This window comes from Hippoglossus stenolepis, chromosome 4 (assembly GCF_022539355.2).
Source record: "Hippoglossus stenolepis isolate QCI-W04-F060 chromosome 4, HSTE1.2, whole genome shotgun sequence".
NCBI lineage: Eukaryota > Metazoa > Chordata > Actinopteri > Pleuronectiformes > Pleuronectidae > Hippoglossus > Hippoglossus stenolepis.
Window position 1 is genome coordinate 7,811,679 of NC_061486.1, and position 143,275 is coordinate 7,954,953.

General features: G+C 42.2%; 7 protein-coding genes across 9 annotated transcripts; 5 read left to right on the plus strand and 2 right to left on the minus strand.

Annotated features, from left to right (window-relative positions):
• Positions 1-382: 382 nt before the first annotated feature.
• pitpnm3 (PITPNM family member 3) lies at positions 383-80,376 on the plus strand. 2 transcript variants are annotated; one of them, XM_035155510.2, is made up of 20 exons: positions 383-1,025; positions 16,924-17,019; positions 30,321-30,431; positions 41,842-41,909; positions 42,095-42,315; positions 52,844-53,033; positions 55,187-55,309; positions 55,938-56,125; positions 59,956-60,113; positions 61,020-61,190; positions 67,012-67,209; positions 67,679-67,827; positions 70,019-70,135; positions 73,141-73,257; positions 73,338-73,486; positions 73,708-73,857; positions 74,070-74,253; positions 74,466-74,594; positions 74,765-75,162; positions 76,799-80,376. In XM_035155510.2, exons 1-19 carry the CDS (start codon positions 1,001-1,003, stop codon positions 75,086-75,088), a joined length of 2,868 nt encoding a protein of 955 aa, XP_035011401.1. In that variant the 5' UTR covers positions 383-1,000; the 3' UTR covers positions 75,089-75,162; positions 76,799-80,376. The 2 variants fall into 2 exon arrangements, with proteins under 2 accessions (XP_035011401.1, XP_035011402.1); XM_035155511.2 differs by having other exon boundaries at positions 30,324-30,431.
• Positions 80,377-87,401: 7,025 nt separating this feature from the next.
• Positions 87,402-92,157, plus strand: LOC118106297 (multidrug and toxin extrusion protein 1). Its single transcript, XM_047339645.1, has 17 exons — positions 87,402-87,692; positions 88,040-88,141; positions 88,415-88,483; positions 88,604-88,752; positions 89,082-89,124; positions 89,234-89,278; positions 89,406-89,503; positions 89,589-89,686; positions 89,785-89,898; positions 90,023-90,090; positions 90,244-90,352; positions 90,462-90,537; positions 90,636-90,705; positions 90,808-90,940; positions 91,068-91,162; positions 91,253-91,360; positions 91,870-92,157. Exons 1-17 carry the CDS (start codon positions 87,585-87,587, stop codon positions 92,155-92,157), a joined length of 1,773 nt encoding a protein of 590 aa, XP_047195601.1. The 5' UTR covers positions 87,402-87,584.
• A 1,125-nt stretch (positions 92,158-93,282) lies between these two features.
• Positions 93,283-98,956, plus strand: LOC118106752 (multidrug and toxin extrusion protein 1). Its single transcript, XM_035155519.2, has 17 exons — positions 93,283-93,455; positions 93,604-93,705; positions 93,802-93,870; positions 93,978-94,126; positions 94,578-94,620; positions 94,718-94,762; positions 94,875-94,972; positions 95,073-95,170; positions 95,626-95,739; positions 95,829-95,896; positions 96,066-96,174; positions 96,456-96,531; positions 96,642-96,711; positions 96,834-96,966; positions 97,048-97,142; positions 97,268-97,363; positions 97,441-98,956. Exons 1-17 carry the CDS (start codon positions 93,324-93,326, stop codon positions 97,741-97,743), a joined length of 1,800 nt encoding a protein of 599 aa, XP_035011410.1. The 5' UTR covers positions 93,283-93,323; the 3' UTR covers positions 97,744-98,956.
• On the minus strand, positions 97,747-106,426 carry slc47a3 (solute carrier family 47 member 3). The gene is made up of 17 exons (XM_035155520.2): positions 106,222-106,426; positions 105,521-105,622; positions 104,740-104,808; positions 104,466-104,614; positions 104,343-104,385; positions 102,347-102,391; positions 101,691-101,788; positions 101,499-101,596; positions 100,589-100,702; positions 100,428-100,495; positions 100,231-100,339; positions 100,016-100,091; positions 99,592-99,661; positions 99,361-99,493; positions 99,109-99,203; positions 98,967-99,009; positions 97,747-98,187 (listed from the first exon to the last, which is right to left on the minus strand). Exons 1-17 carry the CDS (start codon positions 106,348-106,350, stop codon positions 98,003-98,005), a joined length of 1,626 nt encoding a protein of 541 aa, XP_035011411.1. The 5' UTR covers positions 106,351-106,426; the 3' UTR covers positions 97,747-98,002.
• A 6,293-nt stretch (positions 106,427-112,719) lies between these two features.
• On the minus strand, positions 112,720-120,646 carry slc13a5b (solute carrier family 13 member 5b). The gene is made up of 12 exons (XM_035154631.2): positions 120,494-120,646; positions 119,454-119,582; positions 119,220-119,356; positions 118,786-119,003; positions 118,474-118,654; positions 118,258-118,380; positions 117,918-118,130; positions 117,701-117,807; positions 117,467-117,588; positions 116,468-116,629; positions 114,944-115,081; positions 112,720-114,410 (listed from the first exon to the last, which is right to left on the minus strand). The coding sequence occupies exons 1-12, from the start codon at positions 120,590-120,592 to the stop codon at positions 114,285-114,287; spliced, it is 1,755 nt and encodes a 584-aa protein (XP_035010522.1). The 5' UTR covers positions 120,593-120,646; the 3' UTR covers positions 112,720-114,284.
• Positions 120,647-125,835: 5,189 nt separating this feature from the next.
• Positions 125,836-138,774, plus strand: wdr81 (WD repeat domain 81). Its single transcript, XM_035153876.2, has 12 exons — positions 125,836-126,132; positions 126,869-127,377; positions 128,095-131,621; positions 131,712-131,819; positions 131,965-132,164; positions 132,405-132,586; positions 132,858-133,023; positions 133,367-133,532; positions 133,666-134,499; positions 134,609-134,754; positions 134,921-135,103; positions 136,955-138,774. Exons 2-12 carry the CDS (start codon positions 127,016-127,018, stop codon positions 137,279-137,281), a joined length of 6,201 nt encoding a protein of 2,066 aa, XP_035009767.2. The 5' UTR covers positions 125,836-126,132; positions 126,869-127,015; the 3' UTR covers positions 137,282-138,774.
• Positions 138,775-139,143: 369 nt separating this feature from the next.
• On the plus strand, positions 139,144-142,992 carry serpinf2b (serpin peptidase inhibitor, clade F (alpha-2 antiplasmin, pigment epithelium derived factor), member 2b). Of its 2 annotated transcripts, XM_035153879.2 has the most exons (10): positions 139,144-139,465; positions 139,853-139,944; positions 140,148-140,218; positions 140,330-140,404; positions 140,528-140,807; positions 140,985-141,128; positions 141,264-141,452; positions 141,639-141,781; positions 141,886-142,090; positions 142,217-142,992. In XM_035153879.2, the coding sequence occupies exons 3-10, from the start codon at positions 140,165-140,167 to the stop codon at positions 142,567-142,569; spliced, it is 1,443 nt and encodes a 480-aa protein (XP_035009770.1). In that variant the 5' UTR covers positions 139,144-139,465; positions 139,853-139,944; positions 140,148-140,164; the 3' UTR covers positions 142,570-142,992. The 2 variants fall into 2 exon arrangements, with proteins under 2 accessions (XP_035009770.1, XP_035009769.1); XM_035153878.2 differs by lacking the exon at positions 139,853-139,944 and having other exon boundaries at positions 139,146-139,465.
• The last annotated feature ends 283 nt before the right edge of the window (positions 142,993-143,275 follow it).

Consider the following 143,275-nt stretch of genomic DNA (forward strand, 5'->3'; position numbering starts at 1 on the left):
TTTCTGCCAATTGATCCATTTCACCTAACTCTTACACACTGGACCTTTAAAGAGGAAAAACAAGACACTTCCAATAACCTTTAATTTTCGGTGCAATTCCTTCAAATTTTCTCGGATCCATGATTTGTTACTTAACGTCCTTCTGCTCCTCATATTCTCCACATCCTCTTTTAATGAATATGGAGCAAACTCACTCTGAATAAGGACAAATAAACAACATGTGTGACCCTCATGGTGAAGTTTATGTGCTTTAAATTGAATACAGACTATCCCTCTAATTCCTCTGTGAAGACCTGCGGGGATGAATCCAAGGGAATTGATTAAACTATTTAATTAACTGAGTCGTGCCAGTGATAAGAGCGCACATGCAGCGTTGAATGGTTTCCACGTTGCAGTTTCTCCTCAGTGTTTCTGATGCATGTGAACTCAACTCAGCAGCTGTGTCTTCTCATTCATCGTGACACTTATTCTTGAGTGTGTGTGTGTCGGTGTGTGTGTTTTTGTGCAAAGTCAGAGAACGGAGGCAGGAGAGAGGAAGGGACGCCCCGCACACACGCTGCAGCCGCGGACGTGCGCGCACCGCTGGAGGCAGTCGAGCTGCAGAGCCGGGACTGTTTGGAGGAACTCTGGAGAGGAGCGGAGCTGGGTGGGCATCGTCACACGTGAAGAGTCTGCACAGATACAACAAACACACAAAGTATGTCTGCGGCGGCTCGACGCGCACACGGACCCGACTCCGGTGAATGAGCGCGCAGCTGGAGACCTGTCCCTGCGTGTCCTTGTTGATCCGTCCACGGCGAGAGGAGACCGACGCGGCGGCCGCAGCTCCCCCGTGCCTGCTTCACCCTGCCTCGGTGTGGCAGGGCGTCAAGGTGCGGCAGCAGCAGCAGCAGCAGAGGGAGAGGAAAGGAGAGGGGGAAGAGCCGCCGCTGTTCCATCCACTGTGCACAGCGACGCGACGACTTCCAGCGAGAGGAGACGGAGACACAGAGAGGACACTATGTCAAAGGACACGAGAGGAAAAGGTAAGAGGACGCTTGGTGGTCTCGTGCTAACAGGTAGAAAACCCCGCGTGTCACACAAGCTGGATGTTGGCGCGCGTGGTGCATGGATGAATGGAGGCGATCTGTTGGAATGCGCCACGGCCGAAGACGGACGAAGTGTCCGGTCCGGTCCGGTTCCGGTGGACTCTGCAGCCTGGTGCTTCCTTTTTAAATCTGTCCGAGTCCGTCCCGGTGTTGCAGAGAAATGTGTGACCCCCGCCTCAGATTGTGTGTCTCTGCAGAGTCACACATGGAAGGAGAGGCTGACCAGGTGAGGTGTTGATGACCTGCAGGCACACCTGAGGGCGCACGGTCACCCACCGGACCTGTCGAACCATCACTGTGTGTGATCCTGTCTCATGAGCTGACACTGTGCTTTGTTCTGTGCAGAATATATAGACAGCGAACCAGTGCAACCAGTGCACCCTGCTCCACACACACCAGCAATAACAACCCAAAACAGTAACCTGAATGTTCAGTGGAGGTTATTTGTGATGGTTGCACGCAGCCTCTCGGCTCATTTGAGAGTCAAACTGGATCCGTGGTGTAGGTGTGCGTGAACAGGACAGCGCCAGTGCAGTCGTGACAGTTGTGGATCATTGATGCACAAGAGTCTGAAATGTGGCACCTGTTTGCATTGTGGTTTTGAATGAATTCGTCAGAAGAAGCAGCAGCAGCACCGGTGCTTCAGGTTATGTGGGGTTGCCTCTTTATATGCTGCAGCATCATTTTAAGGCAGTTTTCACACTTTCTCTCTCTGTTTGTGTCTTTTTTTTGGAATGACTTTGACTGATGGAGTTCACCCTCAGGGTCCAGTGTGGCACATTTTCAAATCGATGTAAACCCATGGTATCAGCAGCAGGGTGCTGGCGTTGCAAGACTTTCCTTCAGCTGCAGGTTCTGGGTGTACGTCCCTGTGTTGTCCCTGCAGCTCACCCAAAGAGCTGAATCTCGTCCAGCTTCCTGATCCGTATGTGGCCTCCGTACTCTGACCTTTTCCGTGCACGGGGTAAGAGAGCGGAGGGAGAATTCTCCTGCAGGGATCAATAAAGTATCAGATCTTTATTACGCTCAGTCGTGACAAAATGTGTCACAATACAGAGGGGATTTAACTCGGTGTGGTTTGGACTTTAAATAGCGCTGCCTTGGATTTGAAATAACATCCTCATGAGATATGAAACAAAGGTGACACGTCAAAATAATTTAAAAAAAAAGCCAGACTGAGTTCAGGAGCTGCGACAACCTCTTTAAATCTGGATTTCCACATGAAGTCTCTCCTTAAGTTGCCTATTTTTAGAAACAATGGGTTTTCTCTATTAGCCGCATCATCGCAGCTGTTGAATATGTATGATGCTGTTTTCAATGAGGGAATTATTATTGATTTATTTAACTCAAGTCATGTCACAGTGAGTCAGTGTCAATTTGAAAATGGAATAAAATGTCGGGGTGCAGCTTGAGGCAACATTAGCCACTGTACAACCACACCAAACTGTTGGCATTGTGGGTAATGTAGGCGCAAGGTTTTGACGAGTACGGTATCTATTGTTCTGCTCATAGACTGTTTTTAGAAATGGACGTAGACTCTGGAAGTGAAGCCAATGGTGTGTGAAACCTGCGTACTTTCAATTGACCAGCAGGGGGCGAACTCCACTGATCGAAAAAGTGTGAAATTGACCAGACGTCTCACATAAAGTTTATGATCTTAGAGTTTATGATCTCAATTGCTCTAAGTCTTCTTAAGTACAGCATGATGTTAATTTGGTAAATCATTTAGCGTCAAATAGATGATAAAGCGCTGTATGTATTGGGGCGTGGATATGATGTGATTGACAACTAGTACCGTCCAATGGGTGCAGGTCGCAGGTGGGCGTGCAGCGTCCTCGTGGTCTCAGACAGACGGGTTTCTATACCCGCTCCTCCAAACAGGGTTACTGGTTAAAAAGCCAAAGCAAAATGCCCAAACTCGATACTTCATAACGGCAGCTCTCAAACAAATGGGTCACTTGACTGTGGGCCACTAATGATTCCTACTGCATTGATTTTGATCTGCTTCAGCACAATGCTAAATCAGTGAAGTATTCATCTTTAAAAAAAAACGGCATTGTCACCACAATATGAATTTGAGTTCTTAGGTAGAAAGAAGAAAAATGGGCAGCGCATTCGATGCAGCATAAAACTTGTGCCAGTAAAAGGGTCAATAAAAGGCCGGGTCGTGACACAAATATGAAAAAGGCAGAACTTTCAGTCACTTTCAAAGAAGAGCCTTTTTATTCTCAAACAGAGACACAGATATCTGGGTCGCAGCTGGTAAAGGATTTGTTTTCATGCCTCTTTCTCTGGATGATGAAGACGGAAATGAATGCAACCTTGTGTGAATCGAACACGGAAAAGCCAGGTGCAGCCTCCAAGGTCATCAAGAGTTTGTTGTACTCCAGAAATCAAACGAGTTCTCCTATTTTTAGTCGACAATCTCACAATGCAAATTAGTTTCCCCTGAATGCGTGGAAAACCAATTCTTTAATCTCAGCAGCTGCGACTGGATTTCTTCAGTTATTCTCAATTATATTGCATTTAGCCGCACTATAAAATCCACTCGCTAATGGAAACTACACTGTAAGGCCTCCAATTATTTCAGCAGAGCAATATAAAATCACGTGAACCCTGCGATGCCCCAGCAGGCTGGTGGCAGATTGACGGCAGCGTGCAGTAGGTGTGAGGTTACCGCTAGCACAGTCATATCTCACACACGCTGTGTATCTGTTTTCATTAAATATCGCTTGACCTCAATTCACGCAATAACTCTGGAAGTGAAGCGGTTCTTCTGGAAACCATTCTTCCTCAAAGCGCCACCAAACATGGGCAAAGCAGACATTTTAATTTCATGACTTTCACTCATGTACGCAGATTTTAATCTTCGTCCTTTTCAATTATATGAGAGCTGCAGGGAATTCCACACTCCTTAATTCTAATTTAAACCTTCTTCCTTTACTCACTTGAGAGCAACATTTGCATTATTATCCTTAATGTGGACTGTGAACTAAAGGAGGAGGATGATATAAGCACCTTATTACTAAAGTATAAGCAACGGTGCTCATGGGCTATCCAAGCTTTAGAGTTTTTTTTAAGCTGCAGAAACACAAGACTGTGTAATCATTGAGATATTGAAAGATAATTTGACTGCAGTAATAAGGATTTAGGAATTATGAGAGCTCTGTCGACTAAAGCTTTGGTCCTCGCAACAAAGCAGGTGTGACTCAGACTTATTAATGGAATATTAATGGATCTCTTTTTTTTTTTGCCATTTTCTGGAGGATTTTAATGGATGCTGATGTCAGTCCGACCTTGAGTCCACTTTGATATATCTAAAGAACTATAAATAGATTGCTGTAAAGACATCCATGATGCCAAAGGATGAATCCTCATAACTGTGTTTATTCCTTGAACCGTCATCGGGTGCCATCATTAGGTCATTACTTTAATTTATCCATTGAAATTCCTCAATATTGTCACAATGGCTCATTCTTGGCTCCCTCCCTCCAGCATGTGGTTGACGGATTGCCATGAACTCTTTAAGATAGACACTTTATTGATCCCTCAACATTTCATCTAGCATCACTATCTTATTGTCAACATTTCAATTTCTTCAGTTTCCAGGTTGTGACCATATCCCTGCAAGAAAAATAATAGTCCCATCCTGATTAGCATGTTGACTTTGCCCTTGTCGGCATGTTAGCATGACAACATTAACATTTAGCAGAATCAGTTGTGTGGCTATTGACTCTTAAGGCTAATTTATTCTGCCTTTACATAAGATAAATAAGATAGAGATAAGATAAAAGATGATAGAGATATGTGCGATTCAGACAGTGTAACCATCACTGCCCACGCACTTTCATGTGTCCTTTACTTTGGTGTGATTGTTCAGCAATACATCCACTAGAGGGCAGAGTTTCTGACTACAAATAAATTTGGTCGATGGGAGAGGTTGTGATAGTAAGAAAGAGGCCAAAGCAGTTTGTCCCTGTGCTCAGGTGAAGAAACATCATATTGACGCCGGTAGTTTCTTACCAACTTGCTAAGTCTCCGCCATCGTTGACATTTCCTCCTCACATCCTATGACCTCGCTTGAACTGTTGGCTACACTGCCCCCCATGATTTAAGGAGGTACTGCACCATTTCTGTCTTGTTGAATGACCACTTAATGAGGCAATTGGTCTTTTCACATTGTTGTCGGCCATTATTTTGACTTTATTCTCATTTGCAGCTCTGCTCTGCTCTTCATTTAGTAGAACTCAGTCTTTTCATATGCGGCTGAGGCGCTGACTGTCTGACTATAGAGGGGTTCATCACTTTTTAACAGGACCCGCTGTTTAACCAGCTGGTACGAGAACTGAAACCATAACCCCTTCAGCTCCTCGCCTGTGTCTCGATCCTCGAGGGCACTCCCACCTCGCTGCACGAGCTGTGGCTCGGCGCGAGGTGAGGATTCTGCTGCCAAATCCCTTTAAGAACTTTTGCTTTTCTAATCACCCCCGGCCATCTTCATCACACCCCCCCTCCCACAGTCCGGGTTTGTCCTCCCCGAGACTTCACGGACCATTCCAGGCTCAGTGTGAAGTCTAGCACCTCGGAGCATTTAGTTCATTCCTCATATTTGATGAAATTGGATCAGTCTGAAGGTCTGTTTTTTTTTCATTTGCTGACCAAATAGAATAAATGGCCGGCCTACCTGCTGCTTTGCTGAGACTCGGCGTTAAGCTAAAAATAGAGCCGAGGGATGTTGATGAGCAGCCCTCCTCTTTCTCTCTGCTCCTCTCTCGCTCTGCCGAGGTGGATAAAGTGAAAACAAACCATTTCCCAGTATTTTAGTGTTAAATATAGTTTCCCTGTCACGTCTCTTTATGGAGAATTGACTGCTGGTTATATTCTGCGAAAAAGGATTAAGTGTGATGCTGTCAGTGATTTCCCCCAACCCAGTTGTTATCACTCATTTTAATACTTCATATCGGCTACGGTAACACATTGCAACAGCTTGCTGTGTGTAGCGTCACACAGACAAATGGTCCCTCGGACAGGCTGCTCGACTTCCTCAGAGACATGTGCTAATGCATTCAGCCTGTGACCTCTGTTATTTTAGTTGATCATACAAAACAGTGTTAATTTAAATCTAATAGCTGTTTGTCATGGGGAAGCACACGGCGCCTGCGTCTGGGAACAGCTACTCACAAAGGCTCACAGCACCCGGCCCGCTGCTATTTTAGGTCAGACAAAAGGCGGTGGCAAGGGACCGGCTCACCTGCAGCCCGTCACGATCTACTTCTCGTTTGTCGCAGCGAAAATTGTTGACGTCACACTGGTACAGGGTAGAGGGGAGAAAGCAGCCTTTTCTGTTTCCTCTTTGGCAAATCACTTCAGATTTCTCTCTGTGAAGAAGCTCTTAAACTCTTGAAAGAGACTTTTTGAAGGGGAAAATCACTCGGCTCTCGAATGTAGTTGAGTATTAACAAACACACTTAGTTTAGAATCTACTGCTTGGTTCAGTCTGTGAGGAGTAAATGCTGAAAAGAAGTTATTTTATTTTAGGTTGAGCTGAGTTGCTGAGTGATTGGAAAAACCAGGCTGTTGTTAGATTATCGATCACTTCGTTGAACTGTCCATTTGTTTGTTTGTTTATCAGCAAGATTACACAAAAACTACCAAACAGATTTCCATGAAACTTGGTGCAAGGAAGGGACATGGTCCGATAAAGAACCCATTACATTTTTGGGCAGATCCAGGATCTTTCCACTTCCCTGAACATTACAAGATCAAGCCGTATTAGAATTTTTCCCAGAGAATAATTCATGGATCTCGATGAAAAAAGAACAGGCGTGTTGAGGGGACTGATATCTTTCAGTGTGTGTAATTTGATGCAGCCTGATTGAATCTAAGGGGACTGTTAGGGCCTTGGTGTCGGTGTGCGCTCGACTTAGTGCCATTCATTCATTCTCATTAATGGAGACACAATGCTGTGAGCTGTCTGCTGCCGACTATTGTTGACAAAGGTTATAAAGGTATCTTTTGTTATTGTCATTGTCATCTTAGTTCATTTTACTGTTTTGGTTCCGTGTCAACACTCTCATTATATCACCGTTCATTACCTGCCCAGCAACAGAAACAGAGTTAGTTCCTATAGTGGAAAATATTAGAGCTGAAGAGATGGATTTCTCTCTCAGACGTTCGTAGAGACCAAACATTACATCAGCCTATTCCTGTAACGAGTCACAGACACTATATCAAACAGGTTCCCAATTAAATTTCTATAGGAGACCCATAGAAGGCTGAATGGAAATCAGTGGCGGCCTGGAGAAAGCACATTTCAGTCAGTTTGGATTATTTCTAAAACCTGCAATAACTTTTTAATAAGATTTTTTAGCCACTTGTTGTAAGAAGCAGTGAAGCGCACATTTAATTATTAACACATCCAGAAAACACAGAAAGATTGACATTGATGCGGAGCCATGTTCCTGTCCACCTGATGAATGTAAGTCTAATATTCACTCTCCTCTAGCTCAGTTTTTCATTATCGCAGCCTATTTATACCATGCCAGAAAAAGACAAACAGATCAGTATCTTGTAATAATGTGAAAAGGTTTAGTAGAATTCGAATTTTTCCAATATTATCACGGCACGCAGACCTATCGTGTCTCAACAAGAAACCCATTATAAGTTACACTGAACAGTGTGTGTTCCTGCAGCGGCTCAGGTATCTCAGCACCTCGTTCCTCCAAAGCCTTCGCTGCACAATCAAATTATTCAATCATCATGTCAGAAAATTCTGATTAACTTCAACCCTGTAGACAGTGAATACAGTTCTCCTCTGTTTCTCCTTCACCAGGTGACTGTGGTTAAGTTACTGTCTCCTGCCTCCTCACCCAGTGTGCATATTCCTCTGTGGATTTCGAGACAGCGCTACATTTAGCCTGCTGTGATTTCCATCTTTGCTGGAGCATGTTGCTTGTTGCAGTGAGGGACAGAGGCACTTCTCATTTCCTCCCCTTCCTCCATGCATAGAAGGAAAGAGACGTTATTGGATTTCCTCCTGACGTGGCCGATATCACGCTCTGATGTTCGGGCTTATCCAATATTCACTCGGAAATGGTTTGCATCATCAGAGGGCCTCTCCTGCCCTTATTCTCTGCATGACGGCAGCCGGTGCCACCACATGAGACCCGGTGCTTCTTTTGGGTGCTGTTCGTTGCTTAGATTTTCTTTGGATATTAAATACCGCTAATTACAAAATGAGGTAATTGCCACTCGTGTAGCTTACAGGCCATCTGGGCTGGAGAGGAGCGAGGGCAAAGCTCCTGCAAGAGGAAAATTCCTTCAGGATGAAACTGATCAAAAGCAGAGTAGGTCTCTGATGCAGAGGAGTTCGTCCTATGGGGTCGTTCTCAACGCTGAGGGCTCGCTCATTATTTTTAAAACTCAGAGTACTTCATGAGCACCTTCTTTACATGATGTTGAAGCAGCTTCACACTTGAGATTGCACTACTTTTATCCTGCATACATACATATCTCATGTCTAATGAGTGAACCTTATGGCAGGAGGTGGGTGTTTTCAAGAGATCAAGCTGATTTTCTGTGGCCGTTTAATGGATCTCTGGGTCGTAACACCAAACCTCTTGTTCTCAACTCAGGTGCTTTTGAGACTTAGTCCAGTTTGTTACCTTTGCCAAGCGGGTTTCATTGCTGTTTGACTGTCTGTTAGCAGGATCACTCAGAAACTACTGAGCCAGATTCCACTAAATTCTGCAAAGGGTTGGTGCGTGACCCAAGGAAGAACCCATACGATTTTAGAGCTCATCTGGATTAATGGGTCTTTTGAAAATTCCTTAAGATTCAGAAAATGCTGGAATATCTGATGGGAGACCGGATCTCAATACATTCAAAATGGCGTCAAAGTAGCCAATCAACTTTGTTTATTTAGTGTTTCCCCTTGGATTTTCTTTTAGCAGGCAGGCTGACACAATAGTGATTATTTTTATTATTTTGACCCTCTCCACATCAATGCACTAAGGCTTGTGTGGTGAAAAACTGTGATTATAGCCTCGACAGTATCCGGGTGGCCCCCCGCTGGTAGCTCCACTGCATCGGGGCGTATCACTCGGCGCGGGTCAGCAAGAAACTCTGTTCCTCTTCTCTCTTATAATCACTCACACACATAACTGATCTGATCTTAGGCAAAGAAAGAACGAATTTAAGTTTGGTGTGGATCCGCACAAAGTGGTGATTTTTCTTTATCACTTTCTTGACATTGCAGGATAGAGCGTCTTGATAGAGTAATTCACCGATTTTTATTAACATAGTCAGGGTTAGCAGCAGTAGTAATGGATTTAAATGGGGTTTCATTAGAGGACTTTCGAGCCTTGGTGGAGGCGTACTCTCTTATCGGGGCCATTCTGTTTGTCATTTGAATTTCACTTTACACATGATTTTACACAAGGATTATGTGATAATATAAAAGTTACCTAAGAAGTCTTTAAATGTCTTGTCAACTATTCCCTCCATTATTTGGAAAAATATGAGGCACCATTTCCTTCCTCTACTTCTCTCTGCATGTTGCTGTAGCGTCGATTAATGCAAGTTCAGTTAAGGGCAGTATGACTCCCTCTCAATCACTAGAATCAGAACTTGCAGGTTCCCATGTGAGTCTGCGCACTAACATGAAGGGGGACTTTAGTCCATGTGAGATTTCTCTATAACTCGACGAAGTCAGATTGAACCAAAAGGCAACAGTGGGCCACATACAGGTGTTAACACAACCCTAATATCCACAAAATTGACTGTATATGTGCCACTCTGAGATATTAGTATGATTTTTGAAGAAAAGACTTGACGTCCTCGTGTGAAAACCACCTGCCTGATGAATTGAACGGCAATTAAAGGCAGCTGCAGGGTCTACCCCTAGATGATTGGTGTAAATGAATCACAAGTTAATGAAATGCAGATTAAATGCTGTTAAACATTTGAACTGTGTGGTTATTAAATATGAGATAGACTGTGAGCTCACGCTGGCCTGAGGCGTAAAAGCTGGTGTCAAATAACAAACTGCAAAAATCAGTTTTTTCCCTGTTTTTTTTATTCCTTATTTTATCCTTTTTTTTACTTAGTAAAATACTTCAGTTTAGACAAGAGCGGTTGAGACACATTTACATCTCATTCTCTACAGTCAGAGGCACTTGTGCAGTCCAAGGTTAGATGATATCTCAGAGTAGTTGGGGCACATGTGTGGAAGATAGAAAGATGAATGATTTCAATTATGCATTTTTCAGGAGCTGCACTCGTGCTATTTCTTACTTCTTAACTCCCAGAGTTGCCACCCTGAATACATAATTTCAGCCTCTTCCACAGCTGCCGTCCTCTAGACTTACTTTATACCACTGTTTATCCAGTGTGCAAATTACACTGCGAATCAATGGAAAATACCATGTAGATTAATAAATGATGGGGTTTATTTCAGGAAAAGTGAGCCACTGACGGATGATTTCTCCCACTTTGAATATCATATAATATGAGTCATGCAGAATGAAAGATGTTCTGTGCTCACTTATCATGCAGTTAAAAAAAGACACACTTACCATTACTTTTTCATCTTGACGCATGAAACGGACGCACATCTGCAGCAAACACAGCTTGATATTGATCTGATTTGACCCACTTACATCCCGGTCATGTTCATTTGACCTATTATAAATTCTTGAAACTCCTTTTGCTTCGATCAACTTATTCAGCAATGGAAATAAAATATACAACAACATGGCCTCAATACATTTCTGTGTTTAGTTTCTTTACAGATTGCTTACAATTGTAACTTCCTGTTTTAATCTGCTGACAGGCTAAATACTAGACCACAGTGAATTTCCTTTAAATATTTAAGTTACATGTCTGTGGCTTTGTCTTCTTTAAATCTACCATTCAGTCGTGTTTATGAAACCCTGCACTTATCAAGCCAAATGTGCAGCTAATATTTCTCCATAATAACAACCAAATTACATGCACAGTTCTTTCTGTAGTTCTTTCTGAACATATTTCGGTAGTTGATATACAGATATAAAAACTTGCATCTACTGGACAGAAAATCCTTTCATAAAGTCGATATTGTAAAAATGTTACCAATTAGCAAATGACATTACAAATGTTCAGCAGAGACTGAGCAGCAATAGCATTCGTTGGGATTCATGTCTCTGGCCGTCTGATGAGCGTAAGTCCAACATTCACTCTTCTATTAGCTCCGTTTTGGCCTCCACCAACTCCTGAAGGGGAAATATCTGGCTCCTCAGTTGCTAAAAGCTCCATCGTGTTCACCAGTAAATCTCAAACTCTGTCTGTCTGCTGTTGAGATAAGTTGCGTAAAGTAAACTTAAAGGTGCCTTTGATGTGGGTGGAAATATTGAATAGAACAGCTTTGAAGTGATAAACTTGAAGTGATGAACTGCAGTATGTAGTAAAAACAATCCAGAAGACTGAGCCATCCATTCAACCCTACATTAAAGGTCAAACCTTGGTCAACATTGGAGCACTACCTCCCCACACGTGTATCACTGCAGCTGGAGAATCATACCTGTGTGTGTGTGTGTGTGTGTGTGTGTGTGTGCAGGTGAGCGAGCGGGTAAACCCTGTGATGGCAGTGGTGCTGCTGCAGTAATAGATGCTGTCAGCACACTGCTTTAAGCGGCTGCAGAACTCTGCGTGAACACTGGGGAAGCAGATGATGGGAAAGAAAGATGAAAGAAGGATGAGGTGAATCACAGGCATCCTTCTGTCTTTCTCTGAAGGGAAGCTCTTTAGATGACGAACAGATTTTCTTTGAACCGATCCCAGTGAAGTTCTGGGCCTCCCCCCGTCTCTCCCTCGCTGCTTTTTTAGTTTCCATAAGTTGCACATTCAATTTCAGAATAACCTGAATTTGATTTTGTGTGCTTTGATTATAATTATGAAAGCAAGTGCAATAGAGTAAGTGACCAATCACCAATTGCTATTTTTTGGTAGCTTTGAGAGGTGGATATATTTGAACACATTTAAACATCCTGACACCTAATTTATAAAATGCCGATTGTCCATTGACCATATTCGCTATTTTTCTTGTTAAACATGTATTAGTGTGTTAATTCATTGCAAAGCATTTCTGTGATTTATTACGTGACTAGAAACCGATTTTTTAAAATTAGAACGAAATTGGGACTGGAAAGGCTGACTTTACTGTGAAAGAGCCATTAAATCTGCTTTGGAGTGTAATTATACCAACTGTGTGAAAACTGAATCAATATGTTTACCCTGAGTGCAGCAAAGAAATTAATTAAAGTCAATTTGAGGGATATTGTATTTTTTTTTTTTACACCTGACTAGACACCCTCTTTTCAAACTCACCACTGAACCAGTGAATGAAACTAGAACAAAATGTCAAAATGTTTTAGTTGGATAAACATAAAAGATGAAATAAAAAAATAATTCTTATCTCTGCCATCCATCCCATGTATGAGAACATAACATAGGCTCTATAATATACCATTTATAATGTTTGGTCTTGGTTTGAAACACAGCTGCGAGCATGGATGTAAAGTCTTAGGGCATGATAGTAGATATCCTCCATCAAAGTTCCCCTGCAGACACATTTTTAAAGTAAAATACTTTTCTTTGATTTATATTTCTAAGAGGGTTCTTCCACATAAAAAGCAAATAAAAAGTCTGTATAGAAACTGGAAGCACAGCTATGTTTACTTCCTCAATGAAAGAATCCTGGCTGCATGAATATTCTAATGTGCAAATATGAAATACCTCGTGCCCTGGCTGCCACCCGGCTGCTTGAGCGGTTGGTTGAGCGTTGAAAGAAATTGTGCATCAAGATCACCGGCACCGGAGAGATGCTGAGACTGCAAAGTGGAAATACTCAGCCACCATGTTGACTGAATATCTTGTCCATGATGTTGTGTAAAAAAACAACAAACGTGCACGTTAACAAGGTTTAACCACACGTTTCACGAGAGGGGGTCTTTAACACGATTGACGTAATTGACATTAGTATTTTAAAACACATATTGACACAGCATACAAATTATGTACGCTTCACGTCCCTCGTTCGCTTTCATTTTGTAAGCGATGCGATTAATTATTTTTCACCATGTACATTGCTAAACCAATCACGCCTGATATACTTGAGACTGCAATCCAGTTACAGCCATATTGACTTCCATTATGCTGTTTAGTGAAATCGTGGGTGTACGTTCATAAGTCTTGTTCTCAAAAAGATCCCTGTGGTTCTCAGGGACCTGAATTAAATTGCCGGCTGAAAGAAACAACGTGAAGTCAGCACCATTTTCCAGGTATGAGCAGGATGAGCTGCTCAGATTTGCAGTCCTTCTGATTCTTTGATCATAATCTGTAGTCGTTTCAAGCATTCCCTCCGTATCTATATGGGGATATTGTGTAATGTAAATGCCCTTCAGGGAGCTGTAGCAATCTCTGTAATAGGTGCACTGGTATGAGGCTTCAGCCACATCAGCAGTTCCTTCCTTTCCTAAACCTTATAAGACATTCAAAGTGCATGTACAGCTCCAGGAGTAAATAGAATGCAGTGACATCCACAGAATGCATTGTGCATGGGTATCTGCCAGCATTGGATCAATCAAATGAAACCTGTACTTGAAGATCACTTGGAGGGCCACATGAGGAGAGTGTGACGGTGCATCGAGTGCACTCCAAAGAAAATCAAATCTCCCGATGGAGGGGGAGCTTTTTGAAAGTTGTTTCGGGGTGGCAGCTGGCTGGATCGAGAGTGTTTTTATTTTTCAAAGTAGTTCCTTTCCTCTGCTCGTGCTGTGCTGCCCATCAGCTCCTCCTCGCGCTCCTGGAGTGTGTGTGTGTGTGTGTTCTGTCTCGGCACTAGCTTGTAACACTGTGGCACGCAGGAACGCCTCCTCCCGTCCACATGCCTCCTCAGCACGGCTCTCCCAAATACTCAGACAGTCGCAGAGCAACCTACGAGGAAGGTGACAGGCCAGATATCAGTGGGCCAAAATTCGCAAGCACGCAGCCCTTCAGGCTTGTGTTGTCTGTTCCAGGCTGTTCCAGGCCTGACAGTTTGTGTTGGTTGAGAGCTTTAACATGTCGGCCTACCTTGCACACTATCAACCCAGTGTTCCCTCAGAGCCCATGTGGGGTTCCAGCATATCTTATGTTTCCTAAACACAATGAGAGCCTTTTGTAACAAAAATAGTGACACATAGTTCTTAGGTTAAAGGAGGTGGTGGAAGTGTTTTCTCAAAATTAGTAATCATCTTGATATTTTATGCAGTAATTGCTCATTTTCCTTTGAGCAAAGAATTGCTTAATTTAGCCAAATTATCTTGTATGTGTACGTTGAGCTCCTCTAGTTGCAGTTTAGTCGACACAAATTAGCACTTGATTATGGCATATGTGTGACTGCGTAAGGTGGAAGAAAAATGCTGCTCTGGCTGGCAGTGACTCGCAATAAACGCTCACACAAAGAACTGAGCTAATCCAGGCCTGAGCCTCCTCGCTCATCCTCCAGCACAGGCCGAGATGACGGGGGTTAAAGGTTCTGTCTCGAGGAGGGGCAGAGTTGCTCCTGAGTCAAAGGTTGAGGAGAGAGCTCCAGCTTATCCCTAATGTGGGAGGCATGTTTATTTATGTCCAGGGAGTCTTGATTCCCCTTGTCAGAAAGATGAGTCATTCATCCACATTGCGCATCTCTGCAGTATAGTTCATCTTTTGGCAGCCAGCTAGTTATGCAGTCTTGCAAACCAGCAAATGTGTTGACAAAAGTGTGACTTAAAGAAAACATTTTATACCCGTATTCAGGTTACTAATTTTGATTTGCGTTACTAGTTGAAAAGGTTTACTTTGCATTGCTGCAGCTCCTCATTTCAGCCTCTGTCTGAAACACTTGATTTTGGCTCCTGTCACTTTAAGGGCCCCCTATCCTTAAAGCCCACTCTGCTCTGATTGGCCAGCTGGCTCACTCTGTCGTGATTGGTCACCTGCTTCCAGCTTGTGTAGGAAAATGTCGGCCTCTGCTCTCGCTTCGTTAGGGGATGTTCCAGAATAGCTGGACTACCTGGAATACAGACAATCCTTATGTAGAGTAACATGAGCAGTTGTCACCCACAAGTCGGAAGAGTCTGTCTCACACGTCATCCCCAATATGTCTCCCTCGCTTTGCGTCACCCATTCCAACAGCACATCCACGAAAGGCTGTCACTCTCTATGTTACATGTAGATGTTTGCATCCTATTGGTCAGTTAAGCCTAAAGAATGAATACCCAAATCACATTGTGTCCTTACGTCTTGCCACTGGTGTCATACGCCTGGAGTTGGAGTTGTTGCCTCTCTGTCTGGCACGTCTGAATTAGATATGAAAGTCCATGAGCGTAGACACTACAATGTACTGCTAGTTGGCTCTTTATCTATAACCTGACCTTGGGTGTTGTTTGGAGAGAGAAGGGAGCATGAGTCGAACGAGACAGGCTCTATTCTCATGATGGTGTATGTGTGAGAATTCCAGAAGTGGAGAGGGAATGAGTAACTAGTTAAATAGCTGCCGTGCGGAGCATATAATACAAAGCACTTCCAGTGTCATTAGAGTACCGCCACACTGAAAATTGACATTTTCTGAAAGCGATTGCTGGTCGTAACATCGTTGGGTAGAGACGACGACGCACATATTTCATGCAAAGCCTCGAGGGACAAGTTTCTCAGCGAGAATGAGCCCGTTTTGAAATTCACGGGGGGGCGAGAGGAGCTCAGGAGCTGAGTCGGAGTTGAGTGGCGTAAAGTGATGGGTGGAAACTGCTCAAAATCCCAAGAGGGACACGTCTCCACCAGCCCCAGTTAATAATTACATGCATAGTATGTAAAAAGCAAACAGACTCCCTGCAGTATGAATTCAGATGTATGTTTCAGTATGCATACTATCACTTGCCAGCAGGAACATTTAGTGGAACTGAATCGTGCCATTTGGGACAGTTTATTAAATATGTCCTATTTCCCATGATTTCTATGAGAGAAGGTGAAATATAGCAATTTTCTACCATATGCCTGCCTCTCGCGTTTCGTTCATGTGATGAATTGTCATTGCTCATGGCCACGTTAGGTCTCGACTGTGTGAGAGAGAAGATGCAGTGGAGCCAGGCTGTGGGAAAATGAAGCTTGAAGATTTGACCCCGGGGCCAGCGGAGGAACATGAGGTTCATTACAGCTACACGACCAGAGGAAGCTTCTTGAAGTCACTGTTCCAACTCATGGAAACACACTGAATGATAATACATTTCAACCCTGACACAGCCCAGTGGACTTGCACTTGAAAAATGTGTTAAAATAAAAAAAATATAGTAGTATTAATATTTTGACTTTATTAATAACCTCCGCTGCAGGATCATCTTGTCGGTTTCACCCCGACTGTTACAGCTTCTGTCTTCCTCTGTGATTTTTAAGAAATCGTACTCGGTCTGTTATTTGCAGTGGATTCAGGCCCCGGTACTTAAAAGTGACTGTTGTCAACAAATGGAAAGTGCTCTCCATCCTTTTTCATCCCTCCTCCTGTATCAGAAGGTCACGAAGGCACCGACAGGCTTCCTCGCTGAGACACTTGTGTGCTGTGACACTGCTCAAAGGAAAGTCCATTTGGGTCTTTTCTCCCGCTGTGTCTCTCAAAAGGCCAACTACCCCCTGGGTCATTCACGCTTTGCTTTTTACTCAATGTTTAGAGCTGAGAAGGCAAAAAGAAAGCAACACAAATGTACAGTTTTTATATTTGATGTGTCCTCTTCTGTCCTGTCAGTAAAAAGCTGATTTTCTGTGTTTTTATTTTTCCGACTCGTAGGTTCATCTCGAAAGCACAGCGCCCCTCACTGGTGTCTGCAGAATATCGCACAAGAATCCGTCGACAGCTCTGATGAGGAATTCTTTGATGCCAGAGGTTAGTATCACATTTGATTTCCCTTTTTATCCTGTTTTCACCCTTTTCAAACTTATTTGCACACATTTCGCCAGATATTCTGCTTTTATTTCTAAGTTTCTTGGACTAAATATCAGCACAGCTCAGCAGATGTTTCCAAATACAAGTTTCAGGTAGTGCCAGGATTGTGCAGAGTGTAAGTGGTCCGGCTGACTTGAATAAACACAACAGCAACCTCTCACTGGGACTTCTATTGAATATCGACGAGAATAACCAATAGAGAAAAACATGGAGAACTCTTGATGGACAAACTTAGACGTCCATGTCCTTATTAGAGAGGAGGTGAGGGGGAGCTGGATTCAGGGGCTGTAAACAAAATTCTCAGCATTTGGCAGAAATTTGGATTCAACACACAACCAGGAATAATCAATTTAATTTGTTTTTGTTTTATTTGAATAAAAAGACAGTCACGATGTGCACTGTTTAGGCAAATACAAATATAAATAGGAGCTGACATTTTTATTTCAAGTAATTGCTTTTTTAACTTTAATTGACCATCAAAGTAATTAACATGTTATTGTCAAATGACTAAAAGATTCATCAGCTTGTTTCAGCTTTTATAAAGTGAGAACCTTGTGAGGTTCTTAACATTTAAGGTTGTGTTTGGTGTAAAAACAAATATCTCATATATATCAATAACAGTATTGTCTGCCCAGCAACTGCTTATGTATTCACTCATCCACCAAATACTACAACAATGATGGATTTTGTCCACTTTTATCTTTTTAGAGGTTTTTATCTGAGACATCCTTGTTTGTAAATGTACATTAGTGTTGAAAATGTTGAAATAAGCCTTTTACAGTGTCTTTAAATCTCTGCAAAACTCAAAGATGTGCATTCTACAAAGAAAAGCAGCAAAAGAAGCTTAAACTGAGGAATATTTTTGCATTTTTACTTTGAATAAATTTAGTGGCAGTTTATTTTTCTGACAAATTCAACTGGATGTTTTGCTCCAGTAAAAGTGGAAGAACCTTGTTCCAAAAAACTGTTTAAAGTTCAGGTCATGTGAAACCTAAGGTTACGAGTTGTTCACTTCCTGTGGTGAGAAGTGACTGTGCTACTGTAGAACCGTAGAACGACCAATGAACAAATCACAAGACCCAGAGGAATTCTCTTCCAATTACACTGACAACGTTACTGTGTATCCTGGTGCAGGGTCGGTGTTGTATGATGTGCACATGTGTCCATGACTAAACTGTGAATCCTGAGTTCAGAGTCTGACCGGGACACTAATGGATTATGAATTAACTTTCATCCCCATCAAGTGTTTTAAACTGATCTCAGTGCACCGCTGAAGATTCTTGCAAATTCATCCCAGATGTCCGACTGACCTGAAATACACACACTTGAGAACATATTCGACTGTGAGCCTGTAGGCGAAGAGGAGTAATACTTATTCCACCAATTATTCACTCCAAGTGCACATCCCCCTAGAGACTGACTAAAGAGATACTAATCAGTTAGTATTATCATAATGTGTTTTTACATAAAGTCAGCCAATAGCCAGGGGTGTGTTGTCAGTTTCTGGTGTCCAACTTTTCTTCACATAATCAGGATGTCTCCTGCCATTATAAAACTAAGTGCACAACACCTGAACCAAAGGAACAAATAAAACTGCCTCTCTAAAGAGAAAGGATCCCATATTGGCACAAATATTCTGTCAGTTGTCTTATATTTAAGGAATGGAAGATTCGTCCATTACATATGATATTTTTACCAGCTTTACTACAGACTTACCAGAATGAACAGTCTTTCAGGGTTAATCAGCCTTACAATGTCCAGTTCAACCTTCAGGACTTCTCTGAATGCTGCCGTCACGTGTTCTGCTGCCACACAGGGAAATACATTCATGACCGGCGAAGAGAGCTCTTAACATCTTTTACCGCGGAAATGAAGCGGAGAGAAAATCTGTCAAACAGCCGAGAATTATCTGCCTGTCGCAGATGATGAGCTCAGAGAGACTGAAGTGTGAAGAATGTCGGAGCAGTCGATTATCTGAGAGGGACGGGAGTGAAAGAGGAATCGACTCGCGACAGTAACTCAGTCAGCTGACCGGCGTGCGCAGGGAGAGTGACCTATCGACTGACGCCCAGACATAACAGACAAAATTGGTGAGCGGCCAAACGCTGTTGGATTTTTTAGATGATGATGGGAGGGCGAGAAAATGACTCTTCTAATCCATTCAGTGTTAGCTTTGTTTTAACAGTGTCATCTCTCTACGGGGCGCAGTGTGATCACTCACAAAGCGGACGTGGTTTTCACTTCATCACTTAGCACATTTATTTCTCTTGTCTTCTTGCTGCTGTCTGAGTGTGCTGTCAACTTCCTGCGTCGAGTTTTCTATAGATATAAGACTGACGTTACTCTGACATGATGAGAGAAAGCATATTTTCATTCTGCACAATGGTCTCCAGCCTCCACAGCACGTAACACCCCCAACACGGGGGAAACCCTGCCTGCAATACAAATAGATGGTGAAGATGAGGCTCAGTGTGGAACAGAGCAGACGTCTGGAGAACGCTCTGCTCCATTTCCACTTTTGTCCTTGGATTAAATTACAGTGGTACAAAGTCACACGTTTTGTTTTTTTGGAAGTTTTCATGGATTTTTCGGTCACTCTCACTTTTCCTCAACTAATTTCTCCTTCTCTCCTCTTGCGCCCGATCCGTCATTTGCTTCGCTCTCTTAATTTCCCTTCCATGGCATATTCGGTTCTTTTCTCGAGAAGTCACATTCGCTGCACACGGAGTCAAGCAAACCAAGAACTATCGATCCTTATCACAGGTGTCATGGAGAAGAGCTGTGCCTGGCTGGAAATGCATTTTTATGAGACCAGAGTCAAGGCGCCTATCTGCTTGGAGAAATCACTGAGGCACCAGATAACATGTACATGTGTTGCATGTGAAGCGACCTTGTGCAGTGAAATATCGTCCCTGTGTGTGAAGAGGAGAGACCGAGATGTCCCTTATCGCTTTTCAGTAAATAGCACATTTAAATAGCCTGTTTAAAGGAACGACACAGGGAGAGACTCCTCAGCCGTGCAGAAAGCAAAGAAATGATATTGATGTTTGTTGATGTTATTGTTCGACAGGCAAACACAAAGATCCCAAAACCACCGTGTCTGAAACTCACAAATGAACACATTGTGTATAATTGAATAGATTAATTTAATCATTAAAAACGACATAGTTGCATTGTGGCAGGCGATCAACGGAGACATCAGGATGTGCCCAGTCATGTAATAATAACTCCCTAAAACCACAAACACAACACTTTGTGTTTTACACTTTGGGTTTGGTGTGACATGTTAATTAGTGAGTGCTAAAGGTGCTGCGAGGTGTGTTTTTAACCTTTGTGCAGAGCCAAGCTGTCGCTGTCTGCTCCTGTTTCCGGTCTTTCCTCTAAACCAGGGGAACAGGCTGCTGGCTGTAGCTTCATGTTCATTCATATTCATATTCAGCTTACTCTCCATTTAAAGTGTTGATCGTGAAAATGTATCTTCTGCTGATGTGGCTGTACTTTTAGTTACCGGTTGTAACAGCAAATGTGGTTGAGTACAATGGGTCGCAGAATTCTGGATGAAGAAAAGCTTGGAAAGGATTATTTTCCCATTATTCTGTGATTCGATTTCATGCTGCATAAGGCATGAGTGTGCCAACAGCAGGGCACGGTGCAGAGATGGTTATACCTCACTGAGAATCTGGAGTTGCAGCCTGTCGCCTGCAGCTCCTCATCTGACTGAGGTGGGAAACCTCTGGCCTCCAGGCTGTTTACGGCTGGGGAGACAATTTGATCTGCACTGACAGACGATTCATAAATACCAAAAAGTTCTTCTTACAGCATTTGTTTCTGAGATACAATAAAATAGCGTAATATAGTAGATGTGTATGTATTTAACAGACAGATATGACAGTGGCATCAAGACTATTTGGCTTCATTTGCCATGTTGATATATCCAGTTCATGGTTTAAGAAGCTTCTTAAAATGAAGCGACAGTAAAATGTGAAATACAACAAAGCAAATATATTTATATACAAAAAAACATAAATCCCAAAACAGGCAGATATTTTCGAAGGTTGTCTTTTCCTTGAGGTTGGTGCGTGACTTTGTTGTCTGAGCTCAGGGGGGGAAGTGGAGACGTGTCCTGCAGAAACAGAGCAAGTTATTCCGAACATAAACACATGCTCAGTGTGAAGGAAGCCTCCCTTAAAAGGGAAAACAGAGCAAGGTCATAAAAGGTTGTTAAAATATACGGCCCGCAGTCGTCGCTCGCTAACTGCACGACTCTCAGTCTTAGATGCATATAAGCCGTGTGTTCGTTTTCATTTGCACCAGGCTCACCGTATATGTTTTTTTGTATTATATTATCTTTAGCTAAATGTAATTTCAGCCGTTTATAGAAAAGCGGAAGGGAAACGGGGAGTGAAGAGTGATTTACGGGGAGTTTGTCATTTTATAAGCCTACAAGTCAAACCATAACAATAAGCTTGGGGCGGTTTTATTTATGTGGTTATGATGAATGCCTTCATTCACTCTGTGTAGCCCAGTGGACCCAGAAACCCATGAAAATGCATGAAGACTGTCAGGAATGTGCTCAGTTTTCTGCTAAAAAGACGTGTGTGTGTGTGTGTGTGTGTGTGTGTGTGTGTGTGTGTGTGTGTGTGTGTGTGTGTGTGTGTGTGTGTGTGTGTGTGTGTGTGTGTGTGTGTGTGTGTGTGTGTGTGTGTGTGTGTGTGTGTGTGTGTGTGTGTGTGTGTGTGTGAGTGTGACCATTATTTAAAAATGTCTTGCTCATATACACAGTTTCTGTATAGATTATTTTCTAAGTATGATAAATGTAATATCTTGTCAGGAGCCTCTTAAAAACAAGATGATGCACCTCTAGGGGCTCCGGCTGCTCACAGTTAATTCAGCATTTTAATCTGAATGTTTAGAAATGTCTGAATTCAGATGCTTTTGACGTCATTTTGTACGACAGGTCAGTGCACGTGTTCAGTGGCGGCGTGCAGCGGCTGCGTGTTGGTCAAAGACGATGTTGTTTAAGAACAATGCACGTCCACAAGAAGTGTCCACACCTGCAGGTCGCTCATGTTTGACATCTCCTGCAGCCGATCAGATCTCAAGTTAAACAATTAAACAATTTTCGAATTAGTTTCACTTTGTATCACAGAGTTTTCACTTTTCACTTTAAAACCGAGATAACGGCTTTGTTTTTAAAAGCTTCTATGTCATGTGACCCACTGACTCCAAACAAATGCTAAAATGTATTATTGTCCAAGATAAACAGGACAGTTTTTCTTATACTTATACATTAGCTTCATTGTTATTTAACCACTGACTCCAAACCAAGTTGGACTTGGCATGAAACCTATTGAAAATGCAGTTTCATCCATAAAGATTAACCTATAGGAAGCACTAAAATCTACCAGACAGAGCTGTTTCTTATTTATGTTCACAATCACACTTGTTATGAACCCTTCAAACTTCTAATCTTAGCAGAAGGCAGCAGGACAGTGGTTCTAATCTAAAGCACCAAGAAGTTATTTCATGGCCCCAGAGGTGTTGTGTCCTGACTGTCCATGTCCGTTACCTGCCTGCTCATCTGTTTCCCTTCCTGGAGAAACCCGGAGCAGAAATGACAGACGGGAAATTGGGTTCAGCGCAGGTCTGACGGAGCCTCGTTAGGGAAAATGCCAAGAGTCCGTGGGACAGAGACTTCAGTTCAGATCTTTCTGATTTCAGGCATCGATTTTTCATGGTTTGCATCTAAATACCAAATCCCATGGCTGTATCTAAGAATATGCAAATTTACCGAACTACTTTCGTCTGCTCAATCATAGTCAGCTACAAAGTGAAATCATTTGACATTTTTCTAAACTAGAGCTGATAAAATAACTGAATGTAGGCAACTGACGGTTTCCTTAAATTAATGCAATTTGAACCAGTGATTTAAATAAGAAACAGACATAAACTGTATCTTTATTATAATTTCTTTATTTAATATTTATTCTGATTGTGAGTTTCATCCTGTCTGTTGTAAAGCTGTTTGTTACTTGTATTGAAAAGTGCTTTACAAAGAAAGATACTATAGTTGTAGCTATTATTATTATTATTATTATTATTATTATTGTTACGTTCATGAGTGTGACTCTGATTGTAAAACATGGAAAGCAGATGTGTGTTGGTTCATACGAGAGCTGGTTCGTTTTCTGTCAGTCCGTGTTGTTGTGTGTCAGAGAGAGTTTGTGTGACATGGTGCGGAGGCTGCACAGCTGTTGCATGCTGGATGGTTTGGTGCTGTCTTCTCTCAGCAGCAGCTCTCAGCTCGTCCGCACAGCTGCCCCTAGCTGAGCCTCATGCACACACACACACACACACACACACACACACACACACACACACACACACACACACACACACACACACACACACACACACACACACACACACACACACACACACACACACACACACACACACAGGTCATCACATCGTCACTGTCCCCTCGAGCTGTGACGACGAAATGAAGTGTTCCACAGACTGCTGTCAGAGCTGAGAGTCTCAGGCCAACATGCAGATACGCAGAAAGATGGAAGTGAGGACCCGATCACCTCCACTGTCAAGTTTAAAATGCTCCTTTCACCAGTGGCAGGTAAAGCTCCGGTTTATCTGGGACACAGATCCAGAAACTGAAGGAACGGGGATAAGATGATATTTGAAGCTCGAGTTAAAAAGCAAAATCCAAAGCTCTTGTCGAACGTAAAATTAAATTTTTCCGTGTTTCAGCTTTGTGCTCACTGAAGAAGCTGGATGGAGAGTCTTAAGCTTTACTTTGACAAAGTCAACAGGGGACGAGCCTTTACTCACTGTGAAGAGTTTCGTGCATTTATTTTCTTTGATATTTTTAAAGCACAAAATAACCTTTTATCAAATATTCTGGGCAAACTGGAATATGTATTTTTTTTTGTAAAGAAAAAATAGCTCGGAGGGATTGAAGATATGAGATATTTCTTTAACAAGATCAAACACTTTGCTCAGGTTCAGGATAACGATTTTTCTAATTTGTAAGATGTTAAGATAATATTTTGATGTCTTCAGCTTTGTGTGTTTATATGTGAAGAGAGAAATGTAATGCTAATAACAGAATAAACTCTTGTGTTCAATTGTTTCTCTGAGTCAGTCAGGCTCCCTGAGCAAAAATCTTCAATGATGCATGATCTCATAAACTTATATCCTTTATTTAATGGATTTCTCAGTGTGTTTCAGGGCTTCAGCTCTTTCAGCAGCAGCAGCAGGGGTTCACGCAGGGTTTCTTTCTCTTCCTCTTTTCACACCCTCTGCAGCATCAGATGAATTCCACTGGATCTCCACTTGCCTGTCGTAATATAAATGAAAAATGATCTCTCTCGACCTCATAGCATACGGCTGTATCTCACACCACACACACACACACACACACTTTTTGTTTACCTCATAATGCAATAAAGCTACTCAAGTTGATCACATCTGAACATGCCTTGCGGCTGCTCGAGCGAATGTCAACACGATTGTCACTTTGTGTGTTCATCCTGATGTGTTAGTTGATGACATGAGTTTTAAATAATTGGGTTGAATTGACAGATTGAGCCTGAAAGGAAGAATGAGGTGTTTTGCTGCTGCCACAGTTTTAATAAATTGCCAGTGGAGGTCAACTGAGTTTGTAAACAAGTAGGAAATCTAGTTATAATAGGGCTGCCAGGAGGTTATGTTTTCACGCCGGTGCGCTTGACTGTTTTTTTGACATTTTCACCAATTTCCTAGGGAATAATAAATGGACCTTGATATAAAAAAAATAAAATAAAAGGGTAAAATGAATGTGCTTTCATATGTGAGACTATTTCTTGGCTGAGTGCAGTGACCTGGAGCTGGTTGCATGGCGATCTCATGGTGTCACCTGGAACCAGATGAAACTTTTTCCTGTGTTGATGCAGAGATAACCTAAACCTTTCCTCTACACATTGTAGGAACAAATAATAATCTCCTACCTTTTGCCATAAAGGCAAATATGCATTTTGCCAAAACTGTCTGTTTCTGCTACTGAAGGTGGAAGGAGTTTGTGTTTCCTGTTGTAAATATTCAACAAGTTCTCTCAAAAAGTTGTGGATGAACTGTTGTGTAAAACTTGGACAGAAGAATAGTTGAAGTAATTATAGATCCAGATGTGATAGATCTTTAGACAGGTGTTGTTTTTTAACCTGTAAAAAATGAGCTGCTTTCACATCCTGGTGGTAAAGTCCGACGTTCAGATCTCCTGACGTGAAACAGGAACAGTTTTACAGTATGTTACATTTTATAGGGAAAGAAAATAAACTATTTGGAAAGTTTTACATTTTTGTGTTTGGAGACGGCAAAGAAAAACCTCTTGCTAACAGTGGATTTTAATATATGATTGAAAAACCCAGGTGTTCATGTCAAACTAGTCCCTGCAGCAGGTGATTTCACTGATTCACTTCTTTCTCTTTTGTTAGAGGTGTGTTAGTTGATCAGTGAAATCAGCTGCCACAGTCTTTGAAATGAATGAAACTCCGGCTGCTCAACACCTGCTTCGTGTAATCTGCTGCACATCGACACAAACAGACACAGAATACATGGGAAGTTCATTAGATGGAGCATAAAAGACAAAATGAAACTTTAATCATCCTCCTTTGGGGAGTAACAGGAAAATATAGATGGAAATTTAGGATAAGATGAAAGTCTTACAAGTATCAAAAGATGTATAAAAATAGAGATGCACATTAACATTTTATTAAATCAGTACAAAGTAAACAGAATTACCCAAAAAGCTGTGGTTTATAGAAGCAAACAATACAAAAAGAACCGAATACAAAGTGTTACAGAATAACATCAGGTTTTCCCATATGATCAAGCTCAAGGACACAAATACAGAATAAAGGAAATTACATGTTGATGTGAATCACGTGAGTACAAATACTATAGTTCATACTAAGCCAACATATAAGAAGGTGAACGAACAGGAAAAATAGACAGAACAATTTAAACAATACGACATGAAGGCAAAAAACATCATTTAATTATATGGTTGTCAGATTTACATTTATTCACAACATTATTTAACATTTAAAACATACAAACTCCTGGCAACATGTATTTTAGTGTTTATTCAGAGTAGAATATGGTAAAATTCAAGAGGAAATGTCAGGGGAAGTTATAAGGATTCATCATCAGGGGACCATGAATATCCGTACGGATTTTCATGGCAAGTTTAATTAAGTTTCCATTTTTTTCCATTACGTGTCTTTCTTATGTCTGCCAACATATGTCTGCATGTAAGATTCACTCATGCTGGTTCAATGCAGTCCTTTGTCAGCAGCCTGCTTTCCTGACAGAATCCTCCTATTCAAGCCATTTACAGGATGATCCTCTAACTGATCTAATTTCTCACAGTGCACCCACGTAGAAGTTGAATTGGCTTAAAATAAAGCTTGGAGTAGTGATCTTGGCAATTTCGGCGCAGCAACTAATGCATGATGATGAGATGGAGGAACTGAGGAGTGCAAAAACAAATTGGAGTGGTGGGGGTCATCCGAGGCCGTTCCCTCATCGTTTGACAATCACGGCGTCTATTCCCCTCTCTTCCTCTCTGACACTTATTCACTGTGAGCTGACAGGTTGAAGGATGTTTCTAAATCTGCTCGCTCTCCCTCTGGGCTGTCCGCTGCGGGCGAATCTCACACCTCAATTTCTCTCTTTTCCTGTTGTCCAAATCAGATTGAGCTCATACTGTATATTCCGAAAGCAGGAGTTAAATCAGTATCTATCTTGATTGTTTGTGCATTTTGTTTGTTTGCGCTGCACCTTTATTCCTTTGGATCTCTCTTTTAGCGAAGGTAGTTTTTTTTTCCAGCTCCACCACATTGTGTTTTTCAGAGGAGCTTGTGTTTTGGCTGCGAGCGTCTCTGCACCCTGCTTTTTCAGGGTTTGCTGTGACGCCTGCTTTGCATTCTCGTCCTGTCCAGCCACAGGCTTGCTTACATCCTGCCGCGCTTTGTTCACATCCACCGTGCACCTCTCTGCGTGTCTCTCTCTCGCTCCTTTCCATTTCCCCCTTGCGCTCATCTGTGTTTGTTTGAATCCGTGAGAGTGCGTATCATGTCCCTGCATCATTACAGTCAGATTAGTGCCGGGGGACTGCAGGGAAGATGGGGCACCGAGGGAGGGAGGATGGAAAGTCATAGCAGATCGTTAAAGACGGACTGTGTCCAGTAGAGAGGTCTGCTGTGTGATCCAAATGGACGGGGCCCAGCAGAGTCTCTCTGAGCTGCCAGGCAGGGACGTGTGAGACGCCTGTCAGTAGATGGGCTTCTTCCTGCGTGACTCATCCTGTCTCGGACTGTCTTGGCTGACGGGCAGTCTGTGACGGGCAGACGGCCGTGTTGGTCATGCTGAACCACACTGAGCTTGTCTCTTCACTGGACTCCAGGAAAAAGACAGAACTTGTCATTTACTCCGACAGTTATCTTTCTATGACCACACAGGTGTTTGCTTTTCTTTTCTTTTCTTTTTTTCTTGCTGTCTATGTCTCTGCTTAAGCTGCTTTTCTTAAATCCACAGTCACTTTCTATTATCCTTGACCATTCCCCAACCTTAACTGTGTGTTACCATGACAATGAAGTATACGCCAGCCACTGGTGCTCAGCGCTCGAATCTAATCTACTAGTAACCATGTCTATAAAGATGGAGGACATGACAGGTCCCTCAAAAGTGAAGCCAAAGTGCTATGATCGCCCCCTGTTGGCTGGCTGCAGTATAGGTCACGAAAATGAATAAATGAATAAATGAATATTTGTTTTCTTAAATATGGTCTCTGCCATTTTACGTAGCTCTAATTATGGCAAGGCGAGTTTATTCGTGTTGCACATTTTAACAAGGCAATTCAAAGTTCTTTACATGAAATATAAAAATTGTAAAAGCAACACAAGACAATACAAGAGTGAAATACAGAATAAAAGAAATAAAAGCGTTTATAAAATAGTAATTATTTGATTTGATAAAAGGCAACAGGAAAGTCTTCAGCATTGATTTAAAAGAACTCAGAGTTGCAGCAGACCTGCAGATCTCCCGGAGCTTGTTCCATATGTGGAGCATAGAAGCTGAACGCTGCTTCTCCATGTTTAGTTTTGACTCCGGGGACAGAAAGCAGACCTGTTCCAGACGACCTGCGGGGCCTGGGTGGTTCAGAACATAGCAGGAGATCAGAAATATGTTTTGGCCCTAAACCATTCTGTGCTTTATAACCCAACAGCAGGAGTTTGAAGTCAGTTCTTTGACAGACAGGGAGCCAGTGCATAGTTCTCACAAGAGGAGGGATGTGATCCACTTTCTTGGTGTTAGTGAGGACTTGAGAAGCAACATTTTAAGTGTGCTGCAGCTTTCTGATCGATTTTTTGGGAGAGACCTGCGAACACACCGTCACAATACACAAGACGGCTGAAGATCAATGCATGGACAAGGTTTTCTAAATCCTTCCGAGGCAAAAGTCCCTTAATCCTTAAGGTGGTAATGAGATGACTTTGTAATTGTGTGAATGTGGCTGTTAAAGTTAAGGTCTGAGTCTATGACGACACCAAGAGTTTTGGCTCGGTTTCATGGTTTTTAACTTCACAGATTCAAGCTGAGCCCTGACTTTTATGATTTTATTAACTATAGCAGAGATTAATATCGTAGTACCAAAAATAACCAACTCAACTATAAGACAGTTTGAGATCATGAGGAATAAGAGAGTTCATGTATCGTGGTTCTGCTCGTGGGAACTATGTTCTCCCTGAGCCTCCGAAGCAAACAGCAGGGACCTGAGGCTACAGGCGGGAACCTGTGTAAAGGCGATGAACAAATGTTAGAGAGGGATCGCAGGGGGGCCTCGTCATGCCTTCCACTTAGTGATGGGAGAGGAGAGGATGGGATGCAGATAATCCTGCAGCATCGTTTGTTTTCCCCTCACCAGCTCCTCAGAGAAGCCTTTTGCCCCCCCCCCCCAAACTGGGCTAACATACTCAAGAATAAGGCGAATGAAAGGCGGGTGGGTCAGGTCAGTATCGGCGGGAGCTGGCTACTGTGACTCCTTCCCTAATCGATGCTAAACGCACACTCATTGGCGCATGATGGCTGCGTTTGTATCTGTGTTATCTTGGCTTAATTTCTGTAAAGTGGGAGGATGAGGAGATGCATCGTCTACGGTTATTACTCAATGTGCCACCAGAAGACGGTGAAGACTGCCCACTGATCGGAACATTGACATAAATGCTGCAGGTTTCGTTAAATACAAAAATTCAAAATGATCCTTCGGGTCTGAAGGCTCCACACAGACTGGGTTTTTGCGTGAAACACAGAAGCTCATCATAACAGTGTTTGTTTACAAGAGAACTCCGGGGGGGTCTGTAAATGTAGTACATGATGCAGACACTGAATCTCTATCAGCCAATAATCAAACCGCCGCCAGTGTGGCTGCAGGTCTAATAAAGCTCCTCACAGACGATGGTAAACCTGTAAAACCAGATTCATGTCTGCAAAGCTCAATAAACATGTTACACCGCTGACTATAGGGCGTATATAATCTTTTTATTAATCGTTCAGGCTAAAATTCAGCTTTGTAAGTCTTGGCAAAGAGCAGTAGAGCGATAATTATTGTGTTTGAAAAGCCGCCTGAAACCACACATGTTTACCAGACTCGGCTGTTTGCAGTGTTGTCGGCTCTCCTGTGGCATTTTGTTGGGTTGTTTATTTGCCGCGCATCAGGAGGTCAACTCCGGCTGCAACAATCAGCATGTACTGTTTGGTCAGACAGATGTAAACAGAGCGGAGACCACGCCCAGCTGGCACAAACCAGAACTGTGTTAGTCGTGTGCACACTGCACCCGCTGCCTCAGGTGGGAGGTGTCCGCCCCAAACAGGAGCCACAGATCAAATAAAAGAACGAGGCAGATGTGAGTCAAGCACCTGAGGAAAAGTCAAATCTGGAAAAATCTGTCGAAACATCCGCAGCGTGGGCGAACGGGCGGTCGTTACGGTTATGAGCTCAAGCACCAAGCTACCACATTACTGACATGCAGAGAGGGAGACTAATGCACCATCTCACTCTTCTTTTGTGTGTGTGTGTGTGTGTGTGTGTGTGTGTGTGTGTGTGTGTGTGTGTGTGTGTGTGTGTGTGTGTGTGTGTGTGTGTGTGTGTGTGTGTGTGTGTGTGTGTGTGTGTGTGTGTGTGTCAGCAGATGTTCTGGAGGGGAAGAGCGCCATTCTGCTGGGTATGAGTCAGTGGAACTCGAATGACCTGGTGGAGCAGATCGAAACGATGGGACACATGGAGGACCAGTCACGTGGTACATCACACTCTCACACACACACGCACACATTTATAATGACACTCAGATGCAGACACTTAAGTGTGAACAACACTGTATTGTATTGTGTGTATTTTACCTTTTCACACATCCATAATGAAGGTTCAAATTGTCTGGAATGAGAGTGGGATTTATCCACTGAATGATGATAATGATGAGTCGGCTCTGAATGGACTGTAGCCTCCATTTAAAGCTGTATTAAGTCACAAGCAAATATGTGCTGACTCCATGCAGACCTGTGAGAACCCTCCAGACTGAAACTGCCAGATGCTGCAATGGTGTGTTTCCAGCCACTTGGTACTAATCATGGATTCTATACTAGTTTGAAGACCCGTGGAGCACAAAGACATTTCTTTGGCTGCACATTGACACAAACAGACACAGGACACATGGGAAGTTTATTTGTGGGAGCATAAAAGACAAAATGAAACTTTAATCATCCTCCTTTGGGGGGTAACGAGAAAGTGTAGATGGAAATTTAGGATAAGATGAAAGTGGTACGAGTATCAAAAGCAATATAAAAATAGACATGCACATTAACATTTTGTTAAATCAGTACAAAGTAAACAGAATTAACAAAAAAAATGTTTTTTCTTTTTTGAGGCACGATTTTTGCAAAAAGTTGATCACATTAGAAATGATTATTATGCGAAATTAACCCAATTTATTTATTCTACCCGTGCATTGCCAACATCTCTTTATTTTTATTCTCATTAAATTAATGCAAAGGCCACATTCTTATTGTCACTTTGAACACAGTCCATTTAAAGAACCATCTTTGTAGACCAGGTCTGATTTGAAGGGTGAACATTTTGTCACGGATGCTTTATATGAGCATGAATAAACACAAGGCTGCCTGAGATCTTGCAGATATCCAGCGTGTTTCGAACTCGCTGCTCCTTCTCCTTGCTCTGCGACGCCCGAGGATGAAGCACTGAGCTCGAAACACGTTCGCGTCTGTGTTCGTCCTCAGCTTTTTCTGCGCCTCTGTTTATTTATGCGCATGTAAATCATCGGTTTGAATAAAATTCACTCTTTGAAAGCAGAGAGGTTCCAATCTGTTTTTCACTTCCATTTAAGTCCACCATCAAATTTCAAACACAACCTGACAGGACTGCAAATGGATTGAGCTCAGATTCAGGTACAGGACAGAAATCCCTTCTTTTCTTTATATTTTTTGTTTGGCTTTTCGTCCTCACTTCCTCGTTGCTGTCATTTAAAGGGCTTGAAGATTTAATATGGCAACTGCTGTTTTTTATTATTTTTTTCTCAGCGCCAGATTGGATGACCTTTGAGTGATATTTTTATTTTTTATTTATTATAGGCTATAGACATTTACTCCTGACATCCTTGATAGAAGTTTTCTCTTCCATCAAACCCTCTGAAACTGTTCTATTAAAGTCACTGATGTGCAACAGTTAATTATGATCCCCGAAGACGCAAACTGAGCTTTTGTCATTGTGTCTGGAAAACACTTTGCTGTTGAATCTCTGGATGATATGTAATTCAGTTGCAGTGGCTGGATAATCACACCAGAGACTCTGATAAATGAATCGACTGAAAAAAACGTTCTCAGAGGGAAACATTTATTCGGAGAATCGCATCTTTGAGGTGAAGCTTTTTCTTATATCAAGATGAGATAAGAGAAGATAAGATAAACCTTTATTGGTCTCCCAATGGGGACATTTGCAATTATTACAGCAGCAAGAGTAAAAGCATGGCACATACGTCAATAAAACTCCATATATATAAAATGTTATTGTATGTTGTGAATATGAAGCTTTCTTTCTTAATCAGTTAAGGATAAAAACCTGCAAAGTGGACAAAAAAGCTGCTTTAAACTGGCGGCAATAAACAATTGGTGTCGATCACTGTGTGTAAATGTCATTACCGGCTGAACTTCACAGCTCCGACCGCCATGCGCTGATAGCACGGCGCCTCTTTTTGGTTTTTGTTTCCTGATAAATGGAGCGGCCCTTGTTGTGAAGGTCAGCTCTGAGGATTGACAAAGTGGAGTGGATGCTTTTAATCACGGCAGTTCAGTCGGAGCGTGGGCTGGTCCTGCAGAGATGAAAGAAGTCGCCCCTGCAGGGGAGCTGTACCAAGTCGTGTGCTGGTAACTGAAGAGGAGGGTGCACTGTGAATATCTTACACACACACACACACGTCCCCTCTGCTCCCCAGTATTATTCAGTCTTCTCAGTGCTACACAGTAATGTACTAGTGTAGTACTAGTTCCTGTCAAAATAAATGAAATACAACAAAATGTTGCGAACCTTTAATAGATTTGCTGCAGATTTTCTAGAGGGAACATAGTTAACCAGAGAATCCTGTAACTTGGTCCATTCAGAGCCTTGTATGTAAGGAGGAGAACCTTAAAGTCAATCCTGTGTGTAGTCCGTTCATCTTTTATTATGTATGAAAGCATGATGAGTATCTTCTTTATGAAATAGAGAGGGCAGCACAGATTAGATGCCCCCCCACCCCTGTAATGTAATCAATGTGTCTCGTACAGCAGGTGCTTTCCATTACAATCACACTACACAACAACATGAACCTATTATCAGACCCTTAATTCAACTTCATGAAGTCTTGTCCCATTCATGACCCTCTGAGATGAAAATAAAAGACATGTTTGGTGCTTCCGGTACATTTTCAACCTCAGAGGCAGCTGAGGAGAATTTTACTTAGACTCTGAAAGTATTGATAACAGCCTTCTCTCTCTCTCCCTCCCTCTCTCTCGCTCTGTCTCTCATGCTTGAGCAACTAACTCGAATGCACCCAAAATAGAAACTCCCCGACATAGACCTGCATACAAATGTGCAAACGCCCGCTGAGGTAGTGCTCTGTTTTTGTTTGTTTACATCCTACACTTGTGGGAGCACAGGAATATTAAAAGATATAAACTCAGCCTCATTAAACTGGGCAACACCAAAATAATGTCTATACACACGGGAATCTAGACACTGATTTGTGAAGGAAGAGCAAATATACAGATTAGAATAAGAATCACTGTGATGTTTCAAACCTACTGTTTTAAAAACAACGTGATTCTAGTTCATCGCTGATACAACACAGGCAGTGAATGTGTTTATTGAAGTACAGGAATACAGAAAACAAGGGAGAGAGAGGTCCAGTGAAGTATTAAATGAAAGTAATTTATGAAGTTACGCCATTATATAGTTTTTCCACAAATCTTTTGCACCAGCATTCATTGATTTATAGACCCCCAGGGGGCAGCGCAACGAACTCCGAACACACCACCAACTTATTATCACTTATAACTAACTTTTTTTTATCACAGAGTTCGCAATTCTAAAAACATGGTGCAACATTTCTGATCAATAAATGTCAAGTTTGCACATTTTAGCTCTGTTTTTGGTCACCACTAACTATTGAGAAAAGCAGAGCTGAGGTGCAGGACTTTTTCTGGATTTGTCGCGACGTGTGGCCACTAATATAAAAATACAGATTATTGCTGCTTTATAAATCCAGTTGCTTTCATGCATTAGCACAAACTGTGAAGTGACAAGCATCCGCGAATGAGCCCAAATTGTCTGCTTAGTTACTGCTGCAGTTACGCTGAAAGGATTACCTGTCTACGCTAAAAACATGAGTCACTAATAACCATGGCAGCTACCACTACCCGGTTGTATAATCGCCTCATTATAGTAAAAGGTGGGAGTTGGTGGAGCGTGGTGTTGTGTGTAGGTCCGAACAGCGGCTGGTTCACCCACATGCGAAAACTATATCTCCAATGTGAAAATGCGATCATTAGGAAAACGTTGGAGGTTGAGCTGGTCTCCTCTCAGTCCGTGTTGCGGCTGCCACCACCCTTTGATCTCCATCTATTTCTGGGTTCCTCAAATGCGTCTCCGGGTTTATATCCCCGCTCCCTCTGCTCTTATTCCCCCAATCCCTCTTCAGGTCTCCTCATCTTCTCCTCACCCCCCTGGCCTCTCTGCTGCTCCTTCACTTTCCTCCCATCACGTTATCCTATCACCCCTGGTCCATTTTCCCGCATGCATTGCTCCACTTGCCGCTGGTGACTGTAAACACTGTCTCATCCATTGCAGACAATTTACAGTGATGAAAACCTCAATGATGGAGAAGATTGCCTGCAGCACGACCGCCCCTTTATTTTCCACTGTACTCCTCTTCATCACTGCTCAGCGACGTTGTGTGATCTAACCACTTTCAGGCTCTCCATCTGCTCGCTATGCAAAAACTCTTATCGGTGAATTTATGCCGCGCTCTTTTCCTCCCCATCTTTTTTCCTCTCCATTCACTGACTGATGCTGCATAATGTAGTCGAACCTGAAAAAACTGTGTTACGTAACTGATCTTAAAAAAAAAAAAAAAACGACGGACTCCTTGAAAAAGAGAAACTCCAACTTGGCTGCTTCCTCGGCCTGTGCTGCCAAGCCGGGATAGCTTTGGCTAAAATGGCCATTTCAGTAGAGCGAGACAGTTGGGTGGAGATGACTAAGAGATAAACTCAGCCAAACAACTCAGCCAGGAAACATTTTTCATCCCGTCAACATAATGTGCGATGCGAGTATAATTCCACACAAAGTGACCTGGAGAGAGATGCAGTGAATGGGAGAATGATTTTCCATTTTCCGTGCAGCTCCACCGCTCCCTCCCCTGCACGCACCCTGTAGCTCTATTCAGAAACACCTGCAGAGATGGAGAGACGCTGAACAATGTACATTTCAGGTCATCTGCTTTCTGCTCACCACCTCCTCCTGGTCAAGTCATATTTTTAACACACGACGCCAGCGCAGGCATAATCTCCCTTTCTCTTTAATCCCCGTGTAATTATTGTTTTCGTCTTTCCCTTGACAACAAAACTGCCTTGAGAGCCGTATAAGCTGGAAAGACAAATATCTCTTCTGCCGAACGCTAATAAAAGAGTGCAAACGGCACAGAAAGGAGGGAGAGGTGAGGTAATTGTAACAAGTGGCTTTAAAGACTCGGCTCTCCATCGCTGGAGGATTACTCTGCCTCGTCTGTTTTTTACAGCCCTTTTTGGGGGTTGGTGGTGGTGGTGGTGGGGGGGGGGCAACACTGCAGTGCGTCACGCCTCTCAGCTCCACATAGATTTCTTCTGCTGATGTTTTAACACTTTCCTTGACCCTTTAGTAACGTTGATCGAGTGTTGTTGGGCGTGTTCATGTCCGGCGGAAGCGTCATGTGCAGCCACTGTGGTCACAAAAGGTAGAAATGGGTCCGAATCACCTAAAGCCTTCAATTTATAGCACTTAATGGCCACTTAAAATATATTATTTACTTAATTTCCACTATTAAATCAGTTTTTTCACATTACAATTATATTCCTGTTGTGTTTATATGTCACCTAGTGAATAACTGTTGCTCCAGGATGAAGGATAATGCCTGTTTCCCCTCCTGAGATTTGTCTCAGGCGCAGACTATCTTCCCAGATAATCCTGAAGTGTGAGGGGTTTACAAAATAATCTTATTGCTACAGATTAAGTCAGAGCCTCCTCGATCTCGAATAGTAAATATCAAACTTGTTTGATATTTTTTGATAATCGGCTCCGACAGAAACCTGCAAAAGCCAATGAGAGAAAACTGACGGGAAGCATCACTAACTGGATGTTGCGTACTTGTACAAACAACAATGAGGTTTACAAGATAAAAAATCGATTAAATCTGTCACTAGGTCCGTGTTCTCTCACATTTTTAAAATTGGTTAAGAGTTTAAAAATCCTCTAGTGTGCACCAGGCTTAAGGTTTTTCCTTTTTATTAAAAAGTGTAGTGCGTCACATGTTATTCAAACTGTAAACCCCTCTGTATGTTATGTAGAGATAAATGTGTGACCTTGATCATATAAGATTAACTTAACTCAAAATGTCCTGCTACAAAACCGATATCAAAACATTGAAAATTTGCTTAAACTGATACAATCAATCCAATTTTTATTCTTATAAAATCCCAACAGTAAATAATACGGTTCTCATCATGACTCAGTTTATAAACACAGCTGCTCCCTTCTGTTAGACTTGATAATGAGACAGTTTGGAGCTCATTATGGGATGTTAAACTCACTTCTGCAATGTTTTACAACTAAATTCATTAACTTCCTTGTACACATTTGCTTGGTCGTCTAAATTTCACAGTTTTCTCAGTTTCACTCTTGTGTGTCGTCTAAAAGAAATAATTGAAAATTACATTCCGTGCCGAGAATTAGACGAGAACATTGTTACCACTGTCAGTTAGCTTGTTAGCTTAGCACAAAGGCTGATTTACAGATAAACAAGTGAGATGTTGCAAGTTTATACTGAGATGTAGAATTACCTATAGACAGAGCCAGGCTTGTTATTCCCCAATTTCAAAGCTCACATCTCCTGTCTGTAGCCTCATATTTACAGACATTTTAATAAAAAAGCAAATAAGTTTATTTCCCAAAATGTCAAACTCTTCTTTAAAGTGAGTTTCCGATACCTGCACGCTTTTGTTTTTTGCACCCGTTACATTGATTTCTCTTCTCTAAACACTTATATTTGCTTCTTTGTTGTTCCATCTTTGCCTTTGAGCTTTAAATATCTATTGATATGGATATTGATTATATTTGTTATCTTTTCCACATGTTTGATGCATTGATTTGGCCAGATATAGATATTGAATATCAAATCAGCATGTCCCTAGTTACTCTGTACGTGTATATACTGTGTGTGTCTGTGTGTGTGTGTGTGTGTGTGTGTGTGTGTGTGTGTGTGTGCACTCCTGTGTACGTGCCCAGGAGTGTCTCTTCCACGGCAGCATGTTGACAGGGAGCAGCTGGGATTGTAAGAGACAGATTGTGTGTGCATGTGTCTGAATGTATGTGTCTGTGCGTCTGTTTTTCTGTGCTCCTTCACCTTATGTTGTGTACGTGTGTGTTTGTCATGCAATGGAGCTGGTGGCGTCTCCTGAGGTCTTTGTGCAGCAGGGCAACACGACAGACCCTGATCTCGGCAGCAGCGAACAGATGGCTGAGCTTGTTGGCATGCCTGTACTGTGCCAGGGGTCAGAGGGGGGTTGTTCACCCGGTCGGCAGATACAGCGTTCCTCCAAATGAGCACCCTAACCTGTTGCTGCACAACAGCAAACACTGTCGAGTCAAAGCGTAACATCTTACTTGCGACACAAAAGTTATTAATTCAATCCGTGTAACTGCAATGTTTTATTTGGACTGTGGAGCCTTGTCAAATAACGGCAAATATTCCACGTGACATCTCTCATGGAGATTGCTAATAAATACAGGCAGAGACCGAAACGTTGCCAGTGATCAAAAGCAAATGTAAACATCCGTTGCAGAAACCCGGGTCTCACTGTGCACCAGACCTCAGGGTGTGATTCGTCATGCATGAGAGAAGAGATTTGTTTTGCTGCGCAGTTTGCGTCCTGCTTCTCAATCATCAATGTTGTTGAGGGAACCTGAAGAAGTTCGGAGTGAAATACATTGTTAAAACCATTTTATGTGCAGTCACTAAAAATTCTACATCATCTACATTTGTCATCCACTCTTCCAGCACCCAATGGAGGGAATAATGGTGTAAACACGTTTGGCCATTCCAATAAACCCTGTATGGGTGAATGAAAACATGTAGGGCTGCACTAATGAATATTTTCCAAATGGATTGAGTCATGTGTTATATCACTTTTCTAGTCTTGATGACCAGTCAAAGCTCTTTACAGTACAGTTTTTCATTCACACACACATTCATACAGTGCATCTATAAGCAGCAATTTGTTATTCTATGTGGGGCAATTCAGGGTTCAGCATCTTGCCCAAGGACACTTCGGCATGCAGATGGGGAAGACTGGGGATCGAACTGCCGACCAGGTTGGAGGACGACCGCTCTACCCCTCAGCCACAGCCGCCCTCACTCGTTCCCTTTAGCTCTATGTAGCATTTTAGCCTCTTTCAGCTCACAGTTTAGTTTTTTATGATCAGCAACTATACTCACTAGACTCTTGTCTCCCAAACATTCCATTGGCTCCAGAGGCAATCGGCATCCACTCCCGGGTCAAATGACTAATCGTCTCTGACTCTGATTGGCAGCTTTCTAATCGGACACCCGGGTGAAAGCCCTAATTTTGACAGACAGAGAGCTGAGAGAGTGCCTCAGCTTTTAGTGTTAGATGTTTGTGACAGTAAACACGACCGGGAAGAAAAACAGAAAGGCAGACTCTCTTGCAAATGGGAAAGGAGTCAGTCACCTATTTTTTAAGGTTCACCCACATTTACAAAAATTGCGTACTCCTGCTCATTTTGGTGTAAAAAAAGCTCTTTAGCAGCTGAAGAACCAGAGACCAAAAACAAAGCTAAAAGAGACTGAATATTGAACTCATATTTAACGGATGGACAGATATACCCCACGGACAGAGCAGGTCATTGTAATAACCATATGTCACGCAGTAATCAATACTATAAGCCCGTTTATTATTATTACCACCACTGATTTCTTTATCTTCACATAGGGTTTCAGTATATTGATTGTTGTCACACGTCTGTGTACTGGAAAGCGTTCATAATCATTCCCCACCAGTGTAATCAGAGGCTTTGTTCTGCATCATAAACCTTTTCTTATGTTCCCTCAAACTGCAGCTTGTCTTCCAAAATTAAGCTAAAGGTTTAGAGGCAAAAACTAAATATCCCAAAAAGACGCCAACGCTGCTGTTTTCTGTGCACGTCTTCTCTGGAGCGCAGATAAATCACAGCGATACTGTAGCGCTCTAATGAGTTTATTCACACTCCAGCAGGCAGGAAACTTTGAGGGCATTTTGCCATTTCTATCCTCCCTGGGAAGAGCCCGGCAGCAGATCATGCTGATGATGAATGTGGGTGATAGAAGTGCCTGAGACCTGCGAGGAAGAAGAATCAGAGAGAGAGATAAACAGAATATGAAATGTCTGCATGCTGGACACAGAAAGAAGCAATGCTGAGTTTCGAGGAATAATGACATTTTCACTCTTAGTTACACTGACAGAACAGGACACAAGAGGGATCCAAACATGGATCAATAGATCAATATTTCAGCCCTTTCATTCAGCTCTCATAGACTTCCCTGAAGAGCCCTTTCATCTTCCCAGCTCTTTTTCTCTTCCTCTCTCTAGGGAGTAAGTAAAGAAACATCTCTGGGCTTCGAACCACTGCAAATGACACTGATGCTTCTGAACTGCTGTGAGGCTTTTTCCACTTTCCACAGGGTGCTTTCTAGCCTCGGCCATTTGTTTGGGAGCGAATGGGCGCAGGGAGAGAGTTGCTAAAGACCGCTGAGCTTCATAAAGCACATATCGACGTGCAGACTTCAGACCTGTGAGGGGAAACGCAAGTGATGAAAACAGAAAAGCAGATTGATAGTTGGACTCCCCCCTTGAACGACAAATACCTGCTGCAGGAGGGAAAAGAATTGACCCCAGGGAGCCGGTTTACCGAGCCGTGCAAACAGAAGGATGATTTTGTCAGTTTGCTCCAATATCAGACAAATATCTCTTTTGTCACTGAACTCGGGAGAATCCCAGCATATGTGCCCCTCTCACAAATCATTATGAGGGGGTTGAAGCTCTGTTATTTCCTCCAACCGTCTTTCCGACAATCTGCTGAACGCAGCTATTTGTTGCAGATTGACAGGACAATTTTCCAACATGATGCTACGTGTGAAATGCACGAGGGGCTTCTTATAATGTGAGTGTGTTGTAGAACACAGAAAACTGTGACACTTGTAATGAAAACAATTTCAGTTTTCTGGTTTGAGGCGCTGCTCTAACTTTTCTGGGTTTCAGATGAAAGTTTCAAGCAGCAATTTCTTAAAAACTGATCAAATTTCAAAGTATTTCCTGTACACATAAGATTATTTTGTTGGAACAGATGTTTTGTAGTAGTTTACGTGGCTTCAATATTACGATTATGACACTCTACTGTCGGAAACTCAAATAATTGTCAGTGATTTTATATATTTGATATAAAAATAATTATTTGGAAACATCCGACTTGGTTCGACAAAAATACAAACCTGAATTTATCTTAAAACCTGTGACCTCAGTCAGATTTGAAATGATGGTGTTCCCTCTGAAAAAGGATGAACAAGACTTCAGGTTCAGTGTGTAAGATTTAGGTGAAAGGGATCTATCGGCAGAAATTGAATATAAAATAATCCTAGTGATCCCAGTAATATCCAGATCATTTGATCTATACCACTTAATATTTTTAGAAAAGAATGTGCTGCAAACCAATGCCTCATATCCCTGATGTTCTTTAAATCCATCTGACGGCCAATCACAGCGGAAGGAGGTAGCACAGAGAAGCAGACAGACCAAAGATGAAACCCATAGGAATGAGGCTTTATTGTTTGAAAAGTCATTCATCACATATAACAAAATTCCAGTCAGTGGCATCCATTAATATGATGTATTCCAAAAACACACTAATGATCTGTACCACAAATAACTACAATCACGGTTTCATCAAACAAGGCAGATTTCTTTCTGCTCACATGTCTCCCCAGCTGTGTTTGCACAGTAAAATACATGACAAGGTGTTCGGAGGAACTTTTCTGCCTCTTTCAGAAAAAGAAAACCTCTCTCCATTGATTTCTTGTTACTCTGTGACCAAAATAGTGCAGCGCCCCGACTCCCCTGTGTGTGCTGAGCTGTTCTCGACAAGCCGGCAGTCGGAAGCAGGCTGTGGGCTGGGAGCGGGGAAGGGAGCTGACAGCGCGCAGAGTCTGTGCGGGCCTCTCATGACAGTCGCTCCCAGACGAGGAGGCCAAGTAAACAACGAGCGAGCGAGCGAGCAAAGCTTAGAGACCTGCCTTGAGCCAGGAGAGAGAAAATAGAAAGAGAGAGAGAGAGAGCTCGGGAATAGGATGGCACAGGGCTCAGAGGGTAATGAGTTTGGCCAGGTTCCCATGATGTGCTGCACGACACGGAGAGAGAGAAGGAGAGATGCTTCTAGTTGTTGCAGCTTGGATAAAAACGTCCCCGTCATCTAATCCTTTGTGTCTGGAAAAGAGGTCCATTGTTTTTCCTGCATCACAGAAACCAAAATCCAATTACATGTGGCGGCTTTCGATTCTGCAGCAGTGAAACAACCACGCGCCTGCTGTTTATTGTCAGTATTGAATTCTGAATCTCATGGTTATGCTGTTTAAGCCCGAGGGTACATGACCCATCACCCAATTTCCAGTAGGAATGAAGAAAGATGAAGAGGAATTAGTCATATTGACCATATTCACAAATCAATATCCATTTATATTTCTGGTGCATCTGGGGGAAGTGGCTCCAGCAGTGACCCTTTCTTTCCTCTTTTCTCTCCGTTTCTTTTTATTCTGCCCTCTTTCCTTCCTTCCTGCTTCTGCACTTTACTCTTCACATAAGGTCTCTACCAGCTGGGTGGTCCGCGCTGTCCCCCTCAGAGCAGCATTGAAGGACTGGAGGACACAGAGGTAGGATCATTATGAAGAACCACTCAGTGTTTTCACCAGTGGCCTAGAACGACTAGAAGTACCCGATTATTTGTCTCCTTATGCAGCCCCTCTCCTCCTTAAAATGTCCCTGCTCTCCCTTCCCTCCCTTGTAGTCTCTCCTTTTAACTGCTTCTTTTTCAACTCTAATTGAACCCTTTTTGCAGAGGAAATGTAAGACCCATGTGCTGCTGCTCGTGGTGCACGGGGGAAACATCTTGGACACGGCAGGCGGAGACCCCAGCTCGAAGGCCGGTGATGTGGCCACTTTGTCGTCAGTGCTGGAGAAGGTGGCGCGGGCGCATTTTCAGGCTGCTGCAGAACACGTGATGATCAAGCTGGTGCCATGTCCGGCCGTGTGCGCTGACGCCTTCTCCCTGGTATCCAAGTGAGTGCCTTTGCCAGAACCCGCATATAATCCTGATGTGGTTTATATCCTGTTTAAATAACTGGAGAAGGGCACAAGGTCTGAAAAGGAGGTGACGCATGTACACTAGATCTCAATCAGATTAAACAGCTGCAGGATATTTTTTATATGCATGTTTTGCAGCATCATCAAAACACCAAATACAATTTTAAAAGAATGATGTTCATCTCTCCAGTATGAACATCTGCATCAATGAATGATCTCTTCATCCCCGAGTCAGTTTTTATTGACCCAGACTGTTTTAGTGCATCCAGCAAAGCAGCATAATGGAATCTGTTTTACAAACTTCGTATAAAATACATATATTCACATTTATTATTAAACCGTGTCCTTAAAGAACAGCTGTTAATATGCTCCTTCTTGGTTTTTTTTGTGGGAGCATGAAACTGTCCAATATGTCTCTTTGCACATTTGATCATTTATTGCAAAAGTGTCCATTTAGTAAAGGTAGAAACTTTCAGAGTATTCAGACGATCCATACAGGTGTGAACACAATTTGAGGTCCAATCACTCCAGCATCATGTGATAGTTTCCTGGGACACATATAGCCTCGTCCTTTCTGCTGTGTGAACACGAATGCTTCCTATAGGCCACTAATCAATTGAAACTTTGACAACGGACCCACCTGTGATAGTCAGACCGAGCAGAGGCAGCTTGTTTGTTTGTCTTTGCAAACAACACGACGCATGTGTGATTTGAGAGAGGAAGTGAGATCCGATCACGAGTGGTGACTCGAGACGTACGTCAGTGCCAGGTCAGGACAGAACAGGGCCTGATACCTGGCGTGAACGATGGGAAACACTTTAGGTTGCTACCATCACTTCTCCTGAAAGTTAGTCCTCCCCTTTCTTAGGTTCTTGTAGCTGGTGTATGAAGGATGTGAGAACACATGTGAATATACCTCGACCTTCCTCCATCAAGAGAAGGGAGGATCAGATTGCAGTAATAAACTTAGTTAGCTCATCATTAGCTGAGATAATTGCAAGTTACAGAGGAGAGAAGGATGATTGGAAGAAGAGACGTGCGATAATATAGTTCAATTAAAAAAAAGCAAAAGTGATTTGTAACAATGTGCAACAATCTGGACAAACTTGATGAGGTTTTGACTGATAAACTCTTCATCAAAACGGATGTATTTTATATATGATCATTTGAGCTGAGCTGTTGTTGACGGCTGTTTCTTTAGAGAACAGCGATTGCAGCCGACGTTAACTAGGAGGCATTTCCAGATGTTTAATTGGTACCATGTGTTTTATTGTGTAAATAGACAATGTAAGTAGATGCTGCAATAACTGCTAACGTTTCTCAGTTCTCCACCAACAGAGCCTAACAAATTCCTAAAATTAGAACATTTTCCATTCCACTTGTATTCATTCCTCCAACCTCTTCTTCTTCCTTTCTGGCTTTAATTACATATTAGGTGCCATTTGCTGAATTTATCCACACGGAGACGTGCACGGCCTGCGAGCGAGACATTATGCTCACGGTGCTGCTTCTGTATGACAACACCCATTGAAATCACTGCCCTCTTCTTGATGCTTTAATGAAACAGTGAGAAAGATGGATGTCCCAAACCGTCTAAGTGCTTCTTTCAACATGCTGCTTGCCGATGAAGTAACTCCTGGGAAGAGTTGAGACATCGCGAGCGTCAGGAGATTGATGCATTTACACCTTTTAACATCTGCCGAGTTAAACCTGACATACGTCAAGTAAATTGTCCCTCTGTGATCTTTGAGGGAGTTCTCGAAGAATCGTGGATCGGAGACCAAATACCCCCCCTCTGATGCCAAAACAGACAAGTTAAATCCGCAATACTAAAGGCTCAGCACATGAAGGAGGAAGCTGCGGTGATGAAATAAACATATAAGCGGAGAAATAATGAGAGGAGTCGGGTTGTATTAGCTGCATGGATTTGAATTGTGAATTGTGAGTCGGCTGATGAATGATGGGGAGATTGTGAAGCTCGAAGTGTTTTAAGCGATCGGTTCCATTATTCAACTCAATCAACATCATCAGTATTTCTCTACATGACTAAGAGCAATGGACAGTCTGCGCTGCACTAATCTGTCAAAGGAGGCATTTCAACAATCTGCCCTGGATGAATGCACGTCTGCAGGAATTAGCATAGAGGCCTAAATGCCTGCTTGGCTGAGATGGTGAAGGTTAATTGACAAAATGTATTGACCACAGACCCCAAACCAGACTTGTCAATTAGTATGCAGATGGCATTTTCAGCCTCGTGGTCACGTGGTCTATTAAACTCCAAACATTTTAACTACCGTTGCATTTTATTGTGAAGCCTCCTCCTCTGAGGGCTGGAGGTGGCTCCTCTGCAAGGAGCGCGTGCGATGATCTGTTTGTCTAATTAGCCACAGTCACTGTGTGTTCAGGTTTCATTTGTGATATCAGTTTCAGAGGGAATGGAAGTTAATTGCTGATATGGTGGTGGTAGCTCAGTGATGATTAGCAGTCAGTCGACGAGTCTTCCCCTATGGAAGATTATCTGGTATTATCGGCATTAAAACTCCCAGGTCTCGCTCGCTGCAGGTGCAGTAATGGCGTCCTTGGCTGGAGGATGTTTTTCAGAAACATGCAGGAGGTAAATACATGTCTGTGTCCACGCATTTTTTCTCGTCTTGCCTGCTGTCTGCTCAGTGAGCTGCTCAAGCGAAACTAATGATTTCATTTCACATTTAATGTCACACGTCCCACTGGTCACCAGCTTTATCTCTGACAGTGTCACTTAGTTGTCGCCGCTCTCCAATTATATGCTGAGGATGTTTCTGTTTGAATTGTCACTAATCACCGGGGCTTGGAGGATGTGTTTGGCAGTCGCCAGGGCCTCTGTCCGCTCCCGTGATTGGCGTTTGCGGGAGCGAGACAGTGCCTGGAAGCGCGATGAGTGGAAAGAGATTTGAGTTGTGTCGCTGCTCGGCAGCTTGACGTCTGCTCGGCTTTCACCACATCAACAGATAAAATATTCAAAACAACAACTTCCTTTGGGAGCCTAGCAAAACTGAGTTAGTGCGACACGTCTTGATTCCCTGCTCTCAAATGCATGTGGACACACGCACATATGAATACACAATTTACATGAAGGCACCAGGCATGACGTTTTGCTTAAAATGTGACACGTTCATATTAAAATGTTGTGTCACAAAGAACCAAAGCTGTATCAGTAGAAAATAAAAACATTAATGAAATATTAAATATAACTACAAACTTAATGTAAAAAACTAAAAATTCAGAAACAGGCTGAAATATCTGCGTTACACAATTTTAATGTTTATATGAGATGTTCTAATTTCAAAATGTGTGCATTAGTTTTTCTCCTCAAATTATCGTTATTATTATTAATACATTTCTGTTATATCTGACTGATGCTGGGTTTTACGAGACAGATACTGATATTTGGAAGTTTTAGATAAAATGCTCAACACTTAACATAAACAACAATCATGATGCATATCCTTTTCTATTACCAGTTACCAAGATACCAAGCAGGACATATTCTTATTGAAAAATTAACTTGTCATTTCTTTTCTACAAACTATTCAAAGTTAGTTTTAAAATGTCTCTACTGTAGTTTCTCTCATTGATCAACTATATATATATATATATATATATATATATATATATATATATATATATATATATATATATATATATATATATATATATATCAATAATCGTGGTTATACTGGACTAGCCATTGGCTGCATGTCTCACATCCACTTTCAAAAATCCATTTTGTTCAGGGGAAGAACAACAACCTCCAAGCGTCACGATTTTACAAGGTTTTGACCAAATTGGATTGTGCAATCTTACAGTAGATGTATCCTTTATTGTTTTTTTGGGGGGGGGGAGTTTAATGACAGTGATCTTCTCCCCAAGTGAAAATGTTCCACCAAAACAAGTTTCCCCAACAACACTTTTCAAGGGCACTGACACTGCATCCTGAGTTTAGTGCCACCCAAGGCGACTGTGATCGATGAAAGCAACAGAAACGAGCCAGAGCAGTTTTTTCACTTATAGCGTAATTGTAAGGACAAAAAAAACCTCCTGAGAACAGAGGAGTAAAATACGTGTTTTAGCTCTCCAGTGAAATTAGACAAAGCGCAGATGGCTCCGGGTCCCTGACAATATGTCCCGTCAGTCGCGTTCACACTCACCCACACAGCAACAAACACAACACTTCTGTCAGTTTCCAGTGTTTGCTCTAAGGACGGTGTTAGACTCGTGGATGTGTGGAGCCTCATTCGTTCGTGTGCCAACTTAAACAGAGAAATCGACGGCCACGCTGGAAGGAATCGCTGCCGTACGGGTTATTTACTCCTTGTTCTGGGTAACGGCTTGGCTGAAAGTCGCACCACAGAGTGGAGGTGACGAAGCCTCTTCGCGCTTCAGAGACAAACTTTCACGTAAACAAACCACTTTGGACACAGATTGTGATGATTCCTCGTGTTGTGCGCGACACCCCCAGAGAGGATGAGCATGTTTTTCAGCTTGTGTTGACCTTGTTGACCCTTGTGTTCATGGCCTCTTGTGCAGTGAAGGGCTCTCAGGGCTCATTATTAGCTCTGCCTGCTAATGAACGTACCTGACGGCGTTGGCTCGGAGCGAGGCGTCAAGACAACACACACATACACACACAAACCATAGTCACACTCGCCCAAATGCATCCCACACAACACAAACACAGTTGGAAAGCATCACCGAATGTGTGTCATTGCACCATAACACGTTCAGTTAACAGCAACAGTGAAAAGCCTCTCAACCTGACTTCCGCTCACCGTCACCAGGAGACGAGAAAGAAACATTTCACCTCTTAAAAACTTAAAAAATATATAATTGATCGTATAGATTCGGTGAGTCATTATACAGGATCAGTTTTCCACCAGGGGAGGAGGAAGAGGAAGAGGAAGTCCCCCTGTCCGTGTGCACAGCGAGTGACCTCGGCTCACGGAGATGGTGACTCATTATTCTGGCCATCGGCGGCTGGGGACGTGCCGCTACTATTTCTGGGCGCTCTCCCTAATTAAAGAGACTGTGCGGAGGGCCATTGCTCTTCGTCTTAATTGTGCAGCGCTAAGCCAACCATTAGGGAAAGGGCGGAGCAATTAAGCAGGAATCTGACAGACATTAGAGTTTTCAGTTTGACATTGTATGGCCAGAGGCAGGGGGGAGGGTTGACAGGGGCGGGGGGGCATAATCGGCTCTATCTCAAGGTCACGCTGCATGTGATGAGGCTGATTCAAGGTTTTATCGACTCGCTCTTGTTCATGCTTCTCCTCATCATCACATTACCACAGGAGGACTCCTCTTCGTCTCTCAGTGTAGAACAGTGTTGTGCTTTGACAGTGCTAATAGAAAAATCCACATGGTAATCACAGGCGTCGAGATCAACTCAAAAGCCGCCTTTGATCAAAGATGAAGGATAACTTTAGTTCCAGGCAGTTTCAGGTCAACTGACGCTCATAACAGAGCAGCAAATTACACTTACTTAGCAGCACGACCTCAGCGCGTTCTCGGTTAACAACTCTTTTACTACTGAGAGTGGAGATGTGTAAACGAGGTAAATGCCGCCACTCGTGAGTGATGACTCACATCTTGAAATAACGAGGGCGACTCTGTGACGTGAAGCACGCTCCTGTACTGTCTCTCCCCCCCCCCTTCGTGGATGTGGCTCTTCTGAGGCCTTATTTGAATGATCAGTTGTGTCTGTGCTGGCTGATGAGTGTCAGGTTGGATGTCTTCACTGTGGCCTGGTAGACGACACTTTGGATTAACGTGCTCTTGATCATGAACCTGAATCTGCAGCCACACACTTTGAATGCCCTGCACCAATTGGCCCTAATCCTTAGATATGAAGGGCCCTTCGCTGGGAGTGTCCCCCTCCAAACGTTATTACAGCGACAAACGATATCAACTTACGTTATTATATTAACAACAATTATCAACCAGCATTAAAACAGTGGAACATCTGACAACTGCAGGGCAAACGGGACAGTTTGATCTATTGATCAATACACAGTCAGTCAGCGTGTTTATTTCAATGTAATGTTCGTTCTGTCCATAGAAACTTCTGCCCAGCACTGAAAACGTTATAACATGAGCAGGGAAGTTTTTTCCAAACTTCATGTACATTTGTATTTGCTACTGAAGTAAAATAAGATAAAGAATTTTCATGGTTATTTTGCAAGATTTCATACTACTCGGGAATTCTCATCTACCCTTTAGTTTTTCAGGGGGGTTCTGAATACTCTATGTTAAAGGCGTGTTTGAATGGCGAGATGGCCACTACCCCTCCATCACATAGAGAAATGGGACAACACTACCCCCTACATGGCCACGTGCAAAATGAAGCTAGATCCAAGGGGTAGGGGCTAAGGGGGGGAATTGGGACAGTGTCGACAACCAAGACGGCAGAACAACATCTCCGCCCCCCCACAGCAAATACGTTATAGCATACAACTGTTTGTCTGATGTCGCAGCCACTACTTCATTGATCACCTGCATTTTCATAGGAAATTATAATAATCAGATAATTAGGAGTAATCATAGCTATTAAGTGCAGATGGGATTTGGATGGTTCGGTGCTGCAGCTCTTCCAAAGCGCATGTTTGTGTAGACACAGGCGTTAATGATCCCCTCAGATGAATCAGGATCATTGATTCTGAAAATAGAATAACCTGCATCCCTCCAGCATGTTGTACCTTGAGTTTGGCTCATGCACACGCACACACACACACACACACACACACACACACACACACACACACACACACACACACACACACACACACATTTCTGTGCACTCTTCTGAATGTAAAACAGTGGCTGCTCTGTGATAATAATACTAACAAGTGCTTGCATAATCAAGCAATTATGCAATGCAAATAATGAGAGTCTCACCTGACATTTGCAGTGCAGCAAGTGTTGAACCTCTGCTGTGTGACTTGTGAATCCTGTTCAGCTGCGTTCTGAATATTAATTGTTGCTTTTTGTTTTTGTGGAGATTCTCTTTGAATAAGTTTGTGTTTTTGGGGGGGGAGGGTGTATGTACTTATTTTTTTAAAACAAGATTCTAATGAGGTCACGGCCAAACAAACACAAAGCTTGGCTCAAGCCCTCAGTGGTTCTTAATTGGTATATAGGGATTTCTCATTTTAGTCCCAATATTCATTACCAGGAACCTGACAAACAGATAAATGGGATGAGGTGATGGTATTTTGTTGCACAGCAATTCCTCCCGAGAGCAATGTGCCACCATCGCTGCTTAAATTGCCTGAGCTGAATATTTCTCACGGATTGAGAGCGATTGTTGTTATGCAAATAAGTTTTGCGCAGTACCGTTCGAGTTAAAAAGGTTTCCCTTTGTTCCTTGTATCCTTTCAAATCTGCATGGGAGCATCACGTAGAGAACAATCCGTCACAAAAAGCTGCCCCCAGGACCCGGAGTCACACACTGCATCTCAAGAGTCGCTAGGTGATGTCTACACACTGTTTCTACTGCCAGCGACACATCAGAGCCACATCCTGGGGTGTGTCGCCTCGCATCGCTGCATTTATAGCGACTAGTGCAGCGGGAGACTGCCAAGAGTGAAGCTGCAGGCGAAACTAACCCAACAGGGAATATGCTTTATAGAGATTATAGGACAGGTAAAACACGCTGCGACAACACAAATGAGTCTGAAAAGAGTCCACAGCTCGCAGCTCTGGGATCTCCGTGCATCTTTATGTGGCCGTTACAGGACCCGGAGCCCGTTTAAAGGTTAACCGACTATTTTGTGGAGGATATGTTTGCCTGCTTGACTTTCACCTATTTCTGTCAAGCAGAATAGGATGACTTTTCATTTTTCAAACATTTTCCAACCTCTTCACACCTCTTCTGGCTCATGTAAATAATTTCCCTCCGCCACAGAAGTGTCAGTTTTCTGTGATGAAGCAGTGAGGATTGTGAAGGTGGCTTCAGAGACTGGCTGCTGAACAGTGAGTCGCTGCGAGCACAACAATCACATCTTGTCTCTTTTCGTCCCGACGTGTTTCCTAAAGCACTGAAGCACAGTAAATTGGAACTGGTGCAGAAATTGGCCGTAGCTGCTTTAAATGGGAAATGTTCAAAAATTCAAAAACTTTGGGTCCAACGTTTGGGTGGGAAAGAAAATTAGCTTCAGCCCTGAAAATGGGATTTTAATGAGAAAAATCTGATTAGGCAATCAAGTAAATGTCTTAATCAGCCTTATATACATGGGATACTTCACAGAAAGTCAGAGGATTTGAACATTTTTGTTTCTTGCATCAATTGTACTTCAACTTCCATTTTCTCCTATCCAGGGATGGTGTAACCATGACAACACAATGTTTGGCTCCGGATAAACAAAGCTCACAAAGCCCCCCAGAGGCACAAAAGGGGCCCTCAGTGACTTACAAAATGAATCCTGGCAGCCCAATTAGAAGTAGAACAACAAGAACAACTCGCACCTTTTGGGAAATATTTGCTCCCTTAGATTAGAAAAACTAAGTAAGAGAGCATGAGAAAAGAATTAACCTCAATTAAAAGATAAAAACATACACGTTTGAACGATTACAGTTTTCTTTTCTATTTGCTGGCAGTGGAGGGGGTGCAGTGTGCGGAGCCAGCTACTCAGTGAGGAAGACAGGGCTCGCTGAGATGTTGGTCATTATCTAATTATCTCTGAATGCCCATTAAGGAACAGCTGTTATTATTATTTTTGCTTTTCACCAGGCTGCGGATGTTCTGTATTTTATCCCACGTCCACACTAATGCACATATTTAAAAAAACAAACCTTTTCCTCTGCGTTTGTGCCTCTCGACGTCACAGTTCACTTTGTGCATGCCCGCTGTTGCTTTGTGTAATGAGTAAGCACCAGGAACAACAACAACAACAACAACAACAATGGCAGCTATACACCAGTTTCTCGGAGCTTGGTTAGCACTCTCCCAGGTCACTGCACCACTTTACACCGCCATTCACCAACATCGCCCAACATTACTTGGATGGAGAGCCTATCGCCACCTTTTGGTCCCGGCATGCTTGTTTGAATCATTTTTGTGTTGAGTCCCAGTTTGAGTCTGGATTGGAGATATTTTATAAAAGTTATAAGTAAAAGAAAATATCCACAGTAGCTTGGACAAGGCATTAATGTCACAAAAACTTCTGATAAATTCCTCTGTGCCACAGAGCTGCGTTTCGCTCCATAATTTGGTAATAAAAAATACATCACAGAGCTGCACTGCTGCACTGGTTGACGTGTTTGTACTTTACAGCAAACGTGGGCACCACTGTTTATGATGACTCAGTCCCAAAAACACCAACGTCCTGCTGCCAGAAATACTAAATATCAGCCACAGTCCCTACCAGATTTAAAAGTCCAGTTTGTGTCTTTTGCTTGTTTGAATTTGAGGGTTTGTGGATGGAGGGTGTTGTGTGTTATTCAGCTTGTAAAACCCTCTGCTTCAAATCTGTGAGTTCAGGCTTTATCAATACAAACGGACTTTGCTTGACAGAGGGAGTGAAGGGGATCTGGGCTCAGTGAGTTCAAAACCTTCTGAGAGACAGATTTCAAACTGCTGGTTTTGGACCGTAGGGAAAAACGTACCGACCTAGACTACAGGAAGAAAATCTATTCCTGAATTGAATAGAGTTCATCTTATTGTCGATCTTTTATCCTGGGAGAACAAGTGCGTGCTTCCCAAAAATATTGTATCATATAAATTTTGTGTCAGTGCCATGTGAAAATGGTGAGTCCCTACACTCACACAGAGGTTGTGCCCCTGTGTGTATTGAGGTGTCCATTGTTGGTGACGTATCTCATATCTCAGCCTTGGTGTAGCGGCGCTGCTCCTTCCTGTAATCAGAGCATCTGATGGATGGTGACGGGGTCGACACTGCGGCTCAAGGAGAGAGAGCAAGGCAGCGTCATCTTTTAATGTTTTCCCCAAGCTGTCACATGAAGTGTCTCACTTGATCAACACACACACACACACACACACACACACACACACACACACACACACACACACACACACACACACACACACACACACACACACCACACACACACATCAATGTCCCTACAGCTGCACAGAGATGCAGGCTGTGCTCTCGTTGCTGCTACTTCTACAGGTTATATTCCATGAGATAACATCGTTCTTCTCGCTTATGTACACACACAAACACACCTACACACACACACACACACACACACACACCGTACCACTGTGGAAGGGCTCGGCTCACATCAGATAGCGATCCCGGTGAACAGATTGGATGAGACATTATTAGATGCAGGGGGAAGCGTATCACAAAAGGAGCTTGATGAACTTTTTGTAACCTTCATGTATTTTTTTTACTTTACTCTGCATTAGGAATTGATGACTGGGATTCTACTAACTTCTATGGAAACACCAAAGTGATGATGTGATCTGTCTTTTCACTTTCATCCATCTTCCCCCCCCCCCCAGTCTGAACCCATACAGCTACGATGAAAGCTGTGTGTCCAGCAGCGTGGACCACCTCCCCCTGGCTGCCCTCCCCCTCCTCGCCATCGTCTCACCGCGCTACCAGGATGCCGTAGCGACGGTCATCGCTCGAGCCAACCAGGTGTACCACAGCTTCCTGCAGTCGGAGGACGGCCAGGGATTCACGGGTCAGGTCTGTCACACCTCGGGGAAGAGGAGAACTCCTACACTCTCATTACTGAGTAATGGGCTGTACACACTATAATGGAAGTCGATAATTGTCAAAGGAGGTAGAGATTGCGTTTGAGTGGGCTGTGTAATCTGTGGAAACTGTGGGGGCTCAGGCCCAGAGGACCACATTTCACTCTCTTCCACAACTCGCCTCTTTGGTAACAAGCTGCTTTTTTCTAATGAGGTCATAATGTGGGAGAAGATAGTTTACAATTAAAGGGCCGTGAAACACAACATCCGTGCTCAGCCTCACACATACAACGTATTCCAAATGTGATTACAGGTCAAAAAGTGTCCAAACAATAATTGAAAAAATAATGTGCCTCTACAGTCAAAGAGGTTGTGTTTTGGTTTTCGCATTTGTTTGTTTGTTAGTTAGCAGGATTATGCAAAACCTACTCGAGGGGTTTGAAAGAACCCATTAAATTCTGGTGCAGATCAGAATCAGAGGGTGAATCCAGGAATTTATTTTCACTTTCTTTAACATTGAGAGATGTTTTTCAACATTTGCCTTGATTTCTTAGAGAATAATTTCTGGATCTTGATGAAAAACAAAATCAGCAATGTATAAAAATGCATATCTAGTGAATAAGGGATCTGTTACGAGGATTGTCCTCTACCGAGTGACATTTTAGTTTGAAATTAAACTCTTCAAAATGTCAGGCTTCGATTCTGAAAGCCACTGATCAATACAGTTGATTGGCCGATCAAGAAATTAGATACAGCCAAGTACACGTCCCACTGGTGATTACAATCCCAGCAATGTCCAGTTGATTGATAGTAGATCCTGTATAATGTGATTGGTTCCTTCAATTCTCACTGGATGATGGATGGATACTGTTAATATTTGACTTTATCTGCTACAATTGTATTTCATTCTCATCCTCTTTTCTCTCTCTCCATTATTTGTCCTATAGATTAGTCCACTTGTAATTATCTTTATTGTGATGAGCTGGAGCTTCATTTCCTTCCAGCACTATTTACTACCTGACGATAGTGGACACACGGATTGGCACTAGTCTAAAAAAACTGGATTTGTCTCCCAGTTTCTTAATGCAGATTCATTTTAAGCAGGTTGCACTGGGAGGATGTTTGGTGCAACCCAAAACAACGAAGTTTGAAAAACTCAAAAAAGTATTTGAACTTAAGATGTCATCATCTGGTAAAATAAGAACAATGAAACCAAACTTTAGAGCATTTACACACAAAAAAATCTTTTTTTGTGGGTTTTCTGCCGAGGACGTTATGGTCTTGTTTTGTCAGTTTGTTAGTTAGCAGGATTCTGCAAAAACGACCAGAATTACCACACAACCTGGTGGAAAGATGCAGTACGGGTCAGGAGAGAGCTCAATAACTTTTGGTGCAGATTCTTCTCACAGGAGTTTTTTCACTTTCTTTAACATTTTAAGGTTTTCAACATTTTCGTTGATTTCTCAGGGAATAATTAATGGATCTTGATGGGAAACTTCAAAATACGGATCTAGTGAATTTAAATGTGGGTTCACAAGGGGACTGTTTTGCCTTGGCAGAGGTATGATCTCTTCAGAGTGACATTCTAGTTTCCACCCATTTGCTTGTAATTGTAATTTAATTGACATAGTAAATACAGCATGAGCTGTTCTTGATTTATATAGTCCGTCAATGCAATGCACTGAAGGAAATGAAGACTCTGCCTCAAAACATTAAAATAAAATTGGAATGGTAATGAAACAGCCAGGAAGTGCTAACCAAGCTGCTCCTGTATATGAAAAAGAGTGTTACTCATTTCTGAAGCACATTTGGCTTCATCATTGTGAAAATTTCTGAGCAGTGATTGTAAATTTGAAATGCTGCAACATTACGTGATAGTTTAAATCAATTGATCTCTTACATACTAATTGTTAAAATCATATTCTATGACATTTGGTAGATCGTACATAGTGTTCCCTCTTTGTATATAGAGTGGGACGGGGCACACTGAGTCACACCATCCCATCTCTATGAAATATGTTGTTTTCTCTTTCTATATTTTTTTATTCCATTCATACACCTCTCCAATCTCCCCCCTGTCGAACATTTCACCGACTGAGAGCACCGTATGTGAAGGGGCGTCTAAATCATAAATTTGCCTCGCAGGTCTGCCTGATGGGCGACTGCGTGGGAGGTGTGCTTTGCTTCGACGCTTTGTGCTTCAGCAACCACCAGAGGCCTGGCAGCCCCGACGACAGCAGCAAGAACAACAGCACTGAGAGCCTGAAGGTATGAGCTCAGCGTTATGGTGATAACGGGATGGGGGATGCTGCAGGTCTGTGGGGTTACCGGAAACTATTAAGAAAAGGTGACTCTTGACATGTGATATGGGAAATGATCAAGATTACACTCCTGTGTCTCTGTACCTTGGCACAACTCCCCTGTTCTTTCTAGAAAAGTCAGTTTTACACCGTTAACTTTTAAGATTGGCTTTTAGTAATGTCACCGTGCACCAGGGACCATATCCTGAGCGTTATGTTTTTCTCAAGTCTCGTATAATAAAAGCTATGATTCCAAGTCACAATGAAGGTTAATTTGAGTGTTTGGACCATTTGTTTGCAGTGGTTGATTTGGGGGGAGGAGAACCTGTGTTACAGAACCATAGTTACATTTGTATTGTCCTAAAGCAGCTTGTCTTTTTCTGATCTTTTCCTCCTGCTGAGTGTCGCATGATTTCCCATTTTCTGCCCGTTACTCCCCCTCTCTTCTCCTCCCCTCTCCCATTCAAATCCACTCACATCTAATACTTTTCACCTGGGAAAACGCATCCACTCCCCTCCGATTATGTGTAATCTCCCGGTGCAGCGAGCGTATGAGGCTTCACAGTAACTTGAGCGCTCTCGTCCCTCCTCTGTAGGATAACTCGGGCCTGCTCGGCGAGTCCGGCCTGGGTCTGAGTTCTAGCAAGAGGCTGAGCAAGAGCAACATCGACATCTCGGCGCCCAACGAGGGCCACGGTCAGAGTGCGCCGCCGCTCAGCCGGAAGCAGAGCGACTCGTACGATGGAGACGCCACATCCACCAGCCAGCACAGCTTTTTTTCCAGGTGGAGCAGCACACATGAACAAACCTACACACACAGGGGATGTGGTGATGTGACGATAGAGCCAGACACTGTCCTATAACACATATATAACTAATAATATCTAAATTATTGAAAATCATACAATTTAGATGGTGCTTTTCTATTTTTAGAGTCGGAGAAATAAGTGAGTCAGAGAAATGTTATTGAAAGCAGCAGTATGAAGCTCCACCATGAGAGGAAGCGCAAATCTCAGTCAGTGACATAACCGCCATCCTCCGCAGAGCAGGGATGAAGGTTTCACGATTGACTGTTTGACGAAGACTCTCATCAGCTGTGAGAATCAGAAGAACAGAGATGAGATGAGTAGGTTCTGGAACTGGACGTTTTGTGGACCGATGAGATGAACCTGTGATGAAAACGTAGAGAAGGAGATGTGCTGCTCATGACCCAAATCAGCACAATCTCTTCTGTGAAGCACGGTGCCGGCTGCTGCTCCTGGAACAGACGTTGAGATGATTGCAGCAGAATAAATTCAGGCATCTACAGAAAACAAATTGCTGCCAATTTACAGACAGATGCATCCAAACCTATCGAGAGGAACTTCATCATGCAGCAAAACAATGACTCATAACACAACAAAAGACTTCATCAGGGGGGAAAGTGGAAGGTTTTAAACTGCGGCCAAGTCAATAACTGGACTTTAACCTAATAGAGCAGCGTTTCACCTCCTGAAGAGGAGACTGAAGAGAGAACCACCTGAAACAAACAAGAGGTGAAAGAGGCTGCGGCAAAATGAAGAATACAACAATTTGGTGATTTCAGGCTTGATGCATTTAATGCAAGTAAGGATTATGTAACCACATTTAAACATCATTTATGCCTGGTGCACACTAGAGGATTTTCAGCTCTTAATTGATTTTTAAAACGTGGCAGGCGACAGATATAGTGACAGATTTAACAGATTTGTTATGTTATAATCGTCAGAAAACACTTGCTCTGTTTATAGGAACCGATTTCACAGCGAACCCCTCCAGAGACTTAGGCTATTGCAGAAACTTGGAGGATCGATGTTGTCAGCTAGCTGTGCCTGCAGGTTTTCTGTTTTGCAGCAAAAAAACCCAAAAGATTTAAAAGAAAACAGCTGCAGCAAATTACAAACACTCATAGATATCAGGCCCCTTCATATACTGGAATTATTCCATTAACATCCACGAATTGTTCCCTGGGAAATTGCTGAACATGTAAAAACAAGCAAACAAACAACAATGTTAAAGACAGTGAGAGAAAAACCACCCTTCTACCAAGTGTCATTAAAATTGTTGTGATAGTTTTTGCGTAATGCTGATAACAGACAAACAGCAATGAAAACATAACCTCCTTGACAGAGGTAAAACATAATAATCACTCATTCTCACATATATCACAATATACTCCAGACAAACCCCTACAGCTTGGCAACAAAGCACATCAGACACCAGACGTGCGGAGCGGGATTAGAAAGTCCATCATCCCTCTCTGTCAAACAGCCTTTGTCGATCAGTGATGAGTGTGTTACAGCTTCGCATTAATGATCCAGATGTTGCACGCCGGCCCTCGTCCAGGTTTTCCTGGAATGTGTCACCCTGTCTCGCAACCTGCTCTTTATCAATATTTGCAGCTTGACTGCCCGGCCTCTGCTGATCTATAAATAGCCTGTTTGTGCCTGTGCCAGCCTGTTTGTGCGGGAGCCCGAGCGCTGCGGGAAAATTTAGCTGGGTCAGGGCGACTGGAGTGGGGGGGGGGTTAGCTGCCATGTTGACTCAATTCAAGTAAACCAGTGTTCCCATTCCACATCACATGCTCCACTAGGCTTACACCATCACAGCCTGACAGTCGCTGAAGACACGATCCCGTCAATTCACGGTTTATGCCACCCTGTGTTCAAGGCAGCGCACTTCTCGCCCTTCACTTCGTGTTAGACTCCTGATTAAGCCTGGTCGAGCGGAGAGCTACCTCTGCTCCTGGATTTGCTCTTTTCCCCTGCACATCCTGGTGGCTATTCCCAGTCATCAGGGGGTTTGTTAAAACTCCTTTTCCCTGACGTTATTCCTCCTGACTGGTTCGCTCCTTTTCAGATGATCTCACATGTCGCTTGCTGAGATCATGTGACCCAAGAGAGTAAACTCACTGCAGCACACAGTGTGGCTGATTTTTTTTATTTATTTTTTTATATTACCCTTTCTTTTCCTTTATCTAATTCTTCCCAAATCTGTCAGGAATGTTTATTTTGCCCTAATTTCACAGATGTTTAAACAAATGGCAATAAAGCTGACTTCTACAGTTGAGATAAAGAACCTGAAACACCTAAATGGACGTCATCTGTTCAATCTAAGGAGCAATGAAAAAAGAAGCCTCTGTCCATAACTAATGTCCATACGAAAATCTGTTAGACACGATTAACCTCTAATGTGGAGTCATCAGCATCATCTGTTTGCTGCGTCTATATTAAGAGTTTAGACTTTTACATCATTGCTCGTAAAGAAACAGTCCAATAAAGAACAATTGGCAAATGCTATGTTTGTCATGATTATTCAACATGGTTTTAACAGTTTGCAGTTAAACTTAATGTGGTGCAAAAAATTGTATTCAGCCCATCTAGGATGGAGAATCCCTGCGTCTGAGGAAAGGTGTAATTGGACACTTGACATCAGTCCACAGAAGTATAAACCCTGTCTTTTAACCACACTCATCCCTGTGGTGCATACAGTAGATCTACACAGATGCTGCTGCTGTCTTGGAGTTTTGGGAGTTGTGTGAATACTTATGCCACAGTTATAGGTCTTAGTAGTTAAACAGACACATCAACAGCAAGAAGAAGGGGAAGGACGGGACACATGAAAAGAGAGAAGACAGAAACTAAGATGGAAGCTAAGGACAATCAGAGCACTGCTGATCTGACTTTTAAAGATGGCTAGACTCCGTCGGCTAATCCCTGCTCCCGGTGCAGGACTTAATGGGGGAAGTCTTGGCTCACTGGAGAGCAGAGGCAGACAGACGAGGCTGAGCTCGGCTGTTCAAACAGCTGTAAGCATGATGCAGCCGGCGAATGCAGAATGAACAGCTCATAAAGGGCTGGTGCCGACAACGACCCGGAGAATTGAAGCACGCCAGCCGACAAGCGAAAGCAGCGCTGACTGTGTCAAGACCCAGATATTTGCCTTCTCAATTTCAGCCTGCACATTTTTGACTTTTAGGATTTTAGATTTAACCCGGCTCCTGTTCTGTCACACACTCAACCTCTTCTTTGATTATCTATTCTTATTTCAACAACTGAACAATGAGTAGGGTTGAAATGATTTGTTAAATCCCCAAATTATACATTTTGTATTACTTACCTGACGCCATATTAAAGGGCTGTTGCTTCACAGCTTTTAAAAGAATAAAAGATTGTTGCAGCATCTAGAATGTCGTATATAAAGACTTTAAAAAATCATGCCTGCTTCCTTCATATTACTGGCCAATTATAATTGTAATAATAATAATTAAGAGCTTTGATTTCAAGGTTCCTAAGTCACCTTCACAGAGTATGGGGATACAAATAATAAAATAAGAGTAAAATACAACATAAAAAGGACAGAAAATCATAATAGAAATATGAGCTGAGGATAAAAAAAAAAACACTTTTCGTCAAAAGCCTTTTTGACTTGGTGGTATTAAGATGTTTTTCAATGTGGATCTCTCAGGTCCTCCGAAGAGTGAAGGACAAACTGTTTTCAGCTGGTCGCCCACTGAGAGACAGTCAGCACTGAAAGAAAAATACGTGTTCTCTGGTTGAGAAAATACGATGTTTTGTGTCCATGTCTCCTCTTCAGTTTAATGAAAGAAGGCGTAGAGCTGCGTGGCAGCAGCAGCCCCAGTCTGGTGCTGAACCCGGGCCGGTTCGACTTCGAGGTGTCGGACTGCTTCCTGATGGGCTGTCCGCTGGGCCTCGTGCTGGCTATGAGACGCACCGTGCTACCTGCTGTCCAGGGTAAGAGTCAGACACATGCAAAGTACATATGAGAGTTCAATTCCTCACATAGACGCATATACAGAAAAAAATGTGTACATTAGACTCCACTTTATTTTCAGTTGTCCTATTATCTGTCAATCAACTGCAAAACACACTATTAATTGCACTAACTTTTGTGAAATGTGCTACAATAATTAAGTTTAATTGATTGTTTGTAAATGTAGTTCAATCTCACATAGTTGTCTCACCGTTTTCATCCTTTCACTGACTGTCTGCAAAAACACAATTTATATCAAATCATTTTAAACTCGTATCCACCTGATCTGACCTCCCGCGTATTGAAAGTTGTTGTGCTTCACGATCCAAGGTGAAATTACGAGTATTTTTTGCAGGCTCTACTCTTCAATGTAGTTCACCACAAGAAAGGTTTTTCAATGGTGCACACATCCATTCACAGAAACTGAGCCTGCAAATGCAAAAAAATCCCAGCAGATGTTTTCACCTGTATTTTCTTAACCCTCTAGGTTTGATTAAACTGTATTGTCATTGTGCAGAGTACAACACCAATAAAACTCAATTTGTATATAACATAAGGCGCATAGTTATTTACAGATAATTGCAGGAAAGTGAGAACTACAGTGATGCCATAACTAACAGTATTTACAGTGGTGGACACTGAAGAATTGCCATATACAGAATAGATATATACAGATAAATAGTTTAACCATGTAAAGATAAAAGTGGCTAGAGTTTGTGTAGTATATGAAAACACATACATACGGTTATATACCATAACGCAGTTGAACGGTACAGGACTTTCAGTCTGTGCAAAGGGAATAACTTTAATAACAAGCTTTAATATTGCTCTTCTCTGACACAGCTTCACCTCATATCTTGCCTGTCCATTTCTTCTCTGCCCCTCAGTGAGTCAGCTCCATCCGGCCTGCTCTCAGATCTTCAACCTCTTCTACCCCTCGGACCCGTCAGCCTCCAGACTGGAGCCGCTGCTGCAGCCTCTCTTCCACAAGTTGCCACCGTTTGCTGTGCCCCGCTACCAGCGCTACCCTCTGGGCGACGGCCGCTCCATGCTCATAGGTAAGATCGCCATTTGAAAGCTAGAAAATCAATTTACCGGTGTGGGGAGATGTGAGAGCAGCTCCTGCTGAATATTTCATCGGTTAATCTATTTTCTACTGTAATTGTAGTCCCATGTTAATAAGCTTCTGGATTTTGCATTTCAAAGCTGGAGTGAAACCTTTTAGGAATTCTGTCTGTGAGACTAGATTACAGTGGCGGGGAGCGATTCTATGACTTAGTAATGTGAATTTCCATGTGTGTACATGTGCACAGGCACGGATGCAGAACACATACAGAGCTGCAATCCCACCTCCTGCAGAGGCAGCGTTAAATCCTGCCCCCAAAGCCTGAGGTTGGAAGTAATTATACTTCATCTTCTTGTGGTGCAGTACCTTTAGCCTGCAAGAGCTCTCTGAGGATCAGGCACAGTATGTGAGATATTAGTGTTCCAGATATGGAAAAGTCCTGCTGTAATCCCTCTGGAGAGCCTGGTTGTAGAGACACAGTCCTTAATGAGCCACTGATTTATCTGAAGCATGTTTCAGCCCACTTTTGGGACATGGAGACTCGCTCTAAACAGCAGTTATGACGCATCGCCTGGTTCCTCCTGTCTCTCTATCCACCTACCTCACTCAAAGAAAGTAGGACAGGGGCTTATGGCTTGTGTTAACAGTCTGTGAGCACCAACCTAGATATGAAGATAAGACTTGAGGCTTTAAAAAAAAAACATGCAGACATTCCAAAATTTGTGCAGGAAAACTGAAAGTATATTTATTAAATGCGCCGTGTTCAGAATCAGCTTTATTTGCCATGTAGGAGGACACACACTAGGAATTAGACTCCATTGTAGTTGCGCTTAGTTTACTTACACAAATAGACATAAAATGAACAACACACCAGAATTCTTTCACCATTTACTTGGAGAAAAACTAGGAGATGATAATGATGAAGATTAATATCAAGATAAAATGTGGGTTCATAGCAGAAGTGGTTCCTTTATTGTTTTAGTTTTTTTCACAAAGCGAGATGAAATGAATGAGGTAATCCACCTTGTTAAAATCCCTGCTACAGTTATATCACCCACTGTAATGATCATCTCTTATGCACAGTTAAGAAAAAGTAAAAACAATTACCAAACATTGTGAAAGTTAAAGTTCATCTTTAAAAGACCCTGCCAGCAAATACAACAGTCTATGTCATTCTTGTGCTTGAGCTCTGTCGGATGGTATAAAATCAGTCGCATAATTCTCCATCTAACGATAAAGTCGACGAGAACATTAATCAGCGGTTTCACTGTGAAAGCCAATCCCTGTAAAAACATCCCTTGAGCTCATTACGGGCTTTGGGCTTTAAAAGAAAAAAAACGGTTGGACTTAAATCTTATGGCAGCCCGTGAGAGAAAAGGAAAAACTCTTCTTCCTTGATCACATTGTTTTCCATCTCACTGCTGATTCACCACTCGCTCTTTTGCGCTAGTTAAAAGTACTGTAAAAAAAACTATTATTGAAAGATGTTGCCAGCAATGTAACTTACTCCATCTTTGTGACTCTTTGTCCGAGATAGAAAGATGGACGACGTGTCTGTGCTTCCTCTCCCTATCCAGAAATGAAGCCAGAAAATATCCTCTATGCGAACGCTGCCATCTTGTGCCAATGACATAATTTAGAGCAAGTGTCTGTGCAGTAGCAATCGGGGGTGGAGCCAGGGTATCGAGGTCCACTTTTGACCAATCGCGAGTCAGTAAAAATTACAGAAACCATCTTTGCGAAACATTTGTCATGTACTTTGCCTTTTTATTATGGTCTATATCCCATCCACTAACATGGAGGAAACAGGGTTTATGACCTATGCAGCCAGGTGGCGATCAAGACACTTCCCGAGAGCTGTCATATCGTCCATCTTTACATACAGTCTGTGTCTGTGTTCTTTAAGTGTTCAATGAATCGTCTCAGTTTATGTGTTTGCTGTTTAAACAGGCAGCACACGTGTAAATCCTCCTGCTCGTATGTGACCTGTGTCGGAAAAAATATGTCTGACACACGATAGTAAATTCTGCAGTGTTTGTTTTTATCATACTCTGGATACCAGCGCTGTGATTTATTAATTTAATCATGTTCAGGCAGTCACAAAGCAGGCCGCTTGACGCCTCGTGGAGCCAGTGGTGCAGATAAAGGTGATGGACTGTAAAGGCAGACACACGGTGGCGACGGCGGCGGCGGCTTGCAGCTGTACTGGGTTTTAATTACAGGCCTGCGTCGCCGTTCCATTGATCGGACTTGGCTGCTGTCAAATTACGTTTTTTTTAATTAAAAACCATAGACAGGTGCTCTCAGGCAGAGGCGGACATACAAACACACACTCGCTCGCACGGGAGAGACAGTGGCACACATCGCCCATTTCCTGCTCAGTAATATAGTAATTAGTTGTTCTGAAGGCATGGAGAGCCGATCCAGGCAGACTCCTATGGGTACGGCTTTCACATTCACACCCATCAACCATGCGGCTTTTATTATGATGAATGCTGCTAATATGGAGAGAGTGAGCCCTCTTCCTATTGATTTGCTCCGGTGGGAAATATGATCCTCCAAGACGTCAAACTTACATGGAAGTGTAATATTTTTCATTAATATTGAACACGTAGCTGATGGTGAGGTAACGCTAAGACGGTGGTGTGATTATTTTAAAGTTACTTGCTAATAGGAAGTTGGTAAAGAGCGTGGCGAGGACAGGAAGGGGAGGTCGCGAGTTAAAAGTCTCTTTCTGTCTCGTTTTTTTGTTACAAAGACGTTTCAAGGCCAGAGTGCAATCATCCTCCATCGCGTTATGAATTATCTGCTTGTCCTTCCTTTTTACCACAGTCATCAGCTGTTTCGCTCTCCCCTGCCTCGTCATTACGTCGTAATCTCTCCGTGTCCACACTCGTCTTTTAATGGGACTGAGTTTTTATTTTAACCTCTTTTCTTCTCTCTCATTGTCAGACACACTTGTTGGCATCCACTCACTCTTTTACCATAACTGTATTCCATCTTTGTAGCTCCATCCTTAGTGCCAGGCTGTGCAGTTTTTTGATGCTCCTCTCTTTTTGATTCTTGCCGCGCCCCCCCTGCCACACATATTTAGAATTTGTATGCAAAATTCATCAGTCAGTGTTCTCTCTCTCTCTCACTCTCTCTCTCTCTCCCTCGCTCTTTCTTTCTGCTCGTTGGTTGTGCAGAAACAAAGAGAGACAGAGTCGTGCTTACGTTCCAGAGACTGAAAAAGAGAATAAATCTCCTCTCAGAGGTGTTGGGTTGGGCTCACTAATGAAAACAGATTGTCTGGTGTAGGTGGGTTTGTGTGTGTGTGTGTGTGTGTGTGTGTGTGTGTGTGTGTGTGTGTGTGTGTGTGTGTGTGTGTGTGTGTGTGTGTGTGTGTGTGTGTGTGTGTGTGTGTGCGCTCATACAAAAGAGCAAGTACGATTGCTGTAATCACTGCAGCATGTACAATGGCCCTGTTTTCTGTTGACGCACGTTTTGATTGGAGCGAATGTGCGGAGACTTGTGTCCCGCATTCCGTTGTCATGATAACGGTACAAATCTGTAATCTGTGCTCTGTTGTGGAAAACAATCTCTTACTCGCAAACCAGTCATTTCTGAAAAAAACCTGCCTGGTAAAGATCAGTCCTGATATTTCGCCGACACAAAACCCATCAAACATTTGACCACAGCAGCTCAGCGTAGAAGTCGCATTCTCATACTCTCATACATATTTTTAGCAAGTGATGAAACACAAAATCAAGGTCAGAGAAGCTGATTTCAAATAACAATTATTACTTTTAATGATTCGCAGCTGCAATTGCACAGAGATTAATCTGAAGTGCTTCACAGTGTCCCTGCACACACACACACTGATGACAGAGGGCTACTATGGAAGCTGACGGCCTGACGAGCAGGAGCAATTAAAATAAAAGAATTAATAATGTTGTGGTATAATATATTTTTGTAAATGTCAGAAAATAGTAAGGAGTTTATCCCAGATTATCACAGCCCAATGTGATGTCTTTACATTGTTTGTTTCAGTATAATACTAAATTAATCATAAGTAGCTTTCTGTATTATAAAATACTTAAATACTGGTTATATAATATAATCTACAGTGTGACAGATATTTTATAAACCTGATGTCGATCAAGTTAAATTAGCCAAATTATCCTTATTCTGTAATATTGTTTTTTTCTCATAAAACATATTCCCTGCCCGTTCTTATTAAAACACACGATCTGTCGGCACTACACAGCATATGTCACATTTCCTTATCCTCTTAATCCTGATAGTCTGACTGAGGATTGTTCTTCACCTTGACGGGGAGGATTTATTAACCACACCTGATTCTCCCTCACGCCTGAGAGAGCGGCCGTTAATCTGTATTCTGCACAGACGCCGATCCCTCACAGACAAAACGCGCACCATGTGGCTGCATCTGACGGTTTATTTATAACCATTCCCGCCGTCAACAGAGGGAGGGGTTAACCTGCCAATAACCGGCTGCTCCATGGGCTCGGCGGACTGTTCTGGGTGATAGATGTGATACATGCACCTAAACTGATCCCCCGGTTAAATACACTGAAGGCATGCGAGCGCACACACTGTCCACAAGAGGAGGTGATGTCTTCGATTGTAATGTTTGTGTTTAATGTGAGTGGAAGTCATGTAAACAGAGAAGTCTGTGCCGCACGATGCTGTTAGGAGGATCTGTTCTTTTCCAGACACGACGCTCCCACAAAGGAACAAACTAGGTACGATGTGTTCTGGTGAACATTTGCAGGCAAGCAGGGACACATGCTCTCATTTTTTATCTCCGCTCTCCTACGACATGCTGCTCCCTGCTCACCCTCCCAATTTATTCCCCTATGTCCACTCCATCACTTACGAGGACGTCCCAGTGGATTGATGTGTCTTACAATAAAACGGGGGCGAGTACGTGTGTGACATGATACATACATAAGTGGGGTCATCTGAGCTTTTGAGTCTCGGCTTGTTTGTGACATACATACAAATGAGTAGATCACATCCCATCTTCAGTGGTGTGGGAAAACAGTTGTTTGGTTTACGGGGTCATGGCTGAGGTTGCCACTTTACCCGTTGCCCACAGTGCAGTGCAGGGGTCCCGGATGAGTCAATGGGGAGTCAGGCCATTTGCAGTTTCATAGCAGATCCGCAGCTACATGCAAGGCCTAGCTAAGAGGATGATGAGGACTCTCTGGGTTATAATACAGGTAGAATAATAAGACGTGTGGGAATGTTGTCAAAGACTGAGCCTTTTAGCTGTGTCAGCCTCCTGTGCTCCTTTTGTCTCCAGTTTGTTGTCTCCTTTAACATAATGTGCTGTTGAACGGAGCGGGTAGACACTTGCCTCCCTGACAATTAAATTATTGATGAAATGTGTTTCTTCTCGGCTCGGGGAATAGCAAGTGGATCCACGATGACCGGTGCAGCCGGGCCTCCGGGGAAAACTCTCATTTTCTTGTTATACAGTATCATCACCGAACAAATCGGAGAGAGCCGCTTGGAGACGGCCTTCTCCGCTGGGAGGGAACAAAACCTGATAAATACTTGTGAGCAGGGCGCCAGAGCAAGTTGCTTTGCTAGACTCAAACTAAAAGGAGGCTCCGTCAGTGCTTGTGTTTGGTTTTCCTCAATAAAACACAGAGCTGGTCGATACACAGCAGGAGGCGATCCTATTAGGCAAAATAACAGCATTGATTTAAAAATTGAGGCCAGTCAGTTCTTGTGTGATCAAAGCGTTTCCCTCCCTTGTTTGTCCTTGTCTCTTCTCTCTCCCTCCAACCCCCCCTCCCCAGTGGAAAGCATCCAAGGCCACGCAAACATCTTTTTAGAAGGAGAACAGACCCAAGGAGGTCCGGCTTCACAGCAGCCCTCCGAGACGAGCACCGAGGGAGGAGGGAGAGAAGAGGGAGGTCGCAGAGGCAGCGCGACCAGTGTGGAAAGCGAAACGTCAATTTGCTCCATGGGCCAGCTGGGAAACACCATCGCCAACAGTGAGTGCGATGACAGGGTACAGTGGGAAGACGAGTTTGTCTCATTTAGTCAAGTACCTCCTGTAGATGAAGGTTTCAGCTCTTCAGTTGACTGTAAATGTCCTCATTCAGTGTTGGAAGGATCATTTACTGTAGTGGTTGCACCATTACCACTCGGTTAAGAATACTAAGTACCCAAAGTTAAAGTATTTATTGTGTATAATGAGTTAGGTTAAGTTAGAGTTCTGAGGCCCCAAGCTCCAGAAAGATATTTTTCTTTTAATCGTGTATCCTAAAGATAACCCACTGGGCTAATGACCACATGACGCACAGGCCCAACGCCAACCTAATAAGCAACATATCTTCAAGCAATATTCCTTCTTTTATGTATATGAATAAAACATAAGTACTTTAAAACTGTTTTACCCTTTAATAAATATACTTTTCCAACACTTTCATTATTTCTCTGAATGTGTAATGTGTGTTTTAGTTTCCAGTAGCTGGTGGGGCTCCAAAAGGCTGGACTTTGCTCTGTACTGCCCTGATGTGCTAACGGCCTTCCCAACTGTGGCTCTGCCGCATCTTTTCCACGCCTCCTACTGGGAGTCCACTGACGTAGCAGCTTTTGTTCTCCGGCAGGTAGGCAGACTTTATTTTTTTTCAGCCCACTGTTCACACAGGACTAATAGAAATTTGCAAATTCAAAGCTTTTTTTTGTTTCGCTAAAGGAATGTTTTAGTTCTTTTCTGTGAATGATTAGGATATTTTATTCCGAGCAAGCGAAGGCTGCTATAATCGTCTGAAGGTCATTTCAGGATGATGTCTCGCAATAAGACTGTAATAAGACAGGGGAAAATGTGGATTACACTTTCTGACACTTGCTGAGTCACATCTCAAAATACTGAACTTCTCAAACGAAAGGTGGAAAGGTTGTTTGTGCACTTTGCTCTGAAACAACAAAGGACAGTACTTCCCTAGTGTTCTGTACAGGCCAAAAGTTTACAAATGAATCCCAAACCCAGAACAAGTTAAGTTAACCATACAGAAAAGATTTCTACACCATTGTCTAACATTATTACTGCATGTAACGCTGTAAATGAATGTGGCATTCACACACTGCTACCTAGAGTCAACTTGACCCAGGAGTCACTAATGTTGAGTCTGACAAAAAGAACGACGACTCAATTTTCCCTTGACCTTTTATTTTCTGCAGCCGTGTGTTGGAGTGAGAAAAACAGTAAACAAGAGGGAAATACATCTGTGAAATATCAGTTGCAGGGAAGCTTTTGTTTTCACTTCGTCGCCTCGCAGCCAATCCATCTTTGAATAAAAATATCACCTAGTTTTTACCTTCAAATAGATGGAAAAACATAGAAATAACTAGCAAGTAAATCTGCAATGCTGCACAGAGCGAGGAAGCTGGCTGGGACCAAAAGGTGGTAGTTCTCAAACAGTAAATTAAGTGTTCTCAAACATTAACGAAGATATGTACATTACTGGATACATATAATTGGCCTAAAATATAGTATTGTGCATGTTTTAATGGGTTTATTCAAATTAACTCCAACAAATTTTAAATTTCACATTGAATGATGGAGATTTAAGTAATCCATTTATGTAATGTATTGATTTTAAGATTGTAACTGTTTCCTGATTATCACAGAGGCTGTAGACTCATTGTTTCCCACAATGCATCGTGACAAGAAGTTTATGACCGATGGTCACTATCCGAGCAATATGTACCATCATGCATTGCTCTCACGGCGGAGAAACGAGAGGAGGGAGACATTGAAATTTCATGTGGGATTTTCCACCATCCGACTTTGTTGTTGTAGAGTAATGTCCGAAAGTAATTTCTCACTATATACTTCTTTATATACAGGTCCATATATAGTGAAGTAGGGGTTCGTTAATGAGGACACAGCATTAGGCATTTAAATCGTAAATGTAGCAAAGTACAGTTAGCATGTTTTGTATTCTAATCCCTTAATCTGACCGTCTACCCACTGAGTTGCCTGTGAATTTGTCACATCTGTAACTGGGTTCATTGTGTGTCGTGCATTAGTACGTCCATAATAATGAAAAAGATGTAAAAACAACAACAAGCATTTTGTGTCATGTCCTATTAGAAGTAAATGGAAACACAAGCAGTGTTTGAACTCGATCATTAGAAAGCAAGCAGGGCTCCGAGAGAAGAAGAAAAAAAAAAAGAACAATCTCTTCACCCGCCACCGTCTGCAGCAGCAGGTCCTCGATGAGAGGAAAACGTGAGCGGAATGAGGAGAGCGTATAGTAAATAAGAAGTGGCATCAGGTACCACCAGGAAGCTAATAAACTTAGAAGATTAGTATTCTGGCTCAGTGGTTTTCAACTTGACTCTATATCTTAAATGGATGTCAAGGAATTTAAGAGCCACACAGAAATGTATTTGTTGAAATCTAGTTTTTATTTTAAGACCAAATTCAGTGTATCTAAGAAAATGTCTTCCGCTGTTGCTATGTATCAAGGTCCAGGCCATTGAGTCAGGAATGTGTCTGTGAACGGCTGCTTTCATGTCGGGAGCAGTAATTATCTTCTGAGTATCCCAACTCACCCCTTAGCACCTGAATCTGTGTCACTGTTGCTCATGTTACAAACATTTTCCATTAGATTAAAACCAACTGCAGGTGGGAAACCTATCAAATTATTATTATTATATCTGTGCTTCACCAGGAAAGGGTTCAGGAGAGTTATTACTAATAGACAAACCTGTCCCCTGATAGAAAGATGTGATTTCAAAGGCTTGCGTGTGCACATACCTGCTCTTATACATGTGTGTGTTTATCGACAGCTCATGCGATGTGACTGTGTGAAGAACCAGGAAACCGACAATTTGGACTCGGCTCCGTTCTCTCCCTCCAGTCCACGAGAAAAATGGCTCCGGAGGAGGACACACGTCAAACTAAGGGTAATAATTTGTCCAAGTTTGCTCGAGTGGCAAAACCACAAACAGAAATGTAGAAGCTCATATTTAACTCTATATGAACAAATGTATGAATATTTTAACAAAACTCAAGATATTACACAACCTGCAATGTGGTCAACACTAACACACCCACACAGCAGAAAAAAAATGAACCACATCTCTTAAGGTTGCAACGCTTTTATAATGTGGTCGTCATGAATGGTTTGTGGTATGAACTCCTTAAAATACTCCCACACTTTAACCTTGATGCACGGAAGCTCAGACACATACAATTACTTGATGCCTCTGAGCCGTGCAGAGTAGAACAGTCAAGGTCACTTTGCTATTCACCAGACGCTCCTTTTATCTGCCATGTTCCAAAGACGAGGATTTAGTGACTGCTTGCTTTTCATGAGGCTATAAATAGAACTGAATAACCAGAGTGTCATGGAAACATTTCAATATTTGAGTCCACAAAGGTTTTCTTTTTTTCCGCCGTCATCTTGTCCGGGCTCTCACCTCGGCCAAGGGACGTGAGTGCTTAAAGAAAAGCAAGCTTGACAAGTTGCCCCCACCCTGAAAGCAATTCATTGTGCGGAGATTGAGAGCTGCTCAGTGCTGATTCAATCTGGACACGGCCGGCTCATCTGCTGCAGAGTGATACTATTCCGAGAGGCTTGGCGTCTATTTCTGATCTTCCTCTGCCTGGCAAGAGGTCTCTGTCACAGCTGGAGAGGGCCTGTTGTTTTTTTGTACTTGCCGCTCTCTGGCAGGCAGGGGTCTGATTCTCCAAATCATCTCCACCACAGTTTTGTCTGCTGATACTGAGGCTTTCCTGTTGTCACAGAGGAACACGCAGAGCTCTCAGTGCACCGCGTCGGGGAACTGGAGTAGATAGGGAACAGTGACAGGCGTCCTCGTATCACATAGGGTTGTGAGGATTTATGCACATATTGTGACGTGCAGGTGAGACCTCAGGCCGGCAAACTATTAAATCTTGACAGAGCTAATGCAGGATACCAGCTGTTAGGTGTCACATTCTTTAAATCAGTTATCATCCCCACGGGTGGCGAAATATAAAAATACAACCAGGACGGGGCTAATTGAATTAGCAATATTTATTATGTGCAGATGTGCAGTAAACAGCAGAGCATTTTAAAGTTAACACCGAGGGTCAGTGGTCTCCTGATATTCAATCAAGTTGCACCAAATTACTCATAGATATCGGTCCAATGAACATCCCTGATTAAGATCCATGTATTATTACCTGGGAAATAAGTGAAAATTAAAAAAAATAACTGACGCAATGTTCATCCATAATGATATTTAATGTGTTCTCTCTCGGCCCGTCCTCCCACCAAGTTTTGTGGAAATACTGAGACAATTAAAAGCAGGAAAAGAAGGGAATTAAACTGAAGATGACAGGATGATGACATGTTTGCGTATCCAGTGAATCATCGTTTAACAGAACTGTAGAATGAGCTTGTAGTTGTGATGTTCCTTCGTTCTATGGGAACAGTGTTCCAGGCGTGCGCTGCTCGATAGGAAAAGGCTGATTGTAGAAAAGCCTTTAGAAAAACTACCTCTTCACAATCTCCTCTGGCTCTTGTTGATGTGTTTTCAAATTCTTGTAGCAGTTTCTGCGTAGTCTTGCTGAAAAACAATCAATCAAAACAAACATAACTTGCTTGGCAGATGTAATTAAAAAAATGTATATATTGGTGTTGCCTTTTTTTAGCTTATAAACTTTACTATACAGTATGTTTATGTAAGATGTGACTCCTGTACTTCATTTAAACAAATGAAGGTTTTATTCGTAAAAGCTGGAGAGGCTGTGGCTCATGGAGCAGATTGTCCTCTGATCAGAAGGTCAGTGGTTCGATCCCCAGGTGTGTGTGTGTGTGTGTGTGTGTGTGTGTGTGTGTGTGTGTGTGTGTGTGTGTGTGTGTGTGTGTGTGTGTGTGTGTGTGTGTGTGTGTGTGTGTGTGTGTGTGTGTGTGTGTGTGTGTGTGAGAGAATAGGTCAAATGTGACCAGTAGTGTAAATCTCTTTGAGTTGTCGTTAAGACCAGAAAAGTGCTATATAAAAGCAGAGGAGTTATAAGTTAAATTTCTGTCATGGTGGTCCAGTTGGAAAATGATGCATTAGGGTGCACTTAATATACTATTAAAACTCTACCATCTATGCAAGGAGAGATTTAGGGATTAGTGTTTCTCTGCCGGCTCACTTAGAGGTGCTCACTGAATGGTGAAATATGGAGAAAAGATCATGACAAGGAGGCTTAACACTCTTTTCTCTGAGGTCCCACAGTACATATACTTCAGAGGCTTTGACACATCTAAGCAGAGACAACTCCGGCTCTTTCCTCTCATGCTGTGTAGAGCTGTACGTCGCAAACACTCGTACAGACGTGGTCACCCAAGGGCAAACTCCAGAGGGGATTTTAGATGTGTTTATTTTAGAGCCTCTCGGTAGCTGAAGCGGACACCAAAGCCATTTCGTCCTCACGTCTGCAATCTGTGTGTGTCGTATTGAGTATAAAGATGGACAATGCATCTCCACTTCCTTATAATATCCAGAAATTAAGCTAAAATACCCCCGGCTACGGACGCTGCCATCTTGTGCAGATGACGTCATTTGGAGCCAGAGTCTGCGCAGTAGCCAATTGGGGGAGGGGAGCCTTGGTATCGAAGTCCCATCGATAGATGTGCTCGGCCAATCGGGAGTCAGTCTCAGTTGTCAATCAGGATGTTTCAGCCTGTTTTTAAAGCATCAAAAAACTAATTCAACCCAAACTTGTGAGAGACATGAAGACTTGAACATACATCAGTGTGATGAGAAATACCTAAAATGGCAGAAACCATATCTAAGAAACATTTATTTTGATGTTGACTTTTTCATTGGTTCACGTCCCTTCCATGGAGGAGGCAGGGTTAGTATATGGTTAAACCTGTGATGTGATTGTCCTGATTGAAGCGTTTAATGCTCCGTCTGGTTTTCTACCGTAGAACGTCACAGCCAACCACAGGGTGAACGACATCATCGCCACCGAGGACGGACATCAAACTCTGGTGGGGCGCTTCATGTACGGCCCCTTGGACATGGTCACTCTGACGGGGGAGAAGGTGACCTTGTGATTTTTTTTATTACCGCTGATTGTGCGTTGTCGTGTATGAAAGACTGACCATGTCCTCGCCCCTGCCAGGTGGACGTCCTGCTGATGACCCAACCTCAGTCTGGCCGCTGGGTGCACTTTGACACCGAGGTGGCCAATAGCAGCGGCAGAGTCACATACACCATACCCAAGAGCAAGAAGCTCGGCCTGGGAGTCTATCCCATTAAAATGGTGGTCAAGTAAGCATCCGTGTGGCATTTAGAGTGTGCTGCATGATCTAATCAGACGTGGCAAAACATCGAAAAGTGAGAGTGTTATTGAATCAGGGCCCATGTCTGTGCTCTGTGTCAGTGTGTGGAGTATAAAGGTCGATCGTGAAGGGAGTAACAGCCGTGTGTAGCAAATGCACTTTCACGTTTCATGGGCAATCTCGCTCTTTTTTTCCCCACCCTATCCTCAGGGGGGATCAAACGAGTGCAGAGGCCTACCTCACTGTGTTGCCACGGGGCATGGAGTGTGTGGTCTTCAGCATCGACGGCTCTTTCGCCGCCAGTGTGTCAATCATGGGCAGTGACCCCAAGGTCCGCCCCGGAGCTGTCGATGTTGTCAGGTAACCGGCAGCAACCTGTGAATGCGTGCGAGTGTGTGTTTGTGCGTGTATCCGAGTGTGGAAATCAAATCAAGAAAAAGGTTTAGAATATGGAAATTCAGAATGTGTGTGCTTGTGTGCAGACAAAGCCTTTTCAGCATGTCCATGTTAATACTGCTGATCAGAGTTAATACCCTCTGAAGGCTGTTTGATGTTGTGTATTTTGCATGCAGGCACTGGCAGGACCTGGGATATCTGATCATCTACATCACAGGCCGCCCTGATATGCAGAAGCAGCGCGTGGTATCGTGGCTCTCGCAGCATAATTTCCCCCACGGGATGATCTTCTTCTCCGAAGGCTTGGTTCACGATCCCCTGCGACAGAAGACCATCTTCCTCAGGAACCTCATACAGGAGGTGCACCTCGCAGACAAACCGACACGATGACATTACCTGTGCAGTTAATCTTTCTAATAAAGCATGTAATACATTTTGTTCTCTGCCCCGCAGCGAGCTCTCCATTTCCTTTACTCTCTGTCCCATTAACAAGCTCGTAGTGTTGTAGCCTTGGGTCGTGCTGCATTGAAATGCCACACACATCTCTGACTGATCATGTCCTCTCTCACCAGTGTCATATTAAGATCAACTCTGCTTATGGCTCCATGAAGGACATCTCCGTTTACAACATGCTCGGGCTAAGCCCCTCACAGATTTATATTGTTGGCAGACCTTCGAAGAAATACCAGAATCAATGCCAGGTAGCTCAATTCCCATGTGTTCATCTTATCCTTTTCTTAAGCAGCTTTTTATGGTGTCTCTAACTGCCTATTTAAGTTGAAAGCATTTGATTGCCTTCTTGATTTTTCTCTTTTACTTAATCTTTCTTATTCGGTCTTTCTGATTTTCTAACCCTTTTCTCTGTGTGTAGTTTTTGAGTGAGGGCTACGCAGCGCACCTCTCCACCCTTCAATTTGGACACAGAGCTCGACCCAAGAAATCCTCCTCGGTCCGCATGGTCCTGAGGAAAGGCTCGTTTGGTCTCCCGGCAAAGCCCGACTTCCTGTGTAAGCGCACCCACCTGCGCAGGACCATGTCGGTGCAACAGCCCGACCCGCCTTGCACGCCCAACCCCAAGCCCGAGCGAGCCCAGAGCCAGCCAGAATCTGATAAGGACCACGGGGTCGGAGGAGGTGGAGGAGGACAAGGTCCATGGGGACGCCCCTCCATGCATCGCGGAGACACGACTCCCTGAGGTGAAGAAAGAGATTGAGGGATTGCAGGAGGACAAAAGAGGAGAACAATGAGGTGTCAGTGTCCAGGGCCAAGGTGAGATATTATTGTTCAAGTTTGAATTTTAAGTACAATTCCAGGTTGGTATGACTACCTTCACACAGGGCAGGAAACATGAGCACATAAGAAATAAGCTTTAGAATTAAGGTGAACTGATAAAAAATCTACCTAAAATGTTTTTTCGAAACAACACTGTTTGCAGACGTAGTTCGAAATTGCTGTAGTTCTGTGCATATACAGTCTTCCTGTGCACTGACGGACTGTTACTGACTTTTCAGGTGCCCTCACATTCTCTCAGTAGATAATACGGCTGTGTTTGCTTTTTAAGAACCTGTCTGCTCACGATGGTCTGCAAGGTTTAAGCTGTTCCTGTAAGCAAATCAGTTTAGAGGCACTCTAATATTACACTCCCATCAAGACTGGGAACCCTTAAGAAACACATTAGTAGAAAAATGGTCAATTTTGAATGAAAAGAGGCTGAAATATTCTGGCTTTTAGTCCCTGGTAAGGTTTCAGCTCCGAAAACATCAGATTCTACATTTCAAATAATGCAGCTCTTTTTAAATTGCCCCATGGAGAGCAATGACGTGCGTCTTTCATACAAATGTTTTTAAAACCCAACAAATTGGTCTCCTGGTTTTGTAGCTGTATAATGTCGTTCAAGTCAAACAGCCCAGACTTTCTCATACAGCCTCTGATCAGCGTGGTGAAAACTGTCAGATTCTGTGTCTCTGGATCGTTGCCACACCTGAGACGTTGTGTTTTCTTGTTTCCCCACTTCAGAATAACAATCCCTGTCACATATACGGCAGCGAACATTAACACGACATTAGTAAATGAATAATACAACCTTTAACTTCACGGCATCGTCTATTAAGCCTTTTAAGAGCCCGAGGCCTCGGCAGAGCAGCGACACAAACACAGATTGATTTTGCTCGCTATTGTTAAGTTCCAGCAAAGTCAATAAACGTCCATCTTGATTAAATTCTGTTATTTTGTGCTCCTGATATATTAGTCTTTATGCTCTAAGTCACAGAAGCATGATTAGTGTTTATCGATAAACTTTAAGTCGAAGAGCACAAGCGAAAGAAGGAGAAAAGAACTGAAAGAGGGAAAGTAAACAATTAAAGATTTGTCTGGACGCAATATTCCTGCAGCAACCTGAGCAAGAGTGACAGGGCTGAACATCAATCTGCTGATGAGTGCTGCACCCGCACTGATGCTTTCCATCCATTCATTACGAGATGTCGAAATATATTGACTGTGCGACTATTGAACATTGATAGTTCACCAAAAAAATGAAAATTCACTCATTATCCACTCACCACTATGCCGATAGAGGGGTGGGTGAAGTGTTTGAGTCCACAAAACAAAATGTCCACGTAAATTACATGGATATTTACACCATGTTTTTAGCCTAAATATCCACTAGCGATGATAGCGGAAGTAGCGATGCTACCGCGTATCCTTGGGCGAGAGCTTGTGTGCGTGTCAGAGGATATCAGAGGACATTTAGGCTAAAAACATGGTGTAAATGAGCTGTTACTTCAATTGTTACTTCAATTTTCGGTGAACTATCTCTTTAACACATATGCTGATACACAGCAGACAAACACTGAATAATGTGTCAATGTGAGAGACCTCTCCCTAATCACGCTCTCTCATTAAACAGCGTCACCTCTACCTACTGTGCTTGTACACTGGATCCACTGCTGGTGTCCCTCCCAGCTCAGCTTTACCTCCTGCTTGGCCCTCTACACTTTCCCATCTGTTCGGCCTTTTTGTCCTGACCTGCTCGTGGATAATGTTGTTTAGTCGTCGTGCCTGAAATTTTTAAGAAGATGCCGGGGAAAGGGACGACTCTCGCGAATGTCTGTGTCTGAACTGTGAAATCAGAGGGATATATCCGAGATGCGAAGGATGAGACGTGTGGCACCTGAGGAGACTGTGAACGCTCCGAGACTTTGTCCCAGTTCAAGCAGCAGCTCACAAGGCGCTGCCCCTCGCTCCCAGTCAGACTGCTGGGCCGACAGGTGGTCACGTTGACTGACTCCTGCACTGATGTAAATACTCATCACACACCATCCCTCTGTGGGGCCTCTGGACACAGAGACACTGTGACACTGTTGAGGTTCAACTTGGACATGAACTCTGCGGTCTGGATCCACTGACCCCCCCCCTTCTGCCTCACCTCACTCCCACTATTAGATGTTTCCTTACACTCCGGCCCTCCCTCCTTCCGTCCTTCCTTCCTTCCTTCCTTCCTTCCCCTCAACCAGTCAGGCAGAACATGCCTCTCGACAGCCTCCTCAGACCGGGCCCACAGCCACTGAAGCGCCGTGGTGTGCTCCCCTCGGGCCCCTGAGGTCACATTTGCACTATCAAAGTACACCTCGGTTGAACTGTGGGCACTAGCTTCGGAAACAAAGAGTTGTATTTCTATTTTGTGGTTGTTGTTTTGGTTGTTTCCTGCCGATTGTGCGCTGTTGCTGTCCGTCGGTTACTGTGACTCCTGGAGGGATTAAACTGAAGTGAAAGTGTTGATTTGACCAAAAATGTTTACAGATGGATGGAGACAGCTGTAAAAAGTGATCTGTAGTGTATCTGCATCTAATTACAAAGACAGTGTAATTATCATTATTGTTAGTTTAGTTGCTCGGTAGCTGCGGTAGCTTGCAGGATATTGTAGAATAGACCCTACGCCAGTTGAAGCTGCATCTATTTATTACAGCCGCCCTGGAACTAATAGGTTTGTGATGAGATCTGATGCTGTGTTGTGCACTTCAGGTTGAACTGAATCTTAACGTGGCCGTGTTTAAAACTCTGTGCAAGTCAAACATATTTTTCTAGGAGGAAAATTTGTAAATAGGAATATTTTCAATGTGTGTTTTTGAATGTTTTAGTTGTTTGATTCGTTGAATTTCTTTGCCTTAAATTGTATTTGATGTTGTGTAGAGATGCAAAGTACCTGAATTTGTTTAACCAAAGTATTGAGTTTTACTGTTACATCATGACAAAGTGCATTTTATCCTGCTGATATTTTTGCTTTGACATAGATAGTGTTAATGTGTGTGCGCGCGAGTGTGTGTCGGTATTTGTTGTGGAGTTCTATAACTGTGAATATAGAGACAGTGATGATCAGTAAAGGCTTCTGCAGAAGGAATCTGTGGACACATCATGTTCTCACTCTGGCCTTTCAGAGCTGAAAGCGTATTTTTATAGGTTTGGATTGAAGCGCCGTGTCGGAGGATTACCTGGTGAAGGTTCTTTTTATACCTGCTCTGAAAGAAAAGGGCTTATCCGTTCTTAAGGGGTCTCGTTCTTACTGAGAACCTGCATTGCGGAGTGGAACGTGTGAGCCAGGGGGGAGCCGTCTTTGACTCGGTTTCCTTCACCTCCTGAACATAATCCAGTAGGTGGTCCAGTAATTAGCTGTTCAGGTATGTAAGACTCCCTGTGGTGCCGCCCCTGTTATTGTAGTGCACCAATTAGCATTACTTGGTAATTGTATGATATTGTTGAAACAATGACATACTTAACTCGACACTAAACTTGATTTTGTTTTTGCGTTCAAAACTGTAAATGCAGAAACTTTGCTATCCAAGCAACACAATGATCATTCCCATCAATATACACTCAGCAGTCAAAGTGACTGTCAGTCCGTATATAACACATAGTGATATTTCTCTGCCATGACGATACACTGGGGCAGTGAAATATTTAAACTGGGCAGCATTTCATTGCACTAATCTTAGTAAATGGCAAATAAGGATTTAATGGTTAAATGGTGATTGTTCTGTGCATGTTAATTATTTGATATTGTTAAGTAATCAGCCGTCATGTCTGTGGTGCTCTTAACTAAAATGAGTAGTTATCTGTAATTAGTGGTGAAAATGTACTCTTGGACATATGTGACCACAGTTCTTCAATTTATTATAAATAAGTGAATTTATAACTTTTATTTTCAACAGTAAAAAATACTGTAAACGTGTGTAAACGAGGCAAAGCACTGTTAACGATAATAATAATAATAAATACTACAGTACCTCTTATTTTTATCTCAGACCTTCAACTCATGAATTGATAGAAACTGATTTAAACAAATGAAAGAGAAAAGCTACATTAAGTGTCTATATTAGTCTCTGGAACAGCTTCAGTGCACCTTGGCATCGATTCTTTAACTCTCTGAAACTCTACTGGACAGTGAGAACACCGTTCTTCCAAAAGATATTCCCTCGTTTGGTATTTTGATTGTTGAGCACTGACAGATCATCAATATTGAAATGTTACACCACATTGTAAAGGTGAACACTTAGAACAACTTAATTCATTCACAGGGACTCTTTCCTCAGAGGGAAATAGTGGATCCGAACCATGCCAGCAAAACAATGAGTACATCATACGTGCACTCGCCCACTTGTCAAAGATACAGTGAAGGATGATTCATGGGATCATATCACTGTTCACTGTTCCTATTGAAACACAAGGCCAGTTGAGAAGCTTCTGCCGCCTGTGCACCAACAATGAACCCTCTGTCAAAGTCACTCGGAGCTTTTCTTTATGCCATCTTCACACAAAATCATAAAAAAATAGCATTTTTATACATGCGGCAGAGCCCGACTGGATATTATCTGCTGGATGGCAACATGCAGTGAATCTGTGTGGAAACATCTGATGTGTTTCTCCTCTTATTTATTCAGGTCTTTCCTTTAATTTGTCACCCGCCTGTCAACCTCTTTTTTCATTTTATTCTTAGACAATAAAGGCAAATAACGCTTAATAATAAAACAACAGGAGGATTTACTACATAATGTAAATTGATTGTATTCCTGAAAAAGTTCTTACACAATTATTGTCTTTAAATAGATACCGTATGATTAACCTCATCAAGTTCAAATGAATGTTGTCAAATGATTAGTATCCACCAAATCATGACTTAACTATTGGGTTTTGTCCGAATTTGCCATTTATTAACAACTCTTATGACATAAAAAGTAGCTTCTGTAAGTGACAGCTTCTTTGAAAATGGTCAAATTAATTTTCTTTTGTGGTCTTATTCCCTGATCTTCTGAGTACAGGTATACGACATTGGCCTTTCGACTAACTAGGAAAAACTGCTGGTTTCACTGCTGCGTAGTTTATTGTTTTTGCACATATCTCCTGTGATGATGACCATGTTATTGTGTTTGTTGCACTCGGTTCACCTTTCACTGTTGCATAAATAAAGATATTACAGCGTTGAATAATGTAGTTTGGTTCCAGGAGTGTTTTATTATTCCTTCCACATGCTCCTCGTGCTCCGGAGTTGGCGAACGGATCACCTGCGAGAGGCTTTTTGACTTCATCGGGAGTCGCGTTGTCAGCCGGCATCAGACATGACCTCAGAAATCCTCTTATTAGATATTGAAAGGCTGTAAAGTCAAACTCCCTTTTTTCCCTATTGACGTACAACTGTCTGACCTTTAAATCTGCAAGTTTGATTTAGCCCTGATAGACAGGGGGAGTCTGAGTGTTTAACAGTAACAGCTGTAGGTCTTATTATCGCTCACAGAGTCATCAAACAAACTTACTGAACCAGTAAATGAGGACAAGCCTCCACTGATGAATGGAAATCAAGCCAGTCATCCATTCACTGCTCAGTGCTACAGACTGCTTTGTTAATAGAAGCAGCCATTGATAACAGGTATGCGTTAATCTAACCGCTTCAACGTCGAGTTACTGACAGATCGTTCTTGACTTTGCTGAGATTATTTTCTTCGGACTGGCATGCGGACTAGGGACGACTGGGATTGAGCCGCCAACCTTCTGGTCAGAGGATGCCATCTCTGTTTATTGCGTTAACATTTAACAGTTTGTAAATGAATTGTTAGGTGTCATCAGTTATTGCATTTGATCCTAAACTAAAACTAGGACTCTCAGAACTTAAACTAAACAAATTTCAAATGTCAAAATTGATGAATTGTCTTCTCCACCGTGAAGGTGAAAAGGACAATGACCTCTGTTTTTGATCTTTATAAAATGTTTCATCCTTCACCCAGAGCAGAACTGTTTCTCTAAACCATCATTTGTAACATATAATCTGGGATGTTTTTACTATAGAGAGACTGCTGGTTTGTACATCAAGCTTCATGATTCATATGAATGATTAATCTAACACTGACAGATCTGCAATTAATGTGAAATTACTTTTCTCCCTGTTTTTAATGCTCTTTTGCGCATAAGAAATCTGTTTAAAATCCACTTTCTTTCTTTTCCCCTCGCGGTATTTGTTTTTCGGCTTTTCTAGACAACAGAAAAAAGCTTTAGATTGTGTAAATAACACACATTCTTAACCAAATCACATTTCTGAAAACAGAAAACAAACTGAATTCCTGTTCCGACCTGGGTTTAACATCAGTCTGCCTGTGATGGATGGGGATGGGCCTCTTGTCCATGTGTTGGGGCCACATGCCTCCAAGACCCCCTCTGAATGTGGGCTAAGTGATCAGATCTCAAATGGGTATAGTACCTGTACCTGTCCACCTGTGATTGGATATCAATACTGGGCCTGAAAAGGAGCAGGGATAAATATTTGTACTTCTGGTAAACCATGATGTACTGTAAAACACATCTGGTTTGATATATAAAAGATTTAAACTTGTCGTATTGTACATTGTGCATGTAGTAATTTTAATTATTTTTACATGTAAGTCTTAGGTTACTGCAGCTTTTCAATTTCCACGAGATTGTTTATAAGACCAAAACAATTACCAAAAGGATGCATTGCAGCAATACATAAAAATTGATTGCTAAATTATCCTGGAGGGTGCAGCATTCGGTAGAAGTTTCTTTACTTGGATGCACACTGTTGTATTAGCCTGCAACACAACCTGGAATTTGGAATTGGAAAGAATTTGAAAACCCACTTTACGATACTCTCAGGGGAAAAATACAATTTGCAGATTGGATTTGAGAAAGCAATTATTTAAAATGCCACTGGGAAGTGAGGGTCATACGCTGGAGCCACATATCACAGCTCACAGTGGAATCAGATGTGACAGCCTGCGTCCCTCCACTGCAGAGCTCAAATATTTCACTGTCATCATTAACCAGATACATCAATATCTAACTGAACTTAATAGTCAGACTGATCTGGGGAAATGGTTTGGAGCCTTTGAGCACTCTGCTCTTTCTGTTAAACCCTTGTGTAACTCCAAAGACACAAGCTAGATAGGTAGCATCCCTTGATTTGTTTCTGCTGGGTACCAACAAACAAGATGTCTCAATTGTAAATAAGGATTCTTCTGTTGGTTGAATGGTTTTATTCCATTTGTTTTTCCAGCCATCAGGATCATCGAGATGTCCTGCCCCCATCAACTTTTTCCAGCTTTTCTTGTGGACCCCAAAGTGTTCCTATAGACTATATGAGATATGTAGTCTCTCTATCATGTTCTGGCTCAACCCCAGGTCCTCCTGCCTGTTGGACCAATGAAAAGCATCTGGGAATAATCAGATGCCTGAACCACCTTAACTGACTCCTTTCTCAGCAGCTTCAGCTTTACCCCTAGCTCCATCCGAATGTCTGAGCTTTTCAACCTATCTGTGAGGATAAGTCCGGCCACCCTACAAAGGAAACTCATTTTGGCCGCTTGTAGTCGACATCTTATTCTGTCATTCAATGCCCAGAGGTCAAGACCATAGGAGGGGGTTCAAATGTAGATTGACAGGTGAATTAAAAGCCACTCCAAACGATCAGAGCTTTATCTTCATGAGTCATCTGATGCTTTGCCAGACCTTTCTCAATGCCAAACAAAAGTCCTTCTTAATAGCCTTCCTCCCCCACTCGTGTCCACAGGTCATGGACTCTGCCTGGTCTCCCAGCCCACCCTCACAACATGTAAGGCAGCTTCCTCAACCGTCTGATCTCAATAAGATGGCCCAAGCACCAAATAGTGTCATCATGTGACAGCTCTGCTCTCCTCTCATGTGTCCAAGACATACAGCCGCATATCTGACAATACGACCACAAATTTAAACATCCATCTTAGACCTTTGAAGTCCCCCAGGTAGTTCCCTTTCCAGGACCCCACCCAGAGACTATAGGAAGGCTGAATACTCTGATCTGGTGCTTGGTGTCTAAGCATAAACAATGGATGGAGCTTTCCTCCTAGAAACCTGCAGTCACATGCAAGTCTAAAACCAACATAGATCCCGCTCCACCAGAGAGATCTGGGACTATATACTACATCCTTAGGACTAGTCTACAATGCAGGGAGAGGTGGTACCACAGGGAAGCAGCCCTGTGTAGCCTCTGTGGGCTGTGCCTGACGCGGATCCATGGATGGTTAACACAGTCATCATTCATTTATGCCATCTAGCTCGAGTGGTGTCAACTCAGTAACTCATTAAAAGATCTGTTTTACCTTCAGCATTGTGAAACACACAATGGAAGTGAATAATTGTAGGAGAACTAAATGAATAAAGAGTATGCACAGTCTCCTTAGAGGTCTGCCTCATTTAAATATGCATCCTCGGTGGAATTACTTGTCAAAGAAGATACAGCTCTTTCATCCCCTCTCAAGATAGTGCAACTGTACAGTTTTTAAGAATGAAAGCCTTTTTTTTAATGAAGCAGGATTTAAATTAAATACTGTAACTCAAATAAAGCTCAGCCCGCATAAGAAAATAAACTTGCAAGTTCATTTCAATCAACATCTGCGTCTCATGGATATCTGACTTTTAATCATGACAGACATTGTTTTAAAATGTCCACAGTGAGGGGCTGGGATTTAATGATGCAGTTTGTAGAGTTCAGATTTGCCATATACAGCTCAGCAGGACTCACACTCTGCTCTTGCGCCGTAGTCCATTTGTTTCCTTCACACTTAAAATAAACCCAAATGTTCCAGAGAGAAGTACAAACCGCAGAATGAGGCAGAAACAGCGTGTTTGCTGCTCACACAAAGCAGCATCTGAACCTTGAGTTTCTTAAAGGTGCAGTGTGAACTTCTTTGTAACCAAACAGAACAAACGTGTCTGTGATAAGAGTTACTCATTGTCCTTTGGGTCAAGTGCATTGAGTCTTTGAACATTTAGAAACCAGCATTGTTTTGCATCCATGTCTAAGTGCTGGAAATTTCCTTCACTGCCTGCTTGTGCGTTACTGCCACATGCATATCAGAGAAATATCATGAAACTGCAAATGTATCCTATTTACATTAAGAACAATATTAGAAATACCATTTGTTTAAAGGTTTGCTGCAACATGATCAAACAAATGTCTAGTTGTCTTTATCCGACAAGTCTTTTTTGTTTTTGATTTTTGTTACTGACATTGTAACGCAGCTCTGCACTGAAAACTAAAACTGCCCCTATGATGCAACGTGTTTATATAACAATCTATCTTTCATTTTGTGCGGTGTTTGACTTTTAGTGGGTATTGCTGATTGTTACAGAGCAGGCTGATCTGACAGACTGTCAGACTGTCAGGGTAGAATATCATATCAAGCTAAAACAACAATGCCTTGGTCTCCATCGAGAGAAAGAAGTGTGGATGGGCAGGAACCACAGAAAGGAGGAAGAGAAGATACAGACAAGAGGCAGAAACAGAAAGGAAGAGATATGAGGTGTCATCCGAGGGACTCAAGCAAACACAAAGGCAAGAGCAGTGTTAGGGAAAATAACAAGTGACAGATACAAATCACTGGCGCTGCAGCACATAGTATTCGTGGCACTCATTCCAACAGGCTGATTGATTTAGCCAACATAGAGCCTAGAGGGCTTTGGGTTGTCACACTGAGGGAGGCTCATTGCCTCTCAAACTGAGACTGAAAGCCTCTAAGAGGACATGCAGAATGAAGAGAAATGCAATGTTTTGCTCATCCTCCCCCTGTAATCAGAAAACCCTATTTTATTCCAACAAGGTGTTACCACGTCGTTTCTCTTCTGCTTCCCCCCCGGTCGCTGTCTAGGAACAGATAATCTGGCTGGTTTACATAGTTTTAAATATAGAGTAGCACAGGGAGAAAAGTTCACGAGCTCCTCCTCAACCAATTTTGTGAGCATGTAATTACATTTTATTGCTGTTTTTCCCGCAGCCTCTTCTGCCCAACACACACATTTCAGAGCATGATATATTTTGCAAAGTCATGGTGTGTTTTTTCCTGGAAAGTGACAATACGGACATGCGAGGATACACTTATCTTTTTCATTCACACTATCTGCTATTCTCTCCAGGGTGTCGGGTTTAGATGAATCTATAGGTAGAAACTCTGCGGTTTCTTATTTTGCTAAAACTCATACATATGGATTATTCACAATGTCTATTTCATCTGATTTTCATGTCCTTGTACTGTTAACCAGAAAAAAACATGCAATATCTGAGAGAACTTGAAAATTGCATTAAATTCAAATACGAGTCCTTTCAGCTGAGAGATGTCTCTGCCAAACCATCACATTCAAAAAAAAAAATTCTAGGAAATCTATTACAAAAATCATTTGGCCAAAAATGCATGCTGGGTATTTCTTCAGTGGAAGGGTTCATCTTCTCGTCAATCAGAGACAAGCAATCGGGGTGACTGTGATTTATGGAAACACATTTATGTTAATCTCCTGCTCCCTCCAGTGGAAAACAGGGATGCTCCACACACACACACACATAATGCACCAAAGCAGAACAAAATTTCACAAGCACAGCATTTGATTGTATAATGCTGAAATCGTCAGTGAGGAGAACTTTTCAGGAAAGCCTCGACAAAATCTTCAAATGAACTCTGACCAAATATGTAATTATATGTCGACACACATGTATAGGCTTCTGCAGTATTTGGTGCATCTCACCTCAAAATGTGTTTACAGGCGTTGGTGGATGTTCTGCCTAAACAGCAGCAGAGGGCTGCATCTCAATTTGTTGGCAGAGAAGTGACTGGTTAACCTTTACAGCTCTTCAGTTTAACACTTTACCCGATAACATGTTAATGTTTAATATCCCCCAACACTTTGATGAGGATGTCTGTCCGCACTGATTCCCTCTCTCCAAACCTCTGCAGCCATTAAAATGCAATGGCTGTTCATGAATAATCATGAAGACTTCCCACCTTCTGTCTGATCACATATCGTATCAGAGAACACAGAGGTAGAGGAAGGGCAGGTCGTAGTTACTAAATATGCTAGCCATCCATCCATTCATCCATTATATATACCGCGTATCCCTTTAATGGTTGTGGGGAAGCCAATCCTAGCGAATGTTGGATTGGACAAGAGGCAGGATGCACCCTGAACACGTCAGGGTCAACACACGTTTTCACCCATACAGTCAATTAAGAGTCTCTAATTAACCTGAACCCCAATCTGCATGTCTGTGGACTGTGGGAGAAGCCGGGGTACCTGGAGTAAACCCACACAGACCCGGGGAGAACAGGCAAACTCCACACAGAAAGGCTCTGTGAATGCAATGAAATGTGACATCAATTTGACCTGTGATGGAAATGCTCACAAGATGAATGTACAATGTTATATAATGAACTTGTTTTATGCAATGATTTTTCTGTTTGTGCGCACGGTGTCAAACCATTACAGTACATTACATTCTATTTAGCTGACGCTTTTATCCAAAGCGACTTACAATAAGTGCATTCAACCATGAGGGTACAAACCCTGAACAACAAGAATCAAGAAAGTACAATTTCTTCAAAAAAGCAAACCTACAAAGTGCTATAAGTAAGTGCCATTTGAGTGCTACTAAATTGTTACTTTAAAATTTTATTCTAGGTATAGTCGGAAGAGGTGTGTTTTTAGTTTGCAGCGGAAGATGTGTAGACTTTCTGCTGTCCTGATGTCCATGGGGAGCTCATTCCACCATTTAGGAGCCAGGACAGCAAACAGTCGTAATTTTGATGAGTGTTTAGCTCGCAGTGAGGGAGCAACAAGCCGATTGGCAGAAGCAGAGCGGAGTGAACGGGCTGGGGTGTATCGTTACCAGTGAAGGGAGCGGAGGAGTGGAGTAGTGTGAGGGAATTTAGGTTAAAGACCAGCCGAGCTGCGGCATTCTGGATGAGCTGCAGAGGTCGGATGGCACTAGCAGGTAGACCTGCCAGGAGGGGGTTACAGTAGTCTAGGCGTGAGATGACCAGGGCCTGGACCAGAACCTGCACCGCCTTCTGAGTGAGAAGGGGGCGTATTCTCCTGATGTTGTACAGCATGAATCTACAGGAACGTGTTGTTACAGTAATGTTGGCAGTAAGAGAGAGTTGACTGTCGAGTGTCACACCCAGGTTCCTAGCAGTCTGGGTGGGGGTTAACGCGGCATAAACCAGAAATGCTTTATGTGAATCCAGCCTCAAGGGGAATTAATGAGTAACTTTTTCAGACGTTGAAATACTTCACCCCACAGTGGTGAATCCCTTGTCCCTGGAAAGCGTCATAGAGAAGTTCAGACAGGACACAGGCTAACCTGCATTATAGCGTCTGATTCTGCAGCCATGGGGGGGTCCAGCGACAAGCTTTTCTGCTGCAGGTGGATGCGCAACATGCTCCCTCTGGCCCACAGAGAAGAACTGTACCACATCCTGAGGATGACGGGGCCTCTGGTAAGAACCGGCACGACACAATGTTCTGACTGCACACGTGGTTGTGTGCTTCATGGGCGTCCTTCACACTAAGTTGATTTATTCACTGTAAGATAGATGAGAGTGTTTTTCTTTGAAATTCCTGGAAAAATAGACGTTGAGTGTGTGCTGTCAGTCAAACTAAAGCACTGCTTTGCTTTGGCTTCAAGCAGCGGCTACAACCTGCTAAAGTGACGACAATGTGGTGGCTCATTTGCAAAGAGAGCGATGCCAATTAACAGTAACTTGTGTTTACGATAATTGACAATGCATTACCTGTGAGCCGCTGCCTCCATCAACTGCACCTCTGTCGATGTTTGTCTCTGCAGCTGCTCTCTCGAATCCTCAATTACCTTCTTCCATTTGTGGTTACCATGTTCTGTGGGCGTCTGGGAAATGAAGTGATGGCTGGCTATGGATTAGCTTCTGCTGTAAGTGGTCATCTCCCACACTCCACATCTGTGTGGAGACCAACGTGGGGAAAATGACAGGTGGAGATGTAATTTACAGAGAGTTGTTGGAATAAAATGATGAAATATTACCACTATAAACGCACCTAACCCTGATAGCTTTTACAGCTCGCTCACAAACCTGATGATTTAATCAATATATAGCGCATTTACTCTCATGAGTCATAGAAAAATGAATAAGTCCTCAAGTGTACATCAAATTAATTTATGTATGTTTCACATGTTTCATTTCAGACTATTAACATTACCACTGCAGCAACAGGATGTGGTCTGGCACGAGCTTGTGATACTTTGGTGGCTCAGGTTTGGAGAAAAAAAACTTTGCCCTCTGAATTTCGGCCCTGACCCTCAATTTCACCAACTCCTAGTGTTCATTACTCTCTACCTTGAAATGATTAACATTGTCCATGTGCGGTTGTGCAGACATTTGGTGGCAAGAACCTGCTGCGGGTGGGGGTGATCCTTCAGCAGGGCATCATCATCCTGCTGTTGTTCTGTCTGCCCTGCTGGGGTCTGCTCATCAACGCCCAGCCCATCCTGTTATGTTTGGGCCAGCACCCTGAGGTGGCCAGGTATCGAGCAGCACCAAACATGCATGCAAAACTCTCCGGGCATTAGACAGACACAGAATCTGTATTCCATATACTGATCAGATGACCTTTACCAGTTGTGGGTAACGGCTGAAAGTAGTCTCGCACTTCTCCTGCATTATTTAATGTAGCTTCACGCCACATTTAGCACACTTCTCCAGGGATAAGTCCACATACACTAACTCAACATTTGTTGTCATTTATACATGTTTGAGTGGCAGTGGAAATAAATAAGATTGAAGAGTGTATATTATTTTTTAAAGACATTTTCTTACCTTTAACTGGAGCTGAATACATCCTCTTGATTTCAGAATAGCCCAGCTGTATATCACAGCCTTTCTTCCTGCGGTGCCAGTGAGTTTGGCTTCTCTTACACCTTTGTGTGAAAATTCAATAAATTCAAAATATTAATATTAATTAATTAATTAATATTATACATATTTGATCCATCTTTGTCTTGCAGGCGATGTTTCTCTATAAACTTCTGGTGTCTTATCTGCAGAACCAGGTGCATCACTTTCTCTGTTCTGTTATTGCACACCATCTAAATATGCCGTCTTAATTAATGCAATTACAAATCTGAGAGAAGAGGTGTAAGTGGCACTCATCGCATCATCTGCTGTTTGCGTACTCAGGGTATAATATTGCCACAAATGTACACTGCTGTTTTGGCAAACATAGCAAACTTGCTGACAAACTACGTCTTCCTCCACTGGCTGGATCTGGGAGTCAGGTGGGTGCATTTCACATGTTTCAATGCAATGTTTTAAATCTAAAGTGAGCCGTGACTCACTGATCTCACTGTGTTTGTGTTACAGTGGATCTGCTGCAGCCTACTCACTCTCTCAGATTTACATCTGTGTGTTTCTGTTTGCTTACGTTTGGTGGAAGAAGCTGCATGTGGACACATGGGGAGGTGAGGGATATGGTATTTGTGGCCCCTCTGTTGCTGTCACACAGTTCATCCTCCATCTTTTTTACACTGTACAAATGAGTTTCTCTCTCCCCCTGCAGGCTGGTCTGTGGAATCACTAGAGGAGTGGGGCTCGTTCATGAATCTGGCCATTCCCAGTACACTCATGACGTGTTTTGAGTGGTGGATTTATGAGTTTGGAGGATTCTTTGCAGGTGAACCATATATTTCACTGTTTTTATTTGGAGCTCACTCTTACAGACATTCATCTAGAATGAACTGAACCTGATTTTAACTTTGAGTCATGGCTGTGATATTCTCTCTGTCTCTGATGATCAGGAATGCTGGGTGAAGAAGAGCTGGCCGCTCAACATATTATGATAACGGTTGCATTCATAATCTACATGGTATTACTGCACAACAAAACATCACATTCTCACTTTAGAAGTCTTCCTACACACATTTTCATCATATGGTTTATAATTGTTGTCCTTTGACATTACAATGTCATTTTGTACGTGTGTTTTAATGTTATTTTCACCACAATCATGAATCCATAGTTCCCACTTGGTATTCATGCTGCATCATGTGCCCGTGTGGGTAACGCCCTCGGGGCAGGAGACACTGCTCGAGCAATCCTCACCACCAAGATGTCGTTGGCTCTTGGATGTCAGTTATGTACATGAATATTCTGTTGTTGTGTCTAATGTTAAGAAATCAGAATTTGTCTTCAATGTTTTTCTGCAGTTTGACAGATCTCACAGCTCCTCTCTTTCAGTCAGCTTCTCTGTGGTCGAGGGTCTGGTGCTTGGCTCCACGAAAACAGTGATTGGCTACATCTTCACCTCTGATGAGTTGAGTCTTCTCAGCTGCATACACACATCTTATCGAGTGAACGCTACAGTTCCTGCAACGGCCAAACTCAAATACATGCTTTTAATTATCATTCCAGGAAGATCATAAATCTGGTCTCCCACTTGATGAACGCATACTGTTTCCTTCAGATCTTTGATGGTCTTGTGGTGAGTCCACCAGCTTGTCTTGTGTGCAGAACAAAATATATTTGCAGTGTGATTCCAGGCAAACGTCATATCAAACATGAAATGTGTTTTTCCTTTCCTTAGTGTTTGAGCAGTGGCATCTTCTTGGGCACGGGGAGACAGAAGATACCAGCTGTGGCTAATTTCATTGGATACTACTGCATAGGACTTCCTCTTATTGTTACTCTAATGTTTGTTGCAAAGCTGAGAGTTTTGGGTAAATAAAGGGATGTTTCATTATATCCACACAGGTTCAAGACAAAGAAAGGACTGCAAAATAATATCAGTTTGATAAGAGAAGCCTGCTGCGCACTCAACAGACTACTCCGTATTTTTCCCTGCAGGGTTTTGGCTGGGCCTGCTCATTTGTGTCATTTTACAATCCACCTTCTACATCATTGTCATCTTCAAGCTGGACTGGAAGAAGATGACGGAGGAGGTATATGCAGGGACTCAGCTTTTTAACAGCTTTTTGTTACATGCGTGCAAAAGGAGAAATGGGCAAGTTTTTATATCTGCTTGTTTGCAGGCTGTGAAACGAGCTGAGAAGAAGGTGCACATGACGTTATTAAGTGCAGCCGCCCTGTCCGACCCACTGGGTAACAGCACTGCTGGCCAGACAGCGACTAATGGGAACGTAAGTGGCCTGTTGCTCTGAACACTAACGACCCAACACTCATTGTTATGAATTAACTGTTGTTTTGGTTTGTTATCTGTGTAATTTCTTACCTATACAACTTTAAATACCTTTAGGTGTATGACTTTTATTGCTTGACTATGTTTCGGTTGACCTCAGATTTCCCGACGGCCTCTGCACCAATGCTTGATAGATTGGGCATCCTGACATTTATAGTCAACTAGACTGTTACCTGTTAACTCCCATTTGGTATAATATTGAAATGCTTCAAGTATTTTGGGGGGTTTGACTGTCTGCACGTGTGTTGTTGTGTGTGACCGTTAATCTTCTCTGTTAATAAACAGACATGTTGTAATAAACTCATATAAATGAGTACAGCCAACCCAGGCTCATTGAGTTCTTTTATATTATTTTAATCCCAACTGTAAACGCTGGTGAGAAATTGTTCATTGTGCTTACTGTCCTCATGATTTAACAAAATAAAGTTTTATAAAGTTTTTCTTCTCCAGTCAGTGGATGGCTACATGTCTGTGAAATCTGAGGGCCATGACGGGAACACTGAGACACAAGGGGAACATGTGCAGCAGCAGAACAGAGGTCGTCTCTCCACCGCCCAGCTGGTGCTCAGACGAGGCCTCACTATGTTTGCGGTGGTTGGACTTCTGGTGGTGGGAGTGAGTGTGCACCTCCTTGTGCCCTTACCAGAGACTCTGCCTACTACCGCCAACGATACGATGGACTGGGTCAATACTACATATAGTCCTGATCAAACCTTCTCCACTGTGTTGTCCCAGTAGAAGAGACAGTATCACCTCGAGAGCCTTGATCATGAAATCATTGAATGTATCTTTGAGTAGCTCGGGGCTTAACTGTGGCTGTTTGACTGGAAAGTAAAACAAAGGAATAGTCCAGCTGTAATATTTTTTGCTTTAAGAGATTCATTCATTGTATGAATTATAATTTCCCCCTGCTTGGTTTTTCCATTTTTTTTCTCATTAAATTAATTTCACAATTACCTTCAATAAAGATACTGGTTCAACAGACTACTTTACAAACCATGTCTGGTCTTATGAGAACATACACTGATGGAAATGATTTGTATACACGTGAAAAGGCTTTCTAACTAATTGAATTGAGAAAGAAATTATGTTTTGTGTTTTGAATCATGAATCATCATGTGCTTTTATATTCAGTGGTGGTTTTACTGTGATTAAAATTAGACAAAGTGCAGCTTGTCATTAAATGGCATATGAACGTTAAAGGTTCAGTGTGTGGAATTTAATGACATCTAGTGGTGAAGATGCATATTGCAGCTGAATACCCCTCACCTCACCCTCCCCTTCCAAACATAAAAGAGAACCTGTGGTAACCTTCAGTTGTCATAAAAACTCAAAAGGTGTTTAGTTTGTCCACTTTGGGGTACTGTAAAAAACATGGCTGCCTCCATAGAGAGGACCCGCCCCTATGTAAATATAAAGTATTTCAATATAAAGGGGCAGTTTTAAGGTGAAGAAAACAACAATTTAGATGAAACACACTAGTGAAAACATCACAATTTCTGCCAATAGATCCCTTTCACCTAATTCTTACACACTGAACCTTTAATTATATAAATATTTATTTCTGGTTCCATTTCTAGCCCTAGATTTGAAAATGTTTTTTCTCTCTGTAGTGATGAAAAAATCTGATAATGGGACAATTAGAGGAACTAGAGGTTGAAAATAGTTTATTTTAGACTTTAAACAACCCAAATCAAAGCTTTCTTGCTCCCGAGTCCAACATCTTATCGTCTTTGTTTTGATTGCAGGCCTGTTTCTTGTCCCTCTCTCATGATCTCTGTTGTTTCAGCTGGCTTTGGCTCACTGCCAGGGAGGCTGTGGCCACCACATGATTTCTATCCTTTTCATCATCCCTGACAGCAGCTTAGACAAGTTCATCAGACAGATCACGGACAGACACTTTAATGGAAGGAGCTGCGTTGGCATCTCGTGTGGTAGATATGGGCGGGTTGAGTAAGAAGCTTTTCTGCTGCGGGTGGGTTCCCCAGGCCCACAGAGAGGAACTCTACCACGTTCTGAGGATGACGGGGCCTCTGGTAAGGACCGGCACAGTTTACTAACCCGTCTCTGTCTGTTAGCGACCGTGTGGGCTCGGGCTGCTCTTGCTGATTTGGACGACTGAAGATGGATGATAGAGCTGGTTTCATTAAAACACTTAACCCATGTCGTGGCTTGTCTCTCCAGCTTCTCTCTCGAATCCTCAATTACCTCCTTCCATTTGTGGTTACCATGTTCTGTGGGCGTCTGGGAAATGAGGTGATGGCTGGCTACGGGTTAGCCTCTGCTGTAAGTAAGCTGCAGTGCTGTGGTGTGGAGGCCAACACGAGAAACATGAAGAATTCTACATCAAACTAATTTAAGCATGTTTTATTTTCATTTCAGACTATTAATATCACCTCTTTAGCAACAGGGTATGGACTGGGCTTGACATGTGACACATTGGTCTCTCAGGTCTGGATATACATTTTGAGAATTCACTGTTTGTTTGTTTGTTTTGTTTTGTTTTTTTTCCACCGACCTCTGACTCCCCTCCTTGAAAGTGTAAATATCTTGTGCAGACATTTGGTGGAAAGAACCTGCTGCGGGTGGGGGTGATCCTTCAGCGGGGCATCATCATCCTGCTGTTGTTCTGTCTGCCCTGCTGGGGTCTGCTGCTCAACGCCCAGCCCATCCTGTTATGTGTGGGCCAGGACCCTGAGGTGGCCAGGTTAGAAATTGAGACATCATCCTCTGGACTTCACCAAACAGTATCTCTGTATTCAAATCACAGATTGACTGAATCTTTAAACACAATATAGTATAGTATAGTATTCCAAATATTGACCCATTGACCTCTGCTACATCAGTTGATATCTCAATTTAATAGCAGTTTGAATTCTGCTCATGTATTTTAATGATTTACAATATTTAAAGGGCCTTTTGCTCTTCTGTCTGTCCGGGGGAACCCGTGTCGAGGTTTTAAGGCCTATGAGGCAAACTTTGACTTATGAATATGGGCTATACAAATACAATTTGACTTGACATGTATTGTATATATAAACTATTTGCATTATTAGATTTTGATCAATAAGGAACAAAATTAGTTAATAAAAGCTGAAGCCTGCATGTTGTTTGTTTCTTGTCTTTAATTTGAACTGAATACAGCCTATTGATTTCAGAATAGCCCAGCTGTATATCACAGCCTTCCTCCCTGCTGTACCTGTGAGTCCCGACTCAACTCTCATCTTTATGCAACAATCCATCTAATTTTCAGTTTTAATTTTTTCTGCATGATAAATAAATCAATCTTTCTTTGCAGGCAATGTTTCTGCATCATCTTCAGGTTTCTTATCTCCAGAACCAGGTGCATTGATGTCCTAAACCAATTCTGTGCTCATTCTGTATCATCTTATGTCGGTATTGATGGGAAAGCTCTAAGTGGCAGTAATCACGTTGCCTGGTGTTTGTGTACTCAGGGTATAATATTGCCACAAATGTATGCTGCTGCTCTGGCAAACATAGCAAACGTGCTGACAAACTACATCTTTCTTCACTGGCTGGATCTGGAGGTAAGGTAGGTGTACTCACACATCAGTAAAAATGTTAAATCTCAATAAACATGATTACACACACTGACATCCCTGCATCTGTGTGTGTGTGTGTGTGTGTTACAGTGGATCTGCTGCAGCCAACACACTCTCTCAGATTTACATCTGTGTGTTTCTGTTTGCTTACATCCGGTGGAAGAAGATGCATGTGAACACATGGGGAGGTGAGTGACAGTCATATTCCAATCAATCAAATTTTATTTGTTTAGCCCATATTCACGAATCACAATTTGTCTCATAGGGCTTAAGAAGGTGCAGCATCCTCTGTTCTTAACCCTCAACAAGAATAAAATTATATCAGAATTTAAAAACCTCAGAGAGAGCCACATGTGAGGATCCCTCTCCCAGGACGGACAGAAGTGCAATAGATGCAACATGAAACTGAGAATATCAACAACATTTTTACAACATTGATAAGAAGAAACAGTTTGTAACATAAAGGAAAAATGTGTCAATGTTTAAAGTATTTATATATAAGAAAAATAATAGTAGAATATGTCATTAGGTGTTTTGTGTGTCAAGCAGTCTTGTTGTAATCATATCATCAATAGTCCACGATCAGCTACTGGACACTGGTTGTTTTCTCTGTGTATAAGTGAGTGTGTCTCTCCCCCTGCAGGCTGGTCTGTGGAATCGCTGCAGGAATGGGGCTCCTTTATGAAACTGGCCATTCCCAGTACACTGATGAAGTGCTTCGAGTGGTGGGTTTATGACCTGGGGGGATTCTTTGCAGGTAATCCATTTATTTTCATTTCTGTTTCATAGGAGCAGATTTAAACTTTGAGTCGTGGATGTGATTCCCTCCTTGTCTCTGATGATCAGGAATGCTGGGTGAAGATGAGCTGGCAGCACAACATGTTGTGATGATGGTTGCATTAATAACCTACATGGTAACTACTGCTACTTAAACCGATTCTGCAGTCAGAGTGCTACATTCTCAAATTTAAAAAACAGTTTTCATATGTGAACTTAAGTTTGTTTTTCAGATTCATTGAATTTATGAGCACTATCAGGAGAAAATGCTTTTTTCATACCTTAACTGAAATGCTGAATCCATAGTGCCCTCTGGGTATTCAAGCTGCAGCATGTGCCCGTGTGGGTAACGCTCTCGGTGCAGGAGACAGTGCCAGGGCAATTCTTACCAGCAAGGTTTCCCTCACTCTTGCAGGTCAGTTTTTTTTCTCACTGTTATTTCATTGTCCTCGAGATGATTATTCTTATATTATTATTGCACATTTATTTTTTAAATATACATTGTAATCTATTCTGTGTGTTCATCTTGTTATTAACATTGTTCTGTCCTTTAATACTACTCACAACTACTCACAAGAGTTTCCCTGCAATTTCTTTTCCCACACGATGACACTTAACATTAATAATAAACATCTTGAATCTATTTGTATTTTGTGTCTCTGCTGTTTGACGGATCTCACAGCTCCTCTCTTTCAGGCAGCATCGCAGTCGTTGAGGGTCTGGTGCTTTGCTCCACTAAATCCGTGATTGGCTTCGTCTTCACCTCTGATGAGTGAGTCTCCAAACTATCCCTCGCTCACTTTACTGTGACTGTTCAAGTGCTGGTGCTGCACATAAAGACTTAGCGGGATAAAAAGATGTTAATTATAAACCTGATTCCAGGAAGATCATAAATCTGGTCTCCCACTTGATGAACGCGTACTGTTTCCTTCAGTTCTTCGATGGTCTTGTGGTGAGAATTGTTTTTATCCTGCAGCACATACATTTGTATTACATGCTCATTTATCCAAACATATGGAGGCCAGTGGAGTGACAGCGCATCATAATCAGAGATATTTTCTGTTTGCATCCTAGTGTGTGTGCACCGGCATCTTCTTGGGCGCGGGCAAACAGAAGATACCAGCTGTGGCTAATCTCATTGGATACTACTGCATAGGCCTTTTACTTGGTGCTACTCTAATGTTCGTTGCAAAGCTGGGAGTTCTGGGTAATTGCATGAAACACAAAACTTTTTTTAATGAAGCCCGCTGTGTACATATAACTGACTAATCCATCTTTTTCTCTGCAGGGTTTTGGCTGGGGCTGCTGGTCTGTGTCATTTTACAATCCACCTTCTACATCATTGTCATCTTCAAGCTGAACTGGGAGAAGATTACCGAAGAGGTACTGAACGCAGGGACACTGAATTTGGTCTTGAAGTCGGTTACTGAGACACTGTGATTGCAGAGGCTTCTACATTTTTCACACGTGAGATCACGAGTACTTGAAAACTGGGTTTAATCTTTCAGACGGTGATTCGAGCTCAGAAAAACACTCACATCACATTGTTACGGGCAACTGCTGATGTAGACGCCGCGGGTGACAACACAGCAAGTAATGACAACGTAAGTAACTGAAAAGTGTTTGGTCTCTGTATGATCTCACATAATGAAGTCATGGAGAATATTATTTTTTCTCCCAGCCTGTGCATGGCTACACGTCTGTGAGACCCGGGGGCCATGACGGGAGCACTGAGACACAAGGGGGACCGCAGCAGAACAGAGGTGGTCTCTCCACCACCCAGCTGGTGCTCAGACGAGGCCTCACTATGCTGGCAGCAGTTGGGCTTCTGGCTGTGGGAGCGAGTGTGCACCTCCTTGTGCCCTTACCAGAGACACTGCCTACAATTGCCAACTATACTATGGACTTGGTCAATACTACGTACACTCCTGATCAAATCTTCTCCACCGCGTTGCTCCCAAATGAAGAGTCAGACAGACCTTGAGAGTTTAAATTCACCTCGATGTTTCTGTTTATTGCTAGAAACACACAGGTGCTCAAACCCTCTTTGGTTTGACTCATTGTCTTTTTCCGCTTGGAGAAGATTTCGCCTTCTTCGTTCTCTCCGCTCTGTGCTCATCTTCACATCTGCCTCTCTGCTGTCCTGCCCTGACATCCTGCGCTGCAAACATCTGCATCACGCTGAGCTGGTGGCTGACGAGTTTCTCCGAGCTGGTCAACTGCTCAACAGTCTTTTCTCGGGTTCATGTCAGCAGTTTGGTGATCAGTAGGTTCATAATGATCCCAGCAGCTAAGATGAAAAGCATGGCGGCCAGAACCAACCCCCTTCGCAGAACCGCAGCCCGGTGACTCAGCTTCATCTTCATGTCAACCAGCTCCACCATGTCTGTGTTGTCATGGTAGTAAGTTTGATCATCTGGCTGCTGACCTGCACACGCACACACACACACACAAACACACACACACACAACACACACACACACACACATAAACGTCACACTTTCATTTCAGCTTGGACTTTAAAATGATCAAACTCTATCTTAAACTTTTTTAAGAAAAAAAACTTGATATTTGCATGAAACTGTTCATTGACAATGTAAAATAAACAGTTTTAAATGATATATTTTTTAAATATTTACAGTAGACAGCTGTTTATAAATGATTAAGCCAGTTTACTTGCTAATGTCAAATACACAGCATATGCTCACACTTGTTAGCAATACTAAATGGTATATTATGACTATATTATATATATATTATATTTATTACAGCCATAATGGTGGTTATGGAGAATTTTAACTTGAGGGAATCTGTGATGAATCTATCAAGCTAGTTGCTGAACGTTTTACTTGTGTATTTATGACTCAAATGATTAAGCCAAGTCAATATTTGTTTCGTTGATCAACCATTTGAATAATTTATCAAGCACAAATTATTTGCAATTACCAATTCAAGGACATCGCCTGAAACTTTGCCTGAAGCATTTTTACTATTTTCAGCGAGCAAGACTGGGTTTGTGTCAATTTATCTTGTTATTTGTGTTCTTCAGCAGAGATACAATGATAATGACTATATAGTTCCAGCAGAATAGTAGTGACCAGTTTTTACAACGTGAATTTACATCTAAACAGACTTCTGATTGTTTCCAGTGCTGATATTTTTCAATAACAATATAAAATGGTGAAGTTGCTGCACTATCTCTCTCACTTGTTTCTGTGGAGCTCTCAATCACCCCCGCTCGGACTTGAGCCTGGAGGGAAAAACAAAAACAACACACATTTTATTCATAGAGAAGTTAGTTGCATTAGGGCCTTTTATAATTTATAAAGATTTACCTCTGCATACTAACCTCGACTGTCACTTTAGTCCAGTTCAATTTTATCAGGTAGAAAATGAGAAATATGGATTGCAGGGACACACATGTAAACAAGCCTGTCCACAGACCTATAAAAGAAATTAGCGGCTTGAAAAGAGTAGCAAACAAATGTTGATGCCACGGTGAGGTCATACTTAAAAGAAAAACAGAAACTGTAAGGAGCACCAGTCAACAATGTTTTACAAAGCAGCAGAAGGCTAAACAACATCTCTGCTGTAATCTTACCCTTGATTCCTAATTTGGCTGCAAACATCAGTGGCACGCCGATCGGGAAACCGATGCAATAAAACCCGATAAAGTTGCAAATAGCCCCAACTTTCTGTTTACCGGCTCCTCGTATAACGCCACCCGAGGCAGCCTAGTCACAAAAAACATAAAAACATACAAGCGGTTAGACTTGCCAAACACGCCTGTGTGTTTGGCAAGATCCTGACGTAATGGAAGATGGAAACTTACTGCAATTGCATCCAGGAGAACAAACGGAGCATAGAAGGATATGACATCAGCGACTCTTTCCCTGATTTGTCTGTTGGTAAAGAAGAAAACGTTGGAAATGTAGTGTCTGACTCTGTAGGAAAGGTTTGTGTGTATTATTTCTGAACATGGTGCAGTTCCGTCCTATCTTAATATTTACTTTCATTGCCATTATTCTCGAGTGATGCTGCCAAGCACGAGGCCACTTGTCAGAAACATTCACCTCAAGTAAATATCTAACAGAATATGGAGATAAGTTCACAGTTTTCTTTCCAGGCAATGACTCACAAAATGGTGAAAGGTCATTTAACACATGTTATCTCCCTCTGACTTCACACTGTATGTGTTTATGTGACACATTATATTTTACACGCAAGGAGAATTCTGGTGACAAAAACATACTCACTCATCAAATGTAAAAACATATGAGATATGATTCTTCAGACTCCCGATGAGAATCGCCAGACACACAGACACTGACGCTGTGGTGCAGAGTAACATTGTGATTTGTGATTCAAATTAGAATTGTATAACAAGAATTTAGGTGACATCTCATCTTTAAATACACATTTAACTGGATATAAGTAAATATGATTAGATTCTGTTAGAGTGTTAACTGACCTGCACAGATAACTGTCATCTTGGCAGACAGCTTGGCCTGCTCTGTTTGTCCGGCTCCCAAAGCATTTCCAACTCTTACACTGCCTGCCACACTAAAACCCGATGGGAACTCAAAACAAAACAAAATACAACATTAATATGAAGTTGCACTGCATGAATACACAAGAACAATTTGATGTATGTTCATTATTTATCACCATGTATGCAACATTTGCCAGCTCATACACGACCGATTGAGCGCCGAGTTCCACCTCACTGATCAGACCTGTCGATGACAAGCTGCTGTTAGATTTCAGACCCACTTCACCTCATTCACTTCAGGTGATTCGAAAATAACAATGTGATCCGTGATCAGTACCTGCCAGAAAACTTCCAATCTCATACGTCCACCACTCAACGCACAACATGATCATGCTGGGCACGGCCAAGTGGATGTACGAGCTCCAGTCCAGCAGGCACTGTTTGGACCAGCCTGTGTAGTCCAACAGTGAATCAATTAGAAACTCAAATTCATCAAACTGTCGGTCTGTCTGTATCTTTACAAGGTGAACTGTCTTTACTTCAAACAATGTTGTGGAATAACTGTCATGAAACACTGAGAATATGAAAAATATACCGTTAAATAAAGTCTTTGTGTCATTTCTGGGGACAACGACCATATTTTATATCACATTGTTCTTTCTATGTTCAGGCTCATGATTTAAAATATACTATAATACACCAGCATTTCAAATAAAAACTGGAAAATTAAGCAATGAAGAGCAAACAAAAAAAGAACTAATATAATTCTTCAGGTCATACGACGTAGTTTATGCCTACGGGGTGTTAAAAATGGAAAATCGCAATAACTTTTCTCCATTAACAGGTTCTCCATGTAAACATTTGAATTTGTTCAAGTCAACACGTTACAATTTTTTCCTCCAAGTTAAAGAACCACACTAAACTTTCACCATGTTGTGTTTTAGATATTTCTTATCAACATAGTATTTTTTTTACCTTGAACTGTCAAAGAAGCACTGAAAAGCTTTTTGTTTTCTGATATCCAATAACTACAGACTTGTAACTACAGCTCTAAATATTTTATTAAAACTCTCTTCCATTTCTTACTATAAAATTGTATTTTCTTTTGCCTCCTGAGCAGCAGCTTTATTCTGTTCCTCTGAGTTTTGGTCCTGGCTTTAATAAGTCATTATAACACATGCTGAGGGAAACCACTGGAGCCTCTTGTTTTATGCAGGATCACTTCCTGCCAATTTAAATGTACCTACCTGACCAGGTGGCCTTGTGAAGACCTTGCCACATGATGTAAGCAAAGAGAAGTCCAGCCATGAGGAACTGGGAGAGAGTGTTGGCCAAAGCAGAGCCGCTGTAAAAAGAGGATTTCATGGTGTGATCCTCGTCATGTGACGCTTCCAGTGCTGATGAGTGTGAATGAGTCATGTTCAAGGAATGCTACTCACGCTACTCCCATATTGAATACGTGGAGCACCATGTAGTTAATGAGAGCGTTGAAGAGATTGACCACAAATCCTGTGATGACCTGTGGCCATATGATGCCCTGAAGGAAAAATACAACACATTAGTCGCACAATGACAGAAAGTGAGAAACTACGATGACTGTCGGAGATCCTCAGTGGTTTTCTCCTACTGTGTCTTCCTCCCTTCTCCAGACAGAAGATGTATAATTTAACAAATCCTTGATACATCCTGATGCCTTTGGGGCTGAACCATTTTTTTAAACTATTAAATAGAACGCTGTTGTGAGATGTTAGAATCTACTGAACAACGGCTTCATTCACCGAATCAGAAAACACAAAACCAATCAAACACATGCTCCAAATGGAGGCTTGTGGTTTTCTACATATTTATTTTAAGGTCCTTGACATGGAAACGTTCCGGCAGCCTCAAGCTCATTACCATCTGAATTGAGAGAGTATTAATCTCTAATGTCACATCAGTATGCTGCCTGCGGAGCCACACTGAGGCCAAATGAATAGAGGGCTGACTAATAGAATTCTTCCTCTATATTTGATATCATAGACTCTGTGGCCTCCTTCATAGAGACTCAGAAAAGCTCATCAAGAAGTTATTTAATGTTGAATAATAACAGACTTACCTGGTTTTGTAGAAATTTGGTTTGTAATGAATACATAAATGTAGCCTGGAAATAGAAAACAATAAAGATATTCATAATTAATAAGAAATCAATAAAAAAAACACATTATAAAACTAACTCAGCAGAGCACATATCTCCGCCAAGGCCCAACCGTCCCCTTCAATTCAATGTTGGGCCATGGTTTTGTGTGAAACCACACTTCGGCCTACATGTGCCATCAAAGCCTGAAGCAGCATGTCCCTCCAGGACTCCGTCTCCCAGGGGCCATTAAAAACCAGAGCAAGGAACTCAATGTCCCAGAGGGCATCAACTTCACACAGAGGGGTGGAAACCCCCCCCAGGGACACAGGTTTCAACTCCCATTGGTCACTCTGGACCCCATGAGGTCACCGGGCCAATATAAGCTAGGTTCTCCAGCTTCTCGAGCTCTTTTTCTACACTCCCTCCAAGGAGAGAAGGCGGTCGAGCCTCTTCATCCTCTTCCTACGATCCTTCCACAGGAGGGAAGGCTGTCGAGCCTCTTCTCCAGCTCACATCTTCTCTTCCCATCCAACTCTTCGAGAGGAGCACAAAGGTGCAGCTTCCAGCTCATCTTACCAAGGAAACCTCTTCGCACTCCAAGCTCTGCCAACCCTTCAAGCAGCGACTCAATGTCCTGCTGTAAGAACTTCAAACAGCAACTGAACTCAACCGAAACCAGCAAGACGACACAAAACTGCGAACTGCACAGCAACTTCCGTTTTCCCCTTTCCACGGACTGGTAACACAACTGGGCTTAATAATTATACTAAGCTAAGCAAGACTGTTTATTCGATTCTGTGTGAGGTTTATAAGTTTGATTTGTGGTGTTGTGATATTTTGGGTACAAGTTATTGAGAAAGTAATGTTAGTCTGTTATGCTCTTCACAGTCTTTCGTTGCATCCAATCTAGTAACTTCCTCTAATTTGGCACACACACAGACACACGCATAACTCTTCACCTCATTATCTCTACAGGTCGTAAACATTCCAATAGGTGGGGGAAGGGTGTTATCTCTTTGGCCAGCCACCATCTTGAAAGCACGCTGACTCACACAGACACACGCACATACCTATCTTTGTTTAGCAATTAGACCGTTAGTAATTTGTGTTTTTATACTTTATTATATTCATAATAAATGTTTTTCTTTCACAAATGTTTTTTTATTAATGTTGCATAAGTGAATTTCGCCAACCTCTACACTGTCAAGAACCCCATATCTTTCAACTTAGCTAACTATCTATATGGTAATTTTGGTTATAGTTATTAATTTAATTGTTAATCAGAGTTCCAAAATTTGTAGTTAGAACCTTAATCTATGAGACTTAATCAATAAATTGGCTATCTTTTCCCTTCCTTTGAAGGGTGGTGCCCCGAGGTAACTTTAATCAATTAAAGTTATTATTTAATATTAATAATAAAATATTAATATCTAATATTTTATTTTGATAACCAAATTTATTGAATGCCGAAAGGCACACCATTTTATGGTATCACGTTTGATGCATTATGGCACAACATCAATCAGGCTGCACCAAATTGGACCATGAGTCATGTTCCACCCCTCCACACCGTCAGTGTTACCTGTATTCACCAAGGTAATGTAACTGAGTTCAAGTTCTCGTTAGTCGAGAGAGACCTGAGTAAAGAAGAAGAAATAGAACAAACAACTAACATCAAAAAAGATGACAGACAAGTCTAAATAGGTCAAACGTCCAATAATGATCATGTTGAGATAAAATGATCATGGCGCTAAGATCTGGAAGCAGTCTTCTCAAGTGCAATATAAACCCACAGGTATTTTACTAAGTTAATTTGTGGAGGTATGTTTGTCATTGGGAAACCGGTTAGTTCAGAGTTTGGAACGCATTTTTAATATTTAACATTAGTCGTCTGGTCACATTTACATGTATGTTAATCAATGTGCACTGATCTTTCTAAAATAAAAAGAGTATGAACATAATAAGACATACTTACAGGAAGTGCTGGCATGAAAATGTTGACGTACAGCTGAGCCAACCTAGAGAGACAGAGTATCCATCAAATTCAACTAGAAATAACGAGCAGTGGGGAGGGCAGTGTACTTTGAGACCATCTGACCTGGCCACCTCTGGTTTCTGTCTGACCGCCAGCAGAATGAGCTCCGTGTTGATGAGGATCGCCCAGCAGGGGAAACACGCCAGAATCAAAATGAGGATGGCCCGCTGCAGGATGACCCCGACTCTCAGGAGGTTATGACTCCCAAAGGTCTAAACCCAGAGAGGAGGAGGAGGATATTATTATCTTTTTTTATTATTATTTTAATCATTTTCTTAAATTAAAGACTAGTGACAATACTTAAGAATAAATATGTGTCAGGTTGTCAGAGTCATACCTGAGAAATCAGTGTATCACATGCCGATGCCATACCATATCCTATGGATATACCTGTCACATTGATAACCTGAAGAACACAAACAGTGGTTGGTTGTTTTCTGTTGCTCTGCAGGTTGAACTTTCACCGTGAGAACTGGGGCAGGGCGATGCGGCCAAAAATGTTATTGAGATAAAAATGTTCATAGCAGTCGATATCGATAATTATCAAAATGAATGTCACATAATTATTTCTGTGAAGTTAAAAGGTTCAGTGTGTAAGATTTAGGTGAAAGGGATCTATTGGCAGAAATTGAATATGAAATAATCCTAGTGATGTTTTCACGAGTGTGTTTCATCTAGTTTGTACAAATTGTTGTTTTCTTCACCCTAGAATGGGCCTTTATATTTAAATACTTTAATATTTACATCGTAGTGGGTCCTCTCTACGGAGGCAGACATGTTGTTTACAGTCCAAGCTTGACAAACTAAATATTTTGTAAAAGTTCAGCTGAAATATGAAACTTCACCACTAGATGTCACTACATTCTACACACTGAACCTTTAAAGACTGATTTGTGCTTGGTCAACAGCGAAACATTTTACAAACCTGGAGTAGAACGATTATCACTATATCTCCTGACAGGGCTTGGACAAATCATAACAGATATATCGATCTATATATATATATTGAACTATTGTTATATTGCTAGTGCAGAAAATTACAATACGATAATAAATGTTATAATTTGATCGCCCAGTCCAGGTGAGAACATTATTACACGTTATTGTATTGTACTTACTGCTATGGCCAAAGACACTCCTGCCAGCTCTGTCCTCCCCAGATGACCACAGAAGATGGTGCTGACCAAACTCACCATAAACACCATGAGCTGGGACAGAATCTGCACTCAACAAAAAAGATATGACTATGTGTTTCCATTACATATTAAATATACAAACATACATACTTTATCACACAATTTCAATGTGAAGGGTCACATATCATGTGAATACATCAAATAACTACAGAGGGATCTGATTCAATGTCTGTTTTTTGTATATATTTATGTATAAGTTTAACTTGAAGTCATTCACAAGTATATCTTACATTGTATTTTCTCTTATTTTAATTATTTTACCTCTATTTTATCTTTACTACTTGCACTATGATGTATTACATGTTACTGTCCTCTTGTTGTACCCTTACACTTGTGAAGCACTTTGGTCAACCAAGTAGTTTTAACTGTGCTATATAAATAAAATTAACATTGACATTGACAAGTTCTTTCATATAGAAAACACTTAAATTAAATGTGACCAGGTGATAAAGTTACATGGAAATAATTGAAATACATTAGTCAGGCGGTATGTGTGTGATGTGAATGAAGTCAAAATGAAAGGAAATTAGCTGGAATCATTCATTATTATTATTATTATTATTATTATTATTATTGATTCGATTCGATTCGACACTGACTGTAAATGACAGTAAAGGACTCACCACTGGTCCGGCCAGTTTACACAGCTCTGTTACTTCTGTCCTGACACCGACCGGGAACAAGGTGCGGATCCGCCTCACGACGCGCTGTGTCCCGTCGGAGAAACTCGAACTCAGGCGGCTGATCTCCATGATTCCGCGGCTACAAGTGGTTCAATGTCAGTGTTTCAGATCCCACACCTTCGGTTTGCTCAGGACCTGTGTGTATGAATCATGTTGTCACGTGCAATCAGCGGCAGTCACTTACTTCCTGTCATCCTGACTTTGATGTTATGTAACTCGATACATATTCTATTTAATTTTATTCTACCCTCATGGATAAAGTAAAAGTACATATCTTTACTTTCAGGAGTATTCATTTTGTTCATTGCTGTTTTCTTGACCCCCCACTAACATTCTTGTGAATTTTGCACAATAAAGTTTATTCAAAGGGAGAAAAAGTCAGAGAACCACAGTCAAAGGTCAAGTGTCAGGAAATAGGAACTAAAAACCTCAACTTCCCAAATCTCTTATTTCAATAAAAAAATGATATTAGAACTTAAAAAGTTCTAAAACTTTCCAATTACACAGCAATCTTATTCCTCTCATATACATAGGCTGCTATAGAGCAGATTTCGGGCAGATTTTTTTTCTTTTTTCGCAGAAGATACAAATCTTGTTATTCCTGCAGGAACAAGTTAATAACTGCAAGGTAACGGTATTATTGGCTAATGCTTTGATAACAACTCGGTTAAGTGGCTTTTGTAGCTTCTAAGAGCATTAAGCATTTCATTGTGACAGTCCAAGCTGAGGAACAACCTGATTTGCTAGTTCTCTCCATCACGATTGCCATGAGCGTCAGAAGTCTTTTGTGTGAACAAGTTGTTCTGTGCACACAAGATCTTAATTGTGTGTGAACAAGTTAAAATCCTGTGTGCACAAGTTATTAAGCTAAGTGCACAGGAAAAAAACACTTCAACTGTCCTGACCTGGGTGCTCCGTAACATACTTTATGAACAAATTATATCATTACTGATTCTGTGGATTTATTTATTTATGTAAACATGTTTTGTTATGTAATTTCTTATCTTAAAAAATTGCAATATAGGATTTTGTTGGTTTCACTAATTTCCAGTACCATAATTCATCGTACTTGACAAAAAAAGGGGGCGTATGTGTATGTGTGAGTGAAACTTGGTGCAGCTTGACTGAATTGTAAGGGGACTTTTTGGGCGTTGGCAGAGAAATGTGCTCTGTTTTGGTTAAATCAATAAAACAGTTCTCATTTTCATTGCAGATGCAAATTGCAAACATGTTGCCTTGTTTCAGGAATGTAAATTCTGACCGCGGCTTTTTTTCATATTGATTTCCATTAGATGATGACGACAGGCCGAAGCAGTTGTTAATGACCATGAGTTCTGTAAATGTCGTGGCTGAAATATAAAACCTGACATAACAACTTTTCAGTCACAAGTTATCTGAATGCATTGACAACAACATGTTTTACGAAATCGTCAGTTGTCTGTCGTCGTGATGCAACCATTTACCTTTTCGTCGACATCATCAGTTTTATTGCATCATCTCACCAGGTTTTTCTAAGTTTGTGAATCCAACAAGGACACTGACAAATCGTTTTTTCCCCTGTCATTAGGCACAAACTCTCATACACGCCTTTTAATTATGCATTGGCAATGCAACATGATTTTAAGTAATCAAATTTCCTTGGGAAATATTAAGAATGCATCGATAGATATGTGGATGAATGCTTAGGGGACACAAATGATTGTGTGCAGGAAAGACACAACTGGGATTTGAACCATAGGATCTCAGGAACCCTGGAAAATGAATGCTGCTGGCACTCATCCTACATTTATATTTCATTATTTATTATTGAAACACATTTAATGAGAGTGGAAGAGAGTCTTTCTTTCTTTCTTTCTTTACTTGTGTAGTAAACAAACTGGATAAAAGAGGAGTTTTCCTCCTTGTATTATTTCCAGGCCTTACAGGTTGTTGTTTGATGCTGCATTAAGCCAACAGATGGAGCCATTTCTCCATCAACTGACCGTCCTCAAAAGAATCGATACTTCACCACAACTGATCACGCATTACGGTCCACACCATCAAGTGTAGACCACGGGGTGAACATTTAATCTGAATCGAATTAAAATGGTCAAACGATTCTTACCTCCTTTTGGCAGTAGGTGGTGCTATCACTATCACTACACCACCTTTGATACACAACATGTGTCAAAAGTGACTTGGCTCAGTTTTTATTTTCTATTTCTTTGCTTTGAATGAATTTCATCATTCAGAATTTCAGGTATTCCCCAATTAACTTGTTTATGATCATCACAAATCCTTATTTAAATTTTTCCACTGTTACTTTTTGAATTTTTTTTCACTTTTGTATCACTACCCTTCTAATGGAGTTAAAAATTACCCATATTCATTTCCTATGTAATTTCATGCACGAGTGTTTCTCTGCTATATGTTTGAAATACATGTACTTTATCATTTAATATTATAAGTATTCTTGAAATATCTTCTCAAACATATCTCATTATTTTTCTACCTTTTTTTACTTTATAAATAAACATAAATTTTGTATTTCTACATCGCTTTTACACACATGGGTCAAAAATGACCCGTACAGTATGTATTCACTACCTAGCACCTACCATTCATTTCATACAGCTGCTTTTGCACATCTGATGAATGTAAGTCTTATTTTACAATCCATTACTGGTGAGAAAGACAAATATGTACAATACTAACTAGCTGTTAGCTAGCTAGCTTCTTTTCTGGCTAGCTAACAATATCAATAAAATAAAACTCGAAATATAACAGTATATACTTAATAGACTGATTGATATGCATTTCAAAATATGCTTTGTGTTAGTATTAATATAGCTGGTCGCAATCGTTTCAGACTTAAGGCTGCATGAAGAACAGGATGAGGAAAATGAGGAGCTAATTCTTGGTCTTGATTCCGAGTCTGAAATCTCTGATGCTGAGGACTTGGACTATGCAAAGAAACACCCAGCCATGCATGAAATAACACAGGAAATGAATACGGGTCATTTTTGAGAAGTGAGAAAAAGATGGCAGATGAAACTATAATTCTAGAGGCAAGTGAGCGGGAATCAGAACTCAGACAGGAGAAAGAGAATCTGCAAATCAAAACCTGGAGCTCTTTCAATTGCTGGTACAGTGACAGTCGATAATATTTTTTGTCCGGTCATGATACACCTGTTGAGCCATTTTGCCACAACCATTTCCAATTTCTCCAGAATACGTACATTTTTCACCAGGCCTGATGCGCCCGCGAAGTTTGGTGAGTTTTCGCGTATGTTCAAGCCGTCAAAAAAATGTGATAAATCTTCCTGAATAATCAAACGATAGGCATCAGGGCCTTGGCACTGTTGGTCAATGTGGTAACCCCTGACTACCTGATGTTGTCCTCAGTTTAACTAATAAAAGTATCGGATTACTTTGTGTGAAGTAAATTTATTTAATTAAAGTAGGTTTAAGGATTACTTTTTGGTGTAACTGTAAAGGCCAATGGATTGTTAATATAATGTATTTTATTTTGGCTACATTTTATTTGAATATGGCCAAAAAATAATCGAATGAATCTATTTTGCTGAGCTATCATTCATGTTCTTAACTCATTTCAGAAAGATGTGAGATCATAACAGGGATTGTAAAGTTTCTAATTTTAGTAAATTCAGGATTATTCAAAGTAATGTGAAGTGGTTTGTAGTGTTCTGTTAGAGGACATGCTCAACTCAGCAGTGTTTCCTAAAATGTACTGTGCTGTGTTGATAAATCCAAAAACAACGTGTGTTGAAGGTAAGCTCTTTCTCACAGGTTCAATCCCTGAGACTTAACTACCAGGTTGTGCGCTGGCGAGACATTCAAATATCTGACCACCAGGACATAAAAACAATCACAACAATCAACATCTCTTTTGCAAGAGGCTCAAAGAGGAGGACTGCTCATCTTGTTTGTTACAACCTCAGCATCAGGTGGTGCTGTCCTGTAGGTCTGAGAGAAAGACGTCACTAGTTTGGAAAAGGGGGTGCACCACAATGTCTGTGCTTTGTTTTAAGATGCAAGAGAAAAAACAGGCGGACAACTCTGTGAATGTCAATCTGGGGCGGAATTGACCCGGCAGAGAGAGGGACACAATAGTAGGGTTGCACTGCCTCAACCTCTTATTACACCTAAAAATGCCCTTTTTCAGAATGAAGCATAGACCACATGACCTGTGGTCATACAGCGTCCAATGAGTCATCCTTCACCCTGCTTTTGAGCATGCAACTGTGTGGCACATGCAAAAGAAGTGTCTGAGAGGGGAATTTTCCCTAAGGTGCAGGGTTCTGGGTGCATTTCCTGGCAAGAGGTAAACCTGTGGCATCTCTCAGAGAGCTCCAGTAAACATGAAGTAACTGTAAAGAGAGTATGATTCTGAAATGAAGCGTCTTTCTCGTGATAGAGGTGTGTAGTTCTTGTGGATCACAGTTTTCTCCAGGGTTTGGACTGAATGATCCAATAAGCATGGAAATAATTGGCATGTCTGGATCCACCAAAGGCCCCAGGTTAGAAATGAGCTGCTGGGATTACGGTCCAATTCCTTCTCCTATATCTGCAATGTGTGCAGTGTTTCGTTTATCCCGGAATATGACAAGGCTCCATGTTTGCTGTGCGGTCATATGACTTAAAAGCACAACTTAATTCAGGATGTGTTGACGCAGGTGATAAAACAGGACACACCTGAATGACCTCATGATGTCAGTAGCTTCTCTGCTTTGCTAAAACATATTGACTTCTTGGCCCTGAGACTCGCTTTGCCTATTGGCTATTGAGCCTTGTAAATACTTGCAGCCATATATGTGGTTACCTGGCTGGTTGACTGATGGACAAACAGAAAGCATAGATGGCTTAAAATCTGAATGATTCCCTGTGATAGTCCAATCGACACGGGCCACGGGAGGTGAGCTGTGCTGTCCTGAAAATCACACTGATGAAAACTCTATGGACATAAAGATTTTTTTTAGGTGAACTGAACCTTTTTCTGTGGCAGTGTCGTCACATCTTGTCAGGAATCCAGTCACAGCACTGTTAGAGTATTTGTTATAATTTTCAAATAATTGAAAACAGTGTTAATCAGCCACAGATTTTGTATTTATTCATCTTGATCAGGAGACTTTCAGGTAATAAGTGTAATGATATCCATATAATTCCTCCAAGGAAGTGATTGTAAGGCCACCAGTAGTTTAGCCTATAGTCTGTGTAGATGTCCTCTGGCTTGAGAATGCAAAGAAAGGCCCTCTGTCCTCTTCTGGACCGTAAAGCTTCTGACTTGACTTTTGTCCACAACTTAATTGGATGTTCGGACTGAAACTGAAACAAGTCAAGGATTGATTGTATCAGACAGGCTCCATATTGTGCTCATGTGAAACTGATACAGGAAAGGTGGAGGGCCATTGTGGCTTAAAAAAAAAACTTTCCATCCCCAAAATGCAACAGGTGGACAAGACCCAAAATGTTCTTTTTGACCTTTTGCTCCCTGGAAGATTCTCTCAAATCCTTTATGACTTTATTTGTCTGGAAGTAACTTATTAAGCAGGCTACGTGCTTGCTCTGCAACAACAGCACCTAGTTAATAACAAGTTAATAGAAATGTGTTTTGGGGGGTTTACCAGAGGTCTCGTGTGTGCAGTCAGTTACATCATGAACCTCCAGCACTGAGAACAATTCCTACTGAAGCATTACATGTATATATAGCCAATAATGGAGGCTATGATACTAGAGGATGTGTTTCAATTGGATAATGAGTGGGTGGCTGAGAGGCAGCAAAGGGAGAGAAAGACACTGTAATTACATACGTTTTTTGGTTATTTTTTTCATAGTAGGACACAAGATCATAGTGATCTGAAAGGCGCAATGCACCCAACTGCTTGTTAACCACTTTTAATTGTCCAAAAGAACTGAGGGTAGAACTCTGACATTTCTTTCTCCGTGCTGCAGTGTCACATGATGCCACCAACATGTTTTGGCACCATGTGTTGTTTATGTGGCTTATGATTCCCTGTGAAATACACTGCTCATGTGTATATGTAATATAGATCAATGAGTAAATTCTCTGGGGTCTTTAAACGGAGACATGTGAAATTGCCTCTTTGACCTCACAGCATTTGTGATGCACGGCAGCGGTTTATCTGCCTTGACCCTTGGCTCACGCAGCGTCTCGTCAAGAGGACAATGACACAGAGCTTTTGCCTACATGCATTAGGTGTGGCCTTTCAGTGCGGGATTACTGAGACTTGCCACACTGTGTTTATGGGATTATATCAGCTTTACACACGAGACGAGAGGTCATAAACAAGAGGCAGCGGAACACGTGTGTGCTTCAAAACACAGGGAACGGTCGTATTCACTTGAGATAACGTTGCCTGGGGATGAAAGTGGGATGTGTTATTGTTTTGGACGACAATGACACGGAGACAGTTAAGATTTTCTTTTAAAAACTTAACATTTTTATTATTTAATAATACTGCATGCACAACTCTGGCTATATCATACAAAATTGGTTATATTATATTAGCAAAGAGTTTGTCTGTGCTGTGTTCTTACAGTGTTATCAAATCTGTGTTTATAAAGAGAATATAACAAGAATGAAACATTAAAACTCATTATAACACATGTCTCTTATTCTTTATAGTTTGTCCCAAGCAGTTTATTATTTATTGATGTTTTCCACTGTTCATTTCAAGATGCTTCATTCATCATTCATGTGCAAAAGTTTTTTAATTTAAAAACTATGTACAGTGATTATTAAATACCACTTTATTGTAATTCAGACAGAATTCATTACTGCAGTGGGACATTTCACAGTGTCAGCACTTATTGACATATTGACTGACATATTGAAAATGTAGCTACAGTACAATGAGTCAGTGTGTTTGCACAAGGCAGATACAGAGTGATCACATCTGCAGCGATGATACGTTTCAAAGTTCAACTGATGCTGGAAGTGTCACATCCCCTCAGACAAACAGGTCAACACAGGGTGCATGTGTTTACTTGTTGTCAGGTCTTTGTTGTGATGAACACATCAGCCCATTCTCTATAAATACCAAGATGGCTAACAAATTCAAAATACAGTACAGAGAAGCGGTGGTGGTGGTGGAAGAAGCATTTAAGTAAAAGTAGTATCATTGCAAGTAAAAGTATTGCATTCAGTATTTTACTTAAGTTAAAATATTGCCACAAAAAAGTATCAAAGGTACAGCATACAGACCCTTATTACAGCATACAGACTACCCTGTTATTTTATTATTACTAATGTATTAACATGATCGCAGAATGTTACTTATTGTATGTGGTTGAGTTGCGGATAATTATACCAAGTTTAATCTATAACTAGTTACTATTTATTACAAAAACCTGATGTTTTCAGTTTAAAATCTTATAAAACAAAGCAACTTAGTAACTACAGCTGTCAGATAATAAATATGTGTAAATAACTGTAAGGTAGAATTAGAAGTGATATCAAATGTAAATCCTTAAGTAAAGTAAAACTGAACTTAAGTGCTGGACTTGGGTAAATGTGCTAAGTATCAGACAGAATGGCTTATTCCTACTAAGGTGTGACGACATGTGATTGTGCAAAACATCTTTCACCGCATGAGCTCCTTTAATTACCCTTGGTTTCAAAAACAGTCGGTTTGAATGGTGTCTTTAGAAAAAACTGCTGGATATAAATTCTGACAGTATATAAATTCTGTCAAACTTGTTTTACGAGCATTAAAGGGTCTTTCTTTAAAGACAATTTTTTTTTAAATTTAATTCTTCACCTACTCTTCTTCCATTCCCAGTCATATCCATCACCACTTTCTCTCTTCTCAAGCGTTACTCAGGTGTCAAATAAGACAAGCCATGTGGGGCTTGTGTCCTAACAGCACTCGGACGCACACTGTCCATATAGTCCTACGCTGCTGCTCTGACCAGAGTTTGTGGCACTTTGTGGACAGCGAGGGGAGGGTGTGCGTGGATCATCTCCTCTGGTGGAGCCAGGCTCACACCCCGGTGACGTTGGCCCAGGCGGGGAAGGTCTCCAGGTCAAACATGGCCTTGCCCCAGCTGTTGATGGCCAGTGTGATGCAGAGGATGCCAATGATGTTCATGACGATTCCTGTTCTGGCCTGTTAGAAAAAAAGGAGCATATACAAATAAACTTTATTGTTAGATGAGAAGACAGATACCTGTGACATCATTATCAATACCTGATGAGTATCTGTGGCCTGGTCAGAACAGCATGCAGATCTATTTTCAGACTTTTGCCTTTAGTTTGTTACCTGAACCAGTTCCTGTGAATGTTTTTGGATGTGTGCACCCAACGCTGTTTGTATAAAATCACTATACCCTCATATCTATCGGGTGAATATAAGGCAGCAGCCAGAAGCCTGGTTGCTTAGATTAGTTTAGGATAAAGCCTGGAAACATGGTGGAAACAGCTAACCTGGCTTTGTCACAGAAACTGCCTGTTTAACAATTTGTGCGACTTTTTGGCTTCAGATTAAACAAACTAAACATAATGAGGCTATGTGTGTTTATGCTCTGCTAAGATAACTCTGCCCTCAAAAATTCAGAAACAGCGTAACAGTGGACTCACAGCGACGGCATCCTCACCGTATAATTTAACAGAATAAACACAAGGCACCGCTGCATCACTCACCATGTCAGAAACCTTGAGGTATCCATAAGAGAAGACGATGGCGTTCGGAGGAGTGGCCACAGGCAGCATGAAGGCGAACGAGGCACTCAGAGTACACGGCACCATGACGTACAGTGGGTTGATTCCAATGGACTGAGACTGCAATAATCACACAGAGAGCTTCAACGGTCTGAGACAGGGATGAACACAGCTTTGATCACAAAATCCTCCTTTTCCTCCATCTGGCTGTTTTTTCTGCAACCGTAATCACTGACTCATGATTCCGTGGGAAATGTGTATAATTCTAGGCGGAGTGAAAACTCTCATTAGGTGAGTGTAATTAAGATGTAATTCCTACAAGCTTGGGGCTGAGTCATGATATCTAAAATAGAAGAGCGCGACAACTGTGGCGATAATGGCAGACTGCTGAGATGGAGAAAGCATAACTCTGTGGACTTTGCTTCCGAATTACATATCCCGTCGCGCGGCAGCTTTCACGTATACAATAATTTCTGCCTCTCAAAATAAACAATGGGTGAAAAGACTAAAACTTTATATTTAGTCTTCTTTAAACAGTAGGCTGTATACATCAGCTCACCGCGATGAGAGCGTTTTCTCATGTCAGAGGTTTAAATCAAATGGTAAAGATTCCCTTGACAGGATGACACAGAAAGTGACATGCCACAAACCGGGACGGCCGCAAATTGTCATCTCTCCACTTTCAGCTGTATGTAACTGATCCAATGCTCTTTTTCTTTGACTCTTTTCTCTCGATCTCTATTTTCACACAAGTGTCCTGTGCACCCACTTGGCGTCCCCCCTCTATAAATATCTATGTGAATACCCCTGCTTGGCACCGTCTTTTGCAAACCAGCTTTGGTGTTGTCTCGAGTGCTTGACTAGAAGGCACAGTGATGCCATTCTTCAGCCGCAGCGGGGTGGGCAGCACCACAATTCATTGAGCTGGATTGATGCGTTTGGCAGGTTATCAATGGGAGGAGGGGCCAGGGGAAAGGGACCAAAACACATTCAGCCTGAATGAGAAACTAAATGGGCGACCAAACAAGGGAAAATAGGCTGATTCTGACTGGAAGTGGTTTCAACGCTGGATTGCAATTGGGGAAATTGGTTCAAAAGAGGTTACATGGCAAGGCACATGTCGGTGAAGATTCACGATCATCCAGGTCAGGGTGTTTCTGAACGCTACACAAAGGCAACCGGAGTTTCTTGTGTTTCTTCAAGAACTTTCACCTCTATTTTCAAAAAGGGTTTGGGCCACAAGAGTTATAGTGGGAATGGGGGTTGGCTACATCCACAGCAGAATGTTTTAAATGCATAAGTTATGCTGTGATACGCAATTATTTTACGTTCGTGGGAAGATGAAATAATTCAGCTTTCAAAACTGTAATAACTTCCCACAAATGTAATGATGGCTTCTTTCAACCCTGCGTTCAAACCTCTCTCTCTCTCTCTCTCTCTCTCTCTCTCTCTCTCTCTCTCTCTCTCTCTCTCTCTCTCTCTCTCTCTCTCTCTCTGAAAACTTACCATTGAGGCTAAGACAGGTAGGAAGAGCGTCGCCGTCGCCACATTACTCGTGCACTCAGTGAAGGTAGCAATCAGTAGGCACAAAATGATAGCAATTGCCCAGGGAGGTATACTTTGCAGGGGAGTCATTTGATCGCCCATCCACTGTGAGAGTCCTGATACCTAAAGGGAAACACAAAACATTAGGGCTGAGCTCTTTTCTGGAAGTAGTCTTCATCTGTTTGGATCAGTTCAAACTTCTCATTTACTATGAGTGCACTCTAGTTCAGGTCTGTGTATAAGAATGTGTTCAGGCACCTCTATGGCACGAAAGGTGCAACATTAATAAAACAAATGATATTACACAGGTCTCAGCAATATGGCCAAAAATGTTATCAAGATGAAAATGTTTATATCAGTAGATATCGGTAATGAACACGATAGATGTCATATTATTATTTAGTTTAAGCTTAAAGACTGAGGAATGAAGGTTGTGGTTTTAAATTCTTCTTTTATGGGCAGAGAACGACCAACACTCGATGAACAGCACAACATTTGCTCGATCGATCATTTGTTGTACCTCCTCACTGTGTTTGCACAATGCATAACCATTATATCCAAGTATATTGGACTTTTGTTTTATTGATATTGATGAAAATTCAATTTCAATAACTATGGATATTGTTTTATGGCCCAACCCTGATATAACATTAAAAACTGAAGGTTCTTTATTGTTATTCTCTTGTGCAATGTGAACCCAATACAGGAACAATGGACTCTGCCACTAAAAATAAAAACAAGCTAGTATACAGAGCGTTAGTCATAAAAGGGTATTATGCTTTATAAATAAATAGACTGAATGACAATTGCTAAAAAACACATACAAAATCTCAAGGATTCTAACTTTAAACACACCAGATGATGAACCCATCAACACACTTCCCCATCTTGAGACGTTATAATTCTTCCCGTAATGTAGTTAAGCTCTTGGCCCATTTCACTATGATCATTGCCACTTACTTCACTGCCTTTGGCCAGAGCAAAGCCTCCTCCAAGAAGAAGCACGATGCCCCACGGTAACTTCTTCTGAGCGACTTTCCAGGTGAGCAGAGCTGGAGTTGGGCCAGGAGGTGGAGGAGGAACTACAGAGCCATTATAAGTGGGATCAATGTCAAATCATTGCACAGAACTCCCCCCCTCTCAAAACGTATATAATCAGAAATGATAGATATTCTGGCAGAATGACGGCTCAACCTGTGTCTAAGCTGTGATTTCTCCTTGAACAGAAACTTGGGGGTTTAGACGGCAGGACAAAGAGAAGGACGGCGATGAAGATGGCCACGGTGGCATCTGTCACATACCTGAGCGGTGGAGTGAGGAGAGGATTCACAAACACTGTTATATCAAAGTTTTAACAACAGTGTATGAGTGAAACGTTTGAATTACCCATCCAAAACTTCAGTATACACACTCTGCTTTGGAGTTGAAGAGTTCTGTCGCCCAGCCATTGACAAAGCCAGGATCCCTTGTGAACCACAAAACCACCAGCAGAGTGAAGAGCCCCAGGACACTGATCTCCCCGAAGGACATGGGCCCCAGCAGGCGGTGCTGCTCGCGGATCACATTATAGGCAGCGATATCCTTCTCTGTCTTCACAGATCCACAGCCCCACGTCTTCTTAAAGCTAGAGGAAACACGCGGAGGAAAGAAAAAAACTGTGTCACCTCTACACTCCTCATGCGGCTAAAGTCTCTTGACGTTGTTTCAAGTCTCTGTCACTATAATTAGGCTTTAACCATCAAAAAACTCACTTAAATCCCATGAAGACAAATTGCAGCCAAAGCCAGGCCAGCATGAGCATGAGGATCATGTTTGGGAAGGCAAAGCCAAACCAGGAGGCAAAGTTAATCACATCTCCATTTTGAGGAAACAGTCTAAGCAAAAAACGACAAGAGGAAATACAATATGTCAATTAACATGATAGTAAATACTGCAGTACTACTCCGACATGACGTGGAAACACTCACTGATTCATCTGGCCTTTGAGCACCAGATTGGGACCAGTTCCCGTCAGTGTGGCGGTGCCTCCGATGCTGGCAGCGTAGCAAACACAAAGGGTCATCCCTTTACACATTTTCCGCCTTTCTGCTGCCTCCTGATGCCTGGCAGCCTCCACTGTGGCATCTAAGAAAGTCACCACCACTGTGCCTTCAATTAAAAAGCAAGGAATAAAAGTGTTACTTGCAGCAATAAGTAGAGAAAGTCAATGATGCTGTGCAAGTTCTTAAAACTGTTTTCTTGGCCAAACAAGTTGGGACGTTTCTTGGCCCGTGGCCCACCTTGTCCGTCGCTCTGTTTCTCTGTCTGAGGCTGTTTGCTGTCACTCTCTGACGTCTGGTCCTGCTCCTCTGAGCTGAGGATCTGAGGTACTTCTGCCTCGCTGTTGTTGAGCTGACTCAACACTGCTTGGACGATCGGCACCATCATGGCCGTGGTGGCCGTGTTACTGATCCACATGGACAAGAAGGCTGTAACTCCCATGAATCCCAACATCAATCTGCAAAGATCAAAGATCAACATGTTGGACTTGGACTGACAGAGGGGACATCGGGTGTTTTATAACAACAAAGGAAGACATTGTCAGACATTTATGACGGCAATGAAAAGCTCAGGTGTGACGTGACTGATTAGATATGCTTTGTAAATGTAGGTCTAAAAAGGTGACAAGCCAAACAGACAAGGTGCTGTGGAGGTGTGGAACGGAGCCACTCACAGCGCCGGACGCACACCGACAAAGAGCAGCACCCTCAAGGCGATGCGCTTGTGTAGATTCCAGTGCTCCACGGCAACTGCAACCATCAGCCCCCCCACAAACAACAGGTTTGTGTCCTTCAGGTACTGCATGCAGACCTGAAACAGCAGGGCCGCACAGAGGAAGAGGGTGTGAGCCAAAATGCATCATCGCTGAACAATTCCTGCACACGTAACGTTTGCTAAGTTCACTTACGTCTTTGGATTGCATGATGCCAAAAAAGGGGAAAAGGAGGGTTGGGAGAAGAGCGGTTACAGCCAATGGTAGCACCTCTGTGCACCAGTACACCGCCATCAAGATGATCACATAGGCACATTCTGCCTCCTGTGGACAAACATGTAAACATTTATCAGCAAATACAAGCAAACAAACATTTTTAAGGTGATTTTAGGGTTAAGATCCTTTGTGAAAGGTGACAAAGTTTGTGTTACATAATTTTTTCAATGGGATGTTATGGTGGTTTAAAGGGTAAAGATAAGTAGACTTCTTTGATACCGGCTTGCACATTTAATGAGCTCAATAAACACCCCTTTATTTATTATTATCATTATTTTACGACATAATAAATTGACATGTTTTTAGATTGATTCTTTAAAAAATCCCTTGTAACAAAACCTTCTATCACCAGTGGCCAGTGAATGCTTATCTCTGCACACAGCACCTTTGTTCATGTTGGACTCAGGCATGCCTCCACTCTGTGTGTCCTTGTCTGTGCCCATCATAACAATCATAACATGCTTAGAGCCTGTGTGCAAAGTGGACGTGGATCCCTTTGACTGTGTGTTCCCACGCTGGACGTGACCCCTCGTGTTAACAACAAGGAGTTAAACTAACAGGGCTCCGGAGTGCAGCAGCCTCGGGCAACACCGGACAGTTCTCATGCACAGGCACTGCGCACTTGGCGCATCAACAGGTGCAGGAGGGAACCAGTGCAGACTCAGTGCATTTTATGGACAAAATAAAAACATCTATGTCGCAGTGAGTGTGAGGATAGATTTAGTTCCTTTTTTGTGTAAAAACTGCATAAATACGCAGTGACGTTTTTCTCTAATAAAACAGGTATTTAAACATTTTAATTAAAGAAATTCTCATGAGGTACGTGTTGGCAAATAATGACAGATCCAACGCTCTAATTGTTTTACGCACAGATTTCAAGCAGCACTTGTAAGAATGTGGCCAGGTTTCTTTTTCTACGTCAATGTGTGGTTTCAACCTCATTTAAAAAAACTACATACCGGCGTCCCGATCACCAGAGGCAGCGGGAGAAGGAGTAACGGAGCAGACAGGAGGATCAGCCCGTTCTTCGCGGAGCGCAGATGTCTGAGGAATGTCATCCTGCAGGAGCACGGAGAATAGGAGGCTCCTGCACCAAGGGTCCCGCTTTTAGAGGCGCCCAGGGGAGGAGAGGAGGAGAGGGGGAGGGGGAGTCCCGGGGAACATAAAGGAAGGAGGCGAATCACAATGAGGAGAGAGAGAGAGAGAGAGAGAGAGAGAGAGAGAGAGAGAGAGAGAGAGAGCGAGCGAGAGAGAGAGATCAAGCACACCCCCAAACACACACACACACCAAAACAAAAGAAGTAACAGACTAATTTATTCATCCAGACAATCAACAAAAAGTTTCCTGTCATTATTTAATTAACTTCCTACAGAGTTTACTCTATTATTATTATTATTATTGTTGTTGTTGTTGTTGTTGTTGTTGTTGTTGTTGTTGTTGTTGTTGGTATCCTCTGTTTATTGAACATAAAGTAAAGTTTCATCCTTACAGAAGAAGTCAGGAAAATGTCTGCCTTGTTTTGACACTCGGTGAAAACCTTCTCCCACACACATACTGAAGAGGTGCAGACGTTTGAATCATTACTTTAGAAAAACTGAGGTGATGAGTCCAATTTCCCACATTGTGACTCCACCCACCAAATGACCTTTTAAACAGCCATCAAAGAAAAAGAAAATAGTTTGAAAAAGGTGCTCTCATCTCTTTTAAATCATTTTATATAATTTTGCTATTTATTTTATATTTCATTCATTTATATATACTTTAAGTTTGACCTCCCTTGATAGTCGACATATGCTGTTAATGTGCTGCTACACATTCATATAATTGCACTGGTAAAAATTATAAAGTCTTTTTAAATCAGAATGTGTTTGAGTTTTTGTTTTTAAAGTCATTTTAAAGATACAAAAACAACCTCCTACGAGTCAATCAGTGACAAACATAGTTGTTTGGCCGACTGGATACCAACTCTCTATCATGTGATGTTGATGACATTAGAAAAGAGTTGGGTTTTGGAAGTTTATTGAAATGCAATGCATACAAGGAAATAATCCAACAATGTGTAAACACATGCAACAACTTTTTAAATGTGTTGCAACTCTGTCCACAGTCTTTTGCGTAACTTCTGCAGCAAACTGCTTGTATGTGCACTAATGTGGTAAATTGTATTTAAAGTGATTACAGTGAATATTGCCCCCTCTGCTGTATGTTTCTGTTGACATGAATACTTAAGTTTAAATACCCTTCACCACAACACACCTCTATAACTCACCCTTGTCAATCAACACGAGTTTGTCAGTTTCCATCAGAGAGAATTGATAAAGAACAGAACATTAAACAAAAGTAGTTTTCACAATTCACTTGTAATAGGTTCACATAAATAAATTGTATATTGGCAGAACTATTTCAGGCTTGTTGGCGAAATCCTCGGCACTTATTTAAAAAATGTGAGCATTTCAGCTAATTAGACTGACTTCATTTATATCAATCAATGAGTGTATTAATTTATTTGTGTGATTGTTAAAGGGTTCAATAAGAAACTGACAGACGACACAAATGCCCGGTTAAATAACATGAGCTGATAAGATAAGATTTGCAGCGTTTGAGGGAATCAATCAATGTATTTTCCACTCATGCCAGTGGAAAGAGTGGCCGACTAAATTCTACACTTCCTCCCTTCATTTTGGTCTTTTGTTCCATTTACTTTGTTCTGCAATCAGGTGGTGAGATGATTTTTTGTTAAGATCAGAAATAGTGTTCAGGTGGAAAATGAAACAAGAAATTGGAAAGTTCTTGTGATTGTTTTCTCTGCCTTAGTGAACTTGAAGTCTTACCGGTAGAAAAAATATCTTTCATCCCTCCATTTTAAAATATGAAGTTTTGTGGTTTGAGTTTGTATGTATCGAAAAAAAAGTGAATACCAGTTAACACAAGGAGAGGAGAAAAGGGTTGCTGTGCTTTATGATGGGTTCATGATGGTTCATTCCAAACCTATAACCTTTTGTATGAACAATATCTGTAGCTTTTGCTGGGACTCTGTGTGTTGTTTGTTTTTCTTTTAAAAGATGTCAAAGGTCAACTCTGAATATTTTCTCAGCCTAGTGAACCATTTAACTTTTGCCCTAGTGAATTCATGTGATGACACCCAGTGATGTGACACAATGTATAAACATCACTAAATGATATGAAATCTATCAGTACAAACAGACAAATTAGATTAATTGCAAGGCTTCTGTAGTGCATTGAAATGTAAGGCACGTTTTGTCCTGTTGCATGAACTGTACGTTCAGTATATTTTCAGCCACTATTTGGAAAACCAAAACCGACGCTGAGCTTCGGGACATGAAACACATTCTGCCACATTCTGACACGACTGGTATAAAACTACCGAGAGCAGAACTAACAGCAGAACATGATATGCTGAGCCAAGGAATGTCATGTTCTTTGGAAGCAGCTTTTCTGTAAAAGTGCTGACAGTAATTATGCTCCATTGGTGGTATGCTCAGATGAGAGGAGCTCACAATTTGTTTCCCTGTAATTCTGAGTTTATAACCCACTGTGGGCTTTCAACAATCAAACCAATAGACCACGCAATAGGCTAATTGTTTAAGACGTGCAAAAAACAGTGATTCGGTGAGTTTTGACAAGAGCAATATGTTCAAAGCACCCATATATACAAATTTACATATTTAAATACTATTTTAAAAAGTGTCCTTTGTTTTGTTTTTTTCCCATTCACTTACAACAGCATATTGGTGATCTTAAATAGTTCATATTCATTAAATCCCATCTGTATTAAGTTTACAAAATCAACTTGAAGCACGTCCTCAAAAGTCATACTCATTCGGGGCCATCTCAGAGAATACATCTAAAATATAAACATTAAATTAGATATTGTAACAACCTAACATATATTGTTTAAATATGAAATGAAGCATTTTGAATTCCCCTGTATGACAATGTACTCTACTTCTGTATTCAGTCTGTTTTCACATTTATGTTTAGTAAAGGGTTTAAATTCAAATCACAGCCAACAGACGGAATTAGCAGGAGTTCATGAGAAACAAATAAATAATGTAGTGTCAGGGAATCAAGCATGCACGTTAAATGTAATGTGACAGAAATCCAGATTCCAATCTGGCACCAGACAAACGTTTATCACAAATTTCTGACCAGTCATCATTTATTCACATGGCCGCACCACATTGAATAAAAATACAACCGTAGTAGACCAAGGTCCTGATACAGTTATCTCAAATAGACACTAGAATTCGCTCTCAGTTATCTTGTTCTTATAGTACAGATATAAAAGAAGAAATGAAGTAGTCTGATAATCTTATGGTTTATTTATTATGAAACATAGTTAAAGAAAGAGAAAAAAATCCGGGATCCGACCGTTAATTTAAGCCAAAATTGACTCTGTAGTTTCCATGCTTGGGCCCCGGCCCTCCAAGTTTGGTAGAAATCAGTTTTTGTACAATTCAGTTAAAAGATAAATCGACATCAGACACGGGTGAAAACATAACCTCCTTGAATTGTATATGTATGCACAATGCACAGTCTATGGTCTGCACAAAACTGCTCAAGGGTTTGTCTATGAAATTGCAGACATAACGCCACCTTGTGGAGATATTTCTGACTGCATCCCAGTTACGCACAAGACATTCATTTGTATTCATGTTGAAAGTAGCAGCCTGTGAATTGTTGCAAAGCTACAACTTCATGACGGATAAGTGAAATTGGTCTGTAAAGGATGCTTTCAAAAATAAGCCCACAAGTTAGCTTTATTTGGAAAGTAGTCATTTAAAGTGCAACAGAAATAAATTATTATTTGGTGTAACCCTGGAACTCGGAAGGAACAATAGACTCCAAATCTCCTGGGGAAGTTCTCCTGTGTCTCTTCATATAATTTCAAACTGACTCCATGCTGTTGAGATAAGGGCTCGGTGGCGACCACACCCTCTGTTGTTGTTGTTGAACTTCTTACTCTCATAGTCACTGAAGAGAATTCCTGTTTGGGCTCGTTGTCATGCTGATTTGGGACTGATCAGACCCCTCCCAGATAGTACTGCGTGATAGATAGGGATCCAAACATATAGAATGTATAGAAACATTTGCACAGTGCTGTAGTAGTTTGCTATAGTCACTTTAAATCAAGAAGTAACGCTTTTTTTTTGTCACCTGCAGGATTTAGAGTTTAAGTTGCACAGAAAACAGCAAAAGACAATAAAAACAGCATGTGTGATATGAAAAGAGAAGGTGTAAAGGTTCAGTGTGTAGAATTTAGGGACATCTAGTGGTAAGGTTGCGTGTTGCAGCTGAATACCCTTCACCCCACCCTCCCCTTCCAAACACAAATCAACATAAAATTGATTATTCTGCTCAGGTAACCAGGCACTAGCCTATCTTCTTTGATTATTTGTGAAGGACAGAATTGATTTGAATTTTCTTTAATTTGATTTGAAAGCACTGCATGGACCTTAATCAGGTTACATCTTTGACCTGCTCATTCCTTATTCCAGTCACCGCTCTCTATTTTAAATTTGCAGCCCTGGCCCCAGCTACAATCTGATTCGCCCCTGAAGTGCCCCTGTCCTACTAAATATTACAAACAATACTAGCAATAAATAGAAAATAATTTCTAAATATATTGAGTTAGGTGTGGCTTTGCTTAAAAATAGAAAACATTACATAAGGACTTAAATGTGCACCTTACTAAATTAGTAATTGTGCACATATGTTCTGTCGCCTTCCATTAATACTTGGAGCTCAGAACCCGGAAGTTGCAACTGGAACGCTCCCTGAAGTCGGAATTTCGTCCCGGAAGGCCGGAGGAACCCCACCCCCGCCGACTTCGAAATCCGAGATGGCCCCTTCGTATATCAACAGTAGTGAAAGCTGTAGTTTTTACGGTTTATTAGCACTGCTGTCATTCAATGGGTCGTACACGTAGTACTGTCCAATTACTGTCTGTGAATGATTCCCTACTGTGTTAGTATGTGTTAGTATGAACTGTTTTTGCTAACAGTGGCCAGCAACTCGGGTTATTCTGGTGCAAAGTCATTCCGAGGGCCGAGCTCTGAGGTGCAATGGAACCTGGCATTACTCATAAACCTGGCCCCTCTGTGTAAATTGTGGCCCCCTGTATGGCCCCTGATGCAGAACAATCCTAGATCCGGCCCTGTTTCCTCTGGCGCTTCCATGTTGTGGCGTCTGATTGTTGAACAAGTTGTGTGGTCCGGTGTTTGTCATGTGTTGCTGTTGCTGCAGAGGAAGCGTCGGTGTCCTGCAGCAGCATCACATGAGCCGCTGTGTTGTGTGTCACGTGAGGCGTCGCTTCAGCAACATGGCTCCAGCTCGCCCGCAGCTCCTCACCTCCGCCGTGCGTGTCCGCGCCGCGTCCGTCCGCTGACACACGCACCTGGAGACACCGGGGACCCGCGAGCGAGCTCACGCAGCTCTCCACCGCAGCATGTGGTCGTGTTGTGGCGTTCGTGCGGTACAAAGTCAGCGATGCGTGAGACCGGCGGTGCACCGTTAGCGCGACGCTAGCTAGGTAGCTGCACAGGCTCAGCTGTCATCCGCTACAAGTGGTGGGAGGTGAATATCAAACAATGCGCGCTGCCGTTGTGTAATTACGCTGCAGCCATGTTTAACTCGTATAACCACGGTGGTTTGATGCCTGTCATTAATGTTAAGTCACTAAATAACCGCTCTCTGCTTGTTTGAGTTAGCATTAGCATCTTCGGTAAGCTAACTTTAGCATCAAGTTACTTCCTTAATTGTCTGAGCTTCTTCTTAAAGCTTTTCCTGCTCCTTTTATGCAAAGTGTTGAAGAAGCCGCCATTAGCTATACCACATTAGCTTATTATATATACAGTCATATATGCAGTATCCACAGTTTATGTGCAAGTTAACCGTTGTTGTCTCTTGGTTGTTATCTCTGACAGCCAGCTAGCAACCCAGCTAACGCTTTACGAAATTCATTTCAAAACCTGTAGCCACTGTTACTGGATGAGTGCTGAACAAGACGTGAATAAAGTGAGCTCTACACTTGATGAGAATAGTTTGATTGTCCTGAAGTTTGTCAGGAAACTTGCCCCCATCCGGATGTAGATTGGTTTGTAGTGCAGAAGAAGTTCAGTCATGTGAGATGGGCTCAAACTTCAGGGTCTAGGACGAGAACAAAAACAAACACATTCATTCAAATCACATCAATCTTGCATTTCTCCTCTGTAGAAACTAATCTCATTTCCGTATGACGTGGTAGTATTACAGTTAAAGCATGTTGTTGTTAATCTAATTGCATAGTTATGTCTTGCATTTAAATCCTCAGAGGGTCAGACAGAAGAAGAGTTTATCTCGACCCTTGAGGACCTTGATTCCTTCCTTCATGGATGTCTGAGAATCCTCATCGGTGTGAGAGGGTGAGGACAACGCAGCTGATCAGTGTGTAACTCTGGACAAGCATTGGAGACTCACCATGGATTGGTTAATGCACATCGTTGAGAAAGACTTGGGGATTGACCGACGGCAGCAAGGCCCAGGCTCCCGTCCCCGAGAGCTCGTAGCCCTCGTTCCCACGCGCTGGCTGATGGGACTGAGGGAGAGGAGGCTCATGCGCTGTGCTCGCTTCGACAGCATCAATGAGGCTGAGATTTCCACATACCTTCAGTGTTCCCAGGCAAAGTTGCCCCCTGGCTGGACACGAGTGTGCATTCAGGGTCTGAGGAAAAGCAAGCTCAGCTACAGATTGTCGAGAGACCCATGCGATCGACAAACGGAATTCATGTCGCAGGATTCTTACGTCAAAACCATGCAGTGTGTGTCACAGCATAATGTCAGGTACGGTGTATGTTTTGATATTTTACTGTCTAAAGCTCAGACAAAGTTAAAATCTCCCCTTTTAAGATGATCTGTCACCTCAACGACAATTGACTATTAAGTTACACTTTGTGAACATGAATTGCTCTTTATTCAATGATCTTAAATAAAAAACTTAATTTTATTATTTCTGGTAGTGCATCAAAATAGTATTTGATTTGATTAAGTTAATACGTAGTTATATAATTGTAATAAATGTAGTTATTTACTCAGTAAAGTTACTTTTCTAACAAAAATGGCAAACATTCTCTGGTTCTTTCTACTGAAAAGTGAAGATTCTCTGCTTTTTTCATTTTATTATTGTTATTCTCTTGGGCTTTGTGAACATGCGTATTGTTTTCACTATTCAAAAAAAAGTGTTTGTCACTATTGTACACAACTATTTGAGAAAAAATGGTTCCATTGTTAACAGATGTTTTTGTTCCTGCTGTTATGTCATAGTACCTTGAGCATCACTGTTTTGTTTTTAATTAAGTTACATCTCCACCTTCAATGGTTTCAGGGTTTTTCATTCCCTTTGAAGTGAGGTTTGCTTTATCATGCCCTCATAATAACATTAGGTTCAATGAATTTAAAGTCTAATAGTGTGAGATTTATGTATAAGTTTAAAAGATATAAATGATGAATAATTAATGTTGATATTGTAATGTTTAAGCTCTCTCTTTTTTCTTTTTTCAGGAATCTATGGCGTGAATTTCATTCCAAACTCGTGCAGCCATATGTAGGAGCCAATGGACAAATGCACGTTGCAGCTGTGGATGCAGTACGTCATGCTCTACAGAAGCTCTTCAACTGCACCTTTATTTCATCTGAGAGAGGATCACCATCACTTTCTCCAGCCAGAGAGAAAGAAAGCTTCTTGCCATCCAGTTCATCTTGCTTTTCCAAGTCCCAGTCTGACCATCTGTGTCCAAATGTTCTGCCTGCTGAGTGTCTGCTGGAGACGCCGGAGATGTTGTATGTAATCCTACCATATACTCAGTATTCACTCCAAGATATTGTCTCCTTCAGCCCAGCCAAGCTCGCTAACAGCCATGCCAAAGTGTTGTTCATCCTCTACCAGCTAATAATAGCTCTGCAGGCATGTCATGCAGCAGGTCTGTCTTGTGGAGAGCTCTCTCTGCTGGACATAGCAGTAGATGAGCAGCTCTGCAGCCGCCTCAAGCTCAACCTCGCTCATTATGAGGAACTGGGGAGGGATGGGGATGCAAACAGTAATGCTTCTGGCAGACAAGTGCCAAAAAGTGTCCTTCCAAGGGACCGTGTATGTTTGAGCCGAGAGAACAAAAGACTTTGCAGAGACTGCTTTGATGAGCTCAAGACGTTGGTTCTGGACTGGGTTCACGGCAGAGTCAGTAACTTCCGCTACTTGATGGAACTGAACCGGTTGGCAGGACGGCGAGAAGGAGACCCTAACTATCACCCGGTGCTGCCATGGGTGGTGGATTTTACTGTGCCATTGGGAAAATTCCGGGACCTCAGGAGGTCAAAGTTCAGGCTCAATAAGGGGGATAAACAGCTGGACTTCACATATGAGATGACCAAAGAGGCTTTGGCAGCTGCAGCAGCTAGTGGGGTTGGTGTAGGCGGTGTTGGTGGGGACCTCAGTGGCTCAGTAGGTGCTGGTGGTGTTGGACAGTCTGACCACCTCCATGTACCTCATCACATATCTGATGTGCTCTCAGACATCACCTACTATGTCTACAAAGCCCGGCAGACACCCAAGTCAGTGTTATGCAGCCATGTTAGATCTCAGTGGGAGCCTAATGAATACCCAGCCAGTATGGAGCGCATGCAGAGCTGGACCCCTGATGAGTGCATTCCAGAGTTCTACACAGATCCCACCATTTTCCGCTCTATCCACCCTGACATGCCAGACCTGGATGTGCCTTCTTGGTGCAAGTCTTGTGAGGAGTTTGTCCAGGTCCACCGGCGCCTTCTGGAGAGCAGAGAGGTGTCCCAGCATTTGCATCACTGGATCGACCTCACATTTGGCTTTAAGCTGTCTGGTAAAGAAGCTGTAAAAGCCAAGAATGTGTGCCTGCACCTAGTGGACAACCACACCAATCTGACTACCTACGGAGTAGTTCAACTGTTTGACCAGCCCCACCCTCCCCGCTTATCTCCCTCACAATACGCCCCAGCAGAACCTCCTCTCCTTGGCCTTGCTGCTCTTAATGTGCCTTCTCTACACATCCCTCAATTCAACGCCATTGCTGACAGTGTGGATGGAATGGTGCCAGAGTCCACAGGGTGCGAGTCCAGTGGCTGGACCATGGTAGACAGAGATGATGAGCTTGAACAAGGTACAGAAGCTCTGGACTCATTAGCGTCCGCTGGCTTATCTGGTTCTGCATCCTGCTCTGTGCCAGTGCCAAGTGTCAGCACAGCGGGAGGTAAAATGGGAGGAGAGCACACAGCACTTATTGTATCTCAGTCCCCATGTTCATTCCCTGGTGATTTCCCTGCTTTACGCAGTGCCATGTTACAAAGAGGTGGGACAGTGAACAAGAAACATGGGGAGGGAAGTGTAACTGCCTCTGCAGAGGAAATCAAGATCACCCTCCCTGAAGGCTTCAACCCATTGCAGCCTTTGGAAGAGTTGGAGAAGTTGAACAATTTCCTGGTGAGGAGTCTCCACGCTGAAGTACAGCATCCTGCAAGATCGAGTGAGTGCACAAGAAACTGTGTGATAGTTGAATCTCTAACCTCCCTCACACAGCTCTACCAAAGAGACATGCAGGCCCTGGGTGTTCTCATCGCTGAGATATTCTTCTCCTTTAAACTGAGAGGACTGAAACCAGGCACCCCCCTCAGACGGCGTTTCCAAGCTGTTATGAAACTATGCTCGGCCAGCCTCCGGGATGTGCCACTGTCTTTGCACCAGGCTCTGGAGACACTGCTGCTAATAGAGAAGCACTCTGGAATAGCACATAGAGAAGTACCAGATTGTCCACATCCACTCCTCTTCAAATATGAACCCATCTGTGGTGGTCTCCCTCCTCCAAACCCCTGCCAGTTACTGAGCTCAGTCATCACCCCTTTTCCATTTCCCTCCTATTTTTCCGCACTTCATGATTTTATCTTTTCCTACCACACTAAGGTGGAGTTGACATGTAGCACTCAAGGAAGAGATGTTGTCTTTCACCTGTGGCAGCAGCTTGAGACTCTGTTACGTGGTAACATCACAGCTGAGGGTCTTGAGATTCTCTTGCCTTTCATTCTAGCCCTCATGCTTGAGGAGTCCACAGCTGTCTACGCCGCTTGGTACCTTTTTGAGCCCATCTCTAGAGTACTGGGTCCCAGAAACGCAAACAAGTATTTACTGAAGCCACTGATCAACGTATATGAAAACCCTCATTGCCTGCGAGGACGTTTCTATCTCTACACTGACTGTTTCATTCTGCAGCTGATTGTGAGGCTCGGCCTGCAGGCCTTTCTGTCCAGCCTCCTTCCCCATGTGTTGCAGGTCATGACTGGCTTTGAAAGCTGCGTCTCAGGCTCTGGTGGGGAAGCGTGTAAAGGCCTGAGGACTGGCACATGTAATCTAGGAGAGGAAGAGGAAGAAGACTTTCAGTGTGGTGAGGTGCGGTCATCGTCTGGATCTGTTAGCGGGAATATGGGGGGCAGCAGCGGACCCAGTGGAGTTGGGGGAGGGGGGGACACAGGGATGGTTGACTACTCCTCTGGCATCAGTCTCAATGACCAAGTGTTCCTCTCAGAGGCAGAGGACTTTCAGAATGGGTTCTATGTTAGCAGTGGAGCAGGAGTGGCTGCTGGGAAACAGCATAGTCAGAACTCTGCCAACAAGGATCAAGACCAGGAGTCTATAAGTGTGGGGAAACTAAGTGACAAAAGCAGCACAAGTGAACTTTCCCTGGGTGATGGAGACTCAATACGGGATCGAGCCAGTCTCAAATCAGCTGACAGCAGCCAGGACCTGAAACATGCGAGTGAGGGAGAAGAGGGAGGAGAGATGGAGGAAGAGGAGGTGACCGAGACTAATGAGTCTCGGTCACCCAACCCGGAGCACACTCACTCTGGTTGTACAGAAGCCTCGGGAGCCACAGTTGTTACTCTGGAGGGTGAGTTTGTTAATGGAATGGCACTGGAAGAGACAGAGAAAGGCATTGTGGGAGAGCAGGAGGAGGACGACCAAGATCCAGCCGAAGACTCTGAGGAGAAGGAGCAAAAGATTCTTCTAGGTGAGTTAATGATGGATGTTTATGTAAAAAATGTGTTAATCAACTGATGTACCAATAATTTTAACGTTTTAAACATGTTTCCACACACAGACACAATCTGCAAAACAGTTCGATGGCTCTCAGCGAAGCTCGGACCAACAGTGACGTCTCGATACGTAGCCAGAAATTTGCTGCGATTGCTCACCAGTTGTTACATCGGTACGTAAATTCACAACATAAAAGTCTCATCTCACCATTGGCACACTAACCCTCGCACTTAATCTGGAGTTTTGTAATGTCCAACCAATGTTAACTGACACTGCTTTCGATTTATTCTTTTTCTTCTCATGTTCTCTGCCTGTAGGGCCCGAGAACCACCAGTTTGTGGCCCCTGCATCCGAGGAGAGCGATCTGGACAGTGTAGGAATGGGCAGCGTGTATGAGAAGAAGCCTGTGGTCGGTGATCAGACAGCAGGACCTGTGTTAGACTGTCTTATCTACATAGCTCAACTCTATGGCGAGCCTCTACTGACCTATCAGTACCTGCCTTATATAGGATATCTGGTAAGAGGAGAAAGATCATACCTAAAAGATAATGTACACTTGCTTGTGTGTAACCACCCCCATTACACCTCCACCTGTCCCACCACTACCACCCTCTCCTATTTTTCCCCTAATAAGCTAGTTTGCTTCTTCATGGGGAAACAAATGTTTTTAACAATGTAAATTTATGAAGTAATTCTTCTTTCTGAAATATTACTCATTAAATGCTTTTTTAATCTTAACAATATGCTTGTTTTCCAGGTGTCTCCGCCGTCTTCGCAGCGTCTTAACACACGTAAGGAAGCAAGTCTGCTGGGAGCTGTTGCACTAACACAGAAGATCATTGTCTTTCTCTCTGATACCACTCTGATGGACATGCTTATGAAGATCAATCAGGATGTGCTTCTGCCACTGCTGGACCTGCTCACCACCCCCAGTATGGGGTAAATAGCAAAACATCTCTCTATACACATTCATACATGTATTATGTGGCAACACAAATGATGTGGATAATTCAAACATGACCTGTCAAATGTCAGCGCTATGTTAAAATGTTTTCTTTCATATTTGTCATACACTTTGAACTGTTCATAATTTTTGATGTGCTATATCTTTACATGTTTGTGTCAAAAACTAATCATAAAAGGAGCTTCAATAGGTCTGTTATTCATCCTGTGCTTGGTTGTATCCATTGTGCCATTGTGCTGTTCACAGGTTCCCCAGCGGGGTGCAGACACGCACTGCCGTCTGTCTCAAGACGCTCAGCCTCATGGCTCTTATCTGTCTGCGCATTGGGAGGGAAATGGTGCAACAGCACATGGCTGACACTCTGCGTCGCTTCTTCGCAGTTTTCTCTCTGCTGCGTTGTCTGCAGCCCCAGGTACACACACACACACACACACACACACACACACACACACACACACACACACACACACACACTGACACACAGGTACACCATTCATAGGAACTGACTGATGCTGTGACATGTTAAGTTTATTTCTAGAATACTTTCAACAAGCAGATCTATCACAGAGAGCTTTATGTAAAAAATTACACAAAGGTTGATTTAAATATGCATAAATATAAAAAGAGAAGACTGAGACAAAAGAGGATATGAACTGTCTGACAGACAAATAGAGAGAAAGTATGGCAGGATGGTTGTTGTTGCCTCAGATCATTTAGTTTTTAATAATTTTTTACTTACATCTCTTATGCTGTAGCTGGACAGCGCCCCTCGCAGGATTGTGGGAGAAGTCACGGTGGTGGATGTTTGTACCCCTGAAGGGTCAAACGTGACATATGAGTTGGGGGTCTTGGAAGAGCTGCAGACTGTATTTAATCCTGAGATGGCCCACGCCTCCTACATCCCCTTCTACTGTCTCATAGGTTGGAAATGCTTCATCTTTTGTCAGATACAAAATACCCCGTCCAGCAGGGAGACGGCAGTAAACTGTGATCAATTCAAATATACCTTTACACTTCAAAGTAATAACTCTGTGTTTTATTGTTATTTCTGTAGGTGACATGGCAATTCGTAAACTGGTTCCCAACCACGAGCTGGTCTGGCAGTTGGCTCAGTCTTACCATCAGAGTGTGAGCCAGGGGACTCCAGAGACGATCCCCACAGCAATGTCCAGGGCGGAGCTGCCTCCATCCTCCATGGGGCTTTCTTCCGGTTTCGGCAGGCGGGTCGGGTGCAGCCCCTTTCCTGCACCCTCAAGTAGCTCCACCCCGCTGGGAGACTCCATCCCTGAGTCAGGAACGTTTGGGAGCCACCTGGTCGGAAACCGCATCCAAGTGCCCCGAGACGCTGAGTATGGCGGTAGTCCCAACCTGGGCTTGGCCAACTCTTGGGGACGCACCAGCCATACCACTCCGATCGTCACCACTTCCTCCACTTTCACCACTCCATCTGTTGGGACATTAGCTCCCTTTTCCAATGTCTGGGCGACAGGCTCCAGCCTGGAGGAAAGTGCCCTGAAGCAAGAACTCCCTCGCAGTGGCCGCTCCCTGCAGGGCAACTGGCTGGCCTACTGGCAGTATGAGATCGGTCTCAACGTACAGGATCCACATTTCCACTTCCACCAGATCAGACTGCAGAGCTTCCTGGGTCACTCGGGCACCACAAAGTGTTTGGCACCGCTGGCAGGAGAGGATTACTTTCTTTCTGGTAGTAAAGACAAGACTGTAAAGCTTTGGCCTCTTTATAACCATGGTGATGGGACACAGGAAGTGGAGCCTCGGCTAACTTACAGCGACCATCGAAAGTCAGTCTTCTATGTTGGACAGCTCGAGGCTTCTCAGGAGGTAGTCAGCTGTGATGGCACCGTGCACCTGTGGGACCAGTTTACAGGTATGGAATATCAAGCACAGTGCATGACAGCTCACTAATAGAAATGTGCATCTGGAGCTTATAATTTGTTGAAGTACTTTTCTATGTAACTGCATTTTTTTGTCCTTAGGCAAGCAGATCCGCTCATATGAAGCCGTGGACGGAAAGAATCCCATTACAGCTGTCACTACGATGCCAGCTCCACACTGCAGTGTCGTGTTTGGGAGTGCGGATTCTGTTCTCCGCTTCATTGATCCACGCAAACCAGGATTGCAGGTAGCAATTTCCCTTAGCAAGCTCATTCTGTCGAGACCTGTGCTATTCAATATCTAGAAATTATGAGCTATTAGTGTTTACAAAAACAGTAGCACTTTCTTTTACTCTTCTCCACTAAAGACTTGTTTCAGTCTTGACAGTGACAAATCTTTCCCTGTTTCCCCAGCATGAATTCCGTCTGGCATACAGCAATTTGAGTGCTGGGCTCATCCGCTACCTGGCAGTGAGCCCTTCAGGGCGCACAGTGGCTGCAGGTTTCTCATCTGGCTTCATTGTTCTGCTAGACGCACGCACCGGGCTGATTCTGAAGGGCTGGCCAGCTCATGAGGGAGATATTCTCCAAATGAGGGTACGTTTGGAGTGTGTGTGCATTTTTGGGTGTCGTTTTGTTTTGTTACATCTCTATCACTGATTAGAGCTGAATCTGGAGCCGTTTTCAGACACGATCTCAGGAGGAACTCTGGAGAATTGAGTCCGGACTTTCTCCAGAGGTTGCCTTTTATCCATGAATGTGGAGCAGGAGACTCAGAGGTGTTCACAACAGCAACAAATCCTCCGGAGGATTCAGGCGAGGGGGGGTGCAGCAGTCAGAGGCAGGACGTAACTTATTCGTTCTGCTGCGGACATCACATGTTTTTGTTTACATTGACACCTGCTTCGGTTGTTATCCCCACAAAGTCTCTTGACCTCTTCAGCTGTGTCTTCTACGTGTATGGCTTCACTTTTTCAACCAACATACAGTATTTCTGATCTTTTTGATAGTTTTTTAGTTTTTGCGTCAGTCACATAAAAAAAAAGTCATTAAGACCCCCACTCGCTCGCGATGAATCCTATGGAGGATCTCCTGCTGTGTTCCCACATTTATACTTGGGGGCCAGATGGAGAAAGTCAGCAGAAACACAGGAGGGTCTCACTCTGACATTTGCGTTCATGCATACAGCCCATCCGGAGGATGTTCAATAAATAGAAATAGTTATTTTAAACCATATTTTACATTATGTAAATACTGTTTATGTTCTAAAACTGGGGAAGTTAACATTAGTTTCAGCACAATTCCTATATGTATAAATGAGGGATTTAAGAATAGTAAATAGTGTAAGAAATGCTCTTAGGCTTTTAATTTATTTAAAATGCAGTAAAAAACAGTCACAGGGGAAGGAAAGCAGGAAAGGAACTCGCAAAAACATGAATGACAACTTCTGACTAAGAAAACATAGTATAATTGTTTGTAAAGTTTTTCTTTTATTTGAACAAATAAACGCCACATCAAAGACTTCACTGACTAAGTTTTAGTTTGCTAAAATGGGGGTGTTTTCAAAACGAAAGCAAAGCACAATCAGACTTTCTGGTAAACAAACTGTGGAGATCACAGCCCACGCAGTGCACATTAGTCCGGTACTCTCTGTTGACTCTCTTTATCTGACTAACCGACAATATATGTGAATAACTAACTTTTGACTGCATAGATTATTGGATCATTTAATTCTAAAACCTGTTTTGAATGCACATTGAGAAAGTTTTCTCCAGCACTGACCAAAAAATGCAACACTTTCCTGGTCCACATCACATCGTCAAGCTCGAAGGTGTTTCAGTCGAGTTGCTTTTGACAGCCCCCAGAGGTAGTGATACAGAGATGGTGAAAGTTGTACCCAGCAAATCTGTTGTCAACAGAACGCAAGGATGAGCAAACTTTATTTAACCCCAATTTAGGTCAAGGATTGTATCTCTAGTTTTAAAGGCACAAGTTTAGGCAAACATGAAGTTACTCATTAGAAAGCTCATGGTGGTTCTCATTTGCACGTTCATATTACTCAGACTCTCCCTCACTTCTGACACATATCAACCAGTGGCTGTTGTCATATTAAGCTGGGAAATTAATTTGGACACACTGCTTGTCAGATGTTTTAATATTTTCATTAAATCTCAAGCTACGTTCAATAGAAGGTCAGTCAGTCAGTAACTGTAGACAAAACAAGTGAGGAATGAAAAGAAGCGACTAAAACTGTGTGCAGCTGCTAGTCTTTTAAACACTTTGTTTAGTTCAAGTTTTTCTTATATTCTGTAATTTCAGCATATTTTCGAGGAGATATTTTAGTTGCATTGCTTAGCAATTAGATATTATTCTTAAAATTTGGGAAAATAATTTTGCCATAACTGGATTCGTCAGTCGGTGACTTTGTTTCTTGTTTTTTCTTTTCAGGCTGCTGAGGGAAACTTGGTCATCACTTCCTCCACCGACTACACACTTACTGTGTGGAAAGACCTGGAAAACAAGCCTATACGCCAGTACAAGTCGCAGTCTGACCCTATCCATGCCTTTGACCTTTACGGTTCGGAGATTGTAACCGGAACTGTGGCTAACAAGATTGGGGTGTACTCCATGGCCGACATCTCCCTGAGTCCCGTCAGCAGCACAAAGCTGAGCTCGGAGAACTTCCGTGGAACTCTGACCAGCCTGGCCGTCCTGCCCACCAAGAGGCTTCTGCTGCTGGGCTCTGAGAACGGCGCCATTCGCTTATTGGCTTAAATCTGTGGTTCCCAGCTACACTTAACACTCGTACTGCTGACCTTTTTAAAGCTAATTTACAAAGACAGCTGGTGTCAGAAGTCTCTCTGTCCCTTCTCCTGTGCTTGAGGTCAGTTGTAATGATTAAGATGGATGTCACATTCTCTAAATAGCTCTTTGAACAAAGCAGCACCAGTAGTGGCGTTTCTATAAGCTTCACGACTACTGAAACTCGCCTCCCTGGCTGTTGGCACTGCATTTAATGGCCACACCATTGACATTGATCATGTACAGTAAATCCCATGATTTTTTAACAAGCCCGTAGATGTATAAAACGTATATAATGGGAAACTCTTGACAAGGTCAATTCTTCTTTTGACTTGGTCAACTATTCTGTTCAAAGGAATGAATCAGAAGCTCAGGAAGGTGGAACCAAACCTGGTTCTTATATAGTGTTTACACTTTCCAAATAGATGCATAACAACACCAAAAATACATCGACCTCGCTTTTCATTTCCCTTGACGTCAGAATACATGCGTATCCAAATGCACTGATTAAACTATGCAGTATTTGTGAATCAAGTCATTTTTTTGTGTGTCAGCGTTTCTCCATTTTCCATGAGAGTTTTTTCAGAGTAGGTTGTTTGTGTGCTTGCTGTTTCGACGGCGTCATCGCAGAGTGGCGACACTTCAGCTGTTGTCGCTCACTCAAGTCAGTTACCAACGCACAGCCTTTATTCTACTGCACATGTATGGCCTGAATTGTAACATTTAGATTCTCACTCAGATTTTAAAGAATGAATGTTTTTATCCACTAATAAATTACTTGAAGTTGCTTTGGAATTTTCTAAACCGTGTTTAGGGGGTTCTTGATTTAGCAGTTAGCACCAGTAGCAACATTAGACTGAGAGGGAATCTCGGCAGATGCCATTTGGACTGGGTGCACCAGTTTGTAGACTCACAACTTTCTAACTTCTCACTACAACAGCTGACATAGTCGATGCCAAGATACACAGTTTGTATTTTAACATTTATATGTAACTGCACATGAACGTGTTGAGAAAAGTTATTCGTCAATAAAAAATGTGGTTCAATTTGCTACTTGTAATACAAATGAATGTACAGTAGAGATTTATGTTCCTTAAATCAAGCACAGTTTTCATAAAACCCATAATGAATCTACACAGGATTTCAAAGCCCAGTATTATCCAACAATCAAAGCTTTGCTCTTTGTATGATTTCCCTACTGTTATGTTGTAAAACACATTCTGCCTACTTTTCAAATGATTTGCCCAAAGTCCAAAATGCTTTGACAAGTGTACTACACTTTTTGATATTTTGTGTTTTTTGTAAACCTGGAGTGAAAAGCTCAATCGTGAAACAATCAATCTGATTTCAAAAGTAAAGTTTGTAGTCGCACGAACAATGTTGTTACAACAGATCCAGGACTTCTGTGAACATTTTAGGAGAAATGCTTATTTATTAACTGGTTTAATAAAAATTACTACCATGTTGTTCTGTGGTACAGTTGTTTTGTGTGTGATTCACTTGGATTCATCATGACTCCCTCTCTATCCAACCTTCGCTGAGTCACTGGAGTTCAGATTGGGCAAAGTCCACTCTTGTGTTTGCCGATGACTGTCATGTGATGTGGAAGCTATCTGTGTTTAGAAATGAGATAAAATCCACTGAATATGTTTCTTTTCTTCTTTATCCCGTTAATCCTCTACAGACATTTTGTGATCATAATGTACAAACACATCTTTAGTACAAGGAGTAACATGTAATCAGTTTCATGGTTTGTATCTCAGAGCCAGGTGTTTCTGGGAAATGTGGGCTTGTGCTTTGTGTCATCTGATTTCTAACACTGAAGTCATCAAATAGTATTTGTTTTCCCCCACACAGTTTGGATAACCACACTTTAAGCTGTCAACACATTTAGTTGTGTCATGAATTAATCAGCAGCCCAGTGACATGCAAAACAGCTGAGTGTGTCAGGCTTCGTTATTTAACCTTGGAAGAGTCTCAGTAGCTGCATTTACAAACAAATAGTGGCTTATACGAGGCCCCAATCAATGTAAGTTGATATTTAACTGTTTGCTGTGCAAATGCCAATCTTTGACTCTGAGGAATTCTGCCATCCACGGTCACTTAGTCGCTCCTTTTTTGGACAAGGCAGCAAGTTTTTTTCTATTTAAATTTAAGGTAAGAACAAATATATTTGAATACTGTTTTAGGACATTATTGTACGTTTGAGTGATTTGAAGTTTTGGGAAAAACATTGGAAGTAGTGCTCAGTTATTCATGGTTTTTCATGTTTGTGTGAAGTCTGCGAAAGGGGCTCGGGTGCTTTATGACTTATTTCTTAGAGAGCTGTTCTTTTGAATTATAATAATGCTGGTGCTTAAATTCACCGAGACAAATGGATTTTCTGCCCCATGAGGTGAATAGTTAAATACAGCGTTTTTATTTAATAATAAATCTGAGATATTAGGATGTGTTGTCGGACTGCCTGTGTGACTACACACACTTTGCAGTTTAACCGTGACATTCTTGGTGCATGGTCTAAAACAAGCATATTTTATGTTATAGGCACATTTCCAGTTATTCTTGGCTGCTCTTAAAGAGGGTGAATAATTAAGGAGAAAGTTTAAGACCCGCAGAAAATATAAAGATAAACAAAGGTGAGAATGTCATGTTTTATGAAAGGATCTTTTTTTTTTTTTTACTAGTTTGTAACTAAAACTTTAGGAATGAAAACATGTACTTCAGAGGGATGTTGATTTATTTCACAATATACCAAAGCTTTTTCAACAAGAGAGGTGTATTTATTGCTCCATAAAAGTGACAGACATTTTTCAGCCAACATCATTTCTCTTTTCTACAGTTTTACGTTGTAAGGACATGGACCTCCGTCTGACACTCCTGTTGATCTATGTCTGCAGCCAAGGAGTCACTGTAAAGCACTGAAATAACTAATAAATTAAGATCATAGCCTGAACATTACAGTATAATCTTTGCTGATTTTATAGGTTGTATAAATTATTTTGTGTTCTTTCTACTCAACAGAGAAACGAGGCGACCGAAGATGTGTCAGTCCCCCTGGTGCCTCTAATTCCTTTACTGCCAAGTCACCCTATAGAGGTGAGAGGCACTCTGGAAAACTTTGTGAAACGCTCACTCTCACAGCAGCGTACTGCTCCTCTGACTTCACGGTGTGGAAAATGTGTCCTTGTGCTGAACATTTTCTCCTGTTTCTGCCCGCAGAACGTAGATAATGAAAGTACAGCACAACCAGAAATCGCAGATACCACAAAAGCAACAGTAATTGCGACAACTAGTTCGCCCAACAGGGACTCGTCAGAAGAAATGCAAGAAGAGGGCTGTCAGACCATCGGCCGGAGCCAGGAGTCGAGGGAGGCCATTGCTGCTTCCATTCAGAGACTGGGTGTACAGCTGCTGCAGAACCTGCAGACGACGCCAGAGCAGCCAAATGTCATCATATCTCCTTTCAGCATATCACTAGCCCTGGCCCAGCTGGCTTTAGGTGTGCATGTCCCTCTGTAGCTTTTACATGACACATTGTCCCCAAGCAGCTCGTGTGCTACACACACTGCATGTAATTACCACGTTTGATTAATCGTGTCAGCAACTTGCCCCGGTTTATGGTCGCCTGGAGACTGTCACTGCTCTCATCCAATTATTGTGCCCCTCTTCTGTACAGGTGCAGTAAATGGGACAGAGGAGCTGCTGATGCATCATCTCCACCAAAACACTCTCGCCTGCTACCACCACTCTATGCATCACGTCTTAGAGCAGCTCAGAAACAACGACCTGCAAATTGCCACACGCATCTTCCTGCGCCAAGGTCACTCCCTAAAAGAACACAAATATTTGTAACTGTACTAAAAGTTGAGACTACGCAGCTACCGCTTGCAGAAACTCTTGTTGTTTATTAAGTGCTGAAGTGTGAGAAAGTGTGTGTGTTTGTTGTGTGTTTTAGGGTTTGAGCCAAAGCAAGACTTCGTGAACGAGTCCAAGCGGTTATACGACTCGGATCCAGCTGTGTTGGAGAGCTTGGAGCAGATCAATGAGTGGGTGGAGAAGGCAACACAAGGAAAGATGACTGACTTCCTGTCTGCTTTACCACCCAATGTGCTCCTCATGCTGATCAATGCTGTCCATTTCAAAGGTGAACGAGAAGAGAAATGTCTTCACACTCATAGAATTCTGCCTCTTTTCTCAGATACATTTAGCTGAGAATCCCAATGAGAACAATCAATGAAATGACCTGTGCTTGCTAATTGTCTTTTGTCATAATCTACTGGATGGTTGAGGTATTTCTCTGATTAAAGCTAAGACCCTATGTTTCCTACAGGGGAATGGCAAGCACGATTTGACCCGCGCTTCACCACCAGAGGCGTCTTCTACCTTGACGAGAAGCGCATGGTTGACGTTGAAGTGATGGAGGATGCCAAACACCCTTTGAGTTTTTTTATTGATAATGAACTGGAGGCTCAGGTGAGACATAAACACTTATTCTTAAAGGTTTCATCAATGTTCTCAAAGAGTTTAGAAATAAAACATTGAACCCTGACGGAACGGCATTTCTTCTCCCTCCGCAGGTGGCGAGATTCCCATTCCAGAAGTCCATGAGCCTGTTGGTGGTCATGCCTTTGTCCGGCCAAGTAAATGTGTCTTCGCTTAGCCCAAAACTCAATATCTCGAGCCTGTATGAGCGTCTGCCTAAGGAGAGGGCAGTTCAAGTTAAAGTCCCTAAATTCAAACTGGACTATGGTCAAGACTTACAGGAGGTTTTTACCAAACTTGGTAGGACATGTTTATTTTTGTGTAACTTCACAGATCAGAATGTTGTTGTTCAATGAAGCTTCTGCAGACTGAATATACAAATATATTATATCCCCTGAGCTGAGCCTGTGCTTTCTCCCCTGTTAGGCCTGGGAGAACTGTTCTCCGGTCCCAACTTGTCTGATATGGCAGAGGGCACCCTGCTGGTGTCCAGCATCATACACAAGTCAAGCATGGAGATAAATGAGGAGGGTGCAGAGGCTGCTGCAGCCACCGCCGTGGTCATCTCCCGTGCGTCCAACCCCGTTTTCCACCTCACCCAACCCTTCTTCTTTGCCATCATGGACGATACGACTCAAGTACCGATCTTCATGGGCACCATCAACAACCCCAACCCCGGAGGTCCTGTCTTGCAGAGAGGAGAAGCTGGAAACACAGATAAAGTGGGATTCCCAATCGATAAGAATCAGGAGGGCTCACTCGGAGGCCCACCTAAGTAGGGACTGATGACCTGCCCGGGTGTCCCAGTGAAACTCAGACCAAGACCTTCATGTTTGTACAGATTAAATGTACAGTACAATATCACTTAGCTGGATCAAAGTCTGCGTGAAAACATATGCTTGTATGTGTCTTTATTACATTACAGAATAAACATACCGAGGAGTCAAGTCTTCCCCTTCAATCGTCAAATATTCCTATAAAAATATATAATTTCCCTGCATTAGATGACAAGTCCGGGTCAAGAGACTCAAGAAATGGTTTATACCCAGAAAAAATGATCTGCTAGTCTTTTATTTGATATCTTACATTTTCCATGGTGTCAGCTTGTGAAGCTAAACTGAAGAGTGTTACAGCATCAGTGTGCATGTAGCCGACTTTTAAAATGTGTAATGTAATGGCATAATAAACTGAATTGATCTGGATCACAGACGCTTATGAGTTTTACTGTGAACTATCTTGAATGCAAAATAGAGGGTTGTACTTGACTATACAGTACAACACGTGTAGTTCAACTGGGCAAAGTGGGAAAAAAGATCACTGAGGTGAACTGTAGAGAACAGGTACATTCTTACATGGGTATTTCCAGCTCAAAGCCAGTAATCTATAGTTTTTAAATTCTAATCTTTCAAATATATCATAACATTTTCACAGTCAAGTTTCCCACTCAGCTTAGCATAAGCGTTCAAATGTGTGTATATTAGCACG

Coding starts and splice junctions, on each gene's coding strand:
- wdr81 (XM_035153876.2), top strand. CDS start 127,016: ATGGATTGGTTAATGCACATCGTTGAGAAAGACTTGGGGATTGACCGA. Junction 133,024..133,366: donor TGCGTTGTCTGCAGCCCCAG/GTACACACACAC, acceptor CTTATGCTGTAG/CTGGACAGCGCCCCTCGCAG. Junction 134,755..134,920: donor CACGCAAACCAGGATTGCAG/GTAGCAATTTCC, acceptor CTGTTTCCCCAG/CATGAATTCCGTCTGGCATA.
- LOC118106297 (XM_047339645.1), top strand. CDS start 87,585: ATGGGGGGGTCCAGCGACAAGCTTTTCTGCTGCAGGTGGATGCGCAAC. Junction 89,125..89,233: donor CCTTTCTTCCTGCGGTGCCA/GTGAGTTTGGCT, acceptor TTTGTCTTGCAG/GCGATGTTTCTCTATAAACT. Junction 89,279..89,405: donor TGTCTTATCTGCAGAACCAG/GTGCATCACTTT, acceptor TTGCGTACTCAG/GGTATAATATTGCCACAAAT.
- serpinf2b (XM_035153879.2), top strand. CDS start 140,165: ATGGACCTCCGTCTGACACTCCTGTTGATCTATGTCTGCAGCCAAGGA. Junction 140,219..140,329: donor TCTGCAGCCAAGGAGTCACT/GTAAAGCACTGA, acceptor TCTACTCAACAG/AGAAACGAGGCGACCGAAGA. Junction 141,129..141,263: donor ACGCATCTTCCTGCGCCAAG/GTCACTCCCTAA, acceptor TGTGTGTTTTAG/GGTTTGAGCCAAAGCAAGAC.
- slc13a5b (XM_035154631.2), bottom strand. CDS start 120,592: ATGACATTCCTCAGACATCTGCGCTCCGCGAAGAACGGGCTGATCCTC. Junction 119,004..119,219: donor GTCGGTGTGCGTCCGGCGCT/GTGAGTGGCTCC, acceptor TGATCTTTGCAG/ATTGATGTTGGGATTCATGG. Junction 118,131..118,257: donor TTTGTCTTCATGGGATTTAA/GTGAGTTTTTTG, acceptor TGTTTCCTCTAG/CTTTAAGAAGACGTGGGGCT.
- pitpnm3 (XM_035155510.2), top strand. CDS start 1,001: ATGTCAAAGGACACGAGAGGAAAAG. Junction 67,828..70,018: donor CAGCTTTTGTTCTCCGGCAG/GTAGGCAGACTT, acceptor GTTTATCGACAG/CTCATGCGATGTGACTGTGT. Junction 74,254..74,465: donor TCAGGAACCTCATACAGGAG/GTGCACCTCGCA, acceptor CTCTCTCACCAG/TGTCATATTAAGATCAACTC.
- LOC118106752 (XM_035155519.2), top strand. CDS start 93,324: ATGGAAGGAGCTGCGTTGGCATCTCGTGTGGTAGATATGGGCGGGTTG. Junction 95,740..95,828: donor CCTGGGGGGATTCTTTGCAG/GTAATCCATTTA, acceptor TCTGATGATCAG/GAATGCTGGGTGAAGATGAG. Junction 97,364..97,440: donor ACACAGCAAGTAATGACAAC/GTAAGTAACTGA, acceptor TTTTTCTCCCAG/CCTGTGCATGGCTACACGTC.
- slc47a3 (XM_035155520.2), bottom strand. CDS start 106,350: ATGGAGATCAGCCGCCTGAGTTCGAGTTTCTCCGACGGGACACAGCGC. Junction 105,623..106,221: donor GTAAACTGGCCGGACCAGTG/GTGAGTCCTTTA, acceptor TGTTGAGTGCAG/ATTCTGTCCCAGCTCATGGT. Junction 100,496..100,588: donor GATTGGAAGTTTTCTGGCAG/GTACTGATCACG, acceptor TGTCATCGACAG/GTCTGATCAGTGAGGTGGAA.